Here is a 140,866-nt window from a genome sequence, read left to right as displayed (position 1 = left end):
CCCCATGGGTACTGCTCCCAGCGACTGGGCTGTGCCACATGCCTCCAGACTCAAATACAGACAGCAGTTCAACAGCTTGGATAAACAGATGACTGGATACCTCACTGGTATGATGTCTGTGTGTGCAGTATATGTATGTGAACAGTGTGTAGGTCATACAAAAACCAAACTAAACTATGCATGGAATGCAGGCGTGGATGTTCATGAACAACAGCCGCTGATGATTTCATAACAGTTGCCTCTTTCTTTCTGTCTGTGTCAAGCCTTGGCTAACTTAAAGGAAGTGGAGCCACACACACACACACACACACACACACACACACACACACACACACAGAGAGTCAGCGGCCAAGTATGCATTTGACTTTTCATTCTGTTACTGCAAGCCTTGCTGGACCTGTTCTCTCGAAATAGCTGTGATACAGTCAAACACGCACACGTAGCCAGACTGTGACTTTGCACTTATGTACGGTCCAAAAGATTAAATAAATTGTGATGAATGAATGGCTCTTTTCAACCCCCGAGTAGATTAAAAACATTGTAGACAAGAGCTACCTGTTAATAAATATAAACTGACTGTTGTTCAGACTGTCACAATCCTTTTAATCATCATCTCTTATATCCAGGTGAATGAAGAAAGGCTTAAAAGGTTCCAGTTTCCTTTTTCAGCATCAGACTCGTATCAAAAGTCAGTCTATAAACCAGCTGAGGTGATGCATGAGACTGCAGTCTTTAATCACTTGGCACTTTTTAGTTTATCAGTCGTCATCGACATCGATGCGGTCTGTACCGGTCCTTACACACACGCTTTCAGCCACATGAGTTCTTTCTCGCTCCACCTTGCCAACACATCTGCTATACAGGTGTTCTGACATTTGCCACTGTTGTTGCCAGGTCAGCAGGTGCGAGGTGCCATGGCGACCACGATGCTGACTCAGACGCAGCTGGCTTCCATCTGGTGAGAATATCTGCGTGTTGTTTGTATTATAAGCGTGTGTGTCAGTACATGTCCTATGATTGACAGTGTTGTGTTCAAGAGCCAAAGTCAGGTTTGAGGTTTGGCAGCCAAAAGTAAGAAACTTTGTTGCATCTCAGCTGCTATGATAATAGACCAATTGTTTGTTCAGATTGAGACGTGTTTGCTCTTAGTTTCTATAACTAACGATTACAAGGAAATAAAGTTTGGCAATATAAAATTCTGTTTAAACTGTAAATCGTAATCCTGAACCTCTGCTGTGATTTGTTTGTTTTAACTCACAAAATACTTTCTGTATGCAAATAGAACTTGGTGGCATCACACAGCAGGATCTGAAGGACTACTTCAGTATGTTTATAGAAAACAGTTTACAGTACATAGATAACTCCTTGTGTGACAATATATGTGTGCCTTTTAGACAGTATGTTATGTAAGGCTGCAACTAATGACACAAGTTCAGTCACTAACCACTAGCATGTTCAAGAGTCTAACAAAACCGTGATGTAAGCATCTAGTCAACAAAAAGTTTACTTTGGTTCTTGTCTTAAAAGAACCTTCCTATCCCGTATGTAATTCAGCTGTATTCAAAGAAAATATTGTCAAAACCTTGAACCTCCAATTTGTAATCCTCCTGCAGGAATTTAGCTGATGTGGATAAGGACGGCAAGTTAAAAGCCGATGAGTTTATTCTGGCAATGCATCTGGTGGACATGGCAAAGACTGGACAACCACTGCCGCTGACACTGCCAACTGAGCTGGTACCACCCTCACGAAGGTATGTGGACACATATGACTTAAGGGTTTAAATTCAAGTACATCAAACAAAAACTACATGAATCTAAATGTTTTTATTTAGTATTTTAATCATGTGAACTTAATATTCAAACATGTTATTGTGAATCTGTGTTGCAGGAGTGCAGTGAATGGATCCAGCCCTTCTCCCTATGCAGCTCTGACTGATGACTTGGACATAGAACCTCCACAGAAAGCCAAAGCCAACTGTCAGTATATTCTCCACCAACTTAAAACACAGAGCGGAGCCTTGTATAACTGTTACCTTATGTTAAGTCTTGTTGTCTATATTCTACACTATATAAGGCTGAAACAATACCTAGTAACTCACTCAGTGCGATCAGAGTCTATGGATTACGTCTGTGCAGCTGACCATAAAACATAAACACGCACATATTGTTGTGGCATACACAGTGGCCACTTGCAGTAGTCTGCAGCCAGTCAAGAGGAGCCAAGTGACTCTAAGCAGTGCAGGGCAGCACACTTTGGTGTTGGGTTTGTACACAATATCGTCTTACACACAGTCACAAGGCAAACTGTTAGCAGCTAGAATTAAAGGTTATATCAGGGGCTGTATGCATAAAGCTTCCTGGTATGAAGAGTTGCTCTTAGTGACAAAACTCAAAACTCTGAGACTTATCGTTCTTAGAGTCAAGACTAGATCCTGATAGAGATAAAAGTTATTTGCAAAGCATTTTATCCTTTTAGAGAGTGCCTCAGGTGAAAAACTGTTAAGAGTAGTGAGGAGGAATTTAAGAGGCTTAAGTTTCTTAAGTAGAAAATGGCAAAGACAAAGAGGTAGGAGAAATATTCTCCAAACACTACAATTAGATTGTGGAGGTATAATTTGTGGTTAATCTTGATTGAGATGCACTCGCACCTCCCAATGCAAGAACTACTGAAATGAAATGAAGGCAATCACAACACAAAGTTATTTGGCAATTGAAACTGGCAATTTAGCTGTGATCACACAAACGATTACAGTGCTTTCACAGTCTCATATTGTGACGCAGTTCATTTAATTTTCACTGGATGTCCACACCCTGGAGGCTCACAAAAGGGCATTTAATTTCTAATTACCATTAATATCAAATAGATTAAAAACTAAATTTTCCAGCATCGGAAAAAACACATTTAATTGCATTTTAAATTAAGAGCTCTCTGAGAGCATTCTCATAATGTTTGTTTATATATCTCCCCAGGTATTTTTTTTAATATTAGGTTCATAGCTAAATGCTATTTTGATGCTATAACTGACTACACACTCCCAATTGTAAAAAGCTACACCAGCACTGATTTCATCAAAACGTTTTATTCGTCTTTATTCAGATACATTCGAGGATAAATTCAAAGCTAACCTGGAGCGAGGGAATGCAGAGCTGGAGAAAAGACGACAAGCTCTGCTGGAGGCAGAAAGGAGGGAGCAGGAGCGTCGTGCTCAGAAGGAGAGAGAGGAGCGCGAGAGAAAAGAGAGGGAGGCTCGGGAGGCCGAGGAGAGGAGAAGAAAAGAGGAGGAGAGGAGGCTGGAGCGACAGAGGGAGCTGGAGAGGCAGAGAGAAGAAGAGCGACAGAAAGAGATAGAGAGAAAAGAGGTGAGGAGGGATGCTCACTCATAAGTATGAGTTATAGTCACAGCAGTGAGTCTTTCTTTACACTTAAGTTTTCTTTGCCGGTTCATTCCAGGCTGCACAACGGGAGCTTGAGCGCCAGAGGAAGGAGGAGTGGGAGAGGAGGAGGCGAGGAGAGCTCCAGATAAAGAGGGAACAGGAGCAGGATGATATCATCAAACTGAAAGCAAAGAAAAGGAGTCTGGAGATGGAGCTGGAGGCTGTGGTGAGTGGTCAAGAGACACTGAGGTTTATTTTACTGCGACGTACCGCAGTCATGCACTATTTGTCTCTGTTTGTCCAGCTGTATCACCCATCATGCTCACATTTAAGTGCTCTGTGTCTCTCTACCTCAGGGCAACAAGCATCGCCAGATCTCAGACCGGCTGCGTGACTTTCAAAACAAGAAGAAGCTTCAGAAGACAGAGCTGGATCTGACCAATCAAAGGACAGAGACACGCCAGCAGGACATTAACAACCTGCAGAAACAGCTAGAGGTGTGTGTGTCGTCTGTGTTTCTAAGTTTAACATTTTCTTGCACTGTGTTTGTCTGTGTTATCTCTGGATCATTGCTTTCTTGAGAGTTTGTGTTCATGTTTGTATATATTTTCCTCCAATGACGCATTTCTTGTTGTGCTTCTGATGCATTTCCTCTTGGTCAGGAGTTCCAGAGGAAGTTGTCCCAGCTGACTCCAGAGCAAAAGAGACTGACTGAGAAACTCCAAAACATGGCTCTGAATAACCTGACTGGTTAGTACTGATGGATAAATTGACAGAGCTTAGGAACAACAACATATTATGCATGAAGAAATATATGTTAGATAAAAGAACCCAAGACACTGATGGCAATGTTGGGTAGTTATTTCACACTGAATCCACTATGCATCTAATACCACAGAATGTGGATTTATTAATTGAACAATCACTGCAAAAATGAAAATACCAAAGCAAAAAGCATGAAAATATTATCACTAATGTAACATATGAATGAAAATGTAAAAAGTTTTCACTTTGTAGACCTACCTGCTGGTGTCATAGTACTCTGTTTTCAGCTAGGAAGATTTTAGCTTGTTTAACTGTATTTTATGTTTGTAGTGTCGACCATGTCCGCCCTGAAGTCGGGGGTCTCAGAGAAAAAAGGGACATGTATGAAACTGCGTGTGCAGCTGGAAGCTCTGGAGAAGGACACTGCTGCCAAACTGGCTGAGATGGACCGGTATAACAAAGATATGCAGGTGAACACAATTATAAGAGTAATAGAGTACCGGTAGCTTATTATGAGACCGGTCAAAACAACATAGAATATTTAAAACAAGCCTATTTTTATCTAGGAATAACATGGAGCATGTTAACAGGTGTGCTGGTCCTGTTTTTGTAGTTTTAGAAATGGTCAACTCATGTTTAAACTTGAAGGCTTGAATGGTTTAAGAAAAGATTAATAGAGCACTTTGTTCAGTCAGTCTTCAGGAATAAAAATGTCCTGTTTTGCAGCCTGTAGTCCTACATTGGAGGTATATAAAAAATACTCAGCAACACCTTGCCTTTCGTTCCCTCATTTCACCTTCGTATTGACTTGAGTGGCTTGCAGAAGCGCAGTGTCAGTAATTGTGAGGGATTGTTGATCATTTATTTTGTTCAGTCACAATTGCACCTCTCTGTTGGTTTCTGCTGCCTCACACATCTTATTAGCAGGTGCTCATTCACCCTTTGGTCATTTGATAAATCATCACCACCTTTATGAATCCAGGAGTCAGGCATGAGTAACTACAAAGGGGATCAATGACTTGTTTAAAATGTATGATGCATGACATAAAATTCATGTTAGTTGCACAGTGAGCGTATGTGAGCTGGTTGTAATTTTTTCCTTTCGAACTAAACTTATCACATCTTTATATCTTGTTTGTCTAATTTTAAAGCACTTATATGTAACAGATTTTTGACGTCTTTATTTTAAAGAACAGAAACATTTTTTTTCTTTAAATAACAAATTTGTGGACTGGATTAGTTTTCCTTAATACTGCAGCTTGGCCTCTTGATAACTATTTTCCCTCCTCCTCCTCCTCCAATAACTCCATCATAACCCTTCTTCTGTTACTTACTGTTAATCCCTTTGTTATCTCCAACCTACTCTAACTTATTCCTCTCTTGTGCACCTTTCTTTTCTTCCCTTCATCTCTTTCGGGAACCTTTTCTTTTTCCCCTTGCTGGATTACTTTCCTCTTTTCTCTCCTCTGTTCCTCTCTCTTCCCTCTCACCTTTGTCCCTAACTTTACAGTATGTGGGCGCTGAGGACTCTATGCTTCAGGCTGTCTTCTGTCTTCTGGCCTGTCTCCGTAACCTCTTCTACCTACTAAAGGTTTTCGCTCTAGGTCTCTTTGTTGTTCTAGTTTTTTTTTTTTTCCTTTTATCTCCTCTGCTTTTTTCCTATTGGTCATTACTCTGCTCCCATTTCTCCATCATTATAACACCTTGTTCTTAAGCTGTTTCAGCTTCTCTTATCTTTAGACATGTCTGTCTTACTGCTCAATGTTTAGGCATCTTTCTGCATGCTGTGTGTTTGTGCATGGGGCATGTGTTTCAAAGCTTTATCAGCCCATTATTTTTGTATAGTCAACTTATTCTTAAATTTACTCACAAATCTTTCACTCTGTTAGTAAAGGTGTGTTTTTTTTGGGAACTTTCAGGAACTGAGAGACAGCCAGAGAAACCAGCAGGCGGCTCTAGAGAAACTACGGAGCATCAAAGAGGACAAACGGCGTGAGCTGATTCAAAGGAAGGAGCAGGAAGAGGTGAAGAGGAAGAGGGAAGAGGAGAGGAAACAACAGGAGGAGGAGAGAAAGCGGAGGGAGGAAGAGGAAGCTCAGAGGTATTTTGCTTTCACATAGATTTATTTTTAGATTTGAAGGTCCAGTGTGTCAGATTGAGGAGGCTCTAATTACAGAATATGACAGAAATGGAATATAACAGGCATTACTATACTGCCATGTTAAACTGCCATGTTTCTACAGTAGCCCAAGACAGACAAACTAAACACTGGCTCTAGTCAGGGCCTTATATACTTTATGTGGCACTGTAGAGGGAAAATTAAAAATCTGATTTCTTGAACAGCTCTAAAATTTCCACGTATTTCCAACTCACAGGCGTATTAAGATGGAAAAAGAGCGTCAGTGGCAGGAGAAACTGAAGAGGGATGAAGAGGAGCGTCAGAGGAAGCTTCAGGAGGAGAGGGAGGCTAAAAAGAGGGAGGAAGAGGAGAAAGAGAGACAAGCCCTCATCCAGGCTGCTAAGGAGCAGGCCGAAAGAGAGCTCAGAGCAAAGGAGGAGGCAGAGCGGAAGAGAAGAGAGGCAGAGGAGAGGAAGAAAAGAGAAGAGGAGGAGAGGCAGAAGCAAGCAGAGAGACAAAGGCAAGAGGAGGAGAGGAGAAAACTGGAGGAGGAGAGGAGGCAGCTGGAGGAAGAGAGGAGGAAACTAGAGGAAGACAGGAGGAGAGAGGAGAAAAGACGGAAAGAAGAAGAGGAGCGACGCAGGAGAGAGGAGGAGAGGAAGAGGCTAGAGGAGGAGCGAAGAGAGGAGGAGCGCAAAAGAGAGAGGGAGGAGGAGGAGAGGAGGAGATACAGGGCAGCCGAGGCCGCCATGCGAGATGTGGAGGAGAGGAGAAAGCGAGAGGAGGAGGAGAGAAAGAAGAGAGAGGAGGAGGAGAGGAGGAAGCTTCAGCAGCAGGAAGAGGAGAGGAGGAACCATGAGAGAGAGAGGCAGAGGGCGGAGGAGGAGAGGAAGAGGAAGGAGGAGGAAGAGGAGAGGAGGAAAGCCGAGGAGGAGAGAAAGAGGAAGGAGGAAGCATCTCGTCAGCAGCAGCAGCAGCCAAGGGTAGCGGGGAAGGTGGATATTCAAGCTCTGCTGAGAGGACTGGAGGAGAGGAAGGGTAAGACACACCACACACACCACACACACTTCCTGTCTTCAGTTTATCAAAACCACTTCTGAAGCTCAGTTTCACATTATGAACCTGGGTGTGTTGTCTTAGGTGGACAACCCAGGGCCACACAACACAGGAAGTCAGCAGCTCTCACCTCCTTCAAAGCGCTCTACCCATTCACTGCACGAAACAACGAAGAGCTCAGCTTCAACGCAGAAGACGTCATCGAGGTAAGACTGAAAATGGTGTCTGACAAAAGATACAACTACAACAGAGTTTGCTGACCACTTATTACTCTTCTTTACTCTCGTTCCTCCCGTCAGGTCGATGAGACGACAGAGCGGGAGGAGGGTTGGCTGTATGGCAGCAAACAGGGAAAGATGGGCTGGTTCCCGGAGAGTTACGTCGAGAGAGTGGCCCCATCAAACACAGCTAATAAGACTACTGCTGCTGCTGCCGCCGCTCCTAAATTGCCGCTTCAGTCGCAGCTTTCCAACGCCCTCGAGGCTGCTAAGGCAGCAGGGACGAAGTCTGCCTTCACACCAACACACTCTCCAAACCCTGGACCGTCTGAGTCACAAGGACAGGTGAGAGGTTTACACCTTATACTACAGACTGTTATTGCTTTATTGCTGTTATTGCTTTATTGCTTACGAGAGTATGATTGTTGTCTGGAGATGTTCAAGTACTCACTCCACTCTCTGTGCTTTTGTCAGCAGGTGGTGGGTAACCTGTTGGCTCAGGCCCTGTGTTCATGGACAGCAAAGACCGACAACCACCTGAACTTCAATAAGGACGACGTCATTCAGGTGTTGGAACAGCAGGAGAACTGGTGGCTGGGAGAGCTGAACGGTGAACAGGGCTGGTTCCCAAAGACATATGTGACACTGCTGGGAGAAGAAGAGAGTTCAGAGTAAGTTTGTTTAAAATATCAACAGTTAAATTCCTCTTGGAGCTTTTTTCAGAGCACCTCAGCTAGGACAAGGCATATTATTGGTTACAGACTTGTAACTGAAACACACACACAGCTAATTCCTCAGCTATATTTCAAACGGCAATTTGCATGTGTTGTGTGATTATATTATGACGCGTATAGGCTGAAGATGTCACACAGTGACGGTTGAATCTTTAAGCTAATACACATTTTGTCAAAATGAAACAAGGGTCTTTAAAGTGTGAGGCAGGCCGCCTCTAAGTGAGAGACATTGCTGTGTGAGGTGAAAGGGACAGGTTCACAAGTGTAAGTTAGTTATTGTCCAGCTGATTTTACTCATAACTGGCTTCAAATATGACACTCTCTGTCAAACACACAGTTATGATACACGTGTTTTGTCCATCATAATAGAAATCACTGGAGAAAATCTCCTTATTATGACACTTTTCATACCAACATGTTTTCTAGCCACAGGAATGTTTTTTTTTTATCTCTCGGTGAATCAGTGAAAATATGCACCAGCCATGTGATGATATCTATGTAAGTGTGACTGAGTCTAAATGTGTGGTAACTGTTCAGTATGTATGGTATTTAGTCTGTAGAAATGTCCCCTTACCCGCTCTGTGATGAGGAATCTGCTGCGTTAACAGTGTCACACACTGCGGCAAAGGGGTGTGTGTGTGTGTGTGTGTGTGTGTACAGTATAACAGTACGCCAGATTCCATCTGCCGTTGTAGCAGACTGTTTGTGGTGAAGAAGAAGGTGAAACTCTTGATTTTCCAGTCATTCAAGTTCACGCCTCGACCGCCACATTTGATCATAAGGTTTAGCTAATTATCAAAACAAATAAGATCATGGGTTAAAGAGACCAGAGCAGAAACCCTGCACTGGTTGAAGTGTTTTTATGCCTTTTAAATATTATGACTCCTGGTATGGCCTTGCAGACGTGGCCTGAGATAAATGTTTGGTACTACTTTTATAGGATGAATGAATGGATGGAATACATGAACAAGTATGATGATGTGCTTTTCTGTGTTGACAGTATGAAGAGCTCCCCTCCTGATGACTCTAGTGACAGCCTGCAGCTTGAAGGTACAGTAAAATATCAGCCTCATACACCACATACGCCATACATTTACTGCTGCTTGTGCAGCTCATACTTTAATATGTTCTTATGATTTTCAGGTGATTTAACAGGCATTTTATATTTCTCACGAAAGCAAATTAAGTGCCTGTTAATCTATGTCTGCCTGTCTATACACTCCTGACTAAAGTGTTGTGGCTGCAGCCTTAGCTCCTGTTCATTTATATTCATGTATTCTTTTCCTTTCCAGAATACGTGGCATTGTACACGTACGAGTCCCCAGAGCCCGGTGATCTGACGTTTATGGAGGGAGATGTGATCTTGGTGAGCAAGAGAGAGGGCGAGTGGTGGAACGGCTCTATAGGTGACCGTACAGGCCTCTTCCCCAACAACTACGTCAAACCTAAAGAGACAGATGTAAGAGCACTCAGCACATGCTGACATTACATTTTCTCTACACTGTGTTTGTGTGGAGTTCTTGTAAAGGTCTGTACTGATGATGTGCTTTGTGGGGTTTTTTTGTTTTTCAGACATCAAGCATATCTGGAAAGAAGAAGCCAGGTAAGGACAGTAAAGACATGCTCGTAACTCGTACAGGAACATATTTCTGGTTTGGCATTTTGCTGCAAATCTGAAGTTGTGTTTGTGTCTTTTGTGTTTATAGAAATCGCCCAGGTGATCAGAGCCCACTCCTCTACTGGCCCCGAACAGCTGAATCTAGAAAATGGTCAGCTCATCCTCATCCTCAGCAAGAACGCCTCTGGCTGGTGGCTTGGAGAACTGCAGGTCAGTGTTTTCTTTCAGAGGGTAGATAACCACAGATGGTCCATGGCACAGCTTATCTGCACTCCACTCACCATTTAGCAGCTGTGGCTTCACTACACTGCTGCTGCCACAAGTCTCAGCAGTTTTTCACGAGAACAGTGACTCCTATACTTGTGAAAAGAAAGAAAAGATGGTGATGTGACATGTATGAAAGGGAAAAATATGTGTCCCATGAAGAGAAACAAAAGGAAAACAAAATTATTGTAGGCCACTAATAATCTTATTAGTGGTCTATTGAAGGCAAATCATTTAAATATTTACAGAAAAAATTACAGGCAAGTCGAGTCTATGCTCTTTGTCATCATGCGCACCATCAGATGTACTTACATATGATCCTTTGTCAGAGTCCCTATGCCCTCTTTCAAAACCACTAAACTGCCGGAGATCTCTGTGTTAAATGATTTGGAGATAATTGTTGTCCAACATCCTTAATGTCTGTCTGATATTTCTTTGTGCTTTTTAACTCTAGGCCCGTGGTAAAAAGCGTCAGAAGGGCTGGTTCCCTGCCTCTAATGTCAAAATTTTAGGATCCAACAGCGGCAAGTCCACACCTGCACCCCAAGCAGGTAACACACACACACACACACACACACACACACACACACACAGTTACAGTGGTGAGGTAAAATAATAGTGTGAACAAAACTGCCTCACACTCTCTGTCCCCTGCTTTCTCAGTCTGCCAGGTGATAGCCATATACGACTACACAGCCGCCAACGGGGACGAGATGAGCTTCTCCAAAGGTCAGCTGATCAACGTTTTAGACAAGAACAACCCCGATTGGTGGAAAGGAGAGATCAACGGGACCACCGGCCTGTTCCCCACCAATTATGTCAAGCTGACCACAGCAGACGGTGACCCCAGCCAGCAGTGTAAGTAAATCTCTTAAACATGACTATTCATGAAATTAAATATGCATGTTGTTTGACTCTTCTTCCGTGTCGCTTCGAGCCACTGTGACTAATACTTCCTTCCTTTGTGTTCATCCATGCAACCCCCATCTCCCATCATTGGTGTTTTTTCATCCACCCATCCCGTCATCTGTATATCCTCTCTTCCACTGACTATTTCACCTTTTCCCATTTTTTCCCACTTCCTCCCTCCCCAATCTGTATTTCTCTCTCCCTCTCCCTCTCCCTCTCCATTCCTCGGCTTCTGTCTCTTTCTCCTTCTAGGGTGGTAGAAAGTCCTCTTCCTCCTCCACCTCCTCTTCCTCTCCTCCTCCTCCTGACTTCAGAGAGACCCACTATTGCACACTGCTCTGAAGGGGCACAGTGTCTGGACTCCCTATCTACTAACTTCCCGCACTGAGCTAATGTTACTGTGTGTGTGTGTGTGTGTGTGTGTGTGTGTGTGTGTGACAGAGAAACACAGAGTGAACAGGTGTATATGTTTAAAAAGAAAATAGATTATGTGTTGCCTGTGAGTGATTCAGGACTTTCTTATGACTCTCGATGCTGATTCTGTGAATTGTTAAAGCCTCTGTGCCTTTTGTGATTTTCTCGGTCCTTACTTAGTTTAATTGATGCTGAATCATGACGTGATTGATGACGCAGAGGGATAGTGGGTCTCTCTGTGGCTCGTTCCTCGTCTCTCCTTTTGTTTCCCTTCACAAGACACTTATTTTTTTATTTTCATCTACCCCTTTTTCCATCACCTCTTTTCCTTTTCTTTCTTTTTCTCATACTTTCTTTTTTCTGTTCTTACTCTCCAATTTTTGAGAGTTCAGCTCACACAGAGCCCACTATTTGTCTCTGTCTCTGCTCAGCGATGTGTCAATATTCAGACGTTACATGCAGGTTTTCCTGTCACTTTATTAGCCTTTAACCCGCAAACCTGTGAATATCTTGAGAAATAATGGACCCAGCACTCCTGCACTTGTCTTAAAAAAAAACTGGAAACAAGCATGAAGTGGCAATTTAACTTCATCAAAGAAATTCAGGAAGGAATAAAGTAACAGATATTTTGAGGTTTGAGTCAGAAACTTGAGTGGAGAGCATACTAAAAAATAAAACTCTTATTCGATCTGTTAAACGGATGTTTAGGAGATGTAGCATTCAAATTCCTCTCTTTTGCTTTCATCTTGAGTGAACTTGCAGTGGATCTTTGATTTTATGCCTTTTAAAAAGCTTCTGTTTAGCTTCATTAGGACAGAAAATATTATAGGCAGAAGTACACACAAGTCCTCTACAAAGCCAAAATCGGTACACTGACAGCCACTGACAGACATAAACTTATAACAAACTGCTGCTGCTGCACCTTCTTTTATTAACTAAATGTTGTTTTGCTGCTCTGGATGGTTTTGTTTGTGCACAAAGTGAATGCATGTCTGCTCATATAATGGAAAAATAACAGTAATCATTATTGTCAGGACTGTGGAGGCATTTCATGTAGGTCAACAAGTGGAAAAAAAAAATCTATGCAAGCTTCACATGAGGTTCTGTGCCCAGCCTGATGAATACTGAGATTCACCGGCTTCAACTAGTCGAGTGAAACATGCTACAAGTTTGGATGTCTTTAATTCAGAGGTTACCTGGCTCAGTTTACCACAAACCTCCCTCAGATCGGTAAAAGGCTGCAGTAAAATTGGGTGAACCGCACTGACACAAAGAAAGTCCATAGCAGCAAGAGCTGTTCGCACAACTGATTTGACAGTGATGTCAATATTAGAACATTTGTGGTACAAGATGGTGTAACTATTTTTGAAGATGTGTCTTAATATATTTTCTGAAACGTAAAAGAAATAAAGATTGGTTTGAGATGACAGTCAAGCGTCTGAATATTGAAATAACAAAATATCAGTCTACACCTCTACAGGGTGTGTGTGTGTTTATATTGTCAACTCAATACACATGATTAAGATGGACAGATATACAGTATGGGAACAACCTTTTTTAAACTCTGTATTAAACAGAGAGCAGGTAATATCAGCTGAAGTAACATCAGGTGTTTGATCTAGACATTCTCTAAGAAAATCCCAAATTTCCGAGGTTTATTTCAGTGGCACAAGTCATTCATACGTAGAAGAAAGAGGCTTATTACACTCTGAGCGTGCGTCAAAGGGATGAAAAAGAAAGACATTATCCTCCTTCCTGTTTTGGTACAAACAGATTTGGACTGGGAGAAGTTTTAGTCTGATACCAGCAACGAGAAGATAACCGCACAGAAGGAGAAAGAGACCAGACAAGACTGAAATACTAACTAAAATACTTTTAGAGAGGCAGAATCAGAGTGAAGCGATGACTTTACAGAGCAGATTTCACTTTCTAAACCTTTGGGATGAGACAGACGATGAGGGAGAGGGAGGTGAGGGGGCAATGAGGGAGCCACAGTCAGCTGGCATTGGACCCTCACAATGGGCTAATGGGAACACTGTATCAGGTAAGTGTGTGTGGTTTGTAAGTGTGTGTGCGTGTGCTGATCTTAACTGTAGTTTTTCATGTTTCCCTGTCTCGTCTCTCCTCTTCTTCTTCCCCTTTGTTGTCTTCCTCCTTCTTTCTGAAAACTTCACTAATGTGCACATAGACTCAAGACTTGTTTTTTTGGTCCAAACATCCAGCAGGAGGCAGTAAATGCAGTGCTAAAGTGTTGCAGTGGTTGAAGTAGTGGTTTGGTTTTTGTTGAAGCCTCACTGGTTGAATTTATCTGTACATGTGATACAAACCTTCCTCTTGTGTGTCCGTCTCCTGCAGGGTGTGCAGATCTGAACAGCCTGGACTCATTGAGCCCCCAGGAGAAGAAGAGACAGGGTTACATCCATGAGCTGATAGAGACTGAGGAAAGATACGTGGAAGACCTGCAGATAGTGCTGGAGGTAATGGACACAGTAAAGCAACCAAGCTTGATCACATACTTGATTACAATATGTCATGAAAATAAGATGTCTTTTTCTTTCTGTAACATAATTTCTGTCTTTGTGTGCGTGTAGGTTTTCCATAAGCCTATGTCAGAGTCGGGCCGGGTCAAAGATGCAGAGATGACCATGATCTTTGTCAACTGGAAAGAACTGCTGGCCTGCAACACTAAACTTCTCAAGTAAATATCAGAGCGCATGAGATCTAGAGGTGGCCGCTTATACAGGTGCAGCTGTTTTTGTGTGGGGAAACACAGTGCTGCTTGTGTTTTATATGTGTGTGTGTGTACATTTGTGTGTGTACAGGGCACTACGTGTTCGTAAGAAGATGGGCGGAGAGAACATGCCAGTGCAGATGATCGGAGATATTCTGGCCGCGGAGCTGTCCCACATGCAGCCTTACATCCGCTTCTGCTCCTGCCAGATAAATGGAGCCACGCTGCTCCAGACTCGCATCGACAGCGAGCCGGACTTCAAGACCTTCCTCAAGGTAGGAAGGAAGGAATGTGAGGGAGGAAAGGAAGTAAACTTGTAGGTAATAAGGTGTGATGAAGGACCAGAAAAGGTAGGGATAGGTAGTGGGTGTGTCTTGGTGTGATCTATAATTGTTTTAACAGGAAGGTGTCCATAGTTCTTTGCAAAGATAGACAGATGTAAATTATTTTATTTCATGGCCTTTGTAATAAGTTTATGTAAAGGCAGGGTCTACATACTTAACACAGCTTTTGGGGCTATTTGGGTGTTTATTCTTTTTAACATCTGCTTTATTAATTCCAGTTTTACTTCATGTTCTCCATCAGTGCTGCTTTTCCTTTATATTTCCCCTATATATAGCTTTCAAGTTGAAATACTCTCTACCTCTGTTTCAATCATCCTAAACTCATTCTCACAAAGTATTTTAAAAACCATAAAGGTGGAGAAACAAGACCATTAATGTGACACTGTCTTTTATTCCCGTCAGAAAATTGCCACAGACTACAGGTGTAAAGGCATGCCGCTGTCCAGCTTCCTGCTGAAACCCATGCAGAGGATCACACGCTACCCGCTGCACATCAAAAACGTAGGCCATCGTGTTCATGAGCATGTCTGTGTTTGAACTCCTCGTTAGGTGGTTCAAATACTGGCCCACTGTGTGTAATTAGAAAGAAAGAGAATATTTTGCCTGTGTGGGTGTAATTAACTCATCTGTGTATTTGATTGTGTGTGTGTTTAGATTTTGGAGTGTACTGCAGAGGGCCACGCTGACCGAGGTCCTCTGAAAGAGGCTCTGGAGAGAGCCGAAGAACTTTGTCAGCAGGTTTGTTTCTTCATCGACTCATTTTTGACCTCACTTGTTACTCTGATTCAGATTTAAGCTTCTTTTCCGTGTCTTTGCCTTTGAATGATGAATGATTTATTGAATTAATCCTGTCAATCAGGTAAACGAGGGTGTGAGGGAAAAGGAGAACTCTGACAGACTCGAATGGATTCAGAACCACGTGCAGTGTGACGGTGCCGCAGAGGTATTTAATCTACTAATTAATAAATCATGTTCATTATTTATAGATTCAATTAGTATCAGTTAGTATCATTATAAAGAACATGTGTATTATCTTTCTAAAGTTGCTCTCTTTTAACAGAACCTGGTCTTCAACTCTCTCACCAACTGTTTGGGACCCAGGAAACTGCTCCACAGTGGCAAGGTGAGTAAAACTGTGGTCGATGAACCACTCTGGTTCCAGAAAATTCACACTTTGAATGCATATTTTAAAATTTAAAGTGTTAAACAGACCAGACAGAGTACAGGGAGATAAAATGTAAAACATTACCCGGTCAGATCTTGCCTCCCACCACAGAATAAAACCCCAAAACACAGCAGAGATCGGTGAGCTGGATCATCCGAGTGGAAACCCAACAGAAGGCTCTCAGGACTTGATGATACAGCATAATGAATAATATTGGCATATGAGCTTAAACTTGAGCTTAGAATTGAAAAGTCTTTTGATGCTGAACAGTCTATAGTAGCACCATCACTTGTTTCTTTTCAGATGTACAAGGCAAAGAGCAACAAGGAGCTCTGGGCTTTCCTCTTCAACGACTTTCTGCTTTTGACTCATGCAACTAAACAGTTCACCTCGTCTGGACCTGATAAACTATTCAGCAACAAAAACAATGTACAGCTCAAGATGTACAAGCCGGTAAGTCTCACACACACACACACACACACACACACACACACGCACACTGTTTTAAGTTTTAATGTCTTTTTGAAACACTTTGTTTCTATAATTCATATAAAGTCACTTTTAATGTTATGTTTGACAGTATATAATCTTTTACTCCCTGTAGCCTGTGCTGTTAAATGAAGTTCTGGTAAAGCTTCCAGATCCTTCCAGTGACGAGCCCACCTTCCACATCTCGCACATCGATAGAGTCTATATACTCAGGACTGACAACATCAATGAACGGTACACTAACATACACTCACATACACTCAGATACACAGACAGATTTGGTGTGTTTGGTGGCCTTTACAAATAGCGTGTGCGTGTTTGTGTTTTCAGGACAGCGTGGGTTCAGAAGATCAAGGCAGCGTCTGAAGAATTTTTTGAGACGGAAAAGAAAAAAAGGGAAAAGGCCTATCAAGGTTTGTCTGCAGTTGCCATCGGTGTGGCTGTGTGTGCAGTGTGATGACCTCTGAATGAATTGTCCTCTGTGTGTTTTTCAGCCCGGTCTGTGAAGGCGAGTGGAATTGGCAGACTCCTTGTCACCATCTTGGAGGCTACTGAACTCAAGGCCGGCAAACCTAACGGTGAGAATGGATACATAGGTTGTACTGACAGTTCGATGGACTACGACAGACGTTTTCAAAGTCGCTGCAAACTGTTAAAGGGAATGGAAGTGAATAAATATTACATTAGTTATCAGGAAAGGGTTCAGAGATACAGTCGTTTTGTCCCACTTTCCCAGAAACTAATTTAATAATTAGTCAGAAACTAATAAAAGTCTGAGGACAGACTTTTCATGCATTTGGGGTAGTCTGAAGTTATCCATACATCCATAAATTTTCTTCTGCTTATCCTGAGTCATGATGGCAGCAGGTTTAACAGCGCTTCAGACGTCCTTCTCCCCAGCAACACATTCCCGTTCCCAGGATAGCAGGTTCTGGGTCTGCCCCGGGTCTCCTACCCTGTCCCCTACCCTATGTCTGAAGTTATTTCAGACAGAAATATTATGTATCTTTGCTCAATTGTTGAGTGTCTATGGGATCTATATGCATACAAGGATAGACTCAGATTAAACAAAGGGGGGCACCTTTTTCCAAGCTATGTCTGAGAGGAGGCCCACAGTCCTGGATTACGAAACGCACCATGATCTTAAAATTGTTGTGGTAGAATCAAGACTTTAATCCCTGCTGCATGCTACATTTAATTATGATGATCTATCATCCCTTTTTTCATCAGATCACTTTGAGTCAGAGGCCTTTCTGTGTACTCCCTGCTACAGTTATACTTGTTTCCATAATCGACATCTCTCCTCTTCCTCTCCTCTCTGCTCACCTGTCCTCATGTCCTCCTCCAGGTAAAAGTAATCCCTACTGTGAAGTGACGATGGGAGCTCAGATCTTCACGTCCAGAACGCTCAACGACACTCTGAACCCCAAGTGGAACTTCAACTGTCAGTTTCACATCAAAGACCTTTACCAGGACGTCCTCTGTATCACCATCTTTGAAAGAGACCAGTTTTCACCTGATGGTCAGTTATCTTCTCTTTTCTCCTCTCATGTTCATGTCTTTCACCACCCTTACTCCTTTACTAACATTAAAATCTTCTTTAAAGGGGAAAAAAGTGTTTTTTTTATCACTATTACACCATAAATGTCTGAATTCATTTTAAGTGTCTCGTAAAATGTTCTTTTCTATTTCTTGTCAGACTTCCTGGGTCGGACAGAGGTTCCTGTGGCAACCATAAAGAAAGAGTTGGAGAACAAGGGACCGGTGACGCGCCGTCTTCTGCTGCACGAGGTTCCTACAGGGGAAGTGTGGGTCCGCCTCGACCTACAGCTTTTTGGCAACAAATAGCCACATAGGATGAATGGAAATAATAATGGAGTCTTCTGTTGAGACAGTCGATTAAGGATATTTTTGTCCTGCAGAATAACCAAATAAGAAAAGCTGCTTTTTATCACCTAAACAAACTCAGACAGTCCCGCTCACATGCCTATTATGGACTAAGATGTCAAACAAGACACACCTGATCTGTGTTTCACACATCATGCCTTAATATTTTCATATTAACCAGCACTAATTATACCTCTTCTGATGTCATCTGACTCTTCCAGTAAGTGTTAGGGCCTGAGTGACTCACCTTTTTTTTTTTTTTTTTTTTTAACATGCGATAGAAAGGTTGTGTGACTGGTGCAGCTGTTTGCACCTGTACAATATGTACTGTGCACTCTGAAGGAGTTAAGACGAAGGACCACAGCCACAGAGGAGACACAGTGTCTGATGAAGCTGAATCTGGGTCCTCTGCTGTAATAATTTATGACCTTCAAAGGGACGTAGAACTGGACGAAGACTGTGTCGAAGCAAATAATCTTAAAACTATTAATAAAGCAATACAGCTATAAATATAAAGGTTGTGCTCTACGATAATCTACTCTACGATGTAGACTCACAGCCCCCATCTCAGTTGGTTTTTAAATATTCAGTAACTGAGACACACCTTGCCAAGTCTGGTCAGCCGAGACCATGTAACGAGTTGAAGTTGAGGTAACATCTTACAAGATTTTCTGTCACTGATAGTTTTCCGGAGACTGTCTGATCTGTAACATCTTCTCACAGTCACATGAAACGCATCATAAACAGTAGATGTCAGATGACGGACAGCGACACGGACTCTGTAGAGACGAGAAAGTTTTTTGTCAGTAGCTCTGGTCTGGAGACAGTTTACTACTGTAGATCTCAGGATTTGTTCTGAGTCGAGTCTGTGTTTTGTTGTGTGTGTGTGTGTGTATGTGTGTGTGCGCATGTCTTTGGACTGTAGAAGTGTAAACATACTTAACATTTAGTTAAGATGTAGTAACATACAAATATCTTCAGCTGAGGGCTTTTGATGCTGCAACTTTTGGAGTTAACTTGTAACTTCTGGCCTTAATGCAAGTCATCTTTTTAGTATTTTAAAATCTGTTTGGGATGATGTTGGTCTTGATTGGGGATAGATTAATTATTTTCTTTTGTGTGCGAAATCAGCCAAGGCCAAGTAGTTTGAGTGTATATATATAGCTGAAAAAATGACACAGTTATGAAAAGCTGTATTGATGAACGTTCACTTCGACATCTTGCTTTCTCCAGCTGAGTCAGCCATTACTGCCTTTTTATTTTAATTTTTTGGATGTCAATATTTTGAGGCAACACAGATTGGCAGTTTGTCAGCAAAAAAATAAACAGTATTTGCTCATTTGTGTTTTTGTTATTTACACTTTCATCCTGCCAGAGAGATTTTCAAGTGTCATCTTCCACTCCCCGCTTCACTGATGGTATTGTCTATCTCTGTTGCCTTAAAAAGTTGCCCATCATGAAAACATTACAAGGTTATGGGGTGTAAAAGCTTTTTATTTATGTTGTTGGTTGACTTTTCGGTGTCTTCTGCTTTGTTTCTACTCTTTCATCCTTTTGCATCCAGTTTCTTTTCTAACTCTGAGCGGATATTAACGAAAAAGTGTTGTATTTATTTCTTAATTTATGCGTGTGTGACTATCCAAATGTTTGGAGCGGCTTTTTCTTGCTGTGTCATCTTGGATAATCAGTTGGTATCCACTGGGTTTGTTTTGAACATGTGTGACGTCAAATATTAAAGATGTGTTCATTGGGCAAGCGTTTATACTGTTTTAAAAGGTGATATAACATCTTAGATGAGGAGTTTTACTGTAAGTAGACTAGGTCACTAGTCATTTTGTTCAGCCTGCTGTTTTCTGCTCTTGTACTCTTTTAATTTGTCTTTTTCAATCAACAACAGACCTGTATTAACGTTTTTTTTGTTTTAGTTTGTGGAAAATGTGCAAATAGACTGGATTCATCTACGTAGTGGTGTAACAGTTTGTCTTTTGTTTTACTTTTTTTTTTTTCTGCAGCCTTGTGCATTCGACTGCTGCTGTGCTAACCAAGTTTCCGGCTTCTCTAACCCAGATTTGTCTTGATCCGCCTGGAGCCTGTAACCTGCTGTTTGTACTCTCCTGGGTCTCCATGTGGCACTCTCTGAATCAGGGTTTCTTAAGTCAAATTAAAGACATTAAAAATTAAACAAACTGTCAAATTATTGTCTCACTAAAACTAACATTTAACGCTGTAGGCTTTCAAAGCACAACATCCTGCAGCGGTACATAAAGATGAACGGCCCCTGTGCTTCAGGTTTATTAAGTCTGTGGTATGTAAACAAGTGAGGCTCAGCCACATCTGGATCTATGTGGCAGCTGATAATCTTCAACACATCACTAACTTCATGTTACCTTCTCTCGGCAGCTATGTGAGTAACTTGCTACTTTCTACATAATTAAACCATCCCTCCATAAACCAGTTACAAGAGAAGACTTATTTTCAAGCATGATATTTTGAGTGAAGTGCATAGGCAGTAATTATCATGCAATTATATTTAAAGGTTGTCTACAATGAGGAGAAATTAAGTTTGAGATTTAACATTTAGTGTAGGAGGACAAAGGGTTTAGTTCAAAACATTACATGCAACATTGTTATTTTTTAAAACAATATAGTAAATAAAATAAAATCAGAACGTGCTTCAAGTTCGAATGATGAAATAAAAAATTTAAAGCAGAAAAATATAAAGATTTAATTTAATTGATTCTGTTGGTATCACAGAGTTCATCGTGAACTTGTCGGTCCGCACCAATAGAGCTCATTAAGTCCTTCTTCACCCTCCACTGGCTCTGGGTCCACAGGAGCAACAGTCATTATGTAACCACACTAAGTGGCTCTGCAAGAAGCTGACAGCAACACACACATCTACGTAACTGAGTCGACTGAGTCAGCTGAACTCAGCCTTCTGTAAAATAGTGGATTTAACGCAATGGGACTGTGATGATATACTGTAAGTAATGGTCATTCTTTGACACTTAAAAACAAATGTGACACAAACACACTTGAACAACTTGGGACTTGAAATTATGGATACAAATTATAATCAGTGATACTTTAACAATAACTGTAATGCAGTTTCTCTTTTTCTTTACGATTTTAGATGTCAACAAATTACATTGTTGTATTGTCACATAAGAATAAGATGAATACATTTTTTAGAATGTAAATAAGAGGGCACATGTGTCAGGGATTTAATACTGCTCCACTCTTAGACCATCACTAGCTGAGAAAATGTGTCTCTTATATGAGTGTGAAAGACAGAATAAGAGGTCATTTCCTGCATTATTAAAAAACTTTCAAGTAAGTGGAAGGCTAAAATTGGACGTGTAAAAAGGTCATGTTTGCAAACTGTAGTACCCGTTCTCAAAAGGTAGCCTAGTCCTTCGGGAGACAATATATCGGTTTAGAGAGCAAGACACACACTGGACGAACAAATGGTAAAAACAAAAGTTTTTGTTCTCTTTTGGACAGTAACGTAACTGTTTTGGTTTAGTGTCGATGCTTTCATTAGCAGTATTTTTGGACACAGCAGACAACTTCTTTCTCACTTACTCTCAACTTCTCTCTTCTTAGCTTCCTCTGTCAATGTCCTCGTCTGCCTTTTTGTCTCTGCCATTATGTCCATAGAGGCTACTGAGCCCAGTTACATTGCCTGCTTGACCAGCTCCAGTTCTGGCACAACACCAGCTTCTCATGTGCCTAAAAACCTAACTTAACACCTGTGGTACAAACAGTAACTTTCCCTCGGTGTTCTGTTCATTAGCTAATGACAGAGACTCCATTTACCTGATTGCAAGTCAGTGTAGCATCAAAATGATTTACAGTAAGTTATTTTATAGTAGGAATGTTACACAGTGTTAGTTTAATATTTAATTCATGTGTTTTTTTCTCTTTTTTTCTTTTTACAGCTTTCATGTAAAAATAAATCATGACTCACACTGTCGCCCTCTAGGACCTTTCCTCATGAATAAAGGTACAGTAAGTGTAGAGGCTGACAAGAGACAGAAATAGCAAAACAATAAGGCAAAGGCAGCGGGGAGGAGGAGGTTGAGGGAGGTCAAGAGAGCTGGTGAGTGAGGTAAAGTATAAAAGAAAAGTGCAGTAAAGCTGAAGGAGGAATAGTAGCCAAGTGGCAGAAGAGAAAAAAAACAGACAGAAGGGAATAAACACATATGGAGACAGAGAAACAGAGAGTGACATGTGCATGGAGGATGAGTCTGAGAGGCCCTCAGCTCCACTTGACTCAGTCATGGGAATGATTTGATTATGACCACATGAACAGCTGTCTTATGTAACACACACACACACACACCCACGTACACACACAGACACAGACAAAGAGAGAGCTCAAAAATAATGAGCGGTCTGTGATCTAGCCAAAAACCTAGATGGTGCAAAGGTGGCCTTTCGCAACAGAGAGGGAGTAAAAGAAAGAGTTCATCTCACAGACGAGGTCAGCCAGGTTTCTTCCTGTCAAATTAAAATGCTCTTAGGCTTCTTCGTTTAGCAGCTGAAGCAATTGATATTCAGGACTTATACAAAATAGTTCTCTTTAGCACTGAATTGTAATCTGGGAGACATATTCATGTCCCTTATTTCAAGGTGCACTGTGGAGTTTTCTTGTAAACAAACAAACATGTTTACTTGCAGTGTTTCTCACAAAAAAATGCATTTACATCCTCATAAACCATGTCAGAAACATATTAAGTCCTGCATGGTTTATGTCCATGTTTACTGGTTTACAGTCGTCTTCTTTGCTGCCTCCACTTCTTTGTGCATTTTCACCATCAATGGTCAGTCAGCAGCAGCAGAATAGCATGAAGCAGGACTGTGTATCAGACTTCTTACTGGTTTAACAAACAACATCACATCACCCCAGTACTAGCTTCTCTCCATTGGCTTACAGTTTGCTGGGGAATTGATTTGAACATTTTCTGATCATCACATAGCGTAATTGTTGACCCCATATGTTCCCAGTTTTATCTCCTCAGGCGTGCCCTTCTGGCTGTTCTAGAGTTGAGTCGTGAATCTAAACATGACCCTGCTTTTGCCATCAGGGCCCTGCCCCGGCTTTGAAACAACCTGCCTGAGGAGATCAGACTTTTGCAGAATTAGTGACTTTATGAAAGCTGCTTTATGGTAGCAAAAACACAACATGACATATTATATTATTATTATTATATTGCCACATTCTGTAAATAGAGCCCTCTCTATCTCATTCGACTAATCTCAGGTCCACCGATGAGCCACGTCATTGCAGATTTTTAAAAGATTAGCCAACATGGCTGTGGCCAGAGCCACAGATTTTGAGCTTTACAACAGCTCAATAGTAATATCACAGATACAACATCTATTTTTTTTTATACTGTCAATAGGATCGAACAGCTAAACAATGAGCTGACTCACTATGAAACTCCGTACGCTTGTTGTGGTGAGCTGCAGATTCAGGCGATTCTTAGTTGAGCAACCTCTTTCATGTTGTTTTCACACTGACATTTGATATATTGTTGTATCATTATATTATAAAATTATTGATTATTGCTGCTTTAAAGATTAGTGTCTTCAGGTCAAAAGCATTGAGAGATTAACTAACACAGTAGTATGAAGTACTGTAACTGAGTAAACACTTATAAATGTACACACATTTTTATAATTGGATGTGTTGAACAAAGTAAATACTTTGTTTACTTTCATCCATAATGAAGCTGACCCTGTTTCATGTTGCTGATGACTTGAACTAAGACAAGTCTGACCTCACTGAAGGTTCAGGTAATGAATAATAAAATGCGATGCTAGTGGTGCAAAGCCTGCGCTGTTATGCAGGTTCAGCCGCACCACACAGCATCGGAAACTCACAATTCATCACTATTTCAGAGATGACTGACAACAATTCCTCACACAACACACCACACAGAGTTGACAGTGTTAATATTTCATCACACCGAGCAAGAGGTGTGTAAATGCATTATGGATGTAAGTGGTTTAAGTATCGTGCAGTCTGTATCTACAACAAGGTTTTTATTAATTATTCAGTAAAGACAGTGATAATGATTTTTGACCTGACAAACTACAAACTAATCACATTCCCACCATTCAGCTGTACCATTTAGTGATAATTAGTCAATGTTAGCGTGCTAAACCAGGATGATAAATATTATATCTGGAGCATTAGCATGTTAGTATTGTCACTGTGAGGATTTTACCATGGCATAGCTTGTGTTAGCATTTATCTTAAAGTACAGTCTTACGGTATAGAGCTGCTCGTGTGACTGTAGCATGTCTTTTCACAATTACAATTTACAATATACTCAAATAACAGTTTATTAGTTACAAGTGTGCAGTCAGTCCAGTCTGACTTACCTAAACACATAACAATGATGTTAAGTTGTGGTTGCCTTTTGTTTAGTGATGGCCTTGTATTTTGGCTGTATCGTACTCAGATATGTATTTAAACAATAAATATCTAAAAGACTTTTAGTGTGATAGAGAGAGGTGCTGTGTCTCAGTTTGAATACTTCCATTAGTACACTTTGTACACTATGTACTTTCTGGCGTACTGCACTAATTACAGCAGCGTAGTGTTTGTCTCAGTTTAAGTACAGCCGTTGTGACAATTGGAACTTTTTAATGCTTTTTCGTGTGGAGCATTAGGACCAACATTTGACAGCCCAAATATAGATATAAAACATTAAATTACATTTGTGTATTTCAGTATTCACTGCAACTGCTTCAAACCCCACTGGTCCCTCTCCTTCTGCTATGTAGCTAAAATGGCGATCATCCCATTCCACACTCAACATTATGACCGTCACAGTACACGACATTTTGTCATGATTGACAGTGTGAACGCACTTACATACTCAAAATAGCATGTGGAAGTGTGGAAGCGTGCAAATTCGAGACACTGCAATGGAGTGAAGGTGAAGTGATGTTCAGATGGTAGGATGAGGAGATGACTGAGGCGGTCTATAAAGACCATTCACAGATGACCTGGGACTATGTCTTACACATTTATCTTTTATTTGGTGATAGAGTAACCATCTCACAGTGTATAGTCCAGATGTCTGTTTTCTACCTTTGTCTTCTACCCAAAGCATAATAAACCTAATAACCATAAAGTTATTACGGTAATGTCTCATGATGTTCTCTCTGCAGTAATTAAGTAATCTGTTGAGAGAAGTGAGCTAAAATGTGCTGAGATTTCAGATTGACTAAACTACACCCAGTGTCACTATTTGATATTCTGAATATTATAATATTGATTCAGTGATTCAGGTTTTGAAATGATGGTAAAGGGGGACCACTGACACTGGTGAAACAAGAACAAACATAAAAGGTGAAAAATGATGATAACTGATTTTAGTCGTGCTAGCGATTGCAGTGCTGGTTCACCCCTTTAAATGTCTTTTTGTACAGCTATTCATGACTCCCAGATGATGTATTATTGTTTTCCTCTCAAACTAAGAGTGAGAGGCTCCAACTCACCTAAAGCACAGATATGAGAAATGTATTGTTGCTGCTAGTTAGAGGTAACTCCTTTACAAGCTGAGCCTGACTGAAAAGGGCAAAAACCAGTTAGTTCACACAGTTGCTTTCAAGCAGGGCTAAAAGCATGAATACATATTTTACCTAAAAGTTTTAGCAGACAGTTTAAAGTACATCTTTGAATGGTGCTCTCTTTTTTTCATATGCATCCATACGGATAACTGTCAGTGCTTGACCACAACCAGGAAGGTTTCTTGAGCTTTTCCTCTTGCATAACATACAGCACAAAAATAACCTGCTAAGATGACAGGGTGACTGATAAAACTTTCATAAATGTTGATTTAGCTGTAAAACGTCACTCTCTGACTTCCATAAAAAACAGCCAAGCATGCACACACACGCATGAACACACACAGTTGTAAGATCCAAGCACAAACAACAAAAACTACAAGTGTGTAATCAACCACACAGGAAAATCTATTTTATTCATATCATTGTCATCTCTGTCACCATTGCATGTGATAAATGTACATGGTACAAGCAAATGTGATTTATTTAAAATGTGAAAACGTGAAAACATCAATAATATGGACATTTACATACAGTGTTTTTTTTTCCAGAATTACACATGGAATTTATTTTAATATGTCACTGTCCCTCGCTCTCTCCTTCCTTTGCTTTTTCTCTCTCTCCTGCTGCTGTTAAGCGTTCTGCATGAAAGAAAGTGAGAAGAACCAGGAAGGTAGGGTCAGCAAATCTGCATTTACAACTATGTGACGTGTGATGTGTTAAAGTGTTAGCGAGAGATTGAGAGAGAGAGAAAGGGATGCAGATGCTTGGTTGAGAGAGAAGTGAGGCATTTGCCGACCTGTCGGGGGCTTTTATTTCATGTTTCTGCCCTGAGGACCTCTCTTTCTCTTTGTCTGGAAAAACAACCTGGAAGAACTAAGATGGAATATCGGAGGACTCCACTCTGTGAAACAGAGTGTCAAACAAAGAAGAGCGGCTGAAGGGAAGAATGACTCAAATTTTAAATTTGTATCTAGTTAAGAAAGTGAAGAGGACAGAGAGGCTTGTGTACGTGGGCCTATCTGACAACTGGCAGAGGACAAGGAAGATTTATACATATAATTATACTGTTAGTGTTTTCTTTGAGGGAAAGGCAAATAGCAGAGAGGAGATAATAGGAGAGGAGAGGAGAGGAAAGGGGAGGAGAGAGCAAAGAGTACAGGAGTACAGAGTGGAGAGAGGAGAGGACCAGAGCAGAGAGGAAGAGGAAGGAGAGGGGAAGAAGAGGAGGCAAGAGAGGAGGAGGAGAGGAGACGTGAGGAGAGGACAGAGGAAAAATAGGAATAAACACACTCCAGATGGGATCTTGGCATTAAGAAATGTAAGTATGAACAGTGTGTGTGTGTGTGTGTGTGTGTGTGTGTGTGTGTGTGTGTGTGTGTGTGTGTGGTGAGAAATGATGCTGCTGCTGAGCTGTAGTCATTAATGATGTTAATGATATGAAGTATAATGTGTAATGTAATCCTCCACTCTTGCTTGCTTACTTCCCCTCCACACATTGCTCTTTCTCCCTCTTGACTATCTTTACTTTGTCTTTTTCTGATGCTGTGTGCATGCTGTGTTCCTCTTTACTCTCAGTTCAGGTCAGGTTAGATAGTAATAGTGCAGAAGCAAAGGGAAAGGCTGGTGTCATATTGTATTAGCATTACACACACAGAAACACACTGGGAGAAATACATATAAAGTATGATGTGTGTGTGTGTGTGTGTGTGTGTGTGTGTGTGTGTGTGTGTGTTGTGTGTGTGTGTGTGTGTGTGTGTGTGTGTGTGTGTGAGCAAAGCTGAAACAGGCGTAGGAATCATATAGTTTTAACAAAGAGCTATTGTGCCATATAAAAATTTGGCCAGACTGCGCAGACACAGGGAGGAAAAGATCAGTGTCTAAGAAAACAAGAGGAAGGAAAAGTATTGTGCACTTGCTGCTGGCGTGTTGGATCCAGACTGTGGTCAGAGACAAAAAACAAACAAGATTTGATTGTGCCACATGGGATGATACAACACGCACAAGGAAAGATGCTTGCATGTCGATTTGTTCTGATTTTATGTGGCTAAAAAACTTTTTTTTGACTTTGTCTGAGTTGGTCTGATGTGTTCAGTGCTTCGAGTTTAATGATTGAAAAAATAGTTTGACATTTTGGAAATTTGCTTTCTTGCTGAGAGATAGATAGATAGATAGATAGATAGATAGATAGATAGATAGATAGATCCTCTCATGTCATGTCCCATCGTGTCAGTGTAAACAGCTCCTGCTGTCTAGACTGTGAGTTTGACTGGCTGTAATGAGCTGGCTGCGGGCCAAGTGTCTCATAGTAATGTCACTGTATAACCATGGCGTTCAGCTGCCTGATGATAAATTACTACATTTAACTGTTGTGATACTGATGGAAACCTGTTTCAGTTCTCTTTTCGTTTTTAAATGTTGTATAGATGCAGTCATGAGACAAAAGGACAGTTTGTATTCACATTATATGCTACAGCTATTAATATGCTACAGTATGAATTATTTGCAATGACATGATGCTTTTTGTTGCAACAAACAGTAACCCAGATGATCCAGATTGTCAAATCCAGAAGACAGAAAGAGAATAAGTGGGAGAACATGCGAGAGAAGGGCAGTCATGCCCTGCAGCGTTTACACATAACATCACAAAATGACCCTGACAGTCAGTGGATTTAGAAATGCTTGGAGCTTTTTGTTTGGTTGTGTTATGTTGCGGTGCAATGTCATGTGATCTGTTGTCGTATTATTTTCTTCTCCTTTGCACTCGCTGTGTTGATACATAGCTTTACGACTCTTTTGTTAGTTTTGCAACATGACTACAGGCCTGAGGTGTGTTTTTATGCTAATGAGCATGGGGATGAGACAAAAATGCATTTTCCTGGGCACATATTTTATGAAATGTGACAGGCAAAATGCAAATTTGTTCTTCAGTTTTTACTCACAGGTCAAGAGTGCTGCAAGAGTTTTTTTACAGCAGAAAAGAGCAGTAGAAGAAGAAGAAGAAGAAGAGAGAAGAACAGTTTGATATCTTCAGAAAGCATCATCCATTTTTTTAGTTTAAACTAAAAAAATGTCTTAGGAGAGTAGGAGAGTACAACATGCAGAGAGCCTGAAAACTGTTCATTTGGCTGGTCTATCGGCATGAAGTAATAAGGCCTGTTTGCCGTCATTATTGAAGGGTTAAATGTTGCAAGCTCATGAAGAGCCAATAAGAACACATTTACATGTAATGAGATATGTTCAAAGCTGTCAGCTGGGGAAATCATAACACAGATTCATGAAATTAAAAAAGAGAAAATCAGCGTCTGTGTCCTTTTCACCCTACTCTGCTGTGTTTGTTCTTTCATAACAGGATTAACATTCACTTCTACAGAGCTTATTTTTAATTTATTTGGAAGATGAGATTCAAAAGTTTTGGACGGGAACATTACGGCACTAAAGAATGTCAGTAATACAAGTGTTGCTGAGGGGCCTGGCAAATTTTCTGTGTAATTATAGTCATGCTTCAGACACAGATTTAAAATGTCACTCAAATGTGCAGATATTGCTCAACTCAAGTGTTACAACTCTTTCAGATAAAGAGAATAAAAGGAGATGGCAAATGTTTGTCGGATTTGTGTGTCAAGTGACTGATAGTTGCTTATTTGCATTATCCACTGACAGGTTTATTCAACTCAACTTTTCTGGATTGTGTAAAAACAAAACATCAGACCTTTTCTCAAAGGTTGCATTTAGGTGTAGCTCTATAAGCTGTTAACAGTTCAAGTAAAGTCATATTTTTAGCTCAATTTAAACAGTCTACTGTAAGTTGAGAAAAAAAGAAGAAAACAAAAATATGTTTTGCCCCTTTTCCTAACTTGTAAATCATCTTGTGACCACTCAGATTTCTGGGGCTTTTTGTGTTATCATCATTTATAAAACTCCTCAAAACATGATGTGTATGAAATATTCAAACTCTAACACTCACTTCGTTCAATAAGCTAAAAAGCGAAACACGATCAGACCTTTTTTCATTAAAGTCTCTCAGAATGTGGAGCCCTTAATCTGAACAGATCTTGTTAGAAAGGAGTTAAGAAAAAAAAAAGCAGACACAGTGGAGTCTCCTCTCTTTCTTTGCTCGTCTCGTTTCCCTCCCAGTTCTCCTCTCCTTTCAGAGGATGAAGGATCTTCCTGGATCCTCTCCAGGACGTCAGCTCTGTTAGGCTCTTTATACCCATTTTCCTTTCCAACATCTGTCCTGATCTCTTTCTATCATCAGACAGTCTAGACCTGTGGAGTTAAAGATACTGTACATTTATTATCAGTGCCATCAACAAGTCACACACACTGAAGGTATAATCCTGAGTGTGTATGGGGGAGTTCCAGTCTGGGTGTGGGGCTACATGTCTAGACACAATACTGTATAAAACTATCTCTACTCTACATTTAACCTGGGTATTGCATACGGGTATAGACAATAAATGATGCAGTATGTGGCACCAGTTGATACTGTATTGTTGTCTTTGAAACAAACACATAACACGTCCAGACTGACAGCAAATGTTTGCATTTTATATTGTCTCATTCACGGCTCAATAATGGAGCTAAATAAGATGTGATGACCTTAAACATGGATCCTTCTAAACACAATAATAACCCTCTTGATACCATAATTTGAGGGTGTTCACATTCACAACTAATGAAGCTCTTTTCATACATATTTCCCAGGAGTAAAGGGCTTACACTGTTCATCATGTATGGATGTGAAAGTCACCACATAGACTACTTCACTTGAAATCTACATGCTATCGTCAGCCACAACAATGAAAAGCAAATCAGGGTCAATACTTGCAGCCCACAAGATGCCTTTACAGCGACAGAGCATGAAGACCTTTCAAAATGAGTAAAAGCAAAGAGGCTTAAAAACCCTTAAACAGCAGGGTTGCTTTGTCAAAATGTACTGTATAGGGCTCTCACAGGATCATTTTCCCTACACATGCTATAAGTCAAATTCATCTTTCATTTTATATTTATAGTGTGAATGGTTGTTTGTCTCTATGTGCCCTGTGATGAACTGGAAACTTGTTGATGAGGATAAGCAGCTGCAGATAATGGATGGATGGATAGATTCTCTTCTTGGCAAATTAATTACACCCAAACTAAAACTGCAGAGAGGCGGAGAGAAAGTCTGTAGCCATAACGTGTACAAAAACGTACAAAAAGAACAATTACACTGAATGTGAACCACAAAACCAGAACAGAAAGAAATTAAGATTTAGGAGCCACTGGATTATTTACATGTTCATGTGTTATCAGCATAATGACAACACCACCACATCTGTAGTGTGCCTCTGTGAGTGTGTCCACCAGCAAGGTGACTCTATTTACGACCAACGAAGAATAGATGGACCCTGCCTCTGAGCTGCCCAAAGTCAGCTGGGATAGGCTCCAGCCCCACCGTGACCCTGATGAGGAGGAGCTGTTGCAGATAATGGATGGATGGAAAGAGTAAATGGCTGATGGCTGTTTTCTGCCACCTAGTGGTTGAGTTGCAGTCTCCAGAGGCAGACTGGTGACTGGTAACGCCTTCATATGGCCTTAAATATAAATCTTTCATATTGTACAAGACAAATAATGATGTGGTACCACTCACAGTGGATTATAATAACCTCGCACAGTGCACACTACGACTTGGTTTAAGGGTGTAAAGTTTTCAAATCATATACAAATGGTCCAAGCATGATACTGCGTGTATACTTTTCTTGAACGCACAGTCCAGAGGAGGTAACAAGCACAACAACTCATTGTTAGATATGTCACCGATTTGTTATTCTTAGTTGCCAAAGTCTTGCAAAATGCTCTACACTTGTGTCAGACATCTGTATCTGTTTTTTCACTGCAATCTACCCTCTCCATTTTCATTTCACCTTCCTCAAGTTGATCTTTTGAACATGGTGTAATATCCCTCTGCATCTGCTGAACCTCTGAAGGCATCATGCACGAGTTCGTTAAAGTACATGTGTTTGTGCCTGATCTTAAATTTAAATATTGGCATGTGACTGAGGCAGAGAGGTATGAATGCCTCACTGTGGCTTTACGAGGCAGAAAGTGAGAAGTGATGTATAGATTAAAGGGTAAGGTGTTGAAGTTTCCAAAGTACTCTATAATTAACTCATCTTTTCTCCGTACAAAACAAGTTTCAGCTGTGGATAAATAGAAATGATTGGTGATTTATTTTGTACAAGAGTCTGCATTATTTTTATGAGCAGGAATAACACTGGCAGTGTGCCTAAATCACTCAAACCTTGAGAGACTAACAGGATCGTTTTATTAAAATGCATAACTCTGACAGGGTACGTTTCTATAACTCGCTGTTAACACAAATCATTGGTGTTTATATGCTAATGTGGACTTGTTTTTTATGTTTTTGGGTGGTAATCTACAGGTAGAAGAGGAGTGCGATACATCAACACATTAACTTGAAGGATTGTTTGTGTATAAAAACTCATTCTCCTTTTCATCCTCCTCTCCCTTTCTTTTTTCTTCTTCTTTCTAAAACTCCATCACCTCTGTCCTCTGCCCCTCAAACCTACAATCTAGGGGAGTCGTGAAGTATGAGCTCCACTGACCTCTACAGAAGACAATAAGCTGTGAAATCATGAGTGCTTCAGTGACAGGAAGCCCAGACATGGAGGTCAAAGTGGTCTCCGAGGAGATGGCATTGCTTAGCAACATACTGGCAGCTTACACCTTTATTGCAGGTAGATCCAATCAGAAAAACTATTAATGTGTGTGTGTGATCCCACTGTAGTCAAATAGGAGGATGGAGCTGCAGTCAATTTATATATAACTCTGTTAAACAGTTTCAAACTGTTTTTCTTGTCATCTTCTCTTCCTCACAGACCAACCCGAGAAGACAGCGTTGGTGTTTCTGGGAGGTGTCTCCGTCGGCCTTCTTGTCACACTCTGTGCCATCGTCTTCCAAATACACTGTCGAGCAGACTGCCACTATGGCAACAGTAACCACCCTCACCATCGCCACAGGAACAGGCATCATCGGCGTCACCATCACAGCTGTCCCCACCATCAGCCCATTGACACTAATCCAGACAGCACTGCTGTTGTTACCTCTGGAGGGACCGGGCCTGTTGGGGACAGCGAATCAGAGGACTGGGATGACACGTCTGACCCGTCGGCACGGAGACGCAGAGGCTTTGAGAGAGCTCTGCTGCACAACACCATGTTCACATCAGCTGAGGGTATGTCTTACACAGACACACACAGTATGCCGTATACAGTATGACGCACGTGTGAAGACTTGTGGCTCATGTCAAGACCATGATCCTCATTAGCAGGAGATAAAGTGCAAACATCAGTGTAAACAACGGTTACATGTATAAATGTAAATAGTTGATTATGTCTGCAGGTATTATAGTGATATTTTCTCCAAACTGATTAGGAAACAGTACACAAGAGTCTGTGAGTGAAATACAACATTTAAGTTTTGCATAATAATGTGCCAGTACGCCTTTATAAATGGTTATGGGAATAGACTTGTGAGATTCGCTTTAACAATTTTTTGTGCTTGTGTGTGTGTGTGTGTATGTGTGTGTGTGTTTGTGTTTGTATGTGTGTGTGTGTGTGTGTGTGTATCATCAGAGATGGACCGGGCCCAGCGGCTAGAAGAGCGTGAAAGGATTCTCCGAGAGATCTGGATGAACGGACAACCAGACATCAGTACAGTCACCCAGAGCCTCAACAGATATTACTGACACAGTGAGAAGGACATGAAGATAAACAGGCAAATAAAAGGTGAATAGATAGGTAATGCAATGAAAAAAAACACTGGATGAAATGAACATAAAACATCAGCGTCAGCTTAGGAGCGCTGTCTGCACTGCACCAAAGAGATTCTTACACATCAAACTATTACTGACAGCTCTGCCTGGAGCAGTCCATTCCTCTGTGTCAACAACAAGGAAAACATATGAGTTGTGTCCTCCGATACATGATGGCAGTGCAGTGTTTGGAAGAAGGCATAATGGACCCATAGAGCAGACTCTGCTATATATAACTGCTGGTGTAAAGTCGCTTTTGGTAAGGGGATTTTATAACGTTTCACATTTTTAACAAGTGCTTTTGAGAAACAATGTACAGAGGAGGAACGGGAGGCTTTGTGCTGCAGCTGTTCACAAGTTTATGGGTTTAAATATTGGTGATACTGTCTTATTGCACTTTTATCACCTTCTTTGGTTTCTAAAGCTGATACAATAAAGCATGAGAACTGGAACATAATGGGAGTCATGTGGAAGAATTAAACAGGAAGAGAAATTCACTCTATGCCAAGATAGACTTAAACATACTGGTGCTTTTACTGCTGTAATTCTTCTTCCCCAGATAAAGTGAATGCACACAAAATTGCTGTGGTGGTTGATGAAATATGTATGATTTAACCTGAGAGGTGTGTTGGTTGCATCTGCAGGCTGAGAGCTTGTCAGCTATAGGTGTTGTTGCATATTATGACAGCATGTCATCATGTTTGAGAGGATCATGCTGCCTTTCTTTATTTGGCTCATTTGGGTATTAAATGAGCTAAAACAAAAATGAATAAACTTTTGTTTTTCTGTACATATTATTGAGTGAAGTCCTTTATTAAAATCAAATATAGTGGCACACATTTCTTCAACATTTGTGTCTTTGGGTGGGTTTGACCCACTGTGAGGAGAGAGTATAGACTGTGCTAGAAGCCCAGAAGAGACAGTCCAGAGAATGATCTCTAGAAAGGTTATCTGTGGTCCAGGGCAGTGTTGTACATAGATAATCTCAGATGCAGAGGCAAAAATTCATCTTAAGCCTAAGGCAAGGTCTACAGTGTGCACACAACTGATGCCAAAGAGAGCACCACAACTGGGTGTCCAGTACACAGAGCACTGAACACTCAACCGACATGGGCAGGTCCTGTCATAGAGCACCCACGACTCAAGACGGTAAATAAGGCAAAATAGAGTGCCAAAAAACAGAGCGTACTGTGGACTGCATAGTACAGCCCCAGTAGACAGGGCACTGTGTCAGAGGGCACAATCAACTCATGTCTGTGACTGGTGTGTCTACTCATACTTTCCCTCATTTAAGTGCATGCATGAAATAATAGAAAACCAAATGCATTTACAAACTTATCTCTGAGCTATATGGACCCTGCGGGAAACGCAAAACATCAATTGGGGATATGATGTAGCAACACTGACCAGTAACATAAAACATCAGCACAGACATAAGCATACACAATACACTATTAGAGGCTGGGTTTTATGAATAGGTACATGTTGATCAAACATTGTGAATTGTAAAATAATCATTTATATTTGTTGAAATAAAGCAGCTTGACTCTGTGATATGGACAAAAAGCTGCTCTAACTACACTCATCATTCACTGCATACGCAATAATAATGATCAATTATTGGAGTCAGACTCCCCCTGGTGTCCATAAGGTTTTCTTGCTCTCTAGACCACCTCATTATTTGCATAAAAGCTGTATGTGAATTAGACAAACCAAATTAAAAAGAACAGGCACCACCATTATACATGTTGCAATCAATAAATTAATCATCATAAGAATGAGTTTGGACAATAATATTCAGGGGTTTACTTAAATCATGTCCACTGTTCTGCAAAAGGTAAAAAAAAGTTCCTTCTGCACTCCAATATTCACAGCTGTTTCCACCAAAAAATAATAAAATGACTGCAAGAAATGTTGGGATTCACAAATTCAGTTAGATTTATTGAAACTGGTGCAATGATGCAACATTTCTAACATGGACTTTTCTTTTTTGGTCCAAAATTGAGGTTCAAGGACCATTACATACTTGTGTGACTAATAAAATATGTTTTATATTATTTTAAAGGACCAGTGTGTAGAATTTAGTTGCATCTAGTGGTAAACCTGCTGACTACAACCAAGTGGCAACCTCCGATTCTGGGAAATGAAGTCAATGCAGAAGTGCTAAAAAACTGTAATTCCTCGAGTGGCCGCTTGAGACAGGCTGCAGAAGTGAGTCAGTCAATTAAAATGTATATAAATAAACATGTATACAGTACAGCCTGGTTTAGGCAACGGTTTTAGTCTCTATGGCTATTTCCCTGTTCAACTGTGAGGGGGGTGTTGTTGTTTTTTAACTCGCCAATTTAAATGATATTAAGGCTTAAAGTAGTGCATATTTAACAACATTGCCTGCTTTGATTGACAGGTAGGCGCTGTTACAGATGGCTTGTTAGAGCACCCAGGCCTCATTTGGCCCACCTCAGGTCCACCAATGATCCACATCTTTGCTGATATATTTTGATTAGGCAGGAGGTGGAAGAAGCAGTACATCCAGCAGCATATTTTCTGCTTCAAAAAGGCACTTTGGAAACCATGCAGGCTCTGTCCATTCTTGCCTACTGTAGAAATATGGTGGTTCAACATGTTGGACTGTGTTAAAAATGACCTGCAGCGTCTCTAAGGTAACAAAAACATAACAAATCTTATTTTGTGATTATACACACTAATGAATGAATATTATATTCCATTTCTACCATTTTCTGTGAATAGAGCCTCCTAACACTGACACACTGGACCTTTAAGTGACAAAAGCCATCTTCTGTTCTTATTAAGCTTCTCAAGATATTCATGCTAAAACAGAGAAGAAAAAGAAAATGTAAATAAATAAAAGTTAACATGACATGAGCACTGCGGTCACACCTCACCACTGGCTGCTGATAATGTTTAATTAAAAGTTAACTAGCCCTTCTACCTGGGTGGGACTGTGTTAATCTTACCAGTACTATCTCTTTAACGGGACGGGCGGGGGGACGTTGGGACGGGGACACGGAGCAGAGAGAGGAGGCTGTCTGCCGCAGCTGGACCGACTCCCGCCCGGAACCAGAACAACACTGGCCTCACGGTCTGACACACTGTTATCACTGTACATCTGATGAGAGTCCAGCTCTTCAATCCGCTATGAGAGACTACTCAGCGACTCCGAGCAATGGAGGCGCCTGCATGCCGTGCTGCCAAGTTTGCGTCTTCGCCTTTACCGCATTTCTCATCGTTGCGGAGAGGACGGCACGTGAGTCCTACCTGGGACACACACGCACACGCACGCACGTACACACACACACATACACACCCAGTGTTGTGTCACTAATGGTGCGTCAGTTGACTGTGATGTGATAATATGCGCTCGTGCGCATTCCTGCTGGGTTATTTGACTTTATTGGCGTGTGCGCGCGTGAGTGTGCGCGTGTTTATTTGGTCACAGAGGGTGTGTACAGTGTGTGAGGCTGGAGGAGAGAAAACTCACATATTCACATACAGACAGACGCTTAGGATTTTACATTGTGTTTAAATATCGACAATAATCCAACATACAAAGTTGTAAATTTGTTTTAACTTCCTCTGTGTTGTCATGAATAATAGAGTCAGACCAGAGTCTGCAGTCAGCACTAGTGCGCCTCTTTCCTATTTTTGTACGCTGCATGTTATGAAATCCAGTATGCAGCAAAACTGCAGACTCATCCCAGAGTTTCCCCGTCCTTAAATTTGCATCATTTCAGCTCCTTTATGATCTTTCCTGCGTAAAAACAAAACGGAGGCATGTTGTCGTATTTCAGCGCCCTTTTTTTTTGGAGGTGCATGAATGGACGAGGAGATGGGTGTACCCCAGGATGGGGCCTAGTCTGTCCCGGACAGCCCGCCTATTTAGCTGCTAAAAACGGTTCAGATTACACGTATGGAGGAGGGCAGAGCTGCAGAGCTCAGGCAGGCCAGCGTGATGTGGAGAACAGCCTGTCTACTGTATAGGAGAGGAGAGGAGAGGAGAGGAGAGGAGGCAGCACTCTTGTTGTCAGTAAACCTTAGATAGGATGCAGAGCAGAGGTCATATGAATACAAACAAACTATAATGCTTCACAATCTGACACTTTAACCTCGATGTAAACATTTACAACATCGAAGAATATTGCCAGTCTGTTATTTACAATCTTAATGTAATTAATAACTTAAAATGTCTGTGTCATTGTCCTACAATTGAGTGTGCAGGTGAGGTTTGTCCACATACGTACAATGTGATTTACCTATTAATTAATGTGTTTTATAATTCAAACCGTATTACAATTTCTATATCACAAGCAGATCAGCCGACTGAGCTGACACCAACAACTTACACCCCGATCTGACCCATAATTATAGAATTTAACCTTTAATGTGAATGTATTTATCATTTTGTATTATAGCAGTCCAGGCTGGTCTGTAGATTTAGACATTTCTTTGTGTTTCCACCCTCTTCCTCCAGTGATCTACTGTTTTGTGTACTACCTGTGGGTGGGTCACAACTACTGCTATGCCCATCTTGCTGGCTTCACTGCACTGTTCCTGCTGCCAGGTGAGATTACAACAACAACACCTGTTCAACACCACGACCAATATTTACGCCAGAAATATGTAATTAGTGGTCCCTTAATTACAGCAACAGTAATCACAGTAATAGATATAGGAATAGATATAGATGTTTATATCTCTTTCACTTTCACTCCCAGGTTGGGGTCCTCAGTGGCTCAGTTATCTGTGGTATCTGTCAGATGGACGCATCCGCAGGAAGTCTCTCACCTGGACTCACATCCTGCACCTGGGTATTTTCAAAAGGTGGGCAAACTTTGTGTGCGTGCAGCAAGGACAGTAGAAGTCTGATGATGATGATGATAATTACTCTGTTTTTCTCGATATCTCCCACTTTGCCTCCGTTTCATCCATCTCTGGCCTTCGCAGGCTGTGGGAGTGCATGAGTCTGCCAGATGAGGATGTGTATGGTGAGATCATGCAGCAGGCTGATGCATCTGCCTTACGTCTGTTTGAGGCCTTGGTGGTCACCCTCCCTCAGACACTGCTGCAGACCTATGTGCTCATCTGTACTGATATAGGAATCAAGTCTCCAGGTACAGAGAGACTGAAGAGGGAATGTGGAAAGTATGTGTGCTAATTTGTCTATGTTGTCAGATAATAACCAGCAACATTCAAGAGAGGAAGTTACCTAACATTTTTCATGTAAAGGACTAAACGGATCTGCAAAAAACTATGACACAATAGACCATGATCTATTGCAGACCACTCTGTGAGAGACCTGCGACTAAATACATTTAAAAATCCATATTTGTATTAATCAAATAACACTAAGAAGGGGTCATTTGTTGTGATGATCACCTGAATCTGCACCTCCTCCTGGCTTTATGAAGCTTTCACTAACAAAGACCACACCAATGTGGATATGTATTTAAAATAGTTTATTGCATATTATAGATGAAGGTACACCGAGACAATGTATTGTAGGAGGGTCAAGGGATTGAGGAGTATGAGGGGAGAACTCCAGGTCATAAATGGATGGAGATTGATCAGTGTCAGATGGTAACGGGAAGATGGGCGGTACCGGGAGGTAGTTGAGACTCTATGTGAAGTTGTCCCTTTAACTGAACAAAAAAGAGAGAAAGGAAAAGGGAAAAAAAGAAAATGGGGTGGATGTGAGTCGAAGAAGAAGTGAACAAATAAGAACAAATAAGTACTTTAGGTATCAAAATGGCATAGGTTTGAGACATGGTCTTTGTTTCAGAACCGAGTTATAAAATTTAATTTATAGAGAGTCTTAGCTCATTGTTTAGCTGTCCAGTCAATGACTTTACTGTTCTGGTTCACTCTCACTGCTCTCATAGCCTAGTTTTCAGCTGAAGCTGTAAAAACCCACTGAACACTACCTGCTCACCACCAAAACAGACACAGTTAGCAATGTTGTGGAGAAAACTCCCAAAAACTTGATGAAATAAAAACACTGAGACAGCTGCTTGTGAATCCAAACCCCTTTACTTAAAATCAATTAGCTAGTGAACAGCTAAAGAACCAAATGTTTCCCCCAGGGACAGCTAAAAGAGAGTGAATATTGGAGAGAGAAAAAAGAAATGATAATGTTTCTCCAAAACTGTTTGCTACCAAGGTAGCCATATCAGCTTAACACCACACATCAGTGTATTGTTGGACAATGTAAAGATGTGCGAGCCAGAATAACTCAATACTTCAAGTCAGCATTGTAAATATCATTTACCATGTCTGATATTTTAGTAGTTGTGAGTTGAGTTTTCAGCATAGGCAGATCAAGTGTAAAAAAAAATATATATATATATAATAGTATCCCTCAAACAGTGAGGATCAAATAACTGTTAAATGTGAAAGTAGTTGCTCATAGTGACAAAGCTGCAGAGAGTTATCACCAACTCTGCAGCTCACCTCAGCTCTACAGAACATTTATGTTTTGCTTCCATCTCACTGCTCTCATAAATGTTATATCCAGATGCATCAGGTGGCTAGGTCTAAAAAACCCACTTTACTGCCCAGCACCAAACTGATGTACAGTGTCAGATATTTCCAAAACACATCTTTAAAACAGTGAACACTGGGCTTACATTCATCAGGTGGACAGAAACATGACTCTAAATGAATAATGTTGTTGCTCTGTGTCTGCTTAATGTGAGCAACTGTTAGCCATAACAACTTTATACGATGATAATATGTCAGATGTTTTGTTTTCAGTTTGTGGCGGCGGCAAATTCAAATTATATCTGGTGTAAATTATGAATATAGCATTACAATGTATTATTACAATCAAAGTACTCACATTTCTTTTCCTCCTTCCTGCTCTCTCTCTCCTCCAGCCTCAGTGTGTTTTGTGGTGTGTTTGCTGTCTCTCGCCTGGGCCTTGGTCCTCTATGCAAGAGCCTGTTCACTCATCAGACCAGGACACCTACAAATGACCCCCGCTGCCATTCTCTGTCGACTGCTATGGAGGGTGGGCATACTTAAACAACCTTACAACAGCCAATAAGTACAACAAACGCCCTCAATATAACAGTATCAGTATAATAAGGGGCATGTTTGTGTGAGCGGTCTATTTTCTCTGTCTGCAGGTCAGTATGTTGGGGTCGCGATTTGCCGTTCTCATGCTCTTCACACGTATCTTCAAACAATGGATCCTGGGAGTCATCGGTAAGTCTGGATGCCAAGGCTTCATTTCAAACCTCATATTTGTTGAACCTGACAAACAGTCCATTTTCTGCTGGCTAAAGACAAGAGTTGTGTGGGTTTTAAGCCTAACTATTGCTGTGTGAGTCTTAGTGAGCGCACCCTCCCATCCTCCTTTCCCCTTTTCAGGTTTACAGTAAACAATTTTGTGTTTTTAGTGGGGGGTTTTTAGCATGTGAAATAGTGTGTTTATGGATTCAAGGTTGAATGTTTCATGTGTGTGTGTCAGGTGTGCACTGGCTAGGTGCAACGTTCTGGATGGTGTCCCAGCAGACTGACATTATACGCTCAACTAGTCGATGGAGAATCTTCAACCTCGTTCTGGGAGCCATTCACATCTTCCTTTTCCTTAATGTGAAGTACGGTCAATCCAGATGTCGCATGGCTGGCTTCTACCTGGTATGTGTGTGTGTGTTTGTGGTCAGTTTATAACTGTGTGGCAGAACGTTTTGACAATCTTTTGTTATGAAGACAAGGCAAAGAGGAAGGCGAGCTATGTATGGGCCAATACAAGCACTGAAAACATGTTTGTATCATGTATTGTATGAACTTTTTAAAGTGCAAATAATTGGTGCATCGTAGCTGTCTAGGCACTAATAATTCTAGGTTCAAGGGATCTTACCAAAATGGCATATGTGCTAGTAATAAATTAGATAGAATAGATTAGATTCAATACTGTAACATGAGACAAACTGATTTCAAACATGGGAGTAGGTAACTATGTTCCTCTGTTTCTGTTTGTTCTTCATCAGGCCATGTTCTTAGAGAACGCCTTTCTTCTTCTGGCCTCCTCGTGGTTGTTTACCATGGTGTCCTGGGATACTGTTGGAATCCCGGCTGCAGTGTTTTGTAGCTTCCTTATTGGTGAGACACAGCCACACTCTGTAAAACAAGAGTCTCCAGCCATGCTAGTGGCTCTGTGAGGCTGCACTTAGGCACAGCGGTGCTTAGAGCTAAATGCTGATGTGGCATGCTAAAACGCTGACACTGACGATGCTAATACACTGATATTAAGCAGCTAAAGCGTTTGCCACATTCAACACGTAGGTTTACATTGACATTTGCTAATTCGCATTATATAACACGCATAAATATATTTGTACATAAATATGCATATATATTACAAATTCAAACACATTCTCTTCTCTAAACTTTTACACACCTACGCAGCATTAGTGTGTTTCTCTTCTATTTACCTGTTCCTTTCGCTCGTTCTCCAGGAGTGATTGCCTTGGTGCTGTACTATCGTTTCCTCCATCCTAAATCCTTTGAGATTTTCCAGAGTATTCGTCACAGGGGAATAGGTGGAGCCTGCATGGAGCGTGGATCTACACTCTCATTGGAGGAGAAAGTCACACCTACTTTCCATCGCCATGCAACACTGTCTGGTAAATCAATCAATCAATCTATCTATCTATCTATCTATCTATCTATCTATCTATCTATCTATCTATCTATCTATCTATCTATCTATCTATCTATCTGTCTATCTGTCTATCTGTCTATCTATGACTATGGTTGTTACTCTAATCAGGAGGTGGGACACTCATGGATCTCCCTATCCAATGGGAGGGTTGGAAACATCACCACTGGCTGCTGATTCGCTTGGCCATGAAGACGGGCGATGTAACCAGGATCTGGTCATCGTATGGCGAGGGGGGACTGGCCGGACTGATGGGTCTGTCTGAAGAAGTTCACTCCCCTGATGACTTTCACGTCCCTCGGGTTTGTTGCGTTCCTGTTTCTGAATGTCCTGAGAGTGTCTCCTCTTTAGCATGCAACCATAGTATGATGTCTTTAAGATTGCGTAAAAGTTTTTCTTATTGTTGTTTGTGTGCTTTATCAGATTACCCCTGCACAACCACCGTTTCCTCAGATCTCACACCCTACTCCTCAACCAGCTCCACCACAGGTGACCCAGGCCCCACAGGCAAGATATTTGTTAAAACTATCCTTCATTTAACTGATAATTCAAGGTAAGAATGCAGTAAATGTGTTTGCATTGGAAAATAGGCATGAATTAGCTGAAAACAACACATAGACTGCATCAATTTTCACAAGGTTTAGCACATTTTTCTACAAACCTATGCCAGCAGACTAAATTTAAATATTACAACTGTTATAAGAATTTTCAAATTACCATTCAGTAAGCAGGACTGGATTCAAAGGATCAAAGTTAAGTTGAATTTATTCTTACATACAAGAAGGAGCGTTTAACAGTGCCACACACAAAAGGGGTTACAGAGAAAAAGTAAAGAAAAACTAAAAAGTTGTTTGTGTACAGAAAACTTATTTGTCTGTTTACAGACTGAGACTGAGCTGTCTGTCTTGTCTTCAGGTGAAAGAGGTGGTCCAGCCACCAAGGCCAACTCCATCCACTGTAGTAGCCAGACCAGTGAGGAGAGCTCCTCCCACGACAATCCAGGATATGAGAAGGTTTCCAGAGATCATGCCGGTCCAGGAGGTCATTCCTGAAGAGACTGCAGAAGAAGAGTCCAGCGCGCCACAATCAGATGATAAAGGTTGGATAAACAATGATACCTGTGAGTGCACACACTCAAAAACACTCACTGTAAAGTACTTATTAGTTTCATACTGGATCACCTTTAACCACAACAAAGGGCACCTGTAATGATTTTTTAACTATCATAATGAAAATGGATTATGTTTAAAGTGATGATATGACGACATGAATGGATCAACCTGGTTTGTTATAATGTTAATACAACACATTGACTGTTATATTGGAGCCAGCCGACATCTCACACTGTAATCTATTACATTTTAATGAGGTGCCATGTGTTCTGCCTCATTCAGTGTGCAGCTTTGACATGACTGCACAACAGTCTGCATTGCTGGTATCTATGATCATACGTAAGATCATACATAAGATCATGTGAAGTAATGTGATATTTTGGCCATTTAGGGGCAGCAGAAACAAGCTCTGAACCCTACTTTGACATGGCTTTATAAAGTTGATGTGGCATTATTTGCTTTGGAAATAGTTTCACACATTCAGCAGTTACAAAGCAAACATTATCATTCATTTGGAGTTATTTTGCTGCTGTAGTGGGTAAAACAATAGAGTTGTGGGCCGAGCACTTGCACAATAAAAACTGAAAGGCTCTGTAGAGGTGAGGCCAGCTGCAGAGTCAAGTGTTTAGTGTTTATTTGACTCTGCAGGAGATGTATACTGATTCAAATACACTGACTTCTAATTAAATATGATTTCACTTTCAAAGGTGATGAGGAGTTTCAGAGTGCAGCTTACGGCTCACCGACACTTTCATCCCCGCGGCAAGTAGGAAGCCTCCGCCACATTGACAGCAATGCTGGGACCCTGACCGAAGCCTCGTCCTCTGTGGGTTCCCTGGACATCAAGACTCCCGGCTGGTCACCTGAGCGACGTTCCCCTCTCCTGCTTGGTTCTCCAGACAAGAAACCAGCGTTACCCGGAGAGTCTAGCACTACATTGTACTTCAGCGCCGATGCACAGTCTCCCTCCAGTGGCAGCTATCTTGGCTGGGGCTCTGAGTTGTCGCCCATCTCCACCTACAGAAGTCCCTACCGGATCCGGGAGGCGCGTTTTGTCACATCCACTCCACGACTGGAGCCTCGACCTGAAAGTCCAGGCCTGGCTCCTGTTGTTGTCATCCCTGCGACTCCAACACCAAGTGGAACCCCCGCTTCTCTGACCCCTGCTGCTTCTACACCTGGTAATTCAACACCGGCTGGTTCAACACCTGCAGCTTCAACACCTGCTGCTTCAACTCCTGGTGGTTCGACTCCTGGTCCTTCGACTCCTGGTCCTTCGACTCCTGGTCCTTCAACTCCTGGTGCTTCCACGCCTGGTACTCCTATCATCCCACTCACTCCAGTCATTTCTCACGCTCGCAAACAGCTGGTCCAGTTTGTGGACAGTAAAGAGAGGGCGGTGTAAGGAGGATGGGGGTAAATGGGAAGGGAAATTCTGGGTGGGCAGTGATGTCTTTTACAACTTAGCAGTTAAGGATATACATGAATTCATGCATTAACTAACTTGGGGACGGTTTGAGTTAGGGGACATTCTCATCTCAGTTCATTTGAATCAGCTGTGGAAGGATATAAATTGTTTATGTTTTTCTCCTGACATGCAGGTTAAATTTGCAAAAAATGTGGATGCATTGGTAGCACAGTGGCAAAACACTTGCCAGCCACTGCAATTTTTAATAGTGGTACCTCTGGCCTTGCTGTGTGTTCCAGTTACCATATTTAGCAATGTTTATCAGTAGGAGGTAAATGATGAAACAGGTCCCTGTTGTTGCACTAAAATCTCCAGGTTGGTTGGAGTGGCTGCAGGCAGGGGGTTGTAATAGGGTCACCTTGAATGCCACTGTTGCTCCTTTTGGCAGGTGAAAGGGAAGCAAATTGTATCGGGTGATAGTCTGCTTCCTACTGAGGCCACCAGAGGAGATGGCAGTGACAAACACAGATGCCATTGCAAATTGGGGTTGGGGGAGTTTCTAAGTTAAGTAAGTAAAAACACTACACAGTATGGATCAGTATTTAGAGGAGATCTGGGTTACTCATCAAAAGAAAACACAGTTAAACATTCAAAGGTGCTAATGAATGTGGGGCATCACTTTCATTCATTTAAATAAACCCTTACACTTTTTAATCATGAGACACTAACCACAGCAAACCTAATGCAGTTTAGCCTCTCGCTTCTCAGAAGTAACCTCTAATTTTAGGAACTAATTATTAAAATAATCATTGTTGTGATTATATTTTAAATCGTGGAGCACAAACAATCATATAATTCAAGGCAAAGTTATTTAAATGCTAGTTGGAGCTCAATGAAGATGAATTTTCTAAACTAAACTAGTTTACAATCACTAAACTATAAACGCTGTGCTCCAGGCTGCTGAGCCGAATCTCCTCCTAGCGCCACTCGCCGATGCCAGTTAGTCTGATTCAGTGAAACCAATGATCTGTTATAAGATATATAAATAATGTGTATTTATGCAGATTCAAGCAGACTTCAGAGTTGTTATTATGCTAGCTAACACTTTAGACGATGTTGAACATCCAGTCCGACAGTTCAGTATATGGTTGGTGCTTGCACACACACACATTACTGACACATGTAAACACACAGACACTATTTCTGTAAAATGGTCGTATCTGTTCATTGACGTGTACGTCTTTATTTTAATGAAACTGTCAGATAAGTAAATGATAAAAAGCAAAAGTTTGAGGGAAAAACATTTTTATAAATTATAGCTATGCTTTCCTTTAATTGTTACTGCAATCATTTCAGTCAGTCAGCACTTTACAACTGAAGTTTATTGTTAGCCAGTGGCTGTAGCATGATATTATGTGGGCTACACTATGTTATTATAATGTGATGTTTATCAAAGGGAAATTAAGTAAGCAATATAGAATATTAAAGGAGTGATCAGAACTCATAATTTATGTTTATGGCCTGCAGAAACTCTTTAAATCTAAAACTAAATGCATACATGATTAAACAAAGCTCCACAATTTCTCCATAGTTCCTCTTGCTCTTGACATTTAAAAAAATTTTATAATAATAACAGTCATGAAGAAAATATGCATTACAACACATTTCTGCAGGACATAGGTAGTGTGCGTCTCTAAAATGAGATCGGACAATCACATTTTGTTTGCTTTTAGAATGATGAAGGAAATTGTATGAATGATAATAAGATATAACATATGATATGTGATAATAACGCTGTTAATGTGGGTTGCTATGGCAACAAAAATGTCTGGGAGGGACATGAAGCTAATGTGTATTTTTCTGACTGAGCTAGTGCCCCAAATTGTTCTGGTCCCAAACTAGTTTAAACTTTTTATTTTTTATACTTTATCAATTTCATCAATTAATTTACTGCCCTAATTATTAGCATTATTAGCCTTGTTTAAGTTGTTGTTGCCATCCATTTACTTACGTTTTAATTGTTTTTATTGAAGAGCACACAGCGAGCAAGCTGTTATTACTGAAGCTTAAGTCATGAAACTATAGACTAGCTGCTTTTTTTAAATTGCCGATATGAAGACCAGTTTTCCTTCTTGCAGAGGAAAATTTCTACATTCAGTTTCTTGTTAAATAAGAAAAAAAAAACTTCCTCAAATGTAGACAATCCATCGCAGTAAACATGTAACATTGCACCCCACTCAAATAAATGTAAATATCTACTAGAGAATGATGCTCCACAAACCTTGTTAATTACTCAAAAATACAGTAGAACACTAAAACTAGTTTGCAAGCTAATGGCAGTTTTTATTAAATAACTGGGGGAAATCAACTTTTGACATAGTCTTAAACTAACAGCTCAAACTCTAAATGACTATTACTGTATTCTCCTGTAAAGCCCATTACTCACAAATGTTATGTTGTCCTTCAGCTTATATATTAGTTGAACCTCCTACCTCAAAAAAATTAAATTTCTTTCATCAGGGAGAAAATGTTGCTTAGTGTATGTAAAAACACTCTGAACCTTTGTTTAGCAGAATCAAACATTTTGGATAATGTATTTATCAGCTGGGTGAGGGACAGAGGTTACAGAATAGAAATGTTGCATAAAGGCACATCCTGGAAATAATAATGCGCTGCTATGAGTTTCAAGTTTGGTCGATGCCAGTATTATGTCATGTTATGATTATTATTTATTTCAATATATGATTGTAACCATAAAATGTGATATTAGTCTTCCATGTATATTTATCTTTTATTTTCTGTTTTTCTTTAACCACGCTATGTTAATTTTCTTTCTTTCTTTCTAAACATATATAATAACTATAAAGTAAAGTCTATAAATGTAATGAGCAGTTAAATGGTTGTGCTGCTCATGTTTGGTGATAAAACATGGGCAGCACTTTGAGAATATAAGATGATTTATGGAACAAAGTACAGAGAAAAAAAACCTGCTTTTGGTGGAACGGCTTTATCAAACTGTGTCAAACTGTTATCCATATTCCTGCTAATAGATAAAGGAGTCACTGCATGTTACTCATTCATACAGACATCCACAGAATTGTATCTATTCCTTTAGCGAGAGAAAGCACTCACAGTAACTACACACACATTACAGTAATTAACACAATGCTAGAATGTGCAAAAGCAATAAGTCAGTTAATGAAATGTATCTTAGTGCACTTATTAAAAATGATCCATGCACACGCTTTAGACGATGCCTTGGCTTGATCATCATGAATCAGCGCTTTGCCTTGTAGAAAGACAGCTTCAGCTTGTCTCGTGTGTGTGTTGCTTTATATTAGAACTATATGCTTTGCTTTGTGTACCTAATGCATATGATAACCTTTGCTTGTGTTTCTAATTTGGCTACTTTTGTATTTTTTTAAATGTTATTATTCTTTTATATTTGGTCACATGTACTGTTATGAAATGTGGACAGCCACGGTGCAGTGTTTCAAGGTTTTGTGCTGAAGTTTCACATGTGAAATTGTTTATAGTTTTCATTGACAGACTGGAATCAGTTTGCTGATTGAGTGTAACATCACTTAGTCACCGGACGACCTCCATTTATCAACACGCGTCACCTCATCTCTGCAAGGATTCCCACAGGGCAACTGTGGTTGGTGATAGTAAGTCATTAGCTGTGCTATTGATGTGACAAAATAAAGTCATAAACCGTCAAAGCTCAGAGGGCACTGTTGTATTTTATTGCATGCGATGATATTTCTATATTTTTAGACACCGATAGAAACATATAGATGCATAGAAATGCACAATCATTGTGTAATTGATATTGTGATGGATACACTGTAAACTGAGTCTAGTTACAGTACAATGGCAGCTCTTGTGTAATGGACATACTGTACTGTTTACATTATCACATGGCTGGATTAACCTGCCAGAGGGACCTGGGGCACAAAGCTTAAAACAATAAAAGTCAATAATATACTGTATGTGCAATTGGTTATACATACATTAATAAATACATAAGCAAAAGACAGTAATGACATAAAGTTAAAAAGTTGTATAAAAGCATAGATATGTCAAGAAAAAGACTGAATGTTAACACACATAGGATGTGTTTTTATTAAAGTAACAATCTCGAGGAGCTCTGTAATGTTTTCTTTGGCAGCACCTATGGCGATAAGTGGTAATTGCAGGTTTGTTTTTGGACCTTACTTCCAAAAAGATCCAAACATTGTGCATAGTCATCAATCTTTTCTTTGTTTGTTTGGCCATAGTAACTATGTGTAACGCTAGCAGAGACCAGGCAAAACTGAATGCATATGTTGTGTTAGCTCTGCTTGCCCTCTCTGGTGGACCAACCACTGCTGGGTGATCAATGTCTCCACACTGCTTGAGATTTTTCCCTAGGACTGTCGCCACACACCCAGTTCATAATCCTGCAAATGCAAAGACTAATCTGTTGACTATAGATTCAGTCACCATGTGTTACCTCATTTGGTGACTTATCACTTTGAGTTAATCAGTTGTTACTTGAGTTTAAATGTAAATTTGTTAAAACTACCTGATTATTATAATAATATAATAATGATAATACATTTTATTTAAGAGCACTTCTCTAAGTACTCAAAGGCACTTTATTAAGAAAGTCTTTTTGGTCACTTACTTAAAATGAGGATCTGTTGTTACGCAACTTCCTTGGTGAAACAATGATTAAAGTCAGTGTGCTGTGCTTACAGTATTTGCACCATCTCATCATTTTTAAAAGTCAGATGACAGACTCATAAAAGGAAGAGAAAACAGCCAAACAATCAGCATGTTCTCTGTGGTCAGTGAATCAGCAAGATGCTGCATTAAACAGCATGCAGGCCAAAAAATCTTATCATCAGTTACAAATCACAAGTTACGGGAAAAATCACTTACAACTCACAGATAAAATCCTCAGCAGTCACGTGTAATTAATTAAATGCATCATAAAACACTATATTTTAACACATGAATGTCAATAAAACATCTTTCAAAGGATAACTACATCAACATTTATCTAGTTATACTGTATGTTTGGCTGATATAGGATGAACTAATCTCTTACCTGTTGCAATAAAAATATAATTTTAATTGGCTTTTTTCAAATGTCTTAATCAGACAAATTACAATGATGTGACTTTGGGGCTTGAGTTGTATCTGAGACACTATTGCCCAGAAACAAATATGGACTAGGGTATTATGTTGAGCTTTTCTAGATAGTTTAAAGGTATCAGTGATGTTTAGTAGAACCATAATGATTGATCAATGTGCACACTTCTTAAATTCCAGATTTTTAGTCACTATTATCATGGATTCTTATTACTAAACACATCTATGTGCTCAGACCCAGGGGCCCAAGGGATCCCTTAAACCAGCACCTCTGTTTTGAGTGTTATGTTTTAACATTTCTCAGTGGAAAGTCAAAGTGGGGATGCTCCTGATCTTATACAAGTTATTTGCCAATGTGATCAGACATCCTACAAAACCTTTAAGGGGCTTTTAATGTGTGGATTAGGTACAAACTTACCTAGGGGGGTTGTTATCTCAGATGTTGTACTATACTTTGCTGCTACATCCCTGCGTTTACAAAATATTTCATATTTACAATTTTGACTTTTATATAATATATATATATACTAAATACACTGTTATTTTAGAGAGAGAACAGTAAGAATTTAAGTTCAAGTGTGTAGGATTTAGTGGCATCTAGCTGTGAGACTACAACAAACTGAATACTCCCTCTCTTCAGTAACCCTCCACTTCCAAGCGTGTAAGAGAAAATACAATGGCCATGAAACTTGTGGAAACTGTGAAAGGCACTCTTTTGTGTTTTATTTGTCCATTCTGGGCTACTGTAGAAACATTGTGGCAACATTGTGGGAGTAAAAAGGCTCATTTTGAGGTAACAAAAACATAATGATTCTGATTATTTGACATTATATTCAAATTTCAGCCCATATATCCTCTTAAATGTTACACACTGGACTTTCAAAATGATGATAGTAAAATTAAACAATATTACATGAGAGGGTGTGCTTTAACATCAATATTGGCACGCCAGTGATGCGGTTAGTGGCACTGAGGTGCCAGTTATAAATTAAAGCTCACCCTTGAATAATATTGCGATTATACAACAATTACAAACTTAAATAAATTATATAATCATAAGGTTTTTTATATTTTTGAGGCAATTTACCTTTCAGAATACTAATTTTCTCTCAGTTTCTATGGCGATACATGGTTTTCCACAACCCGAATAAATACCACACCTGCCTTGGTAGGTAACATATTACATGTAAAAATTAATGTTTTAATATTGCATATTAAGTGCATGAACTTCACAGTTATTTGTAAGCACAGCTGATGGTGAGATGTGATACAGAAACATTCATTTCATAGACTGTATTAGAGAGAGACGGCGCTTCTAGCACCGCCTAGCGGTCAGATTGAAGCGGTGCATGTTCACAGTGACCCGTTGCACCAATCTCAGTTGTCGTTAATGACACAGTTTAGACACAGAGTCGCATCATTATCAGTGTGTGATAACCTCACTAACGTAACAAACCAGGACACTATAACCACACGGCGGAACAGAAAGCGGGGTGCTGACTTTCACTGTCGATCACATGAGCTGCATTCATGTGACCGGTTCACGTGGTCACAGGGATAAATGAAGGAGGGCGACACACAGCGCTTGACAATCATTCACTTAGTTGACTGGGCAGTCAAAGAGAGAGGGGCTAATCTGAAGCTGAAGATTGAAGTTCACAGCTGGTTGAAGTCCACAGAGCTACAGGTGAGTGATTAACGTGTTTTTACGGGTTTGTGATCACAGCCGTTAACCGTTAATCAGACGTTAGTGTGTTGTTTACACGGCGAGTTAGCAGCAAAGCTAGCTGAACACGCTACACTTTAAGACGAGCTAAAACAAATAACACATTAAACGCTATGCAGAGTCAATATTCTGGATTAGTTTGATATATAAAAGAGCAGTTTGAGTTTGTTTTTCATAGCTCAAACTCTGGTTGTTGTTGTTCTTCACTGTCTGACCTGGTTCAGGTTTCACAGTCAGGAGCTGATAAGATAAACACAACTAACTACTCGTGTTATTAATGATTAAGACACGTTAAAGTGTTTAATGACATCTGGTGTAAGCTCAGTTAAAGAAAGCAAAGAACTTAAAACCACAAGTTAGAATAAATATGTGACATGATTCATCGGGGAAATGGAAAGTGAAACTGTGTTTTTGTGGGTGCAGACATTTCGTCCTTTTTTTATTTAACCAGACAGGAGAGGAAGACTGAGAGTGTTTTATAAAGCATGTCTGTGATGCAGACAGGAGGGGCAGGTAAAGCTGAATGAACTGGAAGTGGTTATACTTCACTACAACTTCCAGTCCAGACTGTTTTTACAGACTGTTTGTGCAACCACAAACAAAACTGACCTGACCCTTTTTAACTGCTGTGTAAACTATGTGACTAACTTTAAGTCTGCTCTCTTTTCTGGAGGTCCCAGACTTTCTGCTATGTTGTTAAGACGTGGATTATAAAGCATGAGCAGGGTCTATAACAAAGCGATGGACACGCCTTACTATTCAAACATACTGGCCTCTTCCTGGTTACAAGGCTTTCCTAAACTGACTTCACCTGTCAAAACAAGTTTCTCTGTGACCTGTTGTCCTTCACAAATCAATGTTTTCTTTCCCTGTGGTAAGGAATGATAAGGCTTGTCATGTCTCAGCTGTATCTTGTGTGCTTCTAAAAAACTATTGTGTAAACCAAAAATGAGGAAACTACTGAGTGACCTTTTTATCAGGTCTTTCAGTAGATAATGTTCATTAATTACACAGGAGTCAGACTGCATGAGGCCTTGCTATTCACATGTGCAGGTGTGTGCATAGATAGATAGATAGATAGATAGATAGATAGATAGATAGGGAAATACTGTATATCTACAAAATGTTATTATTCTCAGGTTTTAGTGCTGGAGGCATAGAGAGCAATTTTATAACATGCAAAAGAATACTGCACCTACAGTATAGTTTATCTTTTTTAAAAACCTGATCCTGCAGGTTAATCATTACTTAATAGTCTTCGATTTCATAGGTATTTATTAATACTGATCAGTGTCCTGTTTAACACCTGTTTTAAAGAGAAGACAGAGCTGAGAATAATGTTTAAAGAAACAAAGGTCTTGTCCTGCTGAAGCCTGTTGAAGATCGTGTCATGTGAAGAGCATTGGTTCTACTTATGAAACAGTTGATGTGGAACCTGAATGTCTTTTTTTTTTCTCTCTCTCTCTCTGACTCACCCATTTCTGTCTTGATGGTAAACCTCCCACACAAGGAACAAATTGCACAAGCCCTTAGCCTTTTAAAAACCCATGTCTAAACTGTCATCACACCAATAGCTGTTTTTATTTCAGAGAATTTGACATTTTGCGGATGTTGATCTCATGTCAAAGAGAGGCTCCACAGCCCACCACTGACTCAGCATGTTAATGTAGTCTTGCCATGAGAAGTGTTGAAAGTAAATGACATAAGACTGAAACCTTCAGGGGAGTCACCAATGCACCAAGTCAGCAGGGTTCACTTCTCAAAATCAGAATCAAATTATGGCTTCAGTCGTGTGTGTGTGTGTGTGCTTGAACCACTTCTCTAAAAGCTGAAATAAATGAACTTGTCATTTGGATTTTTCTGGTGGGTCAGATTTGAATTTGTGCAAAATCTAGAAAAACTTAAAGAATACATCCCCAACAGCTGCAGGCTAATTGAAATCTCTATAGCTGATTTGTAAACACAACTAAGCGGCTGAAAATACACTGCTCATGCACTTATGAAAACCTGGTTTAGATTTTTAAGAGGAAGGCGACAGACTGGAGTATATCACATGCTGCCTTATTATGATTTCAGGAAACAGATGTCATTGTGTAATGGGGAATTTTCTTCCTTCTTGTTGTACTTTCTGCTCGTTGGCTTCAGTCGTGATCTCAAACCAGTTCATTGGAAATCATATTTTCTCTCACAGGCCTAAGGTTTTTAGATTCCCTTCTGCTTTTCGTCTGATAGAGACCAGACATGCCTAAACAGGTGTGCTGGTTTTTACCTCTTGTTCTTGAGAGAGGGTCTGTTTGACAGTGCTTACTTAATGCATACAGACTCTCTGTATGCAATAAGTTCCTACATAAGACAAAACAGAATCGCTGTGTCTCTTACTTACACTTTTGTTCTGCACTCCTGCTGTTTATACATCGTGCGTTGTTTTATCAAGGCTGTCAGGGTTTGAAGCTGCACGTGAGTTCATCCCATCATCTTTACAAAGAATCACAGTGTCTGCATTGGTATTGATTTTGCCCGACTTAAAGCATCCGTCATATCCTGAGCTCAGCCCGTGCCTCCTGTTTTAATAGACTACATTATGATCTCTAATGGGTTCCTGTCAGTGCATTTCACATCTGATAATGTTGTCTCACATGAATATGGAGAGGGAACTTGAACCAAACGGAGCACGCCTTTTACGAAAATACAGTTACAATGCAGGTGATATTTCTGCAATATGAGGAACTATATTTATTCTTTGTGCTTTTTGTGGGAACTGAAACAGTTACAGTTGAGTAAGCAACAGTGACAGCCTTCTGCTAAACCAAATGCACTGTCTATTGAAAGTCTAAAGTCCCTTTCTTGTGTGTGCACATGTAGATTAATTTGAAGAAATTGGTTGAAATCACTGGACTGCTTTATTGTTTGTGCATGCCTGCTCATGCAGTGTGCCCACCACTTAAAACATGCATGACTGAGGATAACAGTTTTCACTGTGTACACATGTTACACTTGTAAATGCACCCAGTGTGATGTCTCATCAGCTGTGAATTGTTTTTAAAGCCTAGTTTTAAGAGTTAATGTAAGTGGGGAATGAGCTTTTTTTTCTTTTTCTTTGAGTTTCTGAAGTTAAAAGTCAGTGTTTGTTGGATTTAGGGTTACATATTCATGGTAAGATGTAGGGATTCACATATCTCACGTACATTTTGTCCTGTCAATAACAAACGTGCCCTCTTCATGTTGTGTGTTCAGTCAGAATGTGGCGTGCAGCCTTCCTGTTATTGGCTGCCAGCTTGTCTGTAAGCCTGGCCAGACCCCACCTTAAACCACTGTCCAGTGAGATGGTCAACTTCATCAACAAGTTCAACACAACCTGGAAGGTGAGTTTTTGTTTTGTCTTTTCTTACCTTGCACCCTTTGTGTCTGTGGGTTTAAGTGGTTCTAAACAAATGTCCCTCCTCTCCTTCAGGCTGGTCACAACTTCCATAATGTTGACTACAGTTATGTCCGGAAACTCTGTGGTACGATGCTGAAAGGACCTAAACTGCCAATCATGTGAGTCTCACTCAGTATTCTTGCATATTAGGTAGAGTAAGTGTTTGCTGTGTTGTACTGTCCCCTAATTAAATGAAATAATAAAGAGAAGCATTGGTTTCAGTGTCAAGGAGCAAGGCTGTGTAGTTGTCGTAGCACAGTAATATTTGAGTCTGTAACTGTTTCCCCTCTACAGGATTCAGTATGCTGGAGACATGGAGCTGCCAGATGAATTTGACTCCAGAGAGCAGTGGCCCAACTGTCCCACTCTGAAGGAGATCAGAGACCAGGGCTCCTGTGGATCCTGCTGGGTGAGATTACTATATTCAATTACCTGAGATTGACCATTAATATTTATTAAAGGAACTCACATGTACACTCGTGTTTCATAGAACTTTTAAATCTGAACTGTAAATGACACTATCTGTCCTGTGACATGTCTTCTGGTTCTTTTGCCCACAGGCGTTCGGCGCCGCAGAGGCCATCTCTGACCGTGTCTGTATCCACAGCAATGCCAAGGTCAGCGTGGAAATCTCCTCAGAGGATCTGCTGACTTGCTGTGAGAGCTGTGGCATGGGGTGAGATGCAGCAATGTGTGAAAAGTTTCACATTCTTCAACAGATAATTTCAGTGATCTACTATATGGAGGCCATAATCCAGAGTTTAGTAGCAAAGCATACTGTTTTGAAATTTGAATTACTGGATATTTAATGAGAGAGGAGAATGAATTGACTCAATATAAGCTCACCAATGAATGATCTAATCTTAAGATCATACTTTTTTCATCAGTGTAATTGTAAAATTAATTTTCATTCATTCTCTGTGGGTCACAGCAATCTCTGTCCTAACCTGCTGTAACCTTTCATGAAACTTATTCCAGTGAATTCCACAAAATGAGCTACACAAGGACTGTAACTTAATGCAGTCTCAAACTGTCAATTCAGTTTTGTTTGTATCTCGCCAAATCATAGGAGAAAGTATCTTAGGACATTTAGAGCAGATCTAGACTTTTCTCTTTTTAAAATATTATTTATAGAGAGTGAACACTTCCCAATAAGGATTCAGAGTCAGTATGGGGAGAGAAAAATATGGATCAATGCTGCCATGATGAATAGCATAGCATTAGTCTGTAAAGGTGGAAACATTTTGAAGAAACGTTTGTTTCTTCATTTTCTTTTTTAGATGTAATGGTGGTTACCCTTCAGCTGCCTGGAACTTTTGGACCGAACACGGCCTGGTCTCTGGAGGTCTCTATGACTCCCACATCGGTGAGTGTTGTGTGTGAGAGACTCCTACAGTGGTACGTGTGTGTCTGTGGCGACTACAGTTCTGATACTATCTTTGTGTCTATAGGCTGTCGTCCCTACACCATCCCTCCCTGCGAGCACCATGTAAATGGCAGCAGACCTCCCTGCACTGGGGAGGGTGGAGACACACCCCAGTGCATACTCAAGTGTGAATCTGGATACACACCCAGCTACAAAGAGGACAAGCACTTTGGTAAGATCAGTGGTCAAAGTATTATTAATCTGTCACTAACAGTCATACGTTTACACTCACTGGCACATTTACACATGCACTGTATATAATGGATCTCTGACAAACTGTTGAGTTCATTCCAGGGTGTCATAGCTGAACATTGGATCCTAAATGTGTGTTGCAGGTAAAACGTCTTACAGCGTGCTGTCAAATGAGAAGCAGATTCAGGCTGAGATATACAAGAATGGTCCAGTAGAGGGAGCCTTTAGTGTCTATGAAGACTTTGTGCTGTACAAGTCTGGTAAGAAACACGCAATCAATCAAGACAAACTGGTCTAAAGACACAATCTGAATGCTCATTGTGATTTTTTTTATTTTTTTTTGTAATGTGTCTGAAATACTTTTATGTACTTGAAATCAAACGCTCTTCTCTTTTTTTGTCCTCATCTCAGGTGTGTATCAGCATGTGTCTGGCTCTGAGGTTGGTGGCCACGCCATCAAGATGTTGGGCTGGGGTGTGGAGAATGGTGTTCCCTACTGGCTCTGTGCCAACTCCTGGAACACAGATTGGGGTGATAACGGTGAGCAGAGACATATTTAACTATTATCTAACATTCATACATTGATGAGACTGTAGCTCTTCTATTTACAAGCATAAAGGGACTGGAATATTACAAATCCTATAGTTTAATGCAGTGTAATACACAAACTGCATTAATTGTACAGACATAACTAATAATAATACTACTATTGCTACTTTTCAGACATTCTGAATATGAGAGCCATATGCACACCATACCATACGCTCTCACGTTTAAGACATGAAAATATTTGTATATAAACTTTCCTCTGGTCTGTTTCTGGTCTTCAGGATACTTTAAAATCCTGCGTGGATCAGATCACTGTGGTATTGAGTCTGAAGTTGTGGCAGGGATTCCCGTGTAAAACCTAAGGTAAGACAACAAAACAACACATAAAGTATTGGCCTCAAACAAACCTTTCTTTACTGTTTGCTAGCTTGTGGACCTTGATACACTGCAGTAGCTTCCATTTCAAGTATTTGTGAAATCCCCAACAAGGTTTAAGAGTAGTTGAAGTTTATGACTCACTGTTTTTTCCTCTTCCAGACGTTGAGCTGCAGTGTCCATTACCTAATCACTAGAGGGCGACACACTCCACTTGCCTGCTCTGGAAGTCTGCTCATGTTCGACTGCTTTTAGTCCTTTTTCAATAACCAAATTGCATACTGATCACCTTGTACACCCAACATGTCATATTTTTTTAACAGCACACAGAAAAGTTCAAGAGCAACCTTCACTTCACTTGGGTGGATTAGCAGATAGAGTATGACAAACACTATATGCTGAGCACACATCGCCATTGTTGAACTGAAAGTGTTATTTCTAAATGAGTCAATGTAAGCTCTTGTTCCTTCACATTTTTTTTTTTTAAAGCTATCACAAGGTTGCACTGGTGGAAAATGTGTTTAAAACACATGTATCTCATGTTATCTCTGGTAATTTGAGGCAAACTATCATTGTTGTAAAAAATTTGAAAGTGTTTGGCCTTCAGCCTGTGATAGAAAGAAATTACAAGAGTCTGCCTAATGCATTTTTAAATGCTTTCATATTCATTTGCATCCAATGCTGTTTCTCAGTGTCACAAATGCCACTCCATAATGGTTAGGATGTATTCAATGTAATCGGTGCCTTTTTAGTGTTTTTAAAGTGACATCACACGATCAATTAAAGTGTTTTTTGTTTTTGTTTTTAATGATCAAAATATTGGCACAAAACTGTCATGTTCTGAATTAAATAAACCAACATTTGGTTCCCAATATTGTGTTGTTACTCTTTAATATACATGCTGACATTTTAAATTGATTATTAACATTTTATGTGACTGTTTTAATGTCTGAGTCACAGAGAAAATGTGGGTCAACATGTGATAGATGAATGGATGTGTGAGTCAAACTATTCTAATGCAAGGTGATGCACATTGTAGGTTTCTGCTGCATCTAAAATGTATTCTCAATGGGTCATGGGAGTGGTTTGCAGTAACTTGGTGCTATTTTTGTGTATAAAGTGTTTTTATTTGACCAAGATCAGCTAGAAACATTGTTTCTGCTCTGTGGACAAGCTGCACTGAAAATGGAAAGCTAAGCTAAGACGCCAAAACTCTTAAAATGTTTGGAGAGCTCAGGATAAGTGCTCTGAGCTTTGTCACTTCCGCCTTGCTGTCAGCAAAAAGCAAAAACAAACACTCCCCCTTCGTAGTAGAATGACTGTTGTTCGTTTTGCTCACAGGCGTACACCCATTACCCAACAATGGACATTGATCCTCGGTTAAAAACCTAACACGCAAAAGAGCAATAGGGGCCTCCTTTATAAAAACGATACAGAAAGTAGTTATTCAGAGGCTGGAAACCAATTAAAGTGGCGCTGTTTTGAATGAATCGCTAAAAGTCAGAGATTCCGCTTAGTAGTCGCCCTGTTAGGACACATCCGGGACACTCCGGCTCCAAAAACAAACGCAACACCGAACGCACGGCTCTTTACTGGTCGAGCGCGAGCGAAGCGCTGGTTCACTACTCACCGTGTGAGCCTCTGTAAGCTAGCTAACCAGCCGACGATGGAGGGGGGAGGCAGGGTTTCGTGGATAAAATATGGGCCTCTTGTGTCCCTGTTTGTGGTTCTTTTGGCCTTATGGTTTCGGTCACCCCAGCATGCAGAGCTGGACGACCGGCTGGACGCCGTGCTGTCCTCTCTGCTCCGGGCTGAGCGCAAAGTCGGCATGAATAACGTCGCCAGACCCAAAGTGGCTGTCGGTGAGTGCAAGCTAATGATATGTAGCCTAACCTAATTTGGGGGGCGTGTGGAGTTTCTGTGCTACTAATCAATGAGACATTAATGCTATCAGTCTAAGCAGGTATTGGACTTAATAACCTCTTTCAGATGAGCTCGTTTTAATGCTAAAAACAGAGAAGTGCAGATTGCTAACCTCGCACAAAAGCTGGAAGTTGGTGTGACTGAAAACAAACTTGAATGTGCGTCTGGAAATGATTCAAAAGCACAGAGGAAACTGTGTTTTGTGGACTGACAACAGCTTTAGCAATGGCTTAATTAGCAGCGCCATTAATTTGCGCACTCCCAATTTAAAATATCAGGAGATTTGTCAGCAAATGACCAAGTGAAAGCAAGGAAAGAGATCTGAGCTGAGAGCCAGCACAGTGATGAAAGCACAGAGAGGGGTTGATGAATGACGACTGATCTGCACAGTAACCAGATCTCAGTCCAGGTCAGCATGTCTGTCCAGCTGGAACAGTTTGTCCTGAGCAGAGATCCACCACCAAACAACCAAGAGCACGAACCACAGAGACTCATCCTGGGTGTCATGTCTGTGGAGCTTCCTCAGTCCAGGCCTGCTGTTTTCAAACTGATAAGGGGGCAAAGACACGTGTATGGAAATGTGGGGGAGATAGTGGCAACACTTTCACGATTAATGTGGGTGAAGCAGCTGATGTTTGTCTTAATATCACCAGTGTATGTAACAGAAGTGATCTCAGGGCACTAATAGTGAATATAGATGGTGATTTTCTAACCACTGTTGCTGCTGTTTTTCATTCAAGCCTATTAACATTCAAGGATTGAACTCCTCCCCTAAAGACAACAAACTGCAATCAACATAATTCGCCACACGTCTTAACCTGTACTGTGTTTAGACTGGCATGATCTAATCCTAAAATCTTGACCTTTGAACCTACATTCAAACACACAACAGAAGTGATCACCATATCTGTCCAACCTTTACACAGTTCAACAACAGGCTCAGACACGTAGTCACACCTATGACATACACAGTTATGCATAATTGGATGTAATAACAATACGTCATCCTTCTCACATAATGAATATTACAGATAGTTTCACTGTTATATGCTTCGGGTAGCGAGGTGCAGTTAAAGTCTGCAGATAAAAGCAGAAATATGAGTCTGGTGAAGTGCTGACTACATGATAACACACATGTAGGTCATCATTTCTTTCATTTACAACACACTGTAAGAGAAACGGCGTAGATGGCTGCCTGAAAGCATCGAAGAGGAATTGCAGACAAAGCAGCTTAAGTTAAAGATTTAAAACAAAGTCAAATGAGAGGAGCAAACATTTGCCTTTTGCCTTCTCTGACAGGTCACAGGTTGTTGCTGTTGCACAAAAGAAAACTTGACAGAAAATGTCTGTAGACGAGCAGCTGAAACTGTATTGATATGTCAGATCAATCGAGCAGCCATGGTGGTGGACAAATGTTGAAGCAGCTGCACATTGTGTGGATTTCTCTCTGCTCAGTTTACTGATCTTACCTTTCTCTTTGCACTAATTGTATGATTCAATTTAACTGCTGTGTCTAAAAGAAAAAAAGCCTTCTCTTTATCCGTAGCTACCTGCATATACCTGCTTTTATCATATCTTTATCTTTCTCTGTCCCTCACCCTCAGGTTTTGGAGGCTGTGTTGACCTGATCGTTGATGGGGTGTCGTTGCTTAATAAGATTGGCCTCCCTCTCACAGACCAGCCCTTACATCATAACTACATAGAAAATGAAGTGCAACTGGCTCAGAGCTTCGCCTACTTTTTCGCACCAGGAGCTGCCGCAGAGTAAGTGTTATGTACAAATAACAGCTGTCCATTAAATAGTTGTGGTCAGTCGTGATCAAGTGCTCTAACAAATGTTTGAATACTTGAGTCGCCTCTGTGCTGTGACTGGTTAGCTGATTTTTCCTGTTTATATACAGCATGTGTCTAATTGGTTCAGAAAGTTGGAGAATATAAATGAAATAGATAGCGTGTGTTTGAGCTCCTGTAACCAGCCAAAAGCACATTTGAAACCTCTTCTTTGCTGAATCCCTCAGGTTACTGTTGTCCTGGCTCTCCCTCACATGCTGTTTTACAAATGCAGTCACATTCAGCCATGACTGTGTGGTGACACAAGCATAAAAATAAATACAACCACACACTCTCTCTTCTTTCCTCTGGCCATCTATTCTTCACACAAAATAGACAATGCATGTCTGTATGTTTCTGTTTTTGTTGCTGTCCATGTTTATCAGTTAGTTGCTGGACAACCACCCTAAAGTATTCTGTATTTATGCTGTCAAACTCATCTCCCCTCTCTTCTTATTCATCGGTGATGACTGCTCCTCTTCTGTCTGTGATGCCTGTGAGCTCTTGTTCATTGTCTGGAACTAACACCCAAAGGCAACACGCCTTCATCGTGGACAGAAAGGGCTAGGGAATAAGTGTGAGAGAGTGAATAAGAATGACATTAAAAATCTCAGGTAGACACAGAAATCAGGTCTTTTTCAGCTCGGCATTCACATTTATTTCTCTTTTCACTTTCTTGCTTGTTTTTTGTTTGTTTTTTTGTGAGATTTGGGATTTCAAATAGTCGATGTACACACAGATGATAACCAAAATTTGTCTGAGACCATAATTCTGAAGCAATTGAGCCAAAATAAATGAAGTTAAGTGATATGTGTGAAGAACACAAGAGATGACTGGGTATGTCTGCCAAGTGCAGAGCAGGTCAAACCGCATGTGTATTGTGAAGGTTTATTTTCATAAAATTAAACGTGCTTATTTTGCTCAGTTTGCTTTTGCTTATGTGTCTCTTCAGCTTCACACAGTCCGAGAGAGAGACACTGTGTGAGATAAAAATGAGCACGAAGAGAGGAGCTTGAAATAGTCTTCAAAATATTTTCATCTACAGGATGAACCACAACCAGGCTGATCTCATAAAATAGCATATGTGTTGCTTCTAGAACGTTCTGGTACAGTGAGCCTGCTTAGGCCACATTACTGGGAGTCAGTAATAATAATAATTCAGCTTTTAGTAACAAGTGATGCCAATGGGTTTTTCTAGCACCTCTATTTATGTACATTTGTTTCTTTCCTCTCTTTATTTTTTGTTCTTGTCTGCTGTGTTTTCTCTGAAATGTTAATACTCTTGATACAAAGTACCTGACTTGATGTTTATCTTTCCAACAAACTCGGACACGTCAGTGTATTCAGCTTTTCATAAATCTTAATATATAACAAGTCTGTCTTGTTACTGTACTGTACATCAAAGAAACATTGTCAATAACTGTGAACGGACCGGTTAAACAAGTGTCTTATAAATAATGAAGGCATGACAAGGCAGATTTATTTAGAGCGTTTGTTTGCATTGGCAATTCAAAATGCTTTACGCAGTGCATGAAAGAACTGCAACACAAAAAAGAGGTGTGTACAGTAAGCCATGTTGGTACTTTCAAGTACTTGTTTTTCGGTTGTTTCATTATATTTTTGTTTTTTCTTTGTCCTGCAGGCGTTTCATGCTAAATGATACTCTATTCAACGAGCTGGTTGAAGCGTCCCGTGACCTGCCTGGAAACAGATGGGCAGTAGGCGGCAATGCCCCGGTAATGGCTGGTCGCATGGCAACCGAGGGATGTGATGTGTTGCTAGGGGGAAGTTTCAGCCCTGATTTTACAGATGTCCTGTCCCAGCACATTACAGGTAAACACACACTGGCACACCATTATTACCTTCCAGGAGCTAATCATCTTCTTTAACTTCACACGGTCCTTTTCCTGCATCCTTGAAATCCCCTTCACCTTTCCTTTTTCTTTTCCACTTCCTTTGCCCTCTCCACTCCCATGTCTTCTCTACTTCCATGCCCCTGTACCTCACCTGCTACCTGTGTTCTTCCAGTGGCAGGTAACGTAGTAGAAGAACCAGACATTCATCTGATCCTGGAGTATCCGTCTGGTGCTAAGTGGGGGCACTATTCCTCACGTAGAGCCAACAGGTATGTTTTAGTTGTCGTTATTTTAAGAAACTTAAGTCGTTCTTTATGTGCACATACATCTGCATAAGCTTATGGCTTTATGGTATTTGAAGCTGACTGTGTCTGGCCTTGCTTGTGTTTGTCCTCTGTAGATACATCATCCACAGTGATGACCATAACCCCTATCTGGACTCTATGGAAGAGTTTGCTAAGAAACTGGAAGACTTCAAACCAGATCTGCTGGTGGTGGGTGGGCTTCAAATGATGGATAACTTCCCCTTCAATTTCGGTAGGAGGAAATTGGTGACATCATTTTATTTGTTGCTGATTTGGTACATCTAGCAGTAGTGAGTGCTGCTATGCTAAGGTAACCTTTAATACAATTTAGCAAATTATAAATGTGAAAGTTAATTTAATTTTATGCTAAGGAGCTCATCTATTCTAAGATTTAAAGGTCAGACAAAGGCCTTGTAAACTGTGAGTTTCATGCAGAAAGGAGAAAATAGTGCCTGAGGGAGAGAGCATTGTTCCCCCTAGAATAATGTGCAAAGTATGCCTCTGCTGATACGAATGTTTATTTTGGCAATAAATTATATAATTAAATCTTTTACACTGTACTGATAATTCTGCTGAAGAATGTATTGATGTATATTGACATCCGGTTACCACCAGCCAGTCAATCAGGTGTTGAAATTGGCTAGAGAAAGAGTCAGACAAGCCATAAATAACATCCCACTCCACACCACCAGCCGAGTTTTATTTGATCTGACAGCTGTGTTTTTCTGTCTCTTTGTTAATCCCCTCATATTTCCTTCCCCCCTCATTTGTCCACCTTTCCTGATCTTTGGCATCCTTCTATATCTGACATCTTATTTCCTCTGCCCTAATTTTCAATTGTCCCCTTTTCAATGCCTTATCACTCCGCTTTGCCTTATCTGTCCTCTTTGTTTCCTTCACCCTCTACTATCTGGCTACCTTTTGTCTAAATTTCTCATTCCACCTACTCCTGTCATCATTCCAGGTGAGCGGGAAGCTCTGTTCTCTCGCCTGGCCGAGCTCCTGTCCTCGTCATCTCCACAGATTGGAGTCCATTTTGAGATGGCCAGTTTTGTAGAAGAGAGTATAATGGAAGACCTACTTCACTATGTCATCCCCCATGTATGTATGACTCAATATTCAAATGAACCAGCACATTAATTTGCATGTGTTACTTAGAATGGCAGGAGAAACACAGGGGTGAAAAAAACTTAATGTTTATCCCAATACAGTGAGTTAGTGAGTGAGTGAGGTAGTCTAGTGAAGAGGAACAAGAGACCAGATTTGCTTAGTTAAATTTGTTGAGCACATTTGTAAACAATGTCTGTCACTGGAACTGAAACTGTATTTGCCTTCTTCTCTGTTGCCATAGAGTATGTAAAGTATGTTTGCTAGCGTCAACTCGGTATACTTTACACAGAACTTCTTTTACAGGTCAGAATAAACTACACTTGCAATGTCAGCAAGTTCATAGACGCTGAGTTTAATCCCCCATCATGGTTTTGCTTTTTCAGGCGGACTCTTTAGGGATGAATGAACAGGAGCTTCCCAACCTGCTCAGTCTACTTAAAGGCTCCAACATCACAGTGTTGTCGGACCCAAACCCACGCGTAGCTACCGTCCTCGACCAGATGAGGGAGGTCTATCGTATTCTGAACCAGCGCTACAAGGATGCCACAGCAGAAGGCGACTCGAAGGTGAAGCCGCTGACTCGGCTCCACGTCCACACGCTGGCCTTTCAGGCCATGATCGTGACACGTGGCTCCCAGTGGAAGAACACAATGTCAGCCACCGCAAAAGCCTCTCTCACAGCTAACCGCCATGTCTGTGGCTCTAATGACATTGACCCCAGCAAGGCGAGGCTCATCATGGATGACTCCTTCTCTGTCAGCCGGCAGGAGGGCAGCCAGCGTATCCCTCTGCAGGAGACCAGACCCGTCAGCTGCTGGCATGAGGAGGACTATGAGATCTGCGTAGCTCCAGTGTTGGTGTGCACTGAGGTTTACCAGACTGCAGGTGGAGGTGACAACATTTCGGCCGCTGGCCTGGTGCTGCAGATCTAGAGGAGAGCAGTATTTGGTCTTTCTGTGTGTAGTGCTAACTAGGTGTTGGCAAAACATGTGATTCTGGAAACTTGATCTAGGTGTGATGCAAAGTAGCTGTTGTGGCAAACACATGTACTGTTTGTGAAATATATCAGGCTAATGCTGCCACAATTTCAGCTCATGGTCCAGGTGGACCATAAGGAAAACTGATTGTTATGATTTGTAGGAGTCAGATGATGGAGTACAGTGATTATTAATCAGGTTAGACCAGCAGATTTTAAATGTATGGATTCAGTTCTGTGTGTGTGTATTTGTGTGGGCATCATCATGGTTTCATCCCTCCTGCGTTAACATAGTGTACATATAATAATATGTATATGCAAAGCCCTTTGACATCCAGTTATTTTATTTTTTAGAACCAAAACTTTTAAGTAGATCCTGCCTTGCTCTGTCCTACTGGGATTCAAACATCTTCAAGTCATTGTAGCCCATCATCTGACTTCTGTCCTCTACTTTTTCAAGGCCTTACAAGACTTGGCCTTCTGTCAGCTTGAGATAAAGGGGGATGAGGTTTGGATAAAGTCACGTGGCACCAGGTTTTGTTTATAGAGCTGCACTGAGTAGCCTGTGGCATGGTGTTTTTGAGTCGTGGAAGACAAAGCTGCATTTTCTGCTGTAGGATAAATTCTCTTTGTTGTTGTTGTTTTGACCCGTGGCTACACTATGCAACGAACTTACACAAAGTTACAAGAGAAACAGCAGAATCTTCTGTTTCTGGGGAGCATGTTTTTAGGTGTTGTCACCTATTTAAAAATCTAGTTGAACGGGTCTCCCTCGCCTTGTAGCAAATGTAGTTTCAGAAGAGCCAACCTTAAGCTGTCAGGTCACATCAGAACCCTTTTTAACAAGCTGGCTTTATCCTGCCTCTTCCCTCTTCTATTTCACTCTCAAAGGCAAAGAAAGTTTAAAGTAGAAAGCTAGTGAGGCGATCGCCTCCTATTCTTCCTAATATATGTGAAAAAAATGTGGTTGATTTGTTTGGAATTGTCATTCCTCTGTGTGTCATTTGCAGTGCAATAATGCAAAACAATGTTAAGAGCCCACTTCTGGTAGCTGGATATGATGTCAAAATTTCCTCTCTACCTCTGTGTCCTTTTCGTTCCTCCCCTTTACTTTTCCCTTCTTCTCACCATCTTTTCGCCGCTGTTTGTCAAAGGTTTTTATTATCTGTCATGTTTCTTTTTCTCTCCTTGTGTCTGTTTATGGCTCTTCTTAAGGACCAAATAATCAGGATGGACTGCCTCTGATAAAATTGCTGCAAAAGAGAAGTTACTGGCAGCCACTTCTCACATTCTCACATGGTATGGCTGCATACAGCGAAACACAATATCATCTCTGTTAGATTGCTTGTGGAAAGCCACAGGGTTAGCAACATGAAACTGATTTGGTGTTAATCACCATGAATCCCCTTAAATGTAACATTGTCTTTTTCACACCCACACATGCATGTTAAAACCACTATTTTCTTTTCCTAAATGAAAAACGGCCTCTAAATCCAGGATTGTAATCACTTATTTGTCTTCAAGCCGAACAATGCCAACTCACTATGTGTAAGTCAAACATTCCACCATAGACCCGGCTTTAGTTATGTTTTACAAGAACACCTGACCATGTACATGTATTATTTTATTTCTTGAGTACACAATTGAATTTCTTTATTAGTTAAGTAAAGCTGCTTGTTACGGCCCCTTTTAACTGAGGAACACATTTATTCATGTTACATTGCAACAAGTATGAGTTTGGGGGGAAAAGAAGAACTAAAGAAATCCCTTTAAATTTTTTCTTTGTGTATCAAGGAGCTGTTGATGCTGTTGTTTGATTATACCGAAGAGTAAATGAGCCTTATTCTGTTTTGGGGTTTTGGTGTTTAGTGAAAAGGGAATGTTTAATACAGACGTTTTCTATTTCTGTAGGCATATGTTTTATTTTCTGATGTCTTGTCAGTTCTTGGAAACCAAAAGTAACGGGTTATTGTTTTTACTGTGAAATGAAACTGAACTTCAGCATGCATTCATGTTTGGATGGAGGACTGCTTGTGTTTGCTACCATATCATATGCTTATCTAAGCTCTAGATGATCAGACGTCATGTCATCCGTACTCCAAAGCTGTTCAACTGTTTCATGCATGCGTAACTATTAAATGCACAATCGCCTAAGATAAAGTGCTATGCTGAAAAAGCCAGTCATTGCTTTGTTTAGTTTCTCATTCTCTGGGTCATTTATTGATAATGGGCATGTCCATCATGCATTCGACTGAACTCCAGAATTTCTATGAGATTATCATGTCATCATGTCTTCCTTGTCACAACATCATAATCCACCACGATGAACGCTCCAAACATAGAGCATGTTTCATTTGAAGTCACTTCATATAGGTAATGTTAGTCCATGGGCTGCACACACTGTCTAACCCTCAGTCAAATGAATGACCAGATTACCTGAAGAAGAAAAGTTCTCAGTGCAGTTGCAGATAATTTTTATTCTGATCTTTGATAGAAATGATCTTCTGGACCAAGATAATTTAATACAGGCCTTCTTGTATTACGGCTGCATATCATCTGTACAGTATTTGTAAGAGTAGAGTATTGCTATCCTGCCTACCTCAAATTATTCTTTGAGATTAGTGTAATAAATAAGCCGTTTGAGAAGTGGCCTGCAGGTTTTTATATGTTCAAATAAAACTAAACTTAATTGAAGGTATTAGTAAGTAATAAAACCTACAGCCACTCTCATGTGAGCCTGATCTGCCTGGTTACACAGGATTAAAGTAAAGACTTTCCATGACAACAAGCCAAGGTGCTCGGGTAAGGACAGCAGCAAGCTCCCTTTATGAAATACAGCATACAGCTTGTTGCTCTCAAATACATAAAAATGTGTTAGTAACTCTGGATTTTCTCAGTCTGTTGAGCTTTTGTGTTAAATTTAAGAAAACATTTGAAGTCAGTCCATACAAGATAAAAATTAGGACTAATAGTATGTTTCTAATTTTATGTGATTATGGAGAGCATTTTGGAAAGACGGAAAGAAGGTGGGTACAATATGTAAATGTGTGGGAGCATGCTACTGCATGTTATACCAAAACAATGAACTTCTAAATGATGGTGCTTCTGCACTGAAACACAAACGCTGATCAAATAGTGTTCAGTGTGAATTGAAAGACAACTCAGGATTTAACAACGTGCATTTATCAATTATATCAGAACTACAAGCCCACCTTAAATACATGCAGACATGAACACAAGCATCATATAACATACTCAGACTTGCGTGTCTGCAATATTTCTCCACACACATAGTAACACTGACTACAACTCAGGGTCAATGGTCAGCTGGCTGAGTATGTCTTTGTAATAGATGAGGTCCTTCTCATGGTCAGCGAGTGCTGTGAGCATCTCATCCATCTCCTCCTGAGTGAAGAGCTCCCCTGGTTTAAAGACAAACACAACACAGCCATGCTCAAGAAAGTGCTGTTTTGTAGAAGTCAAGGGAATGTTTGACACAAAAAACATGAGATAATCACCACACACAAACAAATCGTTCTTCACCTCACAATGTAAAAACCTAAAGATTCTGTTTTACCTTCCTGTGTCATGTAGTTTGCCAACTCCTCTGGCTCCAGGTATCCTTTCTTTTCTTTATCCAGGACCTGGAAACACAGTGTTATTGAGTGTTCCACGTTAGTATCACTGTTGAAAGATACACCAGACCAGTACTGGATAAACGTTTGAGACTGCCAGCTAATCTTCTAAACTACAACACTGAAGAATATGAGGAAACAGCAGCTGGTATTACCTCAAAGGCCTGAAGGAGAATGTCCTCTGGGATGGGCGGATACCTCACAGACACAGACACACGCAGACACATACTGTTATTTGTGTCTGTGATAGTATTGACATGATGGCATAGCAAATACTAAACAATGTGATGAAAGTACAACTCATTTACAAAATATGATGGAATTAACATTCTCTGTTAGTAACTTCAAACCCCAATTTAAACTTCAGGCTCATTTTATTAACAGGAGGTTTTTCACTGATTGAAGTGAAGCTGAGATATTGTCAGAGGTGAACAACATAAGGACAAATTGTGCACAATACAGTATACACTTGAGAGCCCATTTAGCAGCTTTCAGCACAGAAAAGAACAAGTCTAAAAGAAAGTGGCATATATTATTTAAAGAAGTCTGACATTTGGTACTTTCTAGGCAATGAAAAAACATCAGCCGAAAGATGATCCAAATCAGTGCGCAGTGGTGGTCATTGTAGCCCTATACACCACACATTTATATATACTGTTGTTTCCTCAGTAACATCTAGTGGAAAAGTCCTGTATTACAAATCATTTGCTTTAACACAAGCACCTACTTGCTTTAACTCATGGCCTTTAGTCTCGCCCTAAAAATTCTACATTTTTTACTTATTCAGTTATACAAAACAACACGACTGTCTTACTTGTGCTCCAGCAGGATTTTAGCCATGGCTGGGAGGAACTTGTCCAAATGGATATATCCTGTGTGGTCCTCCTCCACCTAGATGAACAAGGCAAAGATGCTGGTTTGGTTTTTGGTTCTTCAACAAGCTCTGAATTTTCTGGCTGCTTATAATGTCACAACAAATTAAAAGTCAAAAACATCTTTCTCTTTACATTACATTGTCCAGGCCAGTAAATCTTCATTTGTGCTACAGTAAATTATCAATAAATGCAGCATTAAAGAAAATGAGATTGTAATTTAAGTGGCTTTACAATATCAGGATTTCTTCTCATTATTAACTACATTTTACTAGAACATATAGCAGATACTATAACATGATTAAATCATTTTTAATTTGTTGTATCCATCCAAAATATGAGCAAATTATCAATAAATACTGTTCTGACCTCAGCTATAAAGTCATGTAGGTCTGTCTGAGATGGGAAGCATCCAAGAGAATAGATGATGGTGCCAATCTCCCTGGAAAACAAACGTCATTATATTAGACCACATGATTTAACTACATGTAAATACCGTCTATGATGGTGCTGATCCCTGCCAATATGATATACCCCCTCATCTCATTTAAGCTGCAAATTAAATGTTTTAAAACTACAGGACTAGATGGGTGTTTTCCTCATAGATTACATGTTTACTGTATTTAACCAATGTAAGAAACCAACTACATCTCTCTAGATATGGACATAGATATTTGATACTAAGTAGTATATTCATTATGTGGAGTATGTTCACAAAATATATTTGGACTTGACATAATCTGGTGTAAATATTGAAGTTAATTCACATGTTAAAGATATCTTAACTAAGGTAAGAGCCTGCATACAAGGGTCTCATTTAAGATGTTTTGTTGAATAGACCTGTAACATTGCTACCTTGTGTACTCCACCTTCATATTCGCTGTGTTCAAAGTTATGAGTTGTGATCCAAAAGGTCTTACAACCATCTGCCACCTCACTCACCGGACATCCACTGTGTTATTGGTCTCATAGTCAAACGCTTCAAAAGCTGCTTTAATCTTCTTGTGTACATCTGACACCATGGCCTCTGACAGACAGAGGGGAGGACACGGAGACAGTGATGGACAGTTAACTTGTTACTGAAACACAGCGTCAAACATCTGTCAGGAAAATTACTTTTAACAACAGAAACATCAGTTTGAAGGAAACATTATGATGACATTATAAGGGTTTTGGACTAACTCCTTTATTTTTGTCTGAAAACGACGATTTAAACTAGTATATGTATAAAGATAAAGGCCATGATAACTCGTACGGACCTGCACTTGGTTTGCTCTCCGCCATGATTGCCCGGTTGTTACTCTGTTGCCTAGCAACCGAATAGTTTGGTCCGAAAGAGCAGCTAAGCTAAGCTAAGCTAAGCTAAGCTAAACTAAACTATGTGATGACGAATACATTATTAAATACTATTTTTACTCGTCATTGCACTTATATACAGTACGTTATGTGTTCACAGGAATGTAGCAAGCTTGTGCCAAAAAATATTTTGGTATAATACTTTGTGATCCACTATGTTGCCTGCTAACTACCTTTTCATGACCGATATGGCTCTCAAGTTTTATGATCAAACTGTATAAAAAAAATACTGATTACAAATAAGCACTAAGCAAGTTCTATATTCATCAGTACAATAATTTTCTTGCCCGATGGACCTGTGTCACACACAGCACAGTCCTAATATAAAGAATTCACACAGACCATTATTTTTCATTGTTCTGTTATTGTTTCCTATTATTTACAGTATAATAACATACAGAGTTTGTATATATTGTGTTTTACAACTGGATTCTGATGAATCCAACAAGACACAGGAGACAGAAATAAGGGGAGAGGGACAAAGAAATGTTTGCTTTATTTATCTTCAGCTGTATAAATGCATAAATGTTATATACAGTATATAATAAACCAAATAAACACATTACAAGTTTGCAGATAAAGGCTGAATTTAATATTAAATTACATCTAATGTCATTTCTGCTGGGCTTTCCTGACCTTAATTATGACGATGAAAGACAAGTGGTAGAAGGACACAACTCATTAAGTGCTCATTAAGAGTACTGTTCAATAATTTCTGCTTCCTTCAACATATTCAGGCACATTAAAATCCTCATTAAAATATAAGCTTAGAGTAAGTGCATCGAAATAGTGGTCAATACTGCTGAATACTTTATTCCTAATAATCTAATTATATTAGTCACTGTGTAGGTTGAGGAAATTCTGAGCTGTCTGTAAATGAGACCAGTTTAATGAGATAACAGTCCAGATGTACGCATAACTTCCAGGTGTAAATCCAAACAATGGGTCAGACACAATAAGGCCAATCAGTGTGTACATGAAACAACAGTCTCTTCATAGAAAAACTCAAATACATTCAAATATGTGTATTTTTCAGGCAGGGAAGAAAAGGGCAATAAATACAATTAAAGGAAATCTAAAGTACTAATCTCTATTGATGATGGCTTAAAACCAATAGGTGCTTGACGTGTTGTTTTCCAATAAGGTGACACAAATAACTTCAACAGATCCACCTCTTCATTAATCAGTCAATTAATTGGCATTGGCCATTCATTTATCATTTAACAGTCAATTAAAACGCGTTGTAAACTCTCAGAATTCAACCCAAGAGAGAGACCATCTGTGAGGATGAGGAAGAAGAACAAGTCCTCTCAACTGAGAGCAGCATTTTTACTCTATCAACAGTCTTCTGCTGGTTTGATTCAAGAGACAGAACCAGCATGTGTGTGCATTCATATCTCTGGTTGCCCCACATGAACAGGATCTTTGTGGTCCTGCCCTTGTTCTGCTGCTGGAGCTTCTGAGTTTTGTTGTCCATGCGGTTCCTCTTCTTCAGCCTTTTCTTGCTGTTGAGTTTGTTCATCTTTAGGCTGCAGCTCCTCATGAGCCTCCTCTTTCTGCTCTGCTACTCCTGCCTTCTCCTCGTCAGTACTGGGGTTTGCCGCCTCCTTCTCCTGGTGAGGTGCATTGTTGTTGCTGGAGTCCTGTAGTGGAACAAGTAAGGTAATGTTACTGCAGTCAACAACAAATTATATATATATATATATATATATATATATATTATACTTTTATACATACACTTAATGATATATAATATATAAAAATATATCACTTTTGATGCATTTCTATTTTTGTTAATATATATTTTATTGTTTAATACATTTAAGAAACAAGTGTACATTGGGTATTTTAGTATTTCCAAGTTAAGAATATATATTCATGTATAAAATGCATATTTTCTAATATGTCAAAATGTTTAATTTCCCAGAGATATTACAGCATTTTTTGTGGTTACTACATGTTGCACCAGTAGTCATACAAACATCACTATACAATCATACTGCCTGACCATTTTACATTATAACTAAATTCACTGTATTTTGTCTGTTATGATTTACATGTCATTACACTTGAATAGACACAAGATGTAAATGCACAGTACCTGTGTGAGAGGTAATGGAGGCGACAGCAGCTCAGATGGGGCCAACAGGCCATCCTGATTTTGATCCTGAGTCTGGAGTAAAAAATCTACCATAGACACCACCTACATACACACATAGATAGATTTGTTAGGTATGTACAAGCAGGCACAAATACAGTGTTAATTCAAACACACACACACAGCCACTCCTCCTCACCAGCTCATTGGCCTGTGTTCCAGGTGTATGATGGGAGCTATAGTCAGAGAGTAGCTTCATCATCTCCAGGCCATCCAGGAACCCACTGCGATCGAAGTCATAAAGACGAAACAGGAAGAATACCTCTGGCACAAAGCAGGAGAAGACGTATGTGTTTAATACCACACACATTTGACATACTGCAGAGAGTGTATAGTATGAAACTCCCCTACACACAAACACAACTGCAGTTATAATTAAAGTATTTATAATTGGTAGTGATTATCAAAGATGTATTACACCAGTAGATGGAGATGTTTACCTTGCTCCCAGGTGCTGATTTCTGGTCTTTCTTGGCCATCCTTCAGACTGGATTGAATGTAACTTTGCAGCAACCTAGTGGCACACACAGCACAAAGTACATTTAAATCTATCAAAAAATATTCAGTGTAGAATTAACACTAAGGGATCAGATTTATTCCACCCTGCAGGTATGGAGTCATGTTTTAACCACTGCATGCTTGCAGATCAGATATCAGACTGAATGCAAAATTAGGATCTAAATATCCAAATTATCCCTTTGCTATGTTTGTTTGTTCACCCTTGATACTTATGCAAGCTGACCCACCCTGTGGGTACTTGTCCTGTAGGTACAGTGGTGATTCTGTATGATGTTCAGCCACAAGAGGGCAGGATTTTAGGCTACTTAAAATGAGTCTAAACACATGACTACACATACCAGGAGGAGTGCCACCTCATCAAAAAGCATTGGGTTCGCTTAGTTGCTTTGTAAGAGGTTTTCACATCCATGACATCACAGTTTAAATACTGCAACTCTTACAACTGAATAAAAGCCATTTGTCTCCATCAAGACTATCTTTTTTCTATGAACTGCAAGCTGCTGACATACATTTGTCTGGTCATTCACTCAATAAATAGATTAGTGCACACAACCATTAATCTTATCAGTGGAAAGAAACTGCAGCCACATTGTCACCATTAACATGATGGTAGTATTTAATGGTAATCAATCAAACCATTATGTAATCCAATATGGGTAACATAGATGCAAGGTGAGATACCAAGGGAGAGCTGTTGTATGGAATATGTGGAGGGGGATAGTGTATGTACTTTCTCTACCCCCATAAAGGAAAACAAATTTATAATTGCAACATAAAGCAATGTTTTTGCTCATGTAATCTTATCTGTTTATGATGCCGTCCACTCATCATTAGCACAACACAGCAGCCAAAGTCCAGAGACAGAGCAGACAGCAGCTGCAGCTTGGACACATTTGAATGCAATTTGCATATTATTTTTCTGGTTTAGGTATTAACTACGAAGTTATATGGTAGATACTCTTGTTCCATGTAATACACATTTTATCATCCTCTGAGAATAATGTGAATGTCAAGCTGCATTTTGAGTAGTTTTCCTACTTTGTCAATGTATCAATCCATCTCTTCTTAATTAAGAGCAAATTCACAGCTTAAAATGATCTGGATGTGTAACATCACATCACCTTGTCCATGTGTTACTCACCTGCGATCCTCCTCCCCAGAGCCGAATGGATTGGCTAGTGCTCCTGTCGGGGGGTGGGCATCTGCTGATTCCTCCCTGAGAGATAAACAATTAAAGGTGTAAATGAAAACACACACACACACACACACACACACACACACACACATATATATATATATATTAACACAACAGAGGTAAGAGAAACTTGGTTTCTTTTGTTGGCAATGATAACACAACTGTACCCTAATTACGAGGCATACTTTGTTTCATGTGTTATACTAGGCCTTGGTAAAAATGTATCAATTATCACAAAATACGTCTTGCACGTCCATATTTACTTGATCAATTTTTTAAAAAGAGGTAATAAGAAAGTGAAACTTGACAGTAGGTAGGTGGGGTTACCTTTGTGTCCCAGGTACAAGTGCAGCCAGGGACAAGTGTAATAGCATGAACAGGGACAGGACACATAGGGCCAACCTGCCCAGGTGAGACTCCATGAACACACCTACAAGCAAACAGCCATGTTATAACCTCACATGACATCTGGAGTCACCAACTTATCTCCCCAAATGTCATAAATACATTGACAAGAATATGCAGGTGAATACGAATAAAAAGCCAGATTAAAACAGATTTGTAGCTGACCTGCTCTGCATTAATACGGCAGACTGCGAAGCCACTTATGCTCGAGTTTGTACAACTTTATTTTATCATATATGTTGTCTGTTTTTATCTAGTGTGCTATGAACCTGTGTCCTTAATAAAGTTATAAAGTAAGCTAAATATGTTGTATTCCTTTAATGGTTTTATGATGCTGTATAAAGTGGAATCTCCACTGCTTTAATACATCTACATGCTCATAACCTAGTAGTAGCTTTATTTGTGTTTTTAGATATCAAATGGCCAATCTACATGTAACACCTCCTGCATACAAACAAAAAAACAACCTGCAATCCACACTGCCCCCAGAGTCAGTGAATTTAAAAGAGTGTCTCTAATATGTGGATTAAAATGCTGGTTTGGGATGTGCACAGCACGCTGCTGTATCCTCATTTTATTGCACAAACTAGCTACAGCATACACCCACTAGTCACTTCATCAAGCACACTTGTACAATCTAATGTGATCCAATACAACAAGTCTGCCGCAAACTGCAGCTTATAATGTTTGTGACACTGTCAGAGAGGTCATTATTGTACTTTATGTTTATTAATGAGGTCTTAGTAGGTGCTTTTGTTGTACAGGAGTGCATCATTTAGATTTTTTTTTAAATATCTCTTGGTCAAAATAACATCAATATAATGCAGTCTAGTTTAACACTACTGCAAACTACGACCTCAATAATAAAGATTACAGGTACATTTTTACCTCTCTGACAGTGTCAACAGAAACTGAAACATTATAAGCTTCATAAAAGCAGTGTTTATGGCAGAGTTGTGAATGGACTGCACACCTAACGAAGCGGCCGGTCGGTGTATGTTACTGCAGCTTCCTCATGTGGAGCAGCAGCGACGCTAACATCGAGCCACACATGATCCCTCAGCTGACAACAACAACTCACTGCAGCAGCTTTACTACAGCCTGCAGCCTGCAGCCTGCAGCCTGCGCGCTGATGCTTCATAACAAACTTCCACATCACAGACACCTGAATTAAAACCAAAAGAAATGGTGGCTAATTGTAGCAACAGCCTGGATACGGATGTGTTGAGATGTATATTAAGTATTTATATTAAAGTAACATGCACACTGAAAGCCTCACACAGTGTGACATCTATCTGCGTGACAATGAGCCTACCTGTCTGCATAGTTGATGTGAGGTCAGTAAAAAGCTTGAGTTCCGGTAGGTTTTGGTTCACAGGTTCATATCTGGAGGAACACCTCTTGCCCCGCACCGTCCCGCACCGCCCTGCTCGTGCTTCCCGGTCTGCACTGCGCAACGGCGTCGGCACGCGCGCACCCAGGCTGCCACGGAGACCGGAGTGTTTTTGTCAATGACAGGGTCCACGTGGAAGTACGGAGCCGCTGGCGTGTCGGGGAGTCTGCGCAGGGTGCGTGATGAGCTGCTGCTCCTCTCTCCGGGTTTTCCGCCACGCCACGTCCTCACCGACAGTCTGTGAGGACGGGACATCGGGGAGGTAACATAACAGGCTCAGATTGCACCGGATACAGGGAGACACAGGGACATCCATAATGATTGGAGGCGGATTTAGTTTATCATTTGATATAAGCAGCACACCAGTGTTTACATAAATACAACATACATACATCGTTTTATTATTGCACCTGAATGTATATGTGTTTTTTTTTTTTTTACTGTAACCCCACAGTTATATGTATTATTTATTATGTATTATATTTATTTTGTGTGTTTTGTCGCATTAAATAAATTATAAATATTATTTACATTTTTTTTTTCTATGTGTGGGCTGGCAACAAATCCAAACTTGGTCACAAAAAGCAAGTTTGCCTATATGTAACTTTTAACCAGCATTTTGCCTTAAAGGTTATTTAAAAAGAGAGGAACATAGACAGATACAGTTGAAACAACATGGACACCAGGATGAAGAGAAAGTATAAGATTTATATTATTATTCAGATGAATTTAATAAAATACTATATGGACTGTACTATGTATTACAGATAAAAAGTAAATTATATACATTTATATAGTAATTTATAATATTTATATCATAGCACAGTGATAGGTCCTGTATGCAGTCCTAGTATTTGACCACAAGATGTCCCAGTAACTCTTTATTTGAACTGATTCCTCCAAGGTGTCATGTTGAAAGTGATCATACTCACATCTGCAGAATATACTGTATATATTTATGTTTTTAGTTAAGAGAATTTTAGTTAATTGGAATGATTATATCATATCTGTATCTGCAAAAATATCAATTCACTTCAGTATGTGTACAGCTGCAAATAGAAAGTAGATACCATTATTGCCAGAGTACACACACACACACACAGACACACACACACACACACACACACACACACAGGTCAAGGTAAGTTGCCCTGTTTTATGTTGTAAGTGTGCAGTGTTCATTGGTCCCATGGGGAAAGTTATTTGTGCTGCTGTCTCCAGACACTGAAACATTTCTGTTTTATGTGGCAGATGACTTCTTTTGTCATACAGGTTCATTTTCTGCTGCCACCTACTTCAAACTTACTATGCATCTTAAATACACATATACATCATGTAGTACCATCTGAGGATTCTATATAATGAAAAAAAAAAGTCCAAGACGAAGAGGATGTATGAAACACATGTCAGAGAGGCAGATAATCTATTTACTTGGGGGTGATGGATATTATGGATAAAATTGAAGGATGTTTAGGTGAATGGATGGATTATTATATGCACTTGTGGCCACATTTTCTGATTCAGAACAGCATACAATTCAAATACAAAGTAAAAACTTAAATACTCACTGTGCTTTACTGCAAAGATGGTATTGTCCCTAACAAATTTGAATTATATATTATAGTGGAATAATAATGATCTTTTCCAATTTAAGGACTAGTTTAATGTGGTATAATGCAAGCATAGAATAGATGGAAAAACTTGATTTGATATGCAATTAATGTCAGTGTCATGGGGGCATAGGCCTTAATAAGAAAGACATGCTCTCATTTGCTCATTCATTCCTCATTTACTCTATCATCACCTCACTCTCTTTTGATTGTCTCTTTTTATCTGTTTCCTTCATGTCTATGTCTCTCCCACCATCTGAAGTAATGCCAAACTTGCCAGTTCTTCAAAATTGGTTTGTATGGGTGAGAAGGAGGGCAGAAACTCCATGGGGTAAAAAAAGAGAAGATAATGATAAGAGAGTGGAAGTGGAAACAAGGTATGTGTGTGTTTGCAGAGATGTGTCAAGTGTCGTTACACTCAACTGGATGATTGGACTATTATAGGACTGAGTGTGACAGAAGGTCAGTTCAAATAGCATACCAGTACCTCTGAGTCCTTTCCTGATTTCATCATTCTGGGATATTTGTTGATCCCAAAGGAGAAATGTTGTGTGGTTGAAGGACAGTATCTCTAATAACTAACCTGCTCTCATGTCACGATATATTACTGTAAAACATCAGCCAGTTTAATGGTCAGTGTTTTAATTTTATGGTTGTACTTACATTACAAAGTTCCATGGTTCGAGATATTGTTCAGTATTGGTCATGAGATAGTGGATACATGTAAGAGAGAAAGAGCACACTGAAATGCCAGCTTATATTTTTTATGGAGGATGAGAATAACAAGTTGTTAAAGATTTTTAATTATTTAAATGAAAAGGGAATGAGCAAAGTTAGTCAATCGCGTCAACAAAAACGAGTTGCTAAGTTGTTATTTTTAGCTGTGATTGATTACAAAGTGTTCAGATCAGTCTTTACTGGCTCACTTCAAATAATATAACATTATTCATCGTGTTTATCATCTGGAATTATTTATAGTTGATTATTCTCATTTTAGGTCAATCTTTCCTTCAATAAATACCAGATAAAATGTTAAGAAAGAGTTTCCAATGCATTGCAACTGTAAGTTGCAACCATAATTTCCCACAAACTTATAATAATTTCTTGAGTCAAACTTTCATATACACTGTATTATTAGATAGTTATCTCATAAATGTACTCATTTCAGAAGTAATATCACTGACTGGGAGCTTGAGTGTAGCACTCACAAATTCATACATGCATAGAGATGAAACAACAGCCTTCTGAAGCATGTTTATGTGCATGTTAGACAAATAAGAAATTCATAAACTCTGTCAGGAGTTAGTGGAACTGCAATTGCTGAAGATGGAAAGGAACTTCAGACACAACGAAAAACAGTTGCACACACATTCATAAAGGTCAAGGTGGGAAGTGTGTGGCTGCACTGGAAACTCTGAGACTCAACTCTGAGACTGTAAGCGGGAAAGACCAGTCACACCATTATAACCACACAAGAACTGTAGTCACAGCGAAACACACAAATACACTCAAATATCTCCATGCGTGCCTCACTCAGTGGCTTAGCACTGTAGTAGCTCATTATTTCCCAGCTGGTTGGTACAAAAACATCCTACTGACACTCACTTACAGGAATGGAGATTACACTGTAATTGTTAACATGAGTTGCCGTGTGTGTGTGTGTGTGTGTGTGTGTGTGTGTGTGTGTGTGTAGCAATGTATTTCATTTAGAAAACACTTTTCACTCTCAGCAGGACTCCAGATATAGAGACAGAGCCATGATGCAGAAAATTGGATCATCAGACAGTGATGTTACAGATCACACCACACAGAATGTGCTCTTATTGTTAATATGAGACTCCTGCTGCTCTGGATGCGTGTGTGCTGTGGGATGATGTGGCTTCCAGTCACAGATGCTGGTTTTCTGTCAAAGGCAATGGTCACTTTTAGTTGGCCATGAAACAGCTGATGCACAAAATCTTTAAGTGGATTTTTGTTTTTGCGATTTCAGCAGTTAATAAGAGCAGGGGATGTTTTTTTTTACACACTTTGTGAATGATATTCAGGGTCACCCTATCACTGCAGAATAATGACAAGAATTTAACTCCACTGAGACACTCCTGTATAATTTACTGCAGAGAATGAGCCTGAGAAGAAGGACGAGGTGTAGCAGAGCTTCAACAGACTTAATTTCAGAGGCCAGTATTGAGTGAATGCAAGGAAAGCTATAATATGTCTGTTCACTATGGTGAGAACTGTTGTTGCATGTTTTGTGACTGTGTGAGGATTTGGTGAATTATGATTTATCAGTTTTACTTGGTTTCCAAGTCTCTCTTTCAAAAGATTAATCCGTATTGGATGTTTGTTAACATTAGTCCTATGCAAAGGTATCAAATATCATCAAATATGTGCTTTACAAACTTATTTATTTTCTGATTTCTTTCCCATAAATTTAAATACAGATCTAACATTCACCTGCAGTCTTTAAAAGTGAAGCTGCCATATGTGCCCCAATAATTAACCCTCTTTCCTCTTGTCATTTTGACTGATAATCGAGGTAAATTGGGCTAGCCCAGCTTATTTTTGTGCAGGTCACAGAGCATGTTATGTGGTCACACGGCAGCAGCAGCCTGATGGCGATGAACCAGTAGAGTTTCCATTACCACTGCTCCTCCTAGTGGATAGATAAAGCACTGCAACTCATCTCTACACATGGTGCTTTAGGGGTGTGATTTCCCTGCATCATCAAGGATTCAGCAGCCCAGGTGACAAGGATGTAGGATGTTAGTAATAATTATATTATGCCGTACACCTGTATTGAAGCATCTACACTTATTATGTTTGTCCACACATTTATTCAGGTTTTTCCTTTACATGCCGCGTACACACACACACACACACACACACACACACACACACACACACACACACACAGGTGTTTTTCAAGGCTGCACAGGTTGACACTGGTAGGTCTATTTCTTCAAATGAGACATTTTGAAGGCAGTAAAAGCACTGGTGACAATAATCAAATTAGCAATGGCTGAATACCATTCTGCTGCTTAGGTTTCACAATCCTGGTATTGTTCACTGTCATACTGGGACACTGTGTTAGTGTAATGTAATGAGTCATTGTTAATGTTTTTCTTACTATGCTTTGAAAAGGGGCTGTTATTAGATCAGATTTAAAAGGTGACACAAGTATCAGTGTGTCCCACACAACATCACCTGTGTGAGTGTCCCCAGTCTGTACGCTGTACCACATTCACATATCTCTGCTGTCTCCCCTAAAAACAAATCTGTTGTGTCTGACCTCTTCTGTTGCCAGATCCAAATGAAGGTGAATACTGTGGCTTTTTTAAACCACTCTACTCTCTACTTTACTATTTTTAACACACTTTTTATCTCTTGTGGGTTCTACTTTGATCATCGTCCCTGTCAGTGCAGATGGCAACACTGCATTTTTTTTAAAACACTCCTTCTCTTTTCCTCGCCTGTCCTCATATCCCCTCACTCTCTTCTCTTCCCTGCTCATATCCTCTCTTTCCATCCTTTATGCTATAACACTTGACCTCCTTCCTCTGCACTCATCCCTCTCAGCCCTTGCTTAATATATTGTATATTTTTTGTCTCAGAGGACCATGTATATTTTATTTTACTTTATTTTACATTATTTTATTTTATTTTTTATTGTTTTAAAAAAACACAAATTATAAACTCAGCAAAAGCAAAAGAGTGCACAGAATGAAGCAGGGACAGAGATAGAAAAGGGTGAGCAGAGAAAGGCAAGTGAAAATAAATAAGATAGAATATTAAAAGAGAGACAAGGTTGGAAATGAAGGTCTCATGGAAAGTTGTGACCTATATGTGAGGTTAACAAACATTTTTTAACAACTGTAAGAATGACAACAGGAGCGGAGGAAGAGAGAAAACCAAAACCCTGGAAGAGATATAATGATTTTATTTATAATAGAACAAACACAGACATATACAATGACGTATACAACATTTTGATCTACATTATTCTTTATACAGAGTGTCTTTGTGATGTATTTCATAAGCAGTGCACGTTTCACATTTTTTTTATTAGGAGAAATCAGGGTTGTTGATGGATGGACAGATGGCAGAAAGACAGGTGGGAACCAGAAGGAAGTTGAGACTCTGAGTGGGGGAGCCATCTTTTTGTTGTTGTATTGATTAGACCCCTGTGGTCCCTGTTGTTTGAATGAAAGAGAGAAGACAAAAGGGAAGAAAAAAAGAGGGTTCGGGGAAAAGAATGTCAAAAGTGGGAAACAGATAAGGTGTGTTTACTTGAGATGCGGAAATTAGTTGAGTTCAAGGCGGGGTCCCTGTTCCTGAACACAGTTATAAAACTTAATTTGTTGGATGAATGATTCAGAGCATATATGTGTCTTTCCATATGTATGTATATGTCCAGCCAGTGTTTCAGAGTAGAGGTGTCCTCTTTGCATCATTTTTTCATGTTTGCCTCTTCTGTCACTGCTTATTGAATGGAATTTTAAAAAGGCCTGTCAGTGGTTTTGGATTGTCAAATGCCTTTTTACAATAAACATATACACAGACATGCAAGAAGTAAATAGACACCTTCATTTAAATTCAAATAAAAAGTGTCTATTTACTTCTTGCATGTCTGTGTAGGTTTCTTCAGATTTCCTCTGTCAGGCTGGTATCTCACAAAATATCAGCTGAAGGTTTAAATTTTACAGAAACATACAGTATATTTTATTTACCCAGACTGTAGACAAACCAGGCAACAGCACCACAAACAGTAACGTGTAAAATATTGTTGGTAATTTGTTCCTTTTCTAAAAAAATGGCAAAATCACTTGCTGTTTACCACAAAATTGTATTTTCCAACAGCTGCTCTCACTTCCCAGCACCATGTCACGCAACTGCATGGCTCTGTTTGTCTTTAGCATAGCCCAAGTGCATTCACATGCATACTCACACAAGCACGTACACTGGCAGACACATAACCCCCCTGCACACATACACACACATACGCACACACATCCAGAAGCCTTTCCTCCATTCAGTTATGTAACAAGGATTAGGTTCCACTGTTTCGTGGCTTCAACAGTCAAAACTACGTGAGCTATTTTTACCCTGGACCCCAATATAATATCAACAGACGCTTACCATAATAATGGCAACATTAACAGTCATCGCTACTCATGTGAACATGTCCTCCTAACATTGATATTCAGTATATGGGCCTCCCATAACACCAACAGCCATTGTCAGTTCACTGACACGTCTGAGACTGCACCCCAAACCTTTGCTCCTGCACAAGCTGGAACTATTTTAAGTCCATCAGTGAGTCAGTTTTTACTTTTGAAGCTAAAGACATGTAAATCATTCAATAAAGGCCTAATGAGCAGTAGAAAGTGTTGATCTAAGTGGAGCACAGCTAATCTTAGTGCCATAGACGCTCATGCTGCCTAAAAGAAATTGGTGATTTTGCATTTTATTGTCAGAAGTTGCATTGCGCTGCAGTTGAAGTTTAAGTGAGAACATTGTTGCCATGTGATGAGAAGCAAAGATAAATTCTGCAAAACAAAACAATAAAACTTTAACAATAAGCGTTATTTGTTTGGACACTTACCCTTACCCTGTCCTCAACCTAAAACTAACCTTACACCAAACCTTAAACCTTTACCGTGGGTCGTCACCCTAAAATTTAATGATTTATATCACAGGGACTCTTGTTTTGTCCCAAAAAGGTAAGCAAGTTCCCACAATGTGAACAGATTTATGTCCCCACAACATCACACACACAGTTTGTTTGAATTAGTTGCTGTCACATTCCACAAGCTAATTCCTCTGGGGTTCAGGTCATTACGACTGGAAAACCAGAGGAAGCACTAATTCTTTTACAGTGGCTTCACACACACACACACACACACACACACACACACACACACACATGCACATGCATGCACACACAAACACACATTAATTTGGTCATTGTTGGACTTTCTCCCTGAGTCAGACTCACACAGCAATGCTTCTCTTACCCAGTGGCACACATACAGTATTTGTGCACACACGTACTCACGCAGAGGGCAGTTCCGCTTCAGGGGTGCCTAATTGCAGCCTTGTGTCTTACCAGGACATGATGTCCTGAGGACCCGGGGTCATTTCTCCACAGGCATCTGAGGGGGGCACCACTTTGTCAGGACCAGTATGTGCACACACATAATGTACGGCAGAGTGCTTGCACACACTGTCACACATGCACATAAATGTAATTCCACCCACACATAAAAACATACGTACATACAAAGTCAAGTACAGAGGCACTAAAAAGGGATTTAGTAATGGTGGAAAAATCTACAGAAAATATTGTGGTAATTAAAATTATCATGTTGTCATGTCGTGATGTCAGAAAAGGTCAGGAGTAATCACACTTGTTTTCCACATAAGAGTGAAGTTTAGGGTTTTCTCTCTATTTCAGGCATCTGTACAGTTTTTTTCTATCCTAATTTTATCTTCTTAATACCTACATCTATTTTTCTCCATTAGTCACTCCCTGCCTTCTGCTATACCTGTGCTCCTGTGTTTTTCTGAGGTAACAGTACTAAAACAAAATGTAAACTCCTGAAAAACAACACACGTTATAAGCACAATAGAGGATTTCACTTCTCAGCACTCTATCTAAACTGATACTACTGAATTGCAATTAAAACATTCTCCTGCTCTTCTGACATTGCTACAGTGAATGATGTTTCCTGCAATTGTTGAAAGTCAGTGTAAAGTAAGAATAAATATGTGTTCTTTATCTCTCTGCTAGGGGTGCAGGGGTATGCTTAGGGTGGCCTCAGTGTGTCATTGAGTCGCCCTTTAGGACCGCCCACAAAATCCTGGACTGAAAACTGGTTTTAACTTCTAACTCCACATTTCACTAATATATCATTCAATGTCTTTTCACATGTTTTCAGCAACTATTTTCTAACATATCTTTATCTCAGTTTTGCCTTGACATAGACTTATCCTAGACTATCCTTTTGTTTTCTCGAGATCTCAAATTATTTATGTCGTTATCTTGAGATCTCGAAAAAACTATCCTGTTATCCTAAGATAACAACTTTGTTATTTTGACAAAATGACATAAATAACTTGAGAAAATGGAGGAAATAAAATGTATGAATGTATGACCACTTAGGTCTTCCATATATTATTAACTATGAATCAGATTCTATTAAATAATTATGATAAATCAACTTTTCCACCTGAGAGTGTTTTATTTTAGACTGGGTAAAGATAGATCCTGTGTGTTTCTTTATGAATGTCACATCAATGGTTGATAAATGAGTATAAATACAGCCACACATGATTAAAAAGTGTTGCGGGAAGACATAAGTTAGCTGCTGTTTTTGTTCCTCTGTTCATTTCATAATTAAAGACCTACACGATACCTTTCATGATTAACAACATTTACTGAAAATACAGTTTCAACGCCATCTTGTTTTCAAATCAGTGGGGCACAAATTATTAGATGAGTTTTTATTGGTTTGATTCCATAGCAGGAGAATATTTGTTGTTTTTTTTAGCCTTCAGACAGACTGCATAACACATGTAACTAATGACAGGAAAATAAGATGAAATGAGAGTTCTATATTTGGTCACTGTTGTGTAAATTGACTGTGACTAAGTATCAGCATCATTGATTATCATACACCAGACTGACTGCTATCATTAAGCAATCAATTTCTAAATTAGCCCCTGCGGCATGAGACACAACTCACAGATGTACAGACATGCAGGCACGTAAAACACAACTGAAATAATATTTCTCTCAGAGGACCACCCTGTATGGAGAAGATTTATAAATTAACAGACAAATATGGAAACATGTTCATACTAGATTAATTTGTATTAGCAAAAAGTAAGCTTAAGTATTTTTTATCAAACAATTTAAAGACTAAAAGTATGAGACAATGTACTATCGACATGTGCCCTCTATTCACCCTTGTGGTTATAGAGTTAGTTTAAAGAAAAGTCCTGAAACATTATATGTGTCTGTTTGCACTTATAACTTCATTTTCTGATGTGCATGTTCTATGTAGTAAATAATAAAGATACACTGAGTATACGATTTGATGACTTGAGTGCCCATTAATTTATTTTCACCCATTCCAGGTCCAACATTAAGTGACCTTCCTCAGCTCAGTAGTGTTCAGTTTGTCGTTAGTTCAGGTACAGAACTTGTCTATACAAGGACTTTAAATAAGGTTAATAGCAGCTCAGCAGTCTATTATTTACAACAGTGTTATCATCATTGTTTCTTTTGTTGCCTTTTAAGATATTTTTCATCCAGGAAGCAGTGGTGGAAGAAGCACTTAGATGTTTACACAAGTAAAAGTAATTACAGTGTAGAAATATAGTAAGTAAGTCCTCCATTTATCTAATTCTAATCTAAATCTTATCTAAATTAAGTATTAGCATTAAAATATACTTAAAGCACCAAAAGTAAAAGTAGTAATTATTCAGAATGGTCCATTTCTGAATAAAATATATCACTAATCACTTATAATTAGTGATGCATTAATGTGTAAGCATCATTTTAATGTTGCAGCTGTTAAAAACTGAGCTAATCTTAATGACTTTATATGCTGCTGTAGCTTAATCCGTCATAATACATCAGAATGTATTAGTTGGTCTACAATATTTTGCTTAATAATCTGCAGAGTCACTTGTAATGTTAATGTTGTTAAATATATGTAGCATACTAGAAGTATAAAGTAGCATAAAATAGAAAGTACAAGTACCTAAAATCTAGTACAGTACTTGAGTAAATGTACTTACTGTTACATTCCTCCACCGTGAGAAGATAATCTACTGTGTATCATTGCTGAGCTGACAGTGAAAAGCACTGCTGATTCAGTCAGTGACAATAGTGATTCAGTTCACCATGAAGATGAATTGATATAGACTCAGTACAGGTTTTTTCAAGCTGATGTATAAAGTTTAAAGTATAAGTTTTATAAGTTCATATGATACCTACTAAAATATAATAAACACTATCATAAAGTGTTCAGACATTATTCAGTTTAGCAGGTACTGCACAATGTAAGAGAACAGGGACAAATCCTATTTAGTCATCTGGTCTGTATGTCAGCCTACACTAAGCAGCAGGTGTGTGACAAATTTAGACAGGTGAGGCGAGACTGTGACACACACACCACACACACACACACACACACACACACACACACACACACACACACACACACACACACACACGCACACACACACACGCACACACACACAAACTCATACACAGAATCTACATGCACATGTTAGTAAGCATACAACTTATAATGACACATGAACTAACCCACACACACTCAATCAGACAGGGAAAGCCAGACACACAGTATTTATCAGTATAGGCGTGTAATTAATGTTTAGATGTTGGAGTCATGAGGTGGAAACATGAACGTTTAAAGTGCTATTAAGTTCTCATCAGGGGCCGAGAGACAGAGAGAGGGATGAGGGAGACGAATGGAGTGGGAGGGAAGGAAAGAAAGAGACCACAAGCAATGGAGCGTGTGAGATGGATGATTGTGTCATTATTGAAAGAGGTTGCTTTTTATTCTTTAAATATGGACATTTGAAAGATGAGCCAAGAAAGCAGCAAAGAATACTGTTCTTTAAAACACAAATTAAACTTCCATACACAATCATGGTCAAACTTTACAAAAAAGTACACATAACCTAGTAGTTTTGAGAATAAATTAGTGGTAACAAAATATGAAAACATGCTCAGGCACTGTGCGTATTTATATAAACCTTATACAAACCTCAGTATGTTGTCGACTTGTTGTTTTCAATCAGAGAGCAAAACTGGAGACTGATCTTCAACAGCTTGTTGGTGTTGAATCAAACTCTGGGAGATTAAACTTTCATTTAGTCTCTATTTAGATTTACATAACATTTGTGTACTTGTGTACATGTACACTTGTGTATTTATGCATATTTGATCACCTCAGTGGACTAAGACACCTGTCGTCCCCTCACCTCCACTCCTCTCTCCTCTGTTTAAACTGTTGTACAACAGAGACAGCAGTACGTGTGAGACAAAGTAACATCTGAGCTAAACGAGTGAGTGGTATAAATAAATAATTGGCTGTTCTTCTCTTAATCATGTTTTTGCCTCTTCCAACTACCAAAACATACCCACGCATTTATGAAAGGGATTTATTTCTTCTCTTCTCTTCTCTTCTCTTCTTTTCTCTTCTCTTCTCTTCTCTTCTCTTCTCTTCTCTTCTCTTCTCTTCTCTTCTCTTCTCTTCTCTTCTTGACAATATCCTTGAGCAAATAAAAAGTGGTTGATTGCAGGAATTAATGTGATAATAAACCAGCTTTGTGTTCACTCAGTGAGTTTATATTGCCTATACTGGTTAAACATTTAAAGAGCGTTTCCATTGCATAAGTCCCCGCTACAGTATAAACACACTGTGGGTTGTTTTGTTTGCCAGTGGAAAGCACAATGAAGGAACATTCCTATCTAGCACACTTCAAATGCTGCATATGTGAGGTCCTAACCAGCATGATAGTGTAGCTCTACTGACCTGAAGTCCAAAAAAACATTGCAGATGCAGACAATAATGACATCTTCTATACAGAGAGGAATATTTCAATATCTGTCCATCTATATCAGACATCTACCAAACAGTGGCTTTGTGTTGCGTTTAACAGATTATCTATAGAGCATATGTGACAATTCATGAACATACCCTGACCAGGATGTTTTTGGTGTCTAAACCTTGCTAAACCTTGATGTGATCTCAGAAACCGTTAAGCTGTTTTTACATATTATTACTCCAGACTGTCCAAATAAAATCCTGCTATACACACAATTTGCATTTTTTTGTGCAAAAAGTTTCACCTGACCTACAATAATACATTTTTATTTTTTTAAAAACGTTTATTCAGATGAAACAATCTGATAAGTTTTGAGAGTAAAAAAACACCTTATGCAACATATGCAACTTATGACGTAGAACAACAAGAAGTGTCTAATCTAAAATACTGATACTGTATCACTGCCCTCCTTTTCGCATCTGTTTCCCTCTTTCTTGCACTCAGTGTGTCTTATTCTTCACTTAAGACTCTCCCATCCAGCTTCTATCCATCACTTCTATCATGCTGAGGATGGATTTGTCTCGTCCACTTCTCCGGTCTCACAATATATCGTGGGTGCATGAAGGGATAACAGGGTGGAGGTGTAGACATATGGTCATATGGACTCCTGTTACTCCCTAAATGACCTCCCTTGGGTCTGTGGACCCGAGTTTGGGAACCACCTCCCTGTGTCCTGCACCTTCCCCTCCTCTCTCCACCCCTCTCCTCCTCCTCCTTCCTCTCGGTGTTATCCCACCGCTCCACCGGTGCGCTCAAAAGCGAGAGCGCAGACTGAGCGAGGTGGATGTTGCAGGAGAGCTGAAAGAGGAGAAGTAGGAGGTGAAAGAGGGAAAAAAAAGCTCTTTGTAGTGACATGCGGATGTACTAATAGTAGTGAAGTGAAGCGCAGTATCAGTGTCCGATCAAAAGTAGAGAGAGAGAGGGTAGCAGAAGAAACACGGAGCGCCTGTTCGTCCCCCTGCTTCAGCACCGCAGGGAGGAGACACGCAGAGGAGGAAAGATTCCCCTAAACGCAGTGAGAGCGTCGGATGAGGAGAAGAGGAGAGCGGAGGGCATCGGATAGGCAACAAGGAGTAAGTACACGGAGATTTAAGTATCAGAACAGCACTGTTCATCCATGTTTTCTAATTTAACTTGTAATTTTGAAGGTCATGCAAGTTGGTCCAGAAGTTTTACTTCACCACTTAGTGAGAGATGGAGGTGTGTGTATGTGTGTGTGTGTGTGTGTGTGTGTGTGTGTGTGTGTGTGTGTGTGAGAGAGAGATAGATAGATAGAGAGAGAGAGAGAGAGAGAGAGAGATTGACTTCAGCAGCTTCAGGCTGTTTTAATCCATTAAATATTTATTCAGCTAAATATTTCAGACAAACACCAAAAATGTTTCTCAAAAGCAGCTAAACATCTGTTTCAGTGTTACACTCAGTCATTCTTATTCTGACATCTCTAATTCCTACAGCTCAGCACTCCTGTTTTCTAAAAAACACACACACACACACACACACCTAAACTCACTTCTCATTATTTCCCATAACTTTAACATTGTATTAGTGACAAACTCCAGGAATAAGAGCTGAGGATAAGACAACAGGAGGTGCATTAAAGATTATTTCATTCACCAGCACTGTATGTGCATAAATGAAGAAAATGACATAATAAATAAATACATTACAAACTCAGTTTGTGCAAACCATATCGTGCTACATGTGACCTCATGCTACAGCAAAAGTAATGTATTGTGGACTACAATAGAGATGTTAATTTAGGGGTCAAATTATGTCGTTTATTTTAATTAAGAGTCACAAATATTTAATACAATTACAACTGTTATCCTGGTTTTACAGGGTTTGTGCTTAATGGTAAAAACTGCCACCTCTGTCTAAACAAAGCATCAAATTTTTTGACTCCACCCCTCAACCCCTCAACCCTCCACTATCCTCCCCTCTGCTGCTCCTCCATTCATCCCCCTCTCCAGACATCTCACATGCACACACTCACACATGATACTCCTCTTATTATTTGTGATTTTAGTATCACTGAGAGTGTTGCACATATATTCAATATAATTCATTTACATCTAGCTCCTTTCTGTCTCCTTTCCACACTTTAATGCTCCAAGATTTAATGTCAGTGATGTATAAAACAATATTCCCAAAAACAATACAGTCAATAAAAGTCACTAGTCAAGACAATCAATGTTAGGCTGACTGAGGGTGCTTACTGTAACAAGCTGCTGTCGCCGATAAAATCACATACATTTATTTATACAAATGAAAAAAGAGAGAACCTAAAATGTAATAATGTCATACTTGAAATAATTTCAATATCCAAATCACAGCACACCTCACTCACCTGCTTAAAATGATCAGTTAATTCACAAACTTCAGCACCTCACTGTATTCATCCCAGTACATTAAATATACATATGAATGTCACACCCTTCTTCCTCTTTCTTACAGCAAACCTTTCGTGCTCAGCTACTTACTTATAAAAGCACACACATAAGTGTTGGCTCGCTAAATGCTTGATTCATGCTTTCACCAGGGTTAGGATTCAAAGGTCATTTAAAGGCCTTGTTGGTGATTTATTTATTTATAGGGATGTCTAAAATTATAAAGCTGAATGTGTTTTCTCATTTCCCCTGACAGTGGCAGCACCAGACTTATTGGACCCTAAATCCGCCACTCACAATACCAAGCCCCGCCTCTCCTTCTCCACAAAGCCAATCACACTGACTCCTCGGGAGGAGAGTGAGGTGAGAGAAAAAAGAGACAAGTCCAGATTTTAAAAGTAATTTTATTTATGTATTTTTCACAGTGCAGGAACAAAACTTCCCCCTAAAATGTGGCATAATTAGTGGTTATTTCAGGAGACCTCCTGTACGTACAGTATGTGGGTTGATTGATTAGTTGAAGTGTTGCAGGTGGTTACCACAGTGATGAAATGGAAGACGGTGACAGCCATCTTTCTTTTGGTGGTTCTGTACCTGGTGATGGGAGCAGCAGTCTTCAGAGCCCTGGAGCAACCTCATGAGAGGTAGGCAGGTTATATATATTATTTATATCAACCTGCCATCCACCCTCCGTTAATCCATCTATCCATTTACCCATCACACCCCTGACATTCAGTCTACAGGCTGTAAAATGCTCACACACTTTCAGGCAACTACAGGTATAAAGCTCCTTCTCTAAATGCGTATGCTATTTGATGCTAAATAATTATTGGCCTATTTAAAATCTCTCTTTTATTGTGAATCCATTTAGGTTATCATTTTTTGTGTATACAATTAATGGCAAATGGCCGAGATCCATCTGACAAAGTTAGACAATGGTTTGTCTAAATACTTTATATTACTCTACGCAGACTGAAAAACTGTGTATGGCTTTTTAGTACAAAACTGTGTTGGGTCAAGTAGTATCTAGAAGGAAGTGGCTATGATGTTATAACTGGTAATAATTAATCTGAGTGGATCATGTGGTAGCAACAGGATTCAATAATTGAGCTTGTATAATTAAGTTTCTGTATGCTTTAGGTCAAAATCCTGCAGGACAACAATATTTCTTTCCACAGCTACACCAAAGACATACAGCTTTACTTTCTCTTTCATCAAATTACTCAGAGCTTTCCATAATTAAATGGGCATGATCGAGACAGAGGAAAAACCTAATGTTGAACTCTACTAGACAATTGCAGTATAGAAGTGCTGAGCACATTAGTCCTATTCTGAAATCTTTACACTGGCTAATCAATAAATATGAACTATGAATGGTCTGGTCATTTTCATCCAGTTAAAATTTAACACTTTAATAATAAAAAAGTAATTTAGGAGGCTTTACTGTAGACAGTTACACGCTCTGCTACCTCTTTCTCAACTCTTTTCAAATAAGGGTTTGGAGAACTTTGTGAAATATAAAGACACAATAACAAATATTTCTCTCCCCTGTCTCTCTATTCTAGCGCCCAGCGTTTGGCCATCCTCTCCCAGAAGCTGGAGTTCCTGTCCAGACACTCTTGTGTCAACCAGAGTCAAATGGAGGAGCTGGTTAAGGTGAGAGCAGTGATTTAAGTCATGGATGTATCGCACACGGCTGTGATTCAGTGCCGCTGCAGAGGTTTCAGCACCATGGACAGTTCATACAGATTTGCCTCTCAGTTTGTTTCTGTTTTTGTTGGTCCTCTGAAATATTAAACCCTTCTTCTTATATTCAGCTTAATGTATTAACTTTGACAGCTCGCCCACAGTCATCTAAAGTTTTATATATTTCCATGTTTAATTCATGTGTTTGTGAAGCAAGCTCACACTCAGTGGCAAGAAAGTAACCAGAATTTAAAAGTGTCCGATGGTAACTCTTTGATAACTGTTGATATGAAACACATTTTGAACACAAATCTCTCTCTCTCTCTCTCTGTCTGTCTCTCTCTCTCTCTCTCTCTCTCTACCTTGCAGCAAGTTGTGTCTGCGATCCGTTCAGGAGTAAACCCTGCAGGGACGCTGACCAACCACAGCAGCTTGTGGGACCTGAGCTCTGCCTTCTTCTTTGCTGGGACTGTTATCACAACCATCGGTAAGGACACACACACACACACACACACATCTCTATGTTTATTTAGACCATCAGTGGTTCAGACTGGTTAAAAAACTGCAAGATGTTTTAGTTTTTATGGTGTGAATGTGTATTTGTCTGATGTGTCACCCTCCTTAGTATGCATCACAGTACAAATTTAAATTATTCATTCAAAATTCAAGTAAATCTGTGTGTTATGTGTCCATTTAAGTTCACCCACTCCTCTGAATGAAGCCTTTATGGTCAGTTATGTAAGTTTGAGAAGTGGAGGGGTCACTGATTCTATATTTGCTTCCTGGATATAATCAAACTAGTACTCAGTGCTGTCTCCATGGCACATAAATGTACTGCGTGTGCACACGCGCATGTGTGTGTGTGTGGGTGTGGGTGTAGGCCTATTCATCACACTCCTCACAGTGGATCGTCTAATCTCCCTGCACTACATTCTTGATCTCACCCACTCCTCTAATTATTATTATATTCTGCTTTTTTTATTAATTTTTTATTTTGTAGGAGCACTGCTGTTGGAGCTGCTACTTTAAAGAATAAGTCAATCTAAAAAACAAAAACATCAAATAGCAGAGAAATGGATGACTAATCTTACATACTATATCTGATCACTCTTAACCACTCTTAAACCAGTCCACTGTTGTGGCAGGCGTGAAACTGTGATATATTCAGTCTCTTTTTCTATCCGTCCTCTATGCAGGTTTTGGAAACATCTCTCCACACACAGAAGGTGGAAGGATCTTCTGTATCGTTTATGCGTTGCTAGGGATACCTTTGTTCGGCTTCCTCTTGGCCGGTGTGGGAGATCAGCTCGGCACCATATTCGGCAAGGGCATCGCCAGAGTGGAGAAAATGTTTATGGTGAGTGAAGAGACACACACAAACATGGGGTGGATGGACACAAATAGATACTGTATTTCAGAGAGTTTGTACAAGTTCATTGTCTGTAACATCCATCCTGAACAATTTACATCTAAGCAATTTCCTCCTACACACCAGCTAACATGATTCATCTAGGGTGCTATGCTCTGATTTAACCAAAGCATGTGTCAAGAGTTGGAGATATAGTGTAAATCCCTAAGCATAGTCTGTGTTATTATTTGATTTGTCACATTGATGCAGATAAACATGAAGAATTTAGGTCTCTGTACCTCAGTGATGTATTCTTCTTCCTTGTTTGAAGCTTTTATTAAAAGAACCTTGCAGTGCTACATTTACAGTGGGATCATAAAAATTTCAGGAACAAGGTCAGCTTGGCTTTTAACCCCTTGTGTCATTGATCTTTTGCATTTATGGCCTTTAAAACAGTAAAGGATGAGATTCTCTGCAGGCTTGGCTGGTTCAGAAACTACAACAAAAACATTGGCTACAAAAAGTTGAAATGATATGTGGTATGTGTAAAACGGTCCATGTGTCTGCATACTTAATATGCAGAGTGAACCAAACCTTTGACCTGAATTAACATTTGGATGAATAATTCTCCAGCTGAGTGTCATACTGAGAGGATATCTGTGCATAAGGGCTCAAGCCTTAAACTGTTAATGATTGCCAGATTTGATTAAAAGCTAAATTTAGCTCACACTGACTTTATATATGCTGTCTCTCATTATAGGATTCAAGCTCAGTCAAATGCTGAAACTATATGAATGAGGAGCCGGTCTCTTTTGTAATTGTTTTTGAACTGTAGATTTTCACATTTATTCACTTGTCATATTTTTTTGTTAAAGACTATTTTTAAGATTAGATGGGTCAGACTGAAAATGAGGCTGTGTTAACATTTTACATCGAGCCTGCAGATCCAAACAAGAGGGGGGAAAAAGCCTCAGTTTTGAGATATAAAGTTGCTGTTGCAAAAGAAAAAATTGCTTTCCAGTCTTAAATTAAACGAGTCGAAATCTCAATGGGTAACTTTGAATTATTTGCTCCTTCTGCTGCTCTCAGGACGCCCAAGGGACTCACTAATGAATATAATGATTAAGGTTGCGGACAGAGGACAAAAGTTCATTGTGTAAGCGTGTTTGTCAAAGCTTTATTGCTCTGTGCTCCGATTGTGTGAGACTGCTGCAATATCCTCAGTGAATACTGTGAATGTTATTTCTTTTCTGCGGCACTCGGGGGACCAATTTGTGGAATAATGCTATTACTGCTTAAAGCTTCAACCATGTTTAAATAACTCAACAATACTTTTCCTCCAGCACCACCACAAGTGTGACATTTTCACAAACATTCAATTAAATGTCTCAACAACAATTGGATTGACATACATTATATTGACAATTTAGGATAAACTGTAGTAACTTTAGTGACTTTACATCTAGTGCAATTATCAAGTTATTTAAGTTTTTGTCTAATACCTGAATTTACCAAATAACTGCAAAACTAAAAAAAAAGAAAAAAGACATTATGAACATAGACAGTATAAAGAAGAGATGTTGTATCCGTGACATCACCCACAGGTTTTATGAAGAGCTGTTTGAAGCTCAGAGTGTGGTGGTTCTGGCCACCGCCATGTTGGCAGTCCTGCCTCTGCCACCTCCAGGCTAATCTTGGGTGGACCTTAGGCGGGCTGAATGACGCCTGAATGCTCAAACAAGCAATCCGTGTGGTCACCCAGTCAAAATTCAGACTCAGTACAGTTGTCATGAACGGGGAAATTAGCTATAGAGGTAAAAAAAAAAATTGTACCAGGCTGTAAACATTATATTATTTATAATATATTATTTCTGCTGTGAAGTTGGACATTTTAATTTGACTGAGATTAACATTGACCTCCATGCATGGTAGCATTCTGATGTTAGCATTTAGCGCAAAGCACTTCTGTACATACCCTTTTTTCTCACTTTATTAGATAGCCTTTACTTCCATGTTGTCTTTCACACAGCATTGAGTATCTTGCTGTGATCTGAACACCATTGCAGTCATTTTTCACATCTGGACAAAGTGAAAAATTTACATATTTTAGCATAAAATCATCAAAATCAAAACTTCGGATTGTATTAAGCTTCTGTTCCAAAGATCTTCAACAATAAAAAAGACAATAAAAAGCTTTATGCATGTTTGCACTGAACACAAACAGACCAAACACATAAAGAGGTTGTAAGGGCACCTGTCACACATATGTTGAAACTCGCTGTCATATTACTTATTTTCTCCCCCCCCCTCTCGCTCTCTGTCCTGCAGCACTGGGACATCACTCAGACAAAGATCCGTGTCATCTCCACGTTGCTGTTTGTGTTGTTTGGCTGCCTGCTGTTTGTGGCGCTCCCGGCAGCCATCTTTAAACACATCGAGGGGTGGTCTGCGCTGGAGTCCCTTTACTTTGTGGTCATCACCCTGACCACCATAGGATTTGGAGACTTTGTGGCAGGTACAAACACAAAGCCAGTGATTGAATAGCAACACAGACAGACACTTTAAACTTTTCTGTCTCTCTGCATCATGCCTGTATATCTCATTAGGTGGAATTCTGCTGGATATATCACAGTCGTTGTCTCTCTCTCTCTGTCTAGGTGGTTCAGAAATAGAGTACTTAGATTACTATAAACCAGTTGTATGGTTTTGGATTCTGGTGGGACTAGCCTACTTTGCTGCCATCCTCAGCATGATAGGAGACTGGCTCAGAGTCATTTCCAAGAGGACGAAAGAAGAGGTATGAGACTGTTGGTTTCATTTTCTCCCCTCATTCATTCAACTCTTTTCTCTCATTTTTTCTTCTTCTTCTCTCTTCATATCTGTTTATCTGTCGATGTTAATGTTTCCACCTTCTACATCTCTGTACTCTTTCCTTCGGTCTCTCTTTCAGCACAGGTTACACAGTGCTACGTCCCCGCCTCAACTTTTGCCCTCCACTTAACTTCATTTCAGTGATAAGACTGTTTTCTAATCCAGTTGACTGTCACAGTCGTAGGCCATTACCGTGAGCTTCTCCAGAGAGAGAGAGAGAGAGAGAGATGAGTGATGATGACCTTATCAGAAAACATATAAAGCTGTCTACGCTCTAGATATAACAGTTTTCCCTTAATTGAAAATCCTGGATGCTCCCATCCAGAATGATACAGTCAACTTATTTTGTTGTAATTATATTTGATGAATAAAGATTTGGTCATCCATCTGAGCCAGTTCTTTACTAACAAAAAAAATCTCATATTAGAGTTATAGGAAACAAGACTTGTATCCTTGACAAGAACATGATGACATGATGACATGATGTACCCATTAGACATTAAACATGACCACCTGAATCATACTGGTTTGTAAGGTGGAGGTACATGATGCATTATGTGCATGTGTGTGTGCACTAATGTTCCCCATGGGTTCTCATGCTTAAGTCCTGCTGTGATACGGTATTACTGGCCTATAAATGTGTGTATGTGAGTGTGTGTTGTGATCATCAGGCACAGTAATATAGTTAGAACTAGCAACACTAGTATTTGAGGTGTTTGTGTTGACTGGATCTAAGGCTGCTCTAGTCCCCATTTGATGAGATATTGGGACAAAATTGAAGCATGTTAGCGTCTCATTAATGTACATAAATATCCTGGATAGGACTTAACACACTTCTGCCTCACTTCTTCCTTTTACATGTCGACCTGTTGTTTATTTTTTTGTCTGTCTCCATCCATGAACTATCCATCATAAAAACAGAAGCAATGGCGGCTGTATTTATTAGCAGTAATTTGCCTGTCCTGCCATTAAAGGTCATGATTCTATGTACAGTACAGAACATACAGTTTGCTCTCACTGACTTAACTCTGATGTTACCTGTACTTGGAAATGTTGTTACTGTCAGAGGTAAAAACATTTCTCATAGATTTTCTGTCCACAGAAACAGTGTTTTGCTGAAAGTTAATTAAAGCATTTCATAGCCTTGTATCACAGCAGGTATATTGAGAAAACGTCTGCAGTGATCAGATTCTGTGGTTGGTTTTCTAAAGACAGACAGACTGGGGTGTTTAATTTATTTAAATTGAGATATACAGACAGTAATTTAATGGCTGCGACTCCATAAATTGATTATTCTTTATTAATTGATGTTAAAATTAGACTCAGTGTGACAGCACAGTCACTTCTTGGAGGTCATTTTTAATATTCAGATATTTCATCTGTGGAAGTTAGATGAATAAACGTGGCAGCGTGCGCACTGCAGCATAATGAATGACTCTCGCTGTAGCATCATCCCCTGTTCCACCAGAAATATATGAATTATTTTAAAATGTACTCAGCTGTGTGTGCATGTGTGTCACATTTTTCACAGTTCATTAGTCAGACTGTACAGTGCTATGTAGTTACAAATATGTTGTCCTAATGTAATTGAGGTGACTTCCTGGTCAGTGACATTGTCACTCTCAGTTTCTCTCTCTCTCTGTATTTTCTATTTTAAAGGCTAAACACATGAGTTGTATAAATATTGATATCATCTTTATGCTTCTCTCGATCCATAAAGGACCAAACTATGGATTTATACATTATAGCCATTTTATCATCAATTTGTGGGAAAAAAGACCAACATGGACATCATAAAGGAAATAATGTGATTTGGTCATCGAATGGCAACTCCTGGATCTGAAATATTCTCGAATGCACCAATAGTAACAGTTTGGATGAAACACATGGAGATTATATACAGTAACTGTTTACTGTGAGGTCCTCTCCATGTGAATTTTCATACTGTACTGAGCTGAATAGAAACTAATAGATATCCAGAAAGTGACAGAAAAATGTTCTGCAGTACTGCTGATATCCGTCCTCATACAAAACCACCAAAAAAGTTTATTTCTAAATGCTGTTCCACGTGTTCTGCTCTTTTTTGCTACTCTACCTTGTTTCATTTTAAATTTTAGCTATTTGGCTGACACTATCAAACAAAGAGGCATTGTTTGCTCACCAGTGTTTCAAGCATCAAACCTACCGTCCATGTTTATCCTTCCATACTATCTGCTTACTTAACTCTGTCTCCCTCTTTGCAGGTAGGAGAGATCCGGGCTCATGCGGCAGAGTGGACAGCTAATGTCTCAGCAGAGTTCAAAGAAACTCGTCGACGTGTGAGCGTCGAGATCTACGATAAGTTCCAGCGTGCCACGTCGATTAAGCGCAAACTGTCCTCTGAGCTGGGATTCAGCCCTGCCCCTGAGCTCACTCTGCCAAAGAGGACCGTGTCGGTCAATTTCAATGATGAACGAGACAAGGAGGCCGGGCTGCAGGGTCTGACGACACCTCTGACTAGAAATGGTGGTTTGTTCATGAACGGTTTGGATCCAGAGAGAGGAGATCTCTCAGTCATCGAACCCCTCAAGTAGAAAGAGGATGGTCAACACACCTTTCAAGGCACCAGAGCAGAGAGCAGAAACAAATGAAGTCATAGTGAGAATGTGGTACCTTGTGACCCCAGCAGGGACATCTTCACCCCTCTACAGAGATGTAAGCCTTGTTCAAGAACATGATTTGACAATGGGACACTTTTATCTCACTTCACCCCGCCAGTGAAACAAAGAGCAAATAGAAGAACATACAGAACATGAGTTTATCTTTTTGCAGAGTGATTGAATCTCACTCAGATCTTGGAATAAACTAATGATGATTTGGGATCAACAAGTTAGCCCTTGCTAACATTTCCACATATTGTATACTCAAAATCAGAAGAATGTCCATGATGCCTGTCAGTCCTTGCAGCATGTCAATATTTTTCATACTGAACAATTCAGGACACATTTTTAACACAGCTTTACAACTGATGAACATTTTGTTTGTTTTCTTTCTTTTCTTTAAGACAGCTAGTAGCATAGACACAGACAGAAAGCATCAGGATTGCTGCAGATATGTATATGGAGATACATTATATATCACTTGGCCATGTTTTTAAGAAGGACATTGCTGTATGCCATCTGAATGCAGACTGACACTGACAATCATAGCTGGTTGTTAACACTAAAGGACACAATCAGAAGATGATGTTTGAACTACAAAAGGGTGGTGGAGTATGATGACGGTGTTTGAACTACAGATGAGAGCAGTGTGTGCTTTACTGATGTGACTGCCTGATGTGGAGTCACAGTATAGAGACTCCCCAGACTAATGTCATATTTAAGTTGACAAGTCATAAAAATGAGAGATTTGCTGTTCTGAAAAATGGCTGGATCAACTTTTGGAAAGTTTTCTTGCTGGTTTCACTGTTTCCATCTCATGCAGTAGCTTTGGTAAATGAGATAACTGTGTAGGGTGCTGAATTTTATATTTCTTGCCTGAATATCTTAAAATTATAATCATCGCCACAAACCACTGTTATACTGAAAAGCAGTACTCTTACACATACTACATTTGAACACTGGTTTCCAGTGACAGACATGTACAGTCCTGCAGTCCTGTACTCTTACTTACTTACTACTTATTCTAGCCTTTTTGGTTTCATTGGATCTTTTTAGTTTTAGAAAAGAGGAAGAAGGTGGACACAGTTCAAAAGGGCCAAAGAGTTTCTCTCTGATTCTGGATGTAGTTTTAAAAGAAACGTTTTGTTTAAAAGAGATTCATCAAACCATTGTTGTGCCTTAAACTCTTTACTTTGCCAATCCAAGGCCTTTGTGAGGTGGACAACTGATCATCCCATTATACTTTGTGTTTTTTATAATAATATAATTGATACAGCTCAGTGGATTATGTAAGAAGACTGTTGCAGGTTTGACTGTTTTAGTAGCTGGAAACAGAAAATTTTCACATGTTCTGATGCAGTCACATGTGAGTGATGCAGTGCCCGTTTGAGCCATTGAAATGTTCATTTATGTGACAATTTAATAATTTATGAGGATAATATTGACCTCTATACTTCTATACTTGTTCCATGTTCAGTTTACTTTCTGCTGACCGACCCAAAGCTGCTATAATCACAGTGAACTGCGTTTCTGAGCGGCACTACCAAGTGTCTAAAAACATTTCTTACAAATAACTTGAATTATGAGAAAATGTACCTGATCTCTATGTGTCATTGTCAGCTGTCATACCTCTGGTGTGCTGAGAACATTGTATCTTTTCATTTGATCAGTTTACAGTGGACGTGGTATGACCTGAATGATAAGAGTGTGAGAAAACTTGTTTACATTGTTGAGATATTGGAGGTTTGACACGTGTGGATTTGCACATCGTCAGGTCATAAAAGCTTCAATGTTACAGTACAATAATAATATCAACTTACACACACACACACAGACAATGAGGGTTTTCTTATGCGTGTGTTAGCCTGCCGTTAAAAATGCACTTTGATTTAACAGCCTTTGAACGTAACAACATGCTGCAGCTTCTGCTACAGCTAACCAGTCCATCCAATCAGAAGGCTTCAATTTTGTTGTTATGTGGCATTAACGACAACTACGCGATTTAACACACACACTTTTCTCTTTAACAATCCAAGCAAGAGAATTTAACCCTTAGATGTTTATTATTATTATTATTATTATTATTATTATTATTATTATTATTATAACCCAACAAAAAAAAAAATAAGTAAGGTGTGTGAAGCCAGTTATATCTGACACTACATTAGGTTTACATAAATCTAGTGGAAACTAGAAATACTGTACGGCTGTGGTGCAGCTTGTACCAGTGATAACTTCATGAGAAAACTTGTTATTTGTTGTTAGAAATGATTCTTTAACTTCTTAATGAGGATTTAAGAAGCCCACTGGACATCCTGATTGAGCTGATAGAAAGACAGGATACAGATGTTTTGACTCTTACTATAGCAGTCTGTATGGTTCAGTACTAACACTGAATGGAAACAGTATTGGCGTTACACTGTGTAGTGGCTGGTTGGTTTATCTTTGCCTTCTCTCACTCTGTTAGCAAACATACTACCACGATTTTACTTAGCTGTGCTAAATTGAAACTAACTCTAATGATGTTGATGCTTTTTATGAGGATGAACATGACAGCGGTATTTTTCTAATCTGTATGCTTGTACTTTCCACACTCATATGAGTCTGGGAGGACACATTGTACTAATGTCTGTAGAGCTCATCTAAACACAATGTAACAAAGATTTTTGTACAATACATGACTTGAAATATACCAGATTTCAATTCTTTCTCTGTTTGCTGCGTTAATTGGAGTGATCTTTGGTCTTTGCTGTTTGTTATGCATATCCAAAAGAAGAATATGTGTCTTATAAACACAGTCTGTAAGACAGTAACTACTGCCGTCCTCACAGAAAATCCCAAACAACCAAAGAAGATGCTAAACTCTTCCATCTCCATGTTTGATTTGCTAATTCTATCATATTTCAGCACTGATATAAAGTCTTTCAATCTAGTCAAATATTGCAGCATGAGCAGGATTTAACCACTGACAGTTTAAAAAATGGACGGCGTATGGGTGACGTGACCCACAGGTTTCTGAAGAGTAGTCCTGCCTCTTTCACCTAAAGCTATAGAGACCAAAACGTTTTTTTGGACTGTACACATATTTATGCTGTGAAGTTAGTTAGTTTAATATGGCGGCTCATGGAGATTGACTTGTACTGTAGCCAGCCTCAAATGGACGTTTGAGGAACTACAGTTTTTGACACTTTTGCATTGACTTCACTTTACAGCCATGGAGGTTGCCGCTTGGTTTTAAGGTTTTTTTAAGATTTGCAAAACTTAAAGAACAACTTACAATAACATCAGATTGACTAACCTGTCTGTTAACCCAACAGTTAGACACCCCAGAGTACACTTCTATATGATTACAGCAAAGTGAGCGCTTAAAAAGTAAAAAGTTGTTAAGTTGCATTTAGAGTCATGAGGCCGAAGTACTGTGTGAGGTGAAAGGGACAGGTACAAAAACAATCAAAAGTAAATTACTGCTGTTGGCCCTGAAGCAGAGGCTGTGACACATTTATGAGGTGACACAACCTCATAAAGGTTACTTATAAAGATACTTTAAGATACTTTAAACCCCATTGCTGATGAAATTTTTGTCAAAGATAGCACTCCTTCTTGAAGCCGTAGCTCAAATATGAACACACAGACATGATATGTATGTTTTCTAGATTCAGTGTGATGATGTCCATCATGAAGGTCCATAAATTAAAAAGAAATCACAGAAATAATTGCTCCTCATAACTGTCCTCGCAAATATGATCTGCTAAATGTTAATTTGGCATACTTAATGGAACCAGTTTGCCTGAATGTAAACAAACATTGGCTAGTTGAAGTTGACTTCATAGCAAAAAACAAAACAAAACACATTTTATCAATCAGGTTCTTGATGAGGTTGATTCACATGACAGATTAGGCGTAATGCACCTTTGTGCACAAGTCAGGATTAAACAACATTTGAATTAAAGTCTCATGACATTTAGAGAGTTGTGTAGTTTCTGTCATTCAAATCTGGTCAACCCTCACGTTTGTTTGTTTGTTTGTTTGTTTGTTTTGTCATTACTCTTAATAAATAATAAGTAAAGGTGTTTTTAAACCTGAATTTTGCAGGTTCCTTACAATATTGAAATATACAATATTTCAAGTTAAGGTGAAATATTTTAGAATGTTTGGTCAAGTTTTCAGAGACTTTAAAGTTACTCATGTACATGTAGGCTAATGACCAACTCATTCTCACCACCATCAGACATAGATCTGCTTTATTAAATATTTAGAAGCACATCAATCAGTATCTTCTTTTCTTTTACACAGGTCTCAGTGAACCGCTCAGTGTTTAAACTTCCTGGACGATTGAGCGGTCTGATGAGTGTGACTGGCCAGTGGCAGCATATCTTATGATGCGTGAGGTAAAGTTATCAAAGCAGGAAGTACAGAGCAAAATCAACAGCACACAGTCAGACAGATACAGTACACTGGGTCATTTCACCATGATTTTCTCCATTGTAAGAGCTCATCTAGCCAAGGCTGAGAACCGGGAGTAGGAATCATAGGACTGGTTATAGTTTCATCAAAGTGAACTCTACAGGAGAAAAGATTGCTGGTAAAGGTCTATATACTAATTTAAAGCCAATGTCAATATGTCCATAGACTCTGCTGAGCCTGGTTGCATTTCCTGCCCAGCCCCGGACCTGTAAACCTCCTCTTCCTGGTGGTCCTAAACTTCTGTGGTACAAACACTAACACGCCCCTGCTGCTCTGAGCTCACAGTCCGGGCAGCCCGGCTAACAAACCGAGTTAACATTAGCTAGCAGCAGCTACAGCACTTTACTTTACTGTCCATCAGGTAACTGTAAATCACAGAGAGTTGAGGCAGAGCAGCTGGAGGACATTGGAGGGAAAGTTTCACCAAAACAAGTTAAATAGTGCTCTGTGGCTTAGTGCTGTTAAAGTTACACAGGGACGGTTTAAAGGAGCTGGTACAGAGTTTAACTTTAGACAGAGCCAAGCTAGCTGTTTTCCCCCTGCTTACAGTCTTTATGCTGAGCTCAGATAATTGATATATACAGTATGTTAGCAGCTGACTGTTGAGTCGAGCAGAGCACTTGCTCAAACAGTGCCGTAGATAATAAGTGAGGGCACCACACGTAAAACATCTCTGCAGCCGAACCTCAGCAAATAAACCGATACAATCTGAATGTCTCTAACACGGAGCAGAGCACTGGTGGTGTGTATCAACCATTCAGTTGTTCAACACAAGTCTTTGAAAGTCTTCTCCCCTGAGGGACGTTAATGTTTAAAATATTGTGACTACAGGAGTCAGATGAACTGAAGCGTCCAGTAGCTTTTATGTTTAATGGTTTCTATTTTTAGTTTTGTGCACGTGGATGTGATCGTTGCTGGAAAGGTGCTGTGCGCTGTGAAAAGCCAGGGGTTATTAAGAATAGCTCGTTCACTGTGTGTGTAATTTAACATATCTTCATCCAAGAGGAGGTGGTGAGTGTAGGGAGGAGTCAAACATACAGCATCTTCAGTGTGGAGCAAGTTTTTCCTCTATTCTTCAGTCTAGCCTCAAACATGCACACCCGACAGCAGAGAGACAGACATGTGCTTAATTTATGCCAAGTGCTGCTGTGACTTTAAGCACACCACATGCACACTAACACACCAACTCAAAAGGACCAGAAACAACATTTTAAGACCTTTTTAAAAAAAATCACTGCAAGTTGTTATGTATCTTATTAGATGTTATGCTTTAACTGGGCTCACCACCAATTTTACTACTCTGCCTGCGAAAACTGTTTTATATGACTCTGGAGGAGCCTTGTCCAAGTCTGAAAAATTAGTGACTTCACACAGATTACATAATTAAGTTTTAGTTGTAACTGAAATGCACCATCATCAGTTAAACTTTTTTTTTGTCTCTTTCCTCTCCGTCCTGTTCACACAAACTGGTCGACACGTCCTGTCAGTGACTCTCCTCTGGTGCTTGCATAGTGTTGAATGGCTGAAGAATGGGACAAATCATGCATACAACAGGGGGATCGACAGTCAGTCAGTCAGTCTGTCAGTTAGTTTTAAAGACAGACACACACACACTCATGCATACACAAACACACACTCTCCAGTCTGAGTGCCAGTGATAACATAGCTCAATGGACTCATCTCCTCATTTCCCGTGTCCTCTTCCAGAGTTGGTTCTGGCACTGCAGCTTCCGCTAACAGCTCCAGACAGAGATCAGAGCAGGACTGTATCCACTCTGAGGTGTGTGACTGTGTCATCTCCTCGCTGTTCCCATAACCCAGCATGCTCTGCTCCCTCCTCACCCACTGCCTGCTCGACATAGAGACATGAATACATGTGAGACAGGTGTATGGTGTATGTAAAAACCTCAACAAAAAACTGAAGATCTATCCTTTGTGATCTGATCTCTCGTGTTCTTAAAGGACCTCACAAGAACAAGAGGTCAAAAGGTCGGCACACATCAATACCTATGATGCTAATATCTATACATCAGAAGAGAAGATCAATGTTATTGATCCAAAGCAGTGATCCTACACATTGTAAAGGTTCACCCACAAATTACTTTTGAGATTTCACGACCCACTGTTCCCATGTGTTTGTATTGTCAGCATGAATGACACTTAAAGGTCCAGTGTGTAGGATTTAGTGGCATCTAGCAATAATGCTCATCTTTCCAAGTCTGCAGTAGAAAAATACTACTACTACTAACACAAAAAGGATCCTGTCTAGAGCACTGACATTATAAAGGATGTATGGCGTTCATGTAACGTCACCCACAAGTTTTGAAGCTCATTATCTGTGGTGCTGGCCGCTGCCATGTTGCCAGTTCTGCCTCTTTCACGTCCTAGCTAATCTAAAAATTGGCAAAGACGTGGATCATCAATAAGCCTTCTGCAACAGCACCTAGCTGTCAGTCAAACCATTTACGTCGTTAATGATGTGTAACTTTAAGACTTAATATCATTTTAACAGGTGAGTTCTATAAAAATTCATCCTCAGTACAGTTGTCATGAACAGGGAAATTAGCTATAGAGACCAAAATATTTGTTGTACCAGGCTGTAAACATGTTTATTTCTGCTGGGAAGTTGGACATTTTAACATTGGTGCTTATGGAGACTGACTTGTTCTGTAGTCAACCTCGAGTGGCCGATTGAGGAACTGCAGTATTCGGCACGTTGCTTCCTTTCACAGCCACAGAAGTGGCTGCTTGATTTAGAGCCAGTATGTAGTTTGTCCATTAGAAAAGTACTAAAGTTGTCAAGCACCATGCGATGACGACACTACACTCATCTAGTTTTGCAGAGCTCTCCTGTAGGATTATACTATATTTGTGTGTATGATTATTATAATTATGTGTGCTTTGAAATTTGGTGTCTGACTCAAGAGCTTCTGCAATATTGAAAAGGCTGAGAGCCTCAGCACCACCTTTTGGTGATTGAGTAAGCTTTAACCAGATGTGAGGTGGACTGGAAGGAGTTCACTGTGGTCTGTACTTATACATGAAATCATAATCAGTTATAATTAATCAAACAACTTGTCATTTTACAGCACCCCTCCCAATTACAAGGCTCCCTACAGACAGTGTTTTATATTCTAAATGAATGCTTTGAAAAAGGGACGTTACTCTCTCATTTCACTAATTTTACTAATATAATAGAAAAGTGGGAACACTTTAATGCTGCATGAATCACATCTACTAGTCAATGCTTATCTATCTTATCTGTGGAGTAAACAGGTTTATATGCACGTTTCTGGTTTCTTAGGAACCAAATAAAACCATCTCATTAGATATTTTATTGTCCTCCACTGACAAATAAAACTTCACACTCACATCCAGCTATGGCTCAGGTTCTCCATCCTGTGGTGGCAGAGTGTACTGTATATTTGTATAACAGCTATAGGTACATGTACACACGCACACACGTCTGTGAATAATCAAATAATAATTTCACGACAAAAACACAAATGTGCATGCAATAAAGACACCAGACAAGTTATGAAGCAGTTCATAAAGATTTAGTATAAAAAGGATCAGAACTATTTACAATCAATAACAGATCTATATCTAAATAAAATACAGAAAGTGATAAAATAGACTGGCTTTCAGCATTTGTTGCAAAGATCAGCAAGAAAGGACAAAGTCAAATTTTACTTCTCATTAGATTTGTACTATATAAACATATCTAGATAATATGGAACAGAGTGAGAGCAGAAAATCTACAAAGTTTGAGCTGCCTTTAGCGATCAAGTGATATGTTACAGAACTAATAAAGGAATGAAGGGTAGCTGTGATTACATCTAATATGTACAAAGTTAGAGACATTTCTCACACACACCAAGAAGAACAATACAGAAAATAAAAGTACAACCAGCGAGTCAGTGGTTAAGTCACAAAGAGATGAAGATAGAGGAACAAACACAGGATTCATAAAACAACGCTGCTTTCATTCAGTCTAAAACACGGATCATTAAAAATCACTTAAAACAGAGCATCATGAAAAGTGCTGCGAGGAACATCAGCACCGAATTACTCACTCTTCTTTAACCTGCCTCAGCAACAGGTAAAGTTTAGTGTAACCTCTTGCAGTCTTGCAGGAAGTGAATATAACAGGAAACAAAACTGTGACACAACTGTGCACGTGCACGCATGCGTGTGCACACACCTGAAGCCCAAAGCAAAACATAGAAATAAAAAGGTGCATCTTACGTGTTAAACATGTGGATGGACGTGGGTGGATGTTACTTTTAAAAGAAATGTGTCTTTATAGCTAAATGTGTCTGTGTGTGGTGGAGTGTTAAAATTGTGCGTGTGTACGTCGATCTACTGGACATGACAGTTGTCTCCTTGTTGTGTTTGTTTCTCTTTCTGCTCTGGCGTCTTCCTTAAACTCATTGAATGACACGCAGGTTTGTCCTCGTCGCTCGGAGACAGACACTTCCTGTCGGAGCTGTCTGCAGAGGGACTCTGGAGGGCGATGGGCCCCAAAACCTGCAGAGGAAGAGACAGAGGACAAGATGAAGGAAGTGGAAGTGTTTGTGAACGAAAGAACTAAAACTCATTTTGGCAGCAACATGTGAGTGTAAGTGAACAAATCAAACAAGTGACTGTGAGACATTCTTTCCTCTTGACCTTTCTGACCTGAAACTTCTACATCCTCTAAATCAGCACTGGTTCACTTCAGCTGACTTGACATGGTTAGAAATTGACCTGGACTGACTAAAAGGTGAGAGGGGCCATGATATCCTGTGGACACATGCCATGACACATAAGGGCTCTGCACCTAAACGAACACACACACACACACACACACTGACCTAGAAAGTTGAATAAGTTGAAAATTGTGAACTCTTTGACTCTTGCTGTAGCTGTATCTTTAATTTCCCTCATAAAGTTACTATATCACTGCCTTTATAGAGACACTGTGGATATTGTGGCTCAATGAAAAGGTATTTTTCCATTTGCATTGTTGTAAATGTTCAGTGAATCATTACATTTTGTAAAGTAATACTTATAATCCATTTGATGGTAGTAGATTGGCCTACTCCTGATAGGTGCATATTGTCTCATAATATAAGTATATCAAACATACAGAGACTGTGTAATGAGTATATGATATATTGTAGCAGCACTTAATAAGTCATCCTTTTGTGTTGGCATGTAGATGTACTTAATAAACTGGCCGTTAAAACTGTATAACTCGTTACTGGGGATGGGCGAGGATTACTGTGCTGTGTAGATGTGCATGAGAGAGAGATGGTTGTAGCTGCTCACCTTGGCGTCAGGTGCAGATGTCTGTCTGGCAGTCAGTCGAGGACTGCAGCGCTTCACTGTGGTTCTCCTCATGATGAATGGACTGGCCTCCCCCAGGGGAATATCAGCAAACCCTGTAGGTGTACAAACAACATGTAGGTGTCTAAGAACAAAAAACTAAAGGGTCTACAGTCAGATAGTATTTCAACCAATAGAAATGTGGGCAGGGCGTCTTGTTCTTTCTTGAACATAAACAAATGTTCTCCATCCAAGCTACAAGCTAATTTACACTAATCTCACTCATGAGATGCCAGACTGCTAAACGTAGACCTCACTCTACGATACATCGGCACCGAAAACAAACTACAGGTGTCTGATTGATAAACCCAGATTACCACCCAACACGCACCTTTCTGCACCAGCTCAGGAAGTCCCTCTGGTCTGAACTCTTCGTCTTCCTGTTCAGTTCTTGGTTTGGGTGTGGTCACTGCGTTGGCTTTGAGCTTCTTTGTCAGGTTGTGCAGAGCTTCCTGGGCACTGTCTTTGTCACTAATATCACGATGAACCCGTTTCCCCTGAGGAGACCTCTGAGGTGTTGAAGGAGCCACGTTCTCTGTGATGTCTTCCAGTTTTTCTTCCTGACGTTTGGAGGCAGACTTCCTTGCTGAGCGGCGGCGGCGAGTAGTGTCAGCGCGCTGCTCCAGCTGTGTCGTCAGTGCCTCGTTGGTCTCTTCCAGTTTGTGGACTTGAACCATCAGGGTGCAGTATTTATCCATGCTCTCATCTGCCTCCCTGCTTTTCTCCTCCAGAAGTTTGTTTAGTTCATCAAGCTCACTCTTCAGCTCCTCCAGCTCTCTGCTTCTCTCTTCTAACTTCTCTTCGTGTCCGTCGAGGGCAGCCTGAAGTTCTTCCATCTTCTTGGTGTTTTCTTCTGCCTCTGTCCTTTTCTGTTGCAGGGCAGTCTTCAGGTCTTCCACTTCCTTCTTTCTCTCCTCTGTCTCCACCTCCAGTTGGTTCACCTTTCCTTCACCTGTAACAAAAATTTTATTCAGTTCTATTTACTGGAGATTCAATATTGATGTTTTCAGAAAGGAGTGCAGCTCTGAGCACTGAAGTTTGCTTTACTAATTGGAAAAAAGCCCTACATTGATCCACTTTGTAACAAATATTGAGCTTAATATTCTTCAAATGTTTCTGGTAAATGAACTACTGTATGTTAACACTGAGGTAAATGCTAATATAGGCCCCCCCCTGTTTCAAATCAGTAGCGTTATATGATGAAACATCCTTATCTCATGGTCTGTACTTCACATATTTGTTCTTAACATAATTCAAAGTCACTTCAGTAATGTTCACACCTGAGCTGTTTAACATCAGTTGCTTCTCCTGCTCCAGCTGTTTGCAGGTCTTCATCCACAGACTCATCTTGCTCAGGGCGGAGTCTCTCTCTTTGGACAGGCGAGCAGTGTGAGATGTCAGCTCTGACACCTGAGATGGGCGAATGGAAAGAAAGTCAGATTTAATTATGTGGACATAAAATCAAATATTCTCACAGTTGGCAATTTGGACTGTCAACTTGGCCACACAGCTCCAACACCAGTGTAGTTTTATTTTTTTACTGAAAATCTCACGTTAAAGTCAAAAGCAGAGGTCACTATTGCGTGGTCTATAGCAGATTCAGCTTAGTCCTGCTGCTGTTTTCTAGAATGATTTACTGCTGCAGACACTTTGACATTGCTGTGTTAAACAGTGCACACACTGAGGTGACTCATTCTGGCAGAAGAAATGGTTGCGTCCAAGCTTTATATAGGATTGAAGGTGATGTAAACAAGTATAAGTAAAGTGCATGTGTACCTGCTCATTGAGCTTTGTGACAGATGATTTGTATGTTTCTAACTCCTTCTCCACAGAGGCGGCTGTGGACTGAAGTCTCTCTTGTTCTTCTGTGAGTTTCTCCATCTCCTCTTTCAATGAAGAAAGCGCTGAAGACAGGTCATTTCTCTCCACTTCAATCAAAGACAGGGATAATAGCAGTTCTTCTTTTTCAGCCTCTAACTTCTGCTTCTCCTCCTCTACTCTTTCCTTCTCTTGCTTTAATGAAGACAGGTTTTGTTGCATGTCATGTTTCTCAGCTTCGATCAAGGAGAGGCTGGATTGAAGCGTTTCTTTCTCGTCGGCTAACGCCCCCCTCTCTTGCTCTAGTCTTTCTTTCTCTCCTTGCACAGATGCAAGAGTGCAGTGCAGGTTATCTCTCTCTTGTTCTGCTGAAAACAGGGTCGACTGCAGTTTCTCTTTCTCCTCTGCCAGCCGTCCATTTTCTTCCATCTGTTCTTTTTCTCTCTGCGTTTTAAATTCCTTAACTTCTTCTACCAAGGCCTCAATACTGCTCCTCAGGCTCTTCCTCTCTTCCTCATACTCCTCTGCCTGAGAGCGAAGCCTCTCTCCTTCAGCCTGCCACTCGTCCAGAGAAGACTGCAGACACATTTTCCCTTTCTCCATCTCTTCCAGCAGAGACCGCATCCTCTCTTTGTCCACTTCAGTTTCTGCACTCTTTTGTTCGAGGGAGATCTCTCTCTGCCGAGAGGCTTCCAGCTCTGCCTGGAGGTCACCCATTTGTCTCGTTTGCCTCTCTGCTTCCTGTCTCATACCCTTCTCCAGCTCTTCTACCCTGTTTTTCTGCCGCTCCTCCTCCTCTTGTCTATCTACCTCAGCCTTCTCCAACCCTCTCTCCAGCTCCTCCTTAGCGGCCTTCAGTTCTTCTATCTCTTGGTTTTTTGTTTCCAGCTCTCTCTCCATGTGTTCTTTCTCAGATCTCAGGTTGTCCAGTGTGGCAGAGAGCTGTGATAGTTTGTCGCTGAGCTCCTTCTTCTCCTCCTCCACCTAAGAGGAATAATCGGATTAATATATCTCTTGGTTTACTGTCATGTTTTACTATTAGAACGTAAACAGCACAGCTACACAGCAAAGAGCATCAGTTATCTAAACACAGATTAATATAAATGTACCTTTGTCCTTTCCTCCTCCAGCTCAGCTTTAGCTGTTTCAGCCTGTGGAAGAACAAAAGTTGACCTTTTATTGCCTCACACGTGAATCTTATCCGGACAACAAGTTGCAATGTTATGTTGCTCTATCTGATTATTTTTCTGGCCTATACATGTTTACAACAGAATACCTGCAGCACAGCTTCCTCCAGACTTTGCTCTACATCTTCCTGCTCTCGCTCCAGGGCATCAATGCGATCTTGCAGTGAGTCAGACTTTCTCTGGGCAGCTAAAGAGAAAAAAACAGTCACGTTTATGCCAAAAACCAACAGACAAAACTCCAGAGATTATGTAATAAAAGGTTGTTAAGAGTCACCTTTAAGCAGCTCTCCCATCTTCTTTTTCTTCCTCTCGTCCGACTCGATGCGGACCTGGAGCTTTTCAATACCAGTCCTCATCTGCTGGACCTCATCTTGTGTGGAGTTGAGGCGAGAGGCGATCTCTCCTTTTTCTAGCAAAGAGGCCTCAAGAGACTGTGAGAGACGACACACTTCTCCCTCTAATGCCTTGAGGAAAAACGGGAGGGAAACAGTTAAAGTTTTTATGCCCCCTGAAGAATCTTTGATGAAAGTTTAAGGCCATAATTTGAGTTTCTGCATCATTATCTACATTATGATTATCAGTAGTTATAGTATTTTGTGTGTACAGTATTATGTACTGTATGTATTTTACTTGTTTTTCACTAAAAAGACAGCTCTGTGAAGACGAGTTCCCTGAGGAGACCCAACCTTAGTAAGTTATAACTAGCCTCACCTGTATTTTGCCGACCATGGACTCAGTGTTCTGATTGGCTGAAGTGTGGTCTTCTGTGATCTTGTCAAGCTGTCCGATGAGCTCCTCTCTTTCTCCACTCTGTTGGGATATTGCCTGCTCCAGTGCTTTAATCTGCTCCAACAGCTTGAGTGGAAGAAAAGGGGATGAATGAGTAACAAACCTTACAAGGTGACAGACTTGTGTACGTTTCTTTCTGCGATCAGTGTGAGCTTACTTAAAATAAAAGCCCGTATAAGTAATTGTGCACAAGTGTACATACCTGTTGCTTCTCCGTCTTCAGTTTGTCCGTGCTGTTTTTCAGGGCTTCATACTCTTTCCTCCCTGCTCGGATGTCATCCTCCAGGATGGAAATGATGTTTCTGGTGTCACAGTTAGTCTTCTCCAGACTGTGAACTTTCTCCCTCCATTGACTCAAAGACTGGTTCAGGTCATCACGCTCCTCAGTGCAGGACACAAGTTCAGATCTGAGCTGGGCTGCCTGGAAAAAAAGTGATTTACAATAATTACACCACACTGATAGATCAGTAAGTGACATGATTAATAATGCTGTGCTGTGGTGATATTTTAGCTCACAGGCCTTTGCCATAGTGCTCACCTCTGACATGAGTGTTTCTGTTTGTTGCTCCATGCCTGAATAAGTCCTCCTCTGGGTCTCCATCTCATTTTTCAGTTTGGTCCTCTCCTCCTGTAAAGTCTCCAGCTCTGACTCCATGCCCAGGATGTGCTGCTCCAGGTTGGCTTTCTCAGAGCGAACCCTCTTCAGCTCACTCTCCTGCTGAAGGAATTTCTCATCCCATCCACCTACAGAAGCAAAGAATATATCCAATCAATATCAACAATATCGTGCAAACCTTAAAGCATGCATACTTCATGAATCATGCCGTGGCTCTCCATTTACCTTTGGCCATCTCCAGTCCTTCCAGCATGTCCATAACATCAGCCAGCTGGCATTTAGCTGTTTGCAGCTGCAGAGTTAATGTCTCCCTCTCCTCTGACAGCTGAGTCAACTATAAATGAGTACACGGTATTAGTATCACTTATTCTCAAGTGGTAAAGTAGTGGTAAGCATTCTGCAATTTCTTCCCCCTACCTGATCAGCGACGCCTTTCTTCTCCTCCAAAGCGACGTTCAGTTTATGCGCTGCACCATGGGCCTCCTCCTCTGCTGCATGAACTTTCTTCTCCAAGTTTTGAACTTGAATTTCCAGTTCGGAGGTCAACTCCATTCTCAGAGCGAGGTCGGACTTCAGCAGGTCAAACTCTGACTGCATGGTGTGGAGTTCATTTTCTTGTTTTGCGATCACTTCCTTGTAGTGGTCGAGGTCATCCGGTACCTGTGATGTCTCTGTCGCTGATAGACATTGAACATACTAAGTTATTTAATGATCTATAATGGAGTGCAATGATTACATTGGCCTAAGGGACAATCTTTAGCTTTAAGTGATTTAAGTATTATTGCAGAAAATGTTTAAATCATGAGTCTAAAATACAGAGCTCAGTGTGAATCAAAGTAAAAGTAATCCAAGAACACTCTGCAGTAATAAGCAGCGTTTAATTACTCACCAGGGGACTCAAACTGTGTGGTCTCACCAAGAGAGGAAGATGGTGGAGAAAGCTCGGAGATTTCAGGTTTATTTTCAAGAACACCCATGGGACTACTGCTGTCTTCAGGAACCTGTGAGAGAGAAGATGAAATAAAATGTACTCATTAATTCTCATGTATTCACACAAAAATCTAATTTTCTTAACTGTACAATTTGCAGAATAAATTTTAACTTTAATGTCATAATCAGAATTGATAAACATCCCCATGTTAAACCCATGAGAGCATCATGAGCAGAATAAATACACATTATAATACTTGTTTTGTACCTGATCCGAGGTTTGCTGTTGATGGTGCTGCTGCCCTTCGTCCTTCTGCTCTCCCACATGCTCCTGGATCATTTCCTGCTCAGTAATGTCCTCCTTGAAGACCAGCTCTGCCTCACTACCAGGGTTGAGGGAGATATGGTTTGTTTATCATATAATAAAACACACACACACACAAAAGTATATAATTATGTTTGTTTGTACCTGAAAGCCTCGTCAGACTGGTGAGAAAATGCACCCAGTTCAGACACCGCACCGCTCAGCTGTTCCTTCACCGGAAGAGACTCGATATCTGAATCAAGTGTCGGCTCGACATCAGTCTGACCTGCAGCATCTGCTGAGGAAACAGTTCAATATGAATGTTTGTATTCAAATGAAAGGAGCAGCAGTGTTTAATGAAACACTAGTTTTAGTTTACTCACCACTGATTTCTGTCTCATTTGACTCCATGTAGCTGATTTTTTCTTGGGTTCCCTGGGATTCAGAGAGCTGCTGTATTAAGCTTTGTTGTTGGCCCACCTGCTCCAGCAGTGAATCGTACTGCTGCTTCAACACAGCCAGCTCATTCTGCAAGGCCGCTAACTTCTGATGCAGTTCTGCCTGCTCCGCCTCAAACTGTTGGCTCCTGTAATACAACATAAAAGTCACATCAGCTGCAGAAAAAAACTCTTCAAAGTAGGAAAGCAGATAAAAGATGAACTGTACCTCTCTCTGTGCTCCTCCTCAGTCTTCTTGTCTCTCATCTCGAGCTGCTCCTTCAGACTCTGGACCTCCTGCTCTGAGGACAGGAGGCAGTGCTGGATACACTCGTTCTCCTCTCTGAGAGAAGTCACCTCATCTTCATGCCTCTCTGTGCCTTCTTGTAACTGCAGCTTCTCTTCGGTTATTTGATTCACACTCGACTGTAGTTTGATGTTCTCCTCAGTCAGGTGATTATAGTTCACCTCCAGCTGAAGTTTTTCCTCATTGGCTCGATTCAGGTTAGTGACAGAGATATCTCTCTCAGAGGTCAGCTCGCTTAGTTTAGCCTCAAGTTGGATTTTTTCCTGGTTTATCAGATTGAGGGTAACATCTAGTTGGGCTTTCTCCTCAATGATCTGTCTCAGGCTTGATTCAGCTTCTTGTTTCTCTGCTGTCATTTGATCAATCTTCTGCTTCTCTTCAGTTAACTGCTCGACGTTGGTCTGCAGCTGTTTGTTCTCCTCAGCTATCGTGTCTAGACTGGTCTCCAGCTGTTTCTTCTGTGCAGTTACTTGAATCATTTTAGTTTCAGCTTGCTCTTTGTCGTCTGCTAACTGTTTCAAAGTAGTCTCGAAGTTGTTTTTCTCCTGTACCAGCTGTTTAAGATGATTGTCTCTGTCCTCAATTATCTGCCTGAGAGTTGTCTCTAACTTGAGATTTTCCTCTGTGGTCTGACTGAGTTTAGACTCTAAAGTAGCAACGCTCTCCTCCAGCTGGCTCCGTCTGACAGCGTCCTCTTCCAGACGAGTCATTTCACAGCTCCTCTCCATCAGCTCATCCCTAGCTGTGACATACTGCGTCTCCAGCATGGAGTTCTGCGATTGGACCTCGTCTAGCCGGGTTTCCAAGACAGACACCTGAAAAGTTAGAGATTAGATTTAATCCAAATAGGGATATTTTCTTCCCTGAAATGTAGATAATTGAATATATCTGAAAATATCTCAACCTGGGCTTTGCTGTCCTCCAGCTTGGCCTCCATCTCAGACATCTGGGTCTGGTTCTGTGCCAGCTGAGCCTCCAGTAACTCTATGGTTCCCTTCAGCTCCTCCACCTGACTGTCAAAAGAGTTCATGGCCGTCTCGTTGTCCTCCAGGTCCATTTGTAGCATCTCCAGGTGCACCTTTAATATGAAAAATGAAATGAAAAAAGCAAAAGATTAGAACAATCACACACAGAAGATTAGTGTCCACTGTCTGAAACATAACCAAGACTACATTAGTGAGCAACCTTGATTTTGTTCATGGCAACCATCTTCTCTTTCAAGGCCTCTGATGTTTTGGCCTGCTCGGCCTCTGCTTTATTCAGCTTCTCCTTCAGACTCTTGATCGTGTTGTCTCTCTCTTCTAAGCCACGTGAAGCAGCAGACAGAGTCGTCTTCATGGTCTTGATCTCCTCCCGGCGAGAACTGGATTCTGCTTTAGCGGCAGCTATTGATTTCTTAGCAGCTTCGAGTTGTTCTTTCAGGCGCTTCTCTTTGTTGAGAACAGTTTCAATCTCCAGAGCGTGACTCTCTGATTCTTTGCTCATCTTCTCTGTGAGATCTTTGACTTCTTTCTCCAAAGTAGAGATCAGATTAGTTTTCTCCGTCAGGGTGTTCTCCAGGTTGGACTTGATTTCAATAGTGGAGGAGTGACTCATCTCAAGAGCTTCTAGAGACTTCTTAAGGTCAGCATGGGACTGGTTGACCATGTCCAGTTCATTCTTAAAGACTGGAAGCTTCTCTGCTGCATCTTTGCTTGCAGTTAGCTCTTCTTCTAAGGAGGATATCTGCCCCAGAAGTTTGTTGATCTTCTCAGTCTGATCCTGCTGGAGGGTCTGAATAAGAAATAGATTGAAAGTTAATTATTTGTAAGAAGTGCAGCCCGTGGTATATGTGACAACATATGTAGAACCAATTAAACTAAATTTCTTTAGAAAAGTGAAATCTTGTACCTCAGCCTCTTTCTTTGCCTCTTTGGCTGCATTTTCCAGCTCTGCCTTTTGTTTCTCCAGAGACAAAATTTGAGTTTTAGCCTCACTGAGCTGCTTCTCTGTCTCTTCTGTGTGGCTCTGCAGATCGTTCAGCTTCTCCTCTAACTGTTTGAGCTCTTCTGATTTTTTCTCATTCATTTTTTTGTGCTCCTCGTCACTGTCCGACAGTGCCTTAACTTGTTTCTGCAGCTCAGCTCCCAGTTGCTCCTGGACCTTCAGGAACTGATCCATGGAGCTGACCTGAAACATGAACCGGAGATTCATAGATTTAGTTTGCCACCATAATTACAAACACTCATCATACTCAGTCATAATAATTGGTTGTAATAATTGGTAATCTAATTTAAAATGTTTTTGTTGCAGTCCAGTAAAACAAACCTTGTTTTTGGTGAGCTGCAGTTCTTGCTGCACCTCTTCCAACTGTAGCTTGAGCTGTTCAGTCTCTTCAGCTTTCAATGAAACACTCTCTTCACACTGCTTCAGCAGGGCTACCTTCTCCTCTGCCAATCTGGTGGAGATTAGACACCAAAGACAGAATATCATAAGTCCTCCTTAAGTGTTTTATTGTGGCTGTATGCATTAAACTCTTAAACCCTGTGAGCTCTTGTTGCAGAGTGAAGCAGCGTGGCATTAACACCTCTCAGACACAGCCTCAAACGTAAAATTAACTTTCTTCTGTTATGTTTATAAAAAAGGTAGCGTTTCTATATTAAAATAATTCATACAAAAGCATGAACTTCACAACAACAAATAATTCTCCTACCTGGTACTTTGCTCCTCCTGCTGTGCAGTGGCCTGAGCGAGGCTCTCTCTCAGCTGGCTGATCTCTGCCTGACCCAACTCTACCAACTGGTCCTTGGAGCGAGCCAGGTCACAGGCTGCCTGGTGCTCGTCTTGCAGCTCTCTGTTAGTCTTTTCAGCCTGCTCTGCCCGAGTCATCTCCTTTTGCAACCGCAACTCCAGATCTTTGACCTGTTTAGATAAAAGAGTGAGCACCAGGTCAAGTAGAATTCAAAGATGAGGAGATGTTGCTCATCAGGTGATTCTATAGCGCACAAACAACACAATAGATCACCTGTGCTTCAAGCTGAGCCACTTGCACAGCAACATTCTCCAGGTCTTTGGTATGTTTCTGTCCAGCCTCTGCGAACTTAGACTGGAGCTCGGCGTACTGATGCTCCCTCTCCTCCAACTCTGTGCTTTTGTTGAGGAGTTCTCCCTTCAAAGAATCGATGTGGGCAGATAGACTGGCCTTGTCTCCCTCTACGTTCATGAGCTGCTTCTACAATAGTGAGCAGAAGTGTATTTAGCTGTTAAACTGTCACTTTTGGAGTCGATTATATTTCTTATTCTGATCCTAGATGATATTATGTCAACATATTTTTAGAGGTTAGGTTATTTTTTTTACTGTCTTTCAATCTTTATAATTAAAAATAAATCTGTGAATTTAAAGCTCAACCAAACACCTTACCTTAAGTTCTTCAGTAGCCTCATTCATTGAGGCGAGACTGTTCTCCAAGTTGCTAATTTTGTCAGTGAGGTCTTTCTGCACAGCCTCAGTTTCATTAATCAGTGTCTCCTTTTCTTTCTTCCACTCCAGCAGAGCTTGATGTTCTTGTTTCAGTTCCTTACACTCGTTCTGACTCGCACTGAGATTGGATTTCAGCTCCTGGCTCTCTTTCTCCAGGACCGTCAACCTGTTGGTCAGCTTTTCTGCCTCTTGCATCTGTTTCTGCAATTCAGTCTGAGATCTACAGTGTGATAAAAATATTTATAATAATTGAAGAGACAGTTATAGATATAGTATACTATTTAACAAGTAAGTATTGCTGTGAATTCCTTTGTTCTACAGCGAAACTATGTTTACCTGTTATTTTTGGTCTCTGCATCAGAAAGTGTCTTCTTCATGTTTTCCAGGTCCCGGGCAGAAGCCTGAGTCTGCTGCTCCAGTTTAGACTGAAGTTTCTTCAGCTCCTCTGCCTGACCTTCTGATTTAGCTAAAATCAAAAAGATAAAGAAGTTGAAAACTTAGATAATTCTCTACATAATTGCTTCCCTCTGGCATTGTCATTCCGCCTACTAATTTACCTTTGAGGTCATCTAGTAATCCCTGGTTGCGTTTGAGGCTCTGGTCTACACTCTTCTTCTCTTCTTCCAGCTGATTCAGGCGCCTGCTGCTCTGGTCCAACTGAACTGTCACACTGTTCTTCTCTTTCTGCAGCTCCTAGAGTGAGGAAGAAATGTGGGAAAAAACATGAGTAGCAGCAAAAGACGACAGGGATGGGAAAGACATGGAAACCACTGACAAAATGATGTCAGGACAAGTAAAGATAGAATGTTGAAGAGGGACCCACTTGTAGTGTTAAGATAAGCACACATAGGGCTGTGAAGATCAAATCTATATCAGCAGACGAGTTGTCAATTCACAGTTACATTAAGAGGAAGTTCTGCTAAAAGTACTTTACCTCCATTTTCTTGCGGAGGTCCTGCTCTTTGGTCTGACTGGCCTGAAGGCTCTGCTCTGACCTCAGAAGTTTCTGTTTCTGCTCCTCCACCTCCCTCTCCATCTGACTCTTCTGGAGAGACATCTGGAACAGAGCAAGAGGAGAGCTGAAATGTATCCCAAGCTGATGGCTGTGTAAAGGAAAGACTGAATCAGAGTGGATCCAGGAGGAAAACAGAGACGTTAGAAAGGTACCTTCTCTGTGTCAGCCTGCAGTACGTTGTTGTCTTTTTTGGCCTGCTGGATCTCTTGTGTAAGCTTGGTTCTGGTCTGGTTCAGCTGCTGTTCCAAAGCCTTGTGAGCACTTTGCAACTGGCCTAATTCCTACACAAAATATAACAGGGACAAAACTTTTTGAGCACAAATGTAAAAATAAATAAATGCATTTTTATCTATAACATTTGATAAAACTTTAACATTAAACATTAAAAAGGTCTAATGTTGTCATAAGTGCAGGTTGTTTCACCTTTTGACTGTCTCTCTCTTGGTCCTTGAGTTTCTGCTCCAGGGCTCGCTTGCAGCTCTCAGCATTGTGCCTCTGACAGCTCATCTCCTCCGTGACCTGTTTGAGCTTCTGCTCCACTGATGAACACTAAGAACAGAATCCTTGTCAGTCGTTTGCATATTTTCTGTCGGGTTTTTTTTACCCATCTTTCTTATTATAAACTATGTAATAAAGAAATAAAATAAAAACAATATATATCACATTAAAACGGTCTGTACCACTGATAGAAGCCTACCTTAGCCTCAACCTGTTGGTGTCTGTCTGTGGCCTGACTGAGCTCATGTCTGGTCTTGGCCAGGTCTCTGTCCCGTTCAGTCAGGTCTTTGCGGGCCTGATTTAGTTGGGTTTGTAGTTCCTGCAGCTTGGAGGCCTGGCTACGAATTTCCTTCTCTTGGGTGGACAGATTCCTCTCTAGCTCTGACACACGACCACGCAGCTCTGATGAAGACACAGCAAAAATAAAGGCCCGTTACTGGAAATGATCTCTAATATTTCACAGAAAAGATACTAAACACTATAAAAGATATTAATTCCCAAACAACAGACAAACCTTGGTTGATTGTCTTTAGCTGCTCCATCTGTTGTGAGGATCCACTGGGACTCTGCACAGACCTGGAACAGCTCATCCGCTGGCTGGATTTAATAGGCGTCTCCTCGTGAGCGTCCCACAAGGATGTCGCCCGCCTCTTCAGAGGCGTTTCCATTGCATCCTGAGACTGGCGGCTGTGGGCTGCATCCTGTTTCTGCCATGGGAATATAGAAGATCCAGCTTGGCGGGCAGCAATGTCCTTGTGGCTTACAGTGACTGAGGACTGGTTCAACAGCTGAAAGAGAAGAGATAAGTTAACATCATCAACTAAAAAGAAACAAACCCACATAATAAATATAAATTATGGACTTACTTTGACCTGCAGGACTTTGAGTTCAGTCTCTAGCCTTTTTCTTTCTTCTACCTCCTGGCTATATTTCTCCTGAAGCTCCTCTAGTCTGTTATCTATTGAACACAAATGCCATGTTAGCATAAACTCGTGCAGAGTCACTCAGGTACATACAGCATGTAATAACACATTTCTAAAACAAATTTAAATACCCTGCTGTCTGTAAGCAGGGACGGGAGCTGGCGTAGAAAAACTTTTCTGTGGCGTAGTGTAAGGCTGTAGTTCCGAGGAGGAGGATGACAAGGATGAAGAGCCAGCAGGCTGAGAACGATCCAGTTCATTTTTGTACCTGAGCAGATAGAAAGACAGTCATTCAAGAGCCAAGAGGATTTCGGTGCTTTGCAATATGTCAGATAGTTTATATATATTCATATTATGCATGACTTACAAAGTATTTCACGAAGCCTCAAGTCAGAAGAGCTGTATTTGTAAATCAACACTCTCTATGCACAGAAAAATGCACATCAACAAACACTGGACTCACTTTTTGAGCTCCTGCTCCAGTCGTTCTATGGTCTTTCTGCAGGCGTTAAGCTGACCATCCAGGTAGCTTACCTACGTTCAGGACAGGATTTAGTCAAGAGCACAGAAAATAAGTATAACAAGCATAATCTAGGTCTCATTTTCCTTAGTTTTGCCATTACAGTGGTTGGTTGTATACTGGTGACTTTGAGTTGACAGTGAGCTGCTCCCCAATCACTGTGCAACATTACAGCTAGATATCAAATGTGTTTTATTTCTACACATTTGAGTTTAAAAATACATGTTTGTTGGCTTAAATATAGATTCAAATGACATCTGTGAAATAAGTGATAACTCTGTGCCCTGGTACTGAATTCATTTAAAATTAAATAGCAATAATTTGACCTGTTAAAACTGACCTGTTGCTCTTTGACTCCGAGGTCATGGCTCACTTTTTGCCTGGCTTTCTCCAGAGAGTCACACGACTCCACCAAAGACTGGTTCTCTCTTTTCAAAGCAGAGGTTTCACTGCGTTCACTGTCAGCCTGGAGAAAAACAAACACACATTATTAATAGACATATATATGACAGTCACTTCCCTGAAGATTTCATTCCAGTTTTATTCATCTACACTTATCCAACACCGACCTTTTGTTTCTGTTTTTGCAGGGCAGCCTCTAAAGAGTCTAGCTGAAACTGTTTCTGGGTCCTCTCCTTCTTCAGTTTGTCCAGCTGGCCCTCCATCTCCTGGATCTTCTGCAGGGCTTTGCCTGGAAGTCCATCCTTCCACTCCTCCACCGCCCAGCTCATGGTTTATAACCTGACTGAACAGACATCAACTTATCATTTAAAAGGAGAAAAACTGCAAACTGAATGATCAAAAACTCAAAGTGCGTGTTAAAATAATATTATTTGTATCATGGTCACTTTGCAATATTTCTTATTTACACTATGGTCACTTTACATTACAATGCTCTTTTTATATATCATGCCACTTTTATCCTCAGTACTCTGTTTTGAAGGTTGATTGTTTTTCTTGTTTATTGTGTAGGTTATAGATATTTCTGTCTGTTTATTGTGTTTTTTGCCTTTTTTTTTCTTTTTTCTAATTCTGTAGTGTATGCTACACTTTCCTCTGCTGGTGTAACAAATACATTTCCCCGTGGTGGGATGAATAAAGTATATCTAATCCAATCTAATAATCTAAAATTAACCAATATTTACCGCTTTCTTTATCACTTAGTTAAGTAGTTAATGGTAACTGATGTTAATTTAATCGACATTTTATTTTGTAAATATAAACAGTAAACGTTTGTTAACGTTATAATCTTTGTGAAGTTACCCAATACTAGCTCGCTACGTGACAGTTCATCGTTGTTAACGAAACGTGAACCAAAGTTTCCACATTAGCTGGTTTTGTTGTTATTAAGTGAACCAAAGTTAGCTGTAAAGTCACATACACCTGAGACATTAATGTTCATTTCAAGTGTAACGCTGATCGTTTTGTTTCTGTTGGACTTAACGTTCACCTCAAGATGGTTTCTTAGAAAACGTTAATTTGGATTTAAAGCTGAAATCAACAGTCCACAGCTGGAAATTACAACATATGTTGTGAAACGCCCCGTATCCTAAGGTTTACTTGACGTTAAATGAAGCACTATAAGTGTGAATAATGAAGATAAGCTGCACTTACTTTGGGCGCGATGCCTCTTTATCACACACGGTTTGTTACAAAATTCAAACTCCAGCGAGGAAACCGCAATTCACTCAGCTCCATGCCCATTGGCTGCTTTCTGTGACGTCATATCGTATAACGCACACTGATTGGTTCGCTTTTCCTCTCCTGTCTCAACAGTGCCAACACGTGGTGTGACTTTGTAACTACAACGTCCGTCAACAACACAGGACGTGTTTTCCAAGAGATATAAGTATGAGCCATGCATTTCACAGTGCAACGCAAATATTTAAGACCCTCTGCTTAAATATATTCAAGATTTGCACATTTGACTAATGGTTGTTTTTTTAATTCTCTCGTAATAAGACGGTCTGCCTGATATGATGCAGTACTTGCACTGTCCACTGGATTTACACTGTCTAAGGGCCATTTATTTCTGTGAAATGAAGAATGAAAATGAATCCAACATGCATATCCGTATACTTGAGTGGTGTATATAATGTATATATCTTTTTATTTTTCTTAGAACTTTTCTATATATTTCTTATCCACTTTGTGCATGGTGAGCTGCTGCAACAAGTGAAATCAATCAAATCTGTCTGTCTTATCTTATTTCACCTTAGTCAATGGCTTATAATTTTCTCAAGTCACCCCCTCCACCCACCAGGACTCAACTGACTCTATGCATTACATTAATGTATACCTTTTACCTAACATCTTTGAACTACCGCGTTTTGTTAAACCGCTTTAAATATTCTGTGAACCTTTGCACATTTCAGCACAAACTGTACAGCCGTTTCTCCTCCTGCTCCTGTTGGGACAGTCATTGTGAAGATGCTAGAAGAAAAACACCATATGAGCTTGTCTACTTTTTGGTGATCAGAAAGCAAAGCTTAACCACTGAAGCCACTAGATTACTGTAGAATACTTCTAACAAAATTTTTTATCTTTGTCATGTTGCTTAGGTCCTGTTTTGTTGTGCAATATGCAACTTATAAATAAATGATCTTACTGTAATAATAAATATATATACAAGAAAGCAAGTGCCATATGGTCATTTATTGAGTTCCACTGACATGGTACAGAAAGAATCAGAGGCTCAGTTTTTAGGTTTGCATTCCAATAAAATAACATTCATGCCTGAAAATGTAAAAGTTCATTACAGAAACAGCAGAAAAACATCATCTGGGTGGCCTTTCATCTGGTTTTACACATGCAGTATAAGTGTGATTTTACTGTTTTAACCCTTGTGCCACAGGTTTTTAATCTTTCATGACAGCACAGAAAAACAAATCATATGCATGTTCTTAAGAGTCTGTCCAGAAATGAAATGAACTGCTCCAATCTAGCAAACAGAAGGGTTTCAGATGTTTTTTTGGTTTGTGCAAACCAGCCTACAAAACCTCTTCATTGTGTCTCTCCTTTGTAAAAACATACTCAAAAATAAACATGTGGAACTGATGGCTGGTTGATTGGTGCTTTTGGATTACCTATGCAAAGCTGTAAGGCAGGCACCTTCGAGATGCATTCTTGCAGGGGACAAAAAGAGTCACCTATGCAGGAGTTGCTACAAATATGACCACAGGTAACTCATAACAATGGGCTATTTGTAACCCTCAGTAACCCACATTCATGTGGTGCATAGAATTGCATCCATAGTAAAGAAGAGGGAGAAGCTACAGGTATTAAAAAGAATAAAATAATTCGTTCTGTGACTTGTGCCACTGTGTGAAGACTGCAGGCAAGCAGACTGTCCACAGACAGGAAATGAAAAAAAATGTGCTTACGGGTTTTCCATTTTGACATCATTTTGTCGCAGAAAATGTACAAAATTTTAGTGCAACAAGCACCTTTAAATAAGGCCCAGGTGATGACATTTGCATTGCCTTAATTTCAACGTTTTACATCCTCGTTTAACACACTGCATGCTTACTCTTAAGATTAAAAAACAGCCTTCTTTAAGACCTTTCTACGTCATGATTTAGTCAAATCTGGAGAGAACACAGTTTCATGACCTGTAACTGCTCCACCTACTCATGATTTTGGGGCCATTTTAAACCTCAAAATACAGAGGCAACACTTCCTTCATTTATGACGATTGTCAACAGCATTTTCTTAATCGCTGTACCACTGACACGCATTTTATGATGTATCCATGTCTGCTGAAGGTAATGCTTCCCTAAAATGTTACCAGTGATGTTATACTGGTTATGTTATACATTATGATTCATCCCAGTCTATTAAGCTTACGAGGTGCAAAAACAAATTTTGCACTGAAGCAGAGATTAAAGGGAGATGCACTTTCTGTTGTTTACTATAAAATTAAAAGTGTATGAAGAGGATGAATTCCCTCCTTGTTATCATTTATATATATTCTAGCAAGTTATACTGCATGTTAATATTCTGCCCACTGATGCCAAGGTGATTTGATTCCCAGGGTGACGCTTCTGAGAAAACACTAAAAAGGTACAATAATGCATCTCTTGACAAAAGGCAACAAAAGCTACAGTGTTGCGCCCTTTTTCCTGAGAGCAAAAGAGGCTCTGATCCAGGATCATCTGTAAGGTCATGGCACCAAAGTCATCACTCTGTGTTAAGAGGTAAACTGGTCTCAGATCAGCACCCCTGTTTAAGGATAGACTGTGAATAGAGAATTATAGCTGGTTCCTTGTCAGTAAAACCCGTGGCCCTTTTGGTCAACAAGCCTCATATGGAAAAAAAACAAAACAAAAAAAACAATAAAACATGCAACACCTTTTCCGGTTTTAAAACAAGCAAAACATAGTGCAAGACAAGCCAATCAAAACACTGGTTATTCATTCAGGAATAGTTCTTCTCTTCTCCATTGCTACAGAGTAGCTGATGCATGGTCAGTCATCTTTTTTTCACAGTTTAAAAAAAGGTCCAGTGTGTAAGGATTTTGGGGGGGCTCTATTTACACAATGTCATACACAACTGCCACGTTTCTACAGTAGCACCTAACAGACAAACTAAACATTAAATAGATAAGGTGTTCCATGTTTTCCACATGTTTTGTGGCCACCATCGCGAGATGCCACTAAATCCTACACACTGGTCCTTTAAATAAGAATCAATGAAGCCAGAAACTCTGCTGCTGAATACTTGACAGAATTAAAATGTTTTGGTGAATAAGTAGTAATGCCCACTGTAACAACTACTCACAAGTTTGTACAGGAGTCCAAAACACTGAACAACTGCTCTGGAGCAAAGCTGCGCAGCTTAAACTGCCGCCACAGACATAAATAATGGAGAAATACAAAGTCTGTTGATGTGTCTACAGAACAAAGTGAACTGGGCAGAATTTCATATCATAAAATGAGCTTATGTAGCCGTCACATAGCAGTATTAAAGATTTCCTTTTTTCCACTGATGTGATCTCCTTTTTTGAATTACAGTATGGGTGTTGAATGGATTTAATGAGTTTCAGCACACAGAAAACGTTTTCAAATGAAGTTCAAGATTAGAACTGTGAGTGTGTCAGATGCTTTTTTTCCATTTCAAACATTTTAAAACAAATTTGTTGGTTTTTAACTGAAGTAGCTGCAGATACAAAACATGGTCGTCCTCAGCCAGAATGTGTTGACGGTAAGAAAGAAAGAAGCCCTGCCTTAAGACAGGCTTGAAAAACAAAATGTGGGCGACGGAAACCGGAGAGGTATAAGATGCATGGCATGCAGTTGTGATGCAAATTTTGTTGCTTTAAGAGACATTCCTCAATCCAGTGGATCTCTTTTGCTGCTCCCCGTACACCTTGTTTATTTCTGCTCCTCGACTTCTCGTTTGACCTCCGCTACATAATGGTGATCTTTCCCATGAGCCACCTCCATGATGGCAATTGCCTGAGGACATAAAAAAAACAAAAGATAATAGATCAATAAATAAATGATAAAAGAATTTAAAGACATCAGAAAATGTATGAAGTGGCACTTTGTAGCTATTAAGTTGTTCTGTAGATCAATGTTTGAACAAGCACCTGACTCATCTCATCTCTCTAAACGTCTTTAACTTAATTAGTTATTCTAGCTGCAGTTGCTTTTTACAGCTGATTTATCTTCAGCTAAATGTTCTGTCCTCACTCTGCCTCCTCTTTTTTAGCCTACTGTATTTTTTCCTCACTTTTCCACCAACTGACCAGATGTCTATAATCGTACCTTCTTCAGAGCTCTGATTCCTTGTGCCTTCTTCTCCAGCCCCAAGTACAGACGTCCCAGTTTCAGATACATAGACGCCACATTTAGAGAGTAGGCTGGGTAGTGAACACTGTGGAGAGAATATCATTTATACAACAAGTTAAGCGGTGAATGCGTGAGGAAACAAAATATAACCTATAATTAATGTTACATTGTTGTAGAGATACAAAAGTTGGAAACTTATCAAGCTGGGAGAGTACAACTGTAAAAGATAAACTATATAGCAGATGTGTCTGGGTGCTGTATACTACAGAGAAAAATGTGCAATGCATTAACAATATATGACTCCAGGAAATGCACCTCTGCTTAGTTTCCTGCTGCGTCACTCAGTGTGATATTAATGATTTCAAGTGTAAAGAAAGCCCACTATGTTACAGATTTCTCCAGACAAAAGGTCTGAAAAAGTGAGAACAAATTCTTACTGATGGACTGCGAAGCCCTCAGCTATTCAGTCTTTCTTCAGGGATTCTGTGCAGGGGCTTTCTGACAACAGCACTGCTGTACAACAAACTGATCTATTGTAATTGCATCACTGCCTCCTTACAGATCCCTTACAGATAATTATACCTGTATGGCTGAATGATCTTCTCTCCATAGCTCATAGCTCCATCCCAGTCCTGCATGTAGAGGCAGACACCCATTGCCTGGTACATCATGTGCAGCATGTAGACGTTTGTGTCTGCGAAAATAGCTCCCATCTTCTCCTGGCTAAGCTCACACATCTCCAGCAGCTCACTAGGGGGTGCCACAGAGTCAAGGAATAATGACACCAACAATGTACAGAAAGAAGGGGAGGCTGGGAAGAGAGAAGACAAACTGACTGACTCAATCAAGAGTGAAACAGAGACACAGTTATAAACACAGGAAAAGGATATTTTTGTAGTGTTTGGCTCTCCTGAACTCCTCGATTACATTTTTGGCATAACGGACCATAGATCGGATTTCCTCTGGCTCTGGTGGAGAACTCAGCTTCCTGATCTCCATTTTTTCTTTATCCTAGAATGGGATGGAAAGAAAATGCATACAGAAGAAAACATATGTACAGTGACATATTGTACACAAGATATCCTAAAATGTAAAAAAACAACAACAGAGACTTCTAACTGACTCTAACAGCGCCATGTTGCAGTTTCATACTGCTGTACACACCAATTCTGGCTTGTGCGACCTGTGTTTACATTGGAACATTAAAAAAAGTACTCAAATATGTATCACTATATCTGCTTGATGATTGAAGAGGACGTTGATTTATTGCCCCACAATGCAAAGTACAATGGGAGCTGCTCACAGCTGGAAATGATTAGAAACTACGTGCCAAGGCAGCTTTCAGAGCACATAAAAAGATCACATTTACAAAAAATGTCTAAATGTGAAACTAGCAAAGGTTTTCCAAAGTCAAAATAGTAAACTTATGTTTACCATCATTTCCTGCCAAAACACAATATACTATGAAAAATGGTGAAATTACTGAATATCTTTTTTTTTATTTAATACACAGATAGTACAAACTCATTCGATCAGATCAAAAAATCAAACCTACAACACTCTCATATGTTAAAATAGACAGTAGGATAGAGTGTGTGTTGAATTCTCAACCTCCTCCAAATCACACAGGTTTCACATTTATGCCCTCGCCTGGGGCTGAACTGAGAGCATCCAGTTTCCACTGCCTTTGGCACACATAAAGCACATATTAGTGTGTAGCACAGAGAGCTTCAGAGAGGCGTGCCAACAGTACCTTAGACTTGGAGGTGCACTCAGTACACTGGCATGTGAAGAAGTAGGAATCTAACAACCTCTCTTTCCTGTCCTCTGTTGGATAGAGCAGGTCGATGTAACTGTTGAAGATCTACAGAGGGCAAGAGTTTGCATGAGTCAAGATGCAGATGCGGTTTTTCTTTGTGATTGTATGTGGTCACTGAGAAGCATCTTTGTTTGTTGCCTTTGTTTACTTACCTCGTCTCCAGGGTTAATCTCTTGAACAGCTCTGACCTCAGCCACTGTGCCTTTATAGGTCACTATGACATTGGGGCTACAGCTGTGATTCATCAGTGCTACACTAGAAGGAAGAAAGGAAGGAGGAGGAGAAGCACAAAAGCTTAGCAAAGAATTGTGAAATCACAGAATAGTTCTAAAAAATATTTCACTTAGCAGCTCTATGATGTTGGGACTGGATGACGGTTTATGTAAATACCACACTGACTTTTAAAGAGAGAGATAGAACTAAAATAATGAAACAAAACAAATGAGACATACAGATTTTTTTTTAAAAAGCACTAAGGGATTTAATCTGTAACATGTTGCCAAATGACTGTTCATGGCATGTTAACATGGACTACTTACTCAGGAAAAACAGCTGATCCCAGATGGGAGAGCTCCTCATCCTCTATGGTGAAACCATTACAGTTAACCTGGAGACAGGAGACAGAAGAAGGGACAGGCGAGGAAAGACAGGCGAGAAGACACAAACAAACAGGCGGAGACAGAGAACAGCAGGGTGAGTAATTTGATAATACGACTGGCATCAACCTCTACTCACTTGTGGTGTTTATTTCCATCAAGGAGGAGGAAATCTAGGAGTAGGAGATTAAATGTAGCTGTGAGATAAGAAGCCAAAGAGACTGTGGGTGTAGTGTGGAGAGAAAGGAGATAGCAGCACTGACAGACAGATCAAATTAAAAAGCTAAACAGGAGTTAAAGAGAGAGGACCTGTGTGTGTGTGAGTGAGAGAGACAGAGATCCAGGTTTCACTTCAACATTTGCTCCCCTGTGCATGTGCTAACAACTGTACAGACAACTGGGGTTGATGTGTGGGAGAGAAATTTAAAGGATGTGTGAACAGAAGCATGCATTAAGCAGTACAAACCGACAAAGGTCAACACCTGTCTGCTGACCAACCACACAACAGTAACAAAACACACCCAAGATTCAGGATCTTTTAATAAGTGGATTTCTACCAACAGAGAAACTAAAAATGTAATTTAAAGAGTACAGCGTGTATAACCAGATGATCCAAAGAAACTTCAGAAAGTTGTGTTATCCAGTTTTACCTGTGCAAAGAGCTCAGTGAGAGCCTGGTCGTCGGGGATATCAGTGATATGTCTGGAGTAGAAGTGGTGCAGTGCTGCTATGTCTGTCTGGTTCATCTCATCCTTCTCACTGTCCATCTTATCTAGATCTGGAAAATTCAATGAGACACAGACAAAAAGAAAATAAGATCAAAAATAAAGAAAGAACATTTACAGAAAAAGGAAATAGGGAGAAATTCAATAACATCAACCAGATCATCATAAAGAGACAACCTTGTGTCTAGAATGGTGTATCTTTGTTTAGTTCATGTTCTTTGATGTTAAGATGCTCTTGAGCACGTTACTGATCAAACTCTGGATTTGAAATGGCGCCATCATGCTCCCCATGAAGAATCCTTCTTGTGGAAAAACGGACGGTTGGATAATCTATCGTAGGCTCTTCAGTGGAACTGCTCGGTGTGAGTGAAGTGTAGGATATACTGTTGCATTAGGCCATGTGTCATTGTCAGTCACCCAAACTCACACAGACACAGTCTGGTGGCAGCAGCTGGTCAGTGATTTGCTTTGTGTGCATGAGAGACAGGTGTGAAGGTTAATTCTGTGACAATCCTCTGATGACACCTCTGAGCCTGTAACAACAGTCCACACTAAACGATATTACCAAATGGAGCAGAGAAAAACAATTTGTGGGCGCTTAGATGGAAAACAGCTTTGTTTCTGTGTGTGTTGACAAAGAAACACTATTTATAGTGTATGATCAGGAGCAGCTAAACATGTGTGCTCAGAGCTTTTTTTTTTTTTAAATTAGTCTTCATCTAAAAAACACCTTAGTGACAAAAAAAGAGGTTACAAAAAAGGTAAAAAAAAAATGTAACCCTGTATATTAACATCTTCTCAGTACCGTCTCTCAGAGAAGAGGCTTGAGTACCTTGCTCAAGGGCACAGTGGCAGTCATTTTTAAAGGAGGGAGAGAACATGAAATTACAGCACCCAGAAGCTTGGGATTTAAGTCCCAGTGCTCTGCAGACTTGGAGTGAATGAAAGAGACAGAACCAGGACTGGAGGCTACAGCAGAGGATATTAATAGACACCCTACTACAACTGCACACGCACACACACACACACACACTGCACCATGTAACTAAAATCGCATTCAAATGTAACTAAACACACGCTCATGTATTAAGACACAGACACACACACATATATCTTATAACTCACGGGCTTCAAACTCTTTGAGCAGTAGCAGCCTTTCTGAAGGAGTTCGCTCTGTTGTGACTCTCTGCAACATGTCGACACACATGAGATCAGTTTAGTCAAAGATCATGCAATATAAAAGACAAAATAGCATAATTCTAGTTTTCAATGTTTTGCCTTATAATAGAAAATGTGTTTTTTTGGTCAATTTAAACACTAACAATAAAACAGCTGCTAAACACAGCTTGATGACAGAAGCACTGGTCTTCAGGAAGTGTGATCTTCAATAGGACCAACACTTGGACATTACACCACAACTAGGTTAACATTAGTATGTATGGTTTTGTCAGCTAAATGGCTTTTTTTTTTTGGCTCGCCAACAACTCCAGTCTGAAGTGACCTTCTGGACTGCAATAGATGATAACAAAGACATAACACCAACGATACTCCTGTGACACTACTCATGCAAAAATATACAAATGAAAATGAGATCAGTTAAGTCATTGCCACGTTGCTCCAGCGGCTCACAGCTGGTATAGTCCAACTCATAAATGAACTTATTATCAAGCAGCCACTTATTTTATTTGACATTTTATCTTCTTCCCACATGGCTCCTTTCCCCTTCCTTGCATAAGACTCATTTTAATGTAACAAAATATAACAATTCTTATTTTCAGGTGATTATACACTCGTAAAAGCAATATCAAATTATTATATTCCATTTCTTCCATATTCTGTAAACAGAGGCCCCTAAATCAGACTGCTTTCTTGTACACAGTATTGATTTTAAACTGCGATGGATGATGATGTCTTTACCTGAGTTTTTGTTTAATCATCACATTAATCCCAATTTAAAAAATTAAATTTATGAACATTGAAGCACTTCTACTCTTATGATTACTTTACCTGTTTCAAGATGATTCTAGCGACCAGTCTGACGGTCTCTGATGGACACCAGTTTTCCCCATAGGCACACATAGCTACACACTCCAGCTTATGCATGGGCCAGTCACCTCTCTGCACACACACACACACACACACACGCACACAGAAAAAGACTCTCCATTATTACAGCAAGTAATTCTCATTTAAGAGGACAATGCATGAATCGACAACATCAAAACACAGAGAGACAAAAAACAAAAAAAGCAAGAAGGTGAGAGTAACAGAGATTCAAACGAACACAGGGTTTTATCATAAAGCGCACACAAATGCACACACAGAAAACTGAATTGTACTGCAGCTGACTGGGTGGATTTTGTGCCATGAAACTAAAACTAGACAGAGGCAGAGGAAGGACAGACTAAATTGTCATAGCAACAGCAGTGCCAGTGTGTGCCCTCTCTCTCTCTGGCTCTTGTTGTTTGCAGCCAGAGTGGTTCTCAATGTGTGGCCTTAAGTCTGAAGATGGGTCACAAAAACAGTAGAAATGTATTTTTAAAATTTACTCTGAAGAGATACCAGTGAAGCAAAACGCTCAACTTTTGGGACGACATGTATGAATGCATCCAAAGGGCACAAAACGTCGCCTGTCACTGACAATAACAATCAAATAGCCGAGACCTTGGCCTAACTTTTTCTGTGTCCTATCTGAATACAGACAGGAACAAAACATTTTTAAGGAAGAAATACTATTTTTGTTAGCAGTAAAAATGTATTCACAGTCAGTTTCTATGGTTATTTGAAGCATCTGGCACACACACTGACACACAAAAAAACAAAAAGGAAGCTTAAAGCACTCTCACCTGACAGTCAACATTGCAGTAGTAGGCTTGCTTACACTTGCCACACTTAAAAAGGTCTTCTCTCCTGTCATGACATGAAGACACAACATATTACTCACACACACACACACACACACACACTTTTGCTGTGAGAAGTGGACATTTTGTCAGCAGAATTTAATCGTATCAACCTGCATGAAATTACACAGAGTGCACCTTCATCTGAGACATAGAAACATTGCCTGATGTTTTTCAGTTGGTTGACATGGGATTTAATTAAAACCCTTTACTGACATTAGTTCCCACGACATTTAAATGTGACTGCTAAATTGAGACTGAATGAGACTCATGAGTGAGTTTTTACAGTCCTGTGACAAAAGGTTAGACGCACGGATGCACAACAAGTCAACTCAAACACCGACACAGGTTAGTGCATTGCAAGAACTTTGATTCGAGTCAGTTTTTCCTAACTAAACATTGTCATTTTCAGCACGGGGTGACTAAAGATCACTATTACACCTCCACCCCCCTCAGTGCCCACATGCACCTCTGGCCTTCTCATCTCTTGGCTCCTCCTCTCTTGGGACACATGGACGACTATATTTAGCAGCCTAACCTTTTACTGCTCTACAAACCTTAATGGCAGCTTTGGTAAGACACACGTGTGTGTGTGTGTGTGTGCGAGAGGGAGAAATTTAACTCTAAAGCACCTCATAAAGAGTGTCATCGCAACAAGACAAATAGGCAAGCTCGAGGGCTAAACCTTGAAAAAAAAAAAAAAAGAGCAGCGCACTGCAGTTTAACCTTTCTGTATGTTGCCTTCACACACCTACACATGTCAGTACTCATGTGAATGTTGTGGGCAGGCCTTTCTAACCACTCCACATCCCAACACAGCTGAAAACTACCAAGTTACCTTATTATTGTCTGTTAATGACAAATAAATTCACTTTTACAGCAGAAAAAACAGCAAAGACAGTCTGATATTATGAAGACTGCAGGTTTTCTGCAGCTGCTGGAGGAACAGTGAGTACTCTCACGTGTAATAGTGCAAACTAATACACAAAGTACTGAGTGTACTACCTGTAAGTGTACTAGCACATCAGTAAGCTCTTTTAGATGAGAGGAAAGCTTTTTTCACATGTCGCCTTTAAAAACTGGCAGCAATCTTGCTGCAGGTGAGTGTTGGCATCTATTTTAGACTCTCCTGACTCTGCAGTGCCACTTAACAAAAGCTGCAGCGTCGGTCAGGTGAGCTGCCTCTCCGCACTGACCCATTTAAGCCTGTCTGCACCGGATAGGCACTGTTAGGTATCCACGGGGGGGGGGTCACAGGCTAACCTAGCTCGGTGTCGAGGTTAGTCGGCGTTAAACTGGACTCATCACTGGCTTTGTTGTGTCTTAAGCTCAGCTGAACCCGGACACAGAGGTGTGTTTTCAGGTGTTACCTGGTGAAGCAGTGCTCACAGTGCGCTCCTCTCTCATTCACTGTCAACACGTAGGCGTAGGACGGGCAGGCGAACACCAGCTCCCCCACCGCGAAGTGCCTCACCGCCCGCAGGCCTCTGCCTCTGTCCGGGCTCAGGAATCTCTCCGTCCCCTCGATACCTTCGTTCTTCATGGTTGCTTCTGTGTACGGATCTTGGTTCCGATACTAGCACCGACCACCACCTGTGTCTGCCTCTAATCTGCTGCTGCTGCTGCTGCTGCTGCTTCTTCTTCTCCGGGCCACGGTGTGTGTAGTGCGGCTCTCAGCGCCCACTGCTGGACAGTGACGCTCACCATGTCCTGATGTTAGAAAACAAACATCCAGATGTCAACATCTGGTTTCACCTGGACTATGTCTTCTCCACAATGTAATGGTCCCGTTTTAACCTGCTCGGATTGTCTTCTGAACATTGTTGTATAACTATTTCCTGCATTGTGCATTATACTTCCCTTACTTATCCTGTTCACGTGCTTTTACCTCCTCTAATTTTACATCAGTGTTTTATTATTTTTTTTAATTTACTTCCACTCATTTCAGAGGCAACTGAACTTTTTACTGCACTACAATGAATTCATAACTTACTTGTTACTCTGTAGATTCACATTCACAATACAAACTGTAATCAACAAATACATACGATGTATTATGGGTTCAAATGAAATCAAATAATAATAGAAGTAAATTAAGTATCCCCACTTTTTTCCCCATCTGCAATAGCAAAGTGATATTTACACATAAACGATTATTATAATATCCTGTAAATTATTTAGAAATGGGTCTGCAAAATTAGTACTAACTTTATGTATTTTAGGTATTTTTGATTTGATTTTTGACTTCTGTGCTTTTACTCTACAGAACTCAATCAGTGTGGATTGTCCCCATAAAATACATAATATCTGGTGCATAATCTAAATAATCAATAAACAGTGCCTCTTGCACTATTTGTAACCCTGTAGACTGCTTACACCAAAATGTATTTTCATAGCTACTTGCTTGTACATCATCGTTATGTGTTGTGTTTCTTTATCTTTGTCCTTGCTTTATAAACATGTCCATGTGTAACTTTCTGTAAATTTGCTCTCAGCACTGTGTGCAAACAAGCTACATTGAGAGCTTCTCAAAAGCTTTTCTTTGAATGTTTAAACATACTTGTAAGTTGATTCTGAATAATAAGAGCTCTGGGCATCATTAAATATTTATATTAGTTTCAAGAAATATGCATCACTGGGCTCCATGTTCTCACCAGATAACTTACTGGATAAATATTGAATTTTGGTGTCTTTTTTTTTTTGACAGATATGCATGTCCCAGGAAGAAAGTCTTAATGCTACACCATACAAGGATAGCTGAAGCTACCAAGGTGGCAGAAATTTGAGGAAGATCCTCTCTTGCTTCAACATTATGATGCTCCAGTGTGCAAAACAAGGTCAATAAAGAATTGTTTTTCTGAGTTTAAAGATTTTGACTGACATCCAACACCATTTGTGGTGAACTGGAACACAGACTGTGACCTCAACACACTTACAACCTAATGGGAGAAGCCGCAGAGTCCCAAGTCTTATTGAAAATCTTTTCCAGAAGAGTGGAGTCTGTTAGAGCAGCGATTCATTTAATGGTTTGGGAATGAGATTTTCAACAGTAACACAGAGCGGTGCCCACATACTTTTTTTTTTTCCATGTCGAGTAATCACAGAACAACGAAATGATTCAGTGCGCAATGATTTCTAGTCTTTCAGAAAATGTAATAGTTCATGTGGTTATTAGAACTACAATATGTTGCTATATATTTAATTAATTAGAAGATTTATTTATCAAAAATGTTGCCTTATAGCACAACATCTGGCTGGTTGGTTTTGATCTTATATTGAGGGAATGACATCCTGACTCCAGAGTAACAATGCCTACTTGACAAAAGCAGGTTTCTTCTTTAAATATTAAATACATTTTTCCATAAAATTCATGTTTAGCTGCCACATTGTGATGCAGATCCATCGTTGCAACTGTGCAAAACATCACTAAAATAAACATCAATAGGCTATACTCAATAATTGGACATGTTTGTGTGTGTGTGTGAGCTTGCACCATGAACCACTGAAGCAGACCAAAATACATGACACTGTTTAGTTTATATTTATATATATATAAATGCATTTATTTAAGTTAATCATTTCTCCTCATTCAAACTTGAATTTCTGCAGTATCTATAAAACAGGGAACAGTTAGAAGCGCTGTACAGTCTGACAACAAAACTAGGAACCGCGGCTGAGTACACTGTGTATATATGTACATACTGTACACACACTGATGTAGGTATATACAAAAATATACACTTTTACATGTGTGACCCCTCGTGCCATATCACTCACCACCATCATTCAATGAAGCCACATTGTTACCCCATTAGCTCACACCCCTCTCTGCTGATTTGTCTTGTATCTGTCATTACTGACTGATGAGACTTGTACAGTGTAGTGTCTTATGTGCATGTTTAGCCCCCTAGTGTGCCCTGAAACTCATACACACTGTTACTGCCACTCTTAGCAAAAGATGGAGAAGCTTTAAGCAATCCTGAGCTGGATGTCTCATCGGGGCTTTTCACATATCAGGGAGGGCTCTTCTTCTGATCTGAGGTGGTCTGAAGGGGAAAGACATCCTTCTTGTTCTGACTCTTCTCCCTGTTGTAACAGAAAAGCTGAAAGAACACAACACTTAACCTTTACACCTCCTCCCTTGTTCTTTCCATAAAATAAACCCACAAACCCCTCATTGTTTCCCTCCACAAACACAGTGAGTATGAATGAAGTCCTACCAGCTCAGGGAGGAAGATGCTCTTGTCTATTGACTGGTGTTCAGTTTTCCGGTCCCGGATTGACATTATTTTTCATGTCTTTGAAATTACTGTTTCAGTCATTTCCAAAGTGCAGTTCTACATCAACAGATATTTTGTAGACATCAAATATGACACCAGATCAGGAGCTAAGAGCTGTCCTCCCCCTGCATGTCCTACAGGGCAAACTGAGACTGGGAAGAACAATGACATACACAACATACTGTAGGCAAGCTTTAACGTGCGAGTTCACTGCAACTCATTCTGTATTTTTTTTTTTTAACACCTCTTCTCATTCTTCCCTATACAGAGAAAACAGGAAGGAAACTTTGGCACATTGTGCTAAAGATGTAAACATTTAATCATCCAATCAAAATGAGGCGCTGGACTACTTAATTATCATTACAGTCTTTTCTCTGTGTAGAACATAAAATGAATAAAAAATAAAAGTAGCAATCTTTTCATCTTCACAAGAATAAGACTAGTTTTAAAAAAGAAAAGGCTCCATATGACACATGTGAACTGTTGTAGCAGACAGTATTGCCATGGTCGCTCAGGTGTGTGCAGTTTGGTTCTCATGCCTGTTCAGTTTCCACCGTCTGGCCGTGTTAGTCAAGTTTAACAACAATAGAAAGAAACAAAGAAAACGTGATGGGGGGGGGTCTGAAACTCTGGACAATAGAGGGCGCTACACACCACTAAAACATATTAGCAGGACACCTCCTAGTTTGAGGTCCTGACCTATCACACAATAAACAGTATTTAAGCATCACAATTTGATGACAAATGTTAATACTTAAGATTTGCTGTGCTCATGTTGCACTGTTTAACAGACCTGACACAGTCTGCATCCAACTTTAGACCAGAACCACTAAATGTGTTCAACGCAATGAAAAATGTGTCTTAGATTTGTATGCTGTACTCCACCAAATGCTCTGATTTGACAGTGGATACTGTTAAGATGCACAATTGAGGAAAATAACAACTTAAATTACAAACAGCTGTTTGCTATTACGATTACTGATTTGTAACATTCAAAAGAAATTAAGACAATTTGAAATATCCAAATACAATGGCAACCCCACCCACTAAAAAAGGAAAACATTCCAGTATTTATCAGTAAATCCATCGACTGATTACCATGAAATCTAACTGGAACCCTCTAACAGAAAACAAAACTTTCCTCACATCTAGGCTCGCCTCTCACGTCTTGCCCTCGTACCTGCCGCTCATGGTGCCTCACAGCACATTGCGGCAACCTATCAAGTCACAGGATAGGCTTCTCAAGCAGCTGCTGTTTCAGCTGACCTTTCTCTCACTCTACTTTACAGTTGGATGAATGTTACAAGACAAGGCAAACATTAGGTGCAAGGAACAAAATGGCAGAAAAACAAACAAAAAGCGACAGAGCAGAGGATGGAAATGCAGACAACACAGCAAACATGGCCAGCTGTCTTTGTCAAAAAAAAAAAACAAAGCAAAAAAAAAGAACAAAAAAAATGGAGCATTTACAAGTATGGATGTGAATGAGTGTATTAGACACAGAGAGCATGTCTGACATTAAAGAACACTTGAGGCTGCACTTCTTTCTAGAATAAAATAGGAAATGTCTGTTTAAAGATGTTTTGTGTTATTGTTGATGCCTTGAAGCTGCCAAGTCACACAAACGTAATCAAAAGCAATTTCCCCAAGCTGCGGCGTCATTATTCATTAGTGACTGACAGCACAGAGGATCACAGCAGTTAAGATGAACCCATGTTGAAACCCAGGAGAGACTAGTGTTGCAAAAGACAACAAACTGACATGTGTGCTGTAAATGGTATCAGTAACACCATCAGGTAACAAAAAACCAAGAAGTGGCACAATGCTGTTTGGTGACACCAAAATCTCATTATCAGAGTAAAGTAGCACACC

General features: G+C 40.0%; 10 protein-coding genes across 16 annotated transcripts in view; 6 read left to right on the top strand and 4 right to left on the bottom strand.

Annotated features, from left to right (window-relative positions):
- Positions 1-19,261, top strand: part of itsn2b (intersectin 2b) — a 32,591-nt gene extending 13,330 nt beyond the window's left edge. For 2 of the 3 annotated variants that reach the window (XM_027281399.1, XM_027281398.1), the window contains exons 8-40: positions 1-107; positions 895-958; positions 1,614-1,751; positions 1,889-1,977; positions 3,098-3,360; positions 3,452-3,601; positions 3,732-3,872; positions 4,038-4,125; positions 4,471-4,610; positions 6,060-6,241; positions 6,516-7,297; positions 7,400-7,521; positions 7,615-7,878; positions 8,008-8,204; positions 9,268-9,317; positions 9,560-9,726; positions 9,840-9,870; positions 9,974-10,095; positions 10,604-10,700; positions 10,813-11,007; positions 13,828-13,949; positions 14,064-14,170; positions 14,295-14,478; positions 14,950-15,048; positions 15,202-15,285; positions 15,407-15,490; positions 15,608-15,670; positions 16,016-16,165; positions 16,317-16,435; positions 16,532-16,614; positions 16,696-16,779; positions 17,550-17,723; positions 17,901-19,261. The exon at positions 1-107 is cut by the window's left edge and continues 30 nt beyond it. In XM_027281399.1, the coding sequence (XP_027137200.1) occupies positions 1-107; positions 895-958; positions 1,614-1,751; positions 1,889-1,977; positions 3,098-3,360; positions 3,452-3,601; positions 3,732-3,872; positions 4,038-4,125; positions 4,471-4,610; positions 6,060-6,241; positions 6,516-7,297; positions 7,400-7,521; positions 7,615-7,878; positions 8,008-8,204; positions 9,268-9,317; positions 9,560-9,726; positions 9,840-9,870; positions 9,974-10,095; positions 10,604-10,700; positions 10,813-11,007; positions 13,828-13,949; positions 14,064-14,170; positions 14,295-14,478; positions 14,950-15,048; positions 15,202-15,285; positions 15,407-15,490; positions 15,608-15,670; positions 16,016-16,165; positions 16,317-16,435; positions 16,532-16,614; positions 16,696-16,779; positions 17,550-17,723; positions 17,901-18,049 (4,891 nt within the window). In that variant the 3' untranslated portion in view covers positions 18,050-19,261. The remainder of the gene's footprint in view (positions 108-894; positions 959-1,613; positions 1,752-1,888; positions 1,978-3,097; positions 3,361-3,451; positions 3,602-3,731; positions 3,873-4,037; positions 4,126-4,470; positions 4,611-6,059; positions 6,242-6,515; positions 7,298-7,399; positions 7,522-7,614; positions 7,879-8,007; positions 8,205-9,267; positions 9,318-9,559; positions 9,727-9,839; positions 9,871-9,973; positions 10,096-10,603; positions 10,701-10,812; positions 11,008-13,827; positions 13,950-14,063; positions 14,171-14,294; positions 14,479-14,949; positions 15,049-15,201; positions 15,286-15,406; positions 15,491-15,607; positions 15,671-16,015; positions 16,166-16,316; positions 16,436-16,531; positions 16,615-16,695; positions 16,780-17,549; positions 17,724-17,900) is intronic. The other variant, XM_027281400.1, reaches the window with a different exon arrangement.
- A 7,638-nt stretch (positions 19,262-26,899) lies between these two features.
- eva1ab (eva-1 homolog A, regulator of programmed cell death b) lies at positions 26,900-34,213 on the top strand. Its single transcript, XM_019253831.2, has 4 exons — positions 26,900-26,996; positions 32,255-32,415; positions 32,557-32,913; positions 33,314-34,213. Exons 2-4 carry the CDS (start codon positions 32,313-32,315, stop codon positions 33,424-33,426), a joined length of 573 nt encoding a protein of 190 aa, XP_019109376.1. The 5' UTR covers positions 26,900-26,996; positions 32,255-32,312; the 3' UTR covers positions 33,427-34,213.
- A 2,288-nt stretch (positions 34,214-36,501) lies between these two features.
- Positions 36,502-48,417, top strand: xkr5b (XK related 5b). Of its 3 annotated transcripts, none has more exons than XM_019253824.2 (13): positions 36,502-36,760; positions 37,985-38,074; positions 38,229-38,334; positions 38,458-38,624; positions 40,386-40,519; positions 40,638-40,716; positions 40,982-41,151; positions 41,505-41,616; positions 41,973-42,140; positions 42,287-42,477; positions 42,599-42,664; positions 43,091-43,295; positions 43,995-48,417. In XM_019253824.2, the coding sequence occupies exons 1-13, from the start codon at positions 36,652-36,654 to the stop codon at positions 44,690-44,692; spliced, it is 2,295 nt and encodes a 764-aa protein (XP_019109369.1). In that variant the 5' UTR covers positions 36,502-36,651; the 3' UTR covers positions 44,693-48,417. The 3 variants fall into 3 exon arrangements, with proteins under 3 accessions (XP_019109369.1, XP_010730663.2, XP_019109368.1); XM_010732361.3 differs by having other exon boundaries at positions 42,599-42,682; positions 43,091-43,274; XM_019253823.2 differs by having other exon boundaries at positions 42,599-42,682.
- A 2,946-nt stretch (positions 48,418-51,363) lies between these two features.
- On the top strand, positions 51,364-58,392 carry ctsba (cathepsin Ba). Its single transcript, XM_010732314.3, has 11 exons — positions 51,364-51,521; positions 54,795-54,922; positions 55,012-55,097; positions 55,273-55,387; positions 55,539-55,654; positions 56,259-56,344; positions 56,430-56,576; positions 56,740-56,856; positions 57,008-57,136; positions 57,427-57,508; positions 57,683-58,392. The coding sequence occupies exons 2-10, from the start codon at positions 54,800-54,802 to the stop codon at positions 57,498-57,500; spliced, it is 993 nt and encodes a 330-aa protein (XP_010730616.2). The 5' UTR covers positions 51,364-51,521; positions 54,795-54,799; the 3' UTR covers positions 57,501-57,508; positions 57,683-58,392.
- A 519-nt stretch (positions 58,393-58,911) lies between these two features.
- adpgk2 (ADP-dependent glucokinase 2) lies at positions 58,912-67,700 on the top strand. The gene is made up of 7 exons (XM_010732315.3): positions 58,912-59,382; positions 61,048-61,207; positions 62,916-63,106; positions 63,302-63,398; positions 63,530-63,666; positions 64,399-64,535; positions 64,928-67,700. The coding sequence occupies exons 1-7, from the start codon at positions 59,187-59,189 to the stop codon at positions 65,474-65,476; spliced, it is 1,467 nt and encodes a 488-aa protein (XP_010730617.2). The 5' UTR covers positions 58,912-59,186; the 3' UTR covers positions 65,477-67,700.
- A 981-nt stretch (positions 67,701-68,681) lies between these two features.
- drc8 (dynein regulatory complex subunit 8) lies at positions 68,682-71,478 on the bottom strand. 2 transcript variants are annotated; one of them, XM_010732316.3, is made up of 7 exons: positions 71,287-71,478; positions 70,970-71,054; positions 70,397-70,469; positions 69,970-70,046; positions 69,311-69,353; positions 69,098-69,164; positions 68,682-68,942 (listed from the first exon to the last, which is right to left on the bottom strand). In XM_010732316.3, exons 1-7 carry the CDS (start codon positions 71,309-71,311, stop codon positions 68,824-68,826), a joined length of 489 nt encoding a protein of 162 aa, XP_010730618.1. In that variant the 5' UTR covers positions 71,312-71,478; the 3' UTR covers positions 68,682-68,823. The 2 variants fall into 2 exon arrangements, with proteins under 2 accessions (XP_010730618.1, XP_019109375.1); XM_019253830.2 differs by having other exon boundaries at positions 70,970-71,106; positions 71,287-71,395.
- A 357-nt stretch (positions 71,479-71,835) lies between these two features.
- Positions 71,836-77,304, bottom strand: cgref1 (cell growth regulator with EF-hand domain 1). Its single transcript, XM_019253828.2, has 7 exons — positions 76,976-77,304; positions 75,583-75,685; positions 75,202-75,276; positions 73,982-74,055; positions 73,681-73,805; positions 73,485-73,586; positions 71,836-73,026 (listed from the first exon to the last, which is right to left on the bottom strand). Exons 1-7 carry the CDS (start codon positions 76,983-76,985, stop codon positions 72,775-72,777), a joined length of 741 nt encoding a protein of 246 aa, XP_019109373.1. The 5' UTR covers positions 76,986-77,304; the 3' UTR covers positions 71,836-72,774.
- A 12,631-nt stretch (positions 77,305-89,935) lies between these two features.
- On the top strand, positions 89,936-101,467 carry kcnk2a (potassium channel, subfamily K, member 2a). Its single transcript, XM_010732319.3, has 9 exons — positions 89,936-90,383; positions 91,954-92,060; positions 92,229-92,341; positions 93,263-93,353; positions 93,753-93,870; positions 94,580-94,740; positions 97,060-97,246; positions 97,389-97,528; positions 99,846-101,467. Coding segments are annotated over exons 1-9 (1,248 nt in total). The 5' UTR covers positions 89,936-90,382; the 3' UTR covers positions 100,176-101,467.
- Positions 101,468-108,240: 6,773 nt separating this feature from the next.
- cenpf (centromere protein F) lies at positions 108,241-124,588 on the bottom strand. 2 transcript variants are annotated; one of them, XM_019253847.2, is made up of 38 exons: positions 124,494-124,588; positions 123,449-123,624; positions 123,220-123,345; positions 122,823-122,893; positions 122,491-122,627; positions 122,303-122,394; positions 121,951-122,224; positions 121,636-121,838; positions 121,362-121,487; positions 121,091-121,219; positions 120,858-120,980; positions 120,481-120,616; positions 120,260-120,389; positions 119,864-120,143; positions 119,468-119,674; positions 119,156-119,364; positions 118,771-118,900; positions 118,354-118,632; positions 117,649-118,236; positions 117,368-117,541; positions 116,386-117,278; positions 116,103-116,305; positions 115,885-116,017; positions 115,684-115,798; positions 115,375-115,486; positions 114,903-115,162; positions 114,711-114,819; positions 114,408-114,613; positions 114,072-114,290; positions 113,792-113,935; positions 113,355-113,544; positions 113,170-113,267; positions 113,003-113,044; positions 111,852-112,877; positions 111,356-111,485; positions 110,407-111,027; positions 110,019-110,131; positions 108,241-109,235 (listed from the first exon to the last, which is right to left on the bottom strand). In XM_019253847.2, the coding sequence occupies exons 2-38, from the start codon at positions 123,608-123,610 to the stop codon at positions 109,068-109,070; spliced, it is 8,358 nt and encodes a 2,785-aa protein (XP_019109392.2). In that variant the 5' UTR covers positions 123,611-123,624; positions 124,494-124,588; the 3' UTR covers positions 108,241-109,067. The 2 variants fall into 2 exon arrangements, with proteins under 2 accessions (XP_019109392.2, XP_019109393.2); XM_019253848.2 differs by having other exon boundaries at positions 115,885-116,014.
- Positions 124,589-125,515: 927 nt separating this feature from the next.
- Positions 125,516-136,586, bottom strand: smyd2a (SET and MYND domain containing 2a). Its single transcript, XM_010732321.3, has 12 exons — positions 136,085-136,586; positions 134,658-134,721; positions 133,819-133,929; positions 132,937-132,997; positions 131,737-131,864; positions 131,030-131,097; positions 130,643-130,745; positions 130,425-130,535; positions 129,562-129,682; positions 129,254-129,428; positions 128,648-128,756; positions 125,516-128,335 (listed from the first exon to the last, which is right to left on the bottom strand). The coding sequence occupies exons 1-12, from the start codon at positions 136,255-136,257 to the stop codon at positions 128,252-128,254; spliced, it is 1,308 nt and encodes a 435-aa protein (XP_010730623.1). The 5' UTR covers positions 136,258-136,586; the 3' UTR covers positions 125,516-128,251.
- Positions 136,587-140,866: the final 4,280 nt, after the last annotated feature.

This window comes from Larimichthys crocea, chromosome VIII (genome assembly GCF_000972845.2).
Source record: "Larimichthys crocea isolate SSNF chromosome VIII, L_crocea_2.0, whole genome shotgun sequence".
Classification (NCBI taxonomy): domain Eukaryota; kingdom Metazoa; phylum Chordata; class Actinopteri; family Sciaenidae; genus Larimichthys; species Larimichthys crocea.
This window is presented reverse-complemented; position numbering and strand designations above follow the sequence as displayed.

Bases quoted from the DNA above. Each gene is read 5' to 3' on its own strand.
- eva1ab (XM_019253831.2), top strand. From the start codon at position 32,313: ATGAGTGCTTCAGTGACAGGAAGCCCAGACATGGAGGTCAAAGTGGTC. The intron at 32,416-32,556 runs GTAGATCCAATC...TCTTCCTCACAG, and splicing joins AGCTTACACCTTTATTGCAG to ACCAACCCGAGAAGACAGCG. The intron at 32,914-33,313 runs GTATGTCTTACA...GTGTATCATCAG, and splicing joins CATGTTCACATCAGCTGAGG to AGATGGACCGGGCCCAGCGG.
- xkr5b (XM_019253823.2), top strand. From the start codon at position 36,652: ATGAGAGACTACTCAGCGACTCCGAGCAATGGAGGCGCCTGCATGCCG. The intron at 36,761-37,984 runs GTGAGTCCTACC...CTCTTCCTCCAG, and splicing joins CGTTGCGGAGAGGACGGCAC to TGATCTACTGTTTTGTGTAC. The intron at 38,625-40,385 runs GTACAGAGAGAC...TCTCTCCTCCAG, and splicing joins TATAGGAATCAAGTCTCCAG to CCTCAGTGTGTTTTGTGGTG.
- ctsba (XM_010732314.3), top strand. From the start codon at position 54,800: ATGTGGCGTGCAGCCTTCCTGTTATTGGCTGCCAGCTTGTCTGTAAGC. The intron at 56,345-56,429 runs GTGAGTGTTGTG...TTGTGTCTATAG, and splicing joins TCTCTATGACTCCCACATCG to GCTGTCGTCCCTACACCATC. The intron at 56,577-56,739 runs GTAAGATCAGTG...TGTGTGTTGCAG, and splicing joins CAAAGAGGACAAGCACTTTG to GTAAAACGTCTTACAGCGTG.
- adpgk2 (XM_010732315.3), top strand. From the start codon at position 59,187: ATGGAGGGGGGAGGCAGGGTTTCGTGGATAAAATATGGGCCTCTTGTG. The intron at 63,107-63,301 runs GTAAACACACAC...GTGTTCTTCCAG, and splicing joins CCTGTCCCAGCACATTACAG to TGGCAGGTAACGTAGTAGAA. The intron at 63,667-64,398 runs GTAGGAGGAAAT...TCATCATTCCAG, and splicing joins TAACTTCCCCTTCAATTTCG to GTGAGCGGGAAGCTCTGTTC.
- drc8 (XM_010732316.3), bottom strand. From the start codon at position 71,311: ATGGCGGAGAGCAAACCAAGTGCAG. The intron at 71,055-71,286 runs GTCCGTACGAGT...TCTGTCTGTCAG, and splicing joins GGAGAGCAAACCAAGTGCAG to AGGCCATGGTGTCAGATGTA. The intron at 70,470-70,969 runs GTGAGTGAGGTG...TTTGTTTTCCAG, and splicing joins AATAACACAGTGGATGTCCG to GGAGATTGGCACCATCATCT.
- cgref1 (XM_019253828.2), bottom strand. The intron at 74,056-75,201 runs GTGAGTAACACA...GTGTGCCACTAG, and splicing joins TCTGGGGAGGAGGATCGCAG to GTTGCTGCAAAGTTACATTC. The intron at 73,027-73,484 runs GTACTGTGCATT...GTTCCACTACAG, and splicing joins CTCCATTACCTCTCACACAG to GACTCCAGCAACAACAATGC.
- kcnk2a (XM_010732319.3), top strand. The intron at 93,871-94,579 runs GTAAGGACACAC...TCCTCTATGCAG, and splicing joins GACTGTTATCACAACCATCG to GTTTTGGAAACATCTCTCCA. The intron at 97,247-97,388 runs GTACAAACACAA...CTCTCTGTCTAG, and splicing joins ATTTGGAGACTTTGTGGCAG to GTGGTTCAGAAATAGAGTAC.
- cenpf (XM_019253847.2), bottom strand. From the start codon at position 123,610: ATGAGCTGGGCGGTGGAGGAGTGGAAGGATGGACTTCCAGGCAAAGCC. The intron at 122,225-122,302 runs GTAAGTCCATAA...CTTCTCTTTCAG, and splicing joins TCAAAGTCCTGCAGGTCAAA to CTGTTGAACCAGTCCTCAGT. The intron at 121,488-121,635 runs GTAGGCTTCTAT...TTCTGTTCTTAG, and splicing joins ACCAACAGGTTGAGGCTAAG to TGTTCATCAGTGGAGCAGAA.
- smyd2a (XM_010732321.3), bottom strand. From the start codon at position 136,257: ATGAAGAACGAAGGTATCGAGGGGACGGAGAGATTCCTGAGCCCGGAC. The intron at 130,536-130,642 runs GTAAGTAAACAA...TGCCCTCTGTAG, and splicing joins AGATTAACCCTGGAGACGAG to ATCTTCAACAGTTACATCGA. The intron at 129,429-129,561 runs ATATCCTTTTCC...ACTCTGTGGCAC, and splicing joins GAGAGCCAAACACTACAAAA to CCCCTAGTGAGCTGCTGGAG.